Source organism: Andrographis paniculata, unplaced genomic scaffold (assembly GCF_009805555.1).
Source record: "Andrographis paniculata isolate CXL003 unplaced genomic scaffold, ASM980555v1 Contig18END, whole genome shotgun sequence".
NCBI lineage: Eukaryota > Viridiplantae > Streptophyta > Magnoliopsida > Lamiales > Acanthaceae > Andrographis > Andrographis paniculata.
The window spans coordinates 986630-1096477 of NW_026137468.1; the positions used below are offsets into that span (position 1 = coordinate 986630).

The window sequence follows — 109848 nt, forward strand, 5'->3', positions numbered from 1 at the left end:
ATTAAGAACAGAATATTTAAGAAAATTATGTTTAATTATTTAATAATAATCATAAATTATGATATGATTTTATTGTTTCGTGTATAATTAATAATGTTAATAGTTTTAAAATAAATCTAATATATATGATTAAAAATTTTAAAATATGTATTTAAATATTTTAAAAATTATATTGCAATAAAAGATATATACAATATGAATATAAGAATAAATTTTTTTATAATACAAGTAAATAAAATAATTTATTTATTTATAATTAACATAATTAATTTTATAAAAGATATTAAATTTTAAATGTAGATATAGAAATAAATAGGTTTTGAATGGATGTGTTATACGTTATATACTCTCTCCGTCCCAAAAAGTATAGTCTTATTGTGTTGATATTGGATTTGAAGAATATTGACATTGGTAGTTGGTAAAAAATAAGATAAATAATTTTTTTGTCTTTGTGAGTATATTAGTGTAAAAAATAGTGACAATTGTGTAATAATAATAAAAAAATAACGATAGTTTTATGGTAATATGATTATTTATGGAAACAAGACCATTGTTTTAAGACAGACAAAAATTATAAATAAGACTATTATATTGGAATAGATGAAATAGTTAATTAAATTTATTTATACTTGTTAATTATATTTTAGTTTATAAATTTTATACAAAATAGAAAAAGACAAATGATATCAATTGTGAAGGGACGTACGGACTATTATATTTATATTGTAGAATCCCTTAAAATGCGTTTTTCTCCTTCTTGTATTAAAAGCGCTGGAATGGCTGTACTGAAATCGCTATTTGGATGAGATTTAAAAGCGTAGATAAGCATTCACTGGGGGCAAAACAATCCGAAAAGTTGCATCAATGGCGGGTTCAGCTTCAGCTTCAGCACTGTCCTTCCTCTGGCGCGCTTCCGTCGACTGCAGGCGGATTTCCATGAAAAGCGGGGTTTCGTCGACTTCCGAGAAGCGATTTTCATTTGCGTGCTTCTCATCCAAGAAGAAGAAGATCGGTTTCATGGACCAAATTCTCGATTACATTGAAGGTAGTGATCCTTTTATACTTTCTGTTTTTCACTCATTTTAATTTTCGGAACTGGACGCTTTTTTCTTAGCTGGATTTGTTAGACTTTTTTGCTGGTGCACTGAAGTAGGATTCATCATCTAAATGTGCTGTTTGTCATGGAAGTGTATTTTGTGTAGTGGTTTTAAAATTGTGTTGTCTTCGTTTTATATTGAATAATATGTCGTTGAACACGTTGTTTATCTTTTTTCACCATATATATTGATTACTTTGTTGTTTCAGTTACTGAATCAGTTCTGTACTAGTTTGCTTTAGGATTATTTGATTCATTGTTATTATGCTTGTGTCTGTGTAGGAGGTCCGAAGCTGAGGAAATGGTATGGAGCACCTGATCTTATGCAGGAAGATGAAAATGAATTGGATCAAGATGAGGTTTCAGGTCATATTATATCCAGTATTGTTTAGTTGATTTCCAGCTTTGTTAATCAATTTTAATTATCAATTGAATCTTGAATATCAATAATGTTTTGCTGTACTTATCTGGAAATTAAAGAGGAAGAAGTCAGAGATGCAGTGTTAGTAACTGATGGAGACAGTGAGATTGGTCAGGTGATGATTCTCATTATTCAACCTTCTCGTCTAGATTGGATCCTATATGCTAAAACCTTCGATTCATTAAACAAAGATTTTTACAAGGTTGTGATCAAGAACAATAAACAAATCTCACATTGTACATTGTTATGTATTATGTATCTTCATCTTCATATCCACAGATGATCATTCTTGCACTCATAGTTAAAAAAGTTCGAATAAAAGCACTGGTGAAGGATAAGCGGGTTACCATGGAAGCCTTCGGCACTTACGTTGAGGTTGTTGCATTGCAAAAACCATTCGATAGCCTAATTCTTGCTTCTTGTACTTCTGTTCCTAAAATTCTTTAGTGCTGTTCTGTTTATAGTCATTGGTGGGAGATGCAAAGGATAGAGCATTCTTTAAGAAGGCTTTACAAGGAGTTCGCGTCGTTATTTGTCCAACTGTAAGTGTGAGACTCTGAATATGTTTTCTTACACCTAAAAATTGGCAACTGGTAAGTAGAAAAAGAAGCATAGTGCCAACTAGAAATTCCTCTACACTAGAATCATGTATTTCTTGATCATTCATTTTGATGGAAATACATATGATGTGCGTTATTTTCAGGAAGGATTTTTGTGCAATATCGACAACTGGAAAGGTATTCGGCATGTAATCTTATTATCTCAGGTACCCTCAATTTCTGGTAAACATTTGGCTCACAGCTATAGCAACACAGAAATAGTGTAAGATGGTGAAGTTTGTAGTTGTCTGTTTATAGGGATTATACGGGTATTCAAGCAGTCATAAACAAGAACTCAAGAAACGTAGCAGAGCAAGATGAAAATGCAGTGAAGTCATCTGGGATTCCCTACACCATCATCAGAACTGGGGTCCTAAAGAACACCCCAGGAGGCGAGCAAGGTTTCAATTTCAAAGAGGTAGTTAACCTCGAAATAACCCAAATATCTTACAACCTTTGATGGGTTCAATGCACAAATTTGCGAGATCAAGATTTCAATCTTATCTTCAATGCTGATGCTAACAAATTCATGGCAGGGTAGTGCAGCAAAGGGCAGCCTTAGCAAAGGGGATGCTGCCTTAATCTGTGTAGAAGCTCTTGACAATGTCCCACAAAAAGGGCTGACATTTGAGGTTTGAAAAACACTTCCTATGACCTCTTTTCAGGTTCTCGACTCATAATTTCCTTGATAATAATGCAACAGGTTGTCAATGGAGATGAAAAAGTTTCTGATTGGAAAAAATCCTTCACTACATTGATGGATGAGGCAGCACAGTAGAACCTCCACAAATACGAATTCGACGATAAGGTACCCTACTAATCTGTCATTAGCCTTGTAGTCTTTAAATATTACTCATCTGGTTTAACATTATTCATATCTGCTTTTATTTAAGATTCTTATCTCAATGATTCTGTCTCTAGAATGCTAACAAATTAATATTCCCCACTAATCAACTAAGACAAAATACTAGTCAAAAAATGATAATGCACTGCCCTAGAATCTATTCTCTATTCTCTTTGTGCCTGTTAACATCACTAGTTGTTATTAATCATTCAAGATTTCAACAGCTTAAAACCCTCAAACAGCTGAATTCCAAATTCCAATCAAGAAAGCTGAATTAAAACTAGAAAGAAATGTGTATCTATTGTTCTTCCCTGATACAAGAATACTTAACAAGAAATCGAAATCCAAATTCATATCAATCAGAACAACTCCTAACATGATTGATCAACTGCTTGACCTCATCCTCTTTTGCCCACCTCTTTCATCAGATTTCGATTCTCCCTCATCGGAAATCTCCATTGATTTGGCACAAGAATTTGAGAGATCTGCATAGATATCAACCACTCTTCTAATGTTGTTATTTAGCTCTCTAATCAATCCCACATTTCGACTCAAATTATCCGGGATTTTCGAAGTCTGATTCTGGCTTATCTCATTGATCAACAGCCTGTTCTGGTCCAAAATACCCTGAACCTGTACAAAGTTTTTCTCAAATGCCTGAAGAACTTTTCCCTCAATTCTTGCATCATTGCCCATCCCAGAATATATGTTGTCTTCCATCTCCTTCTGCTTTAATCATGAAACCACATTACAACCTCTGCACAAAACAATTCATTATTGTTTCCTTTAAGCCATGTAACCTGAATCAACATAATTCCGAATAATTGAATTCACAAAATCCTAGAAGCATTAATCATTCATATCTTTCCTCAACCAAACTATGGAACAACTTTTTCACCAAATGCAATATTTGCAAGTTTCAACACCATATTCAAATTCAACAGTATAAAATACATACATATATATATACATATTACACAGTACTATCATAATTATTTCAAAATCATGATAGGGCTTTGCCTTTTTCTGAAGAGTATAGATCTGAAACTATTCAACAGAACAGAACAGCATAAAAATAAACAATAACTAAAAAAAAAACTTCATTAACAACTGTGCAGGGCTAAAGGCTACCCTTTACTCCCAACACTCCATTAAATTCCTCTGTAGAATAGGCAGAGAAATAGTATCATACCCGTATGAGTACCACACGCACACACCCCAATTACCATAATAAATATTTGCAACAAATTGCCAAAGAACTTTAACAAGAACAAAACAGCCCCCAGATTCGAAATCAAACACATGCATTTAGTAAAACAACAAGAAACCCACAAAAGAAAAGAAAAAACCCATTTGTTTTAAAAAAATTTACCTTAGAATTCAGGACCATATCTCCTTTCCCCTCTCCTTTTTCTTGCTAGTTTCAAGAATGTGTTGTCAAAAACATATAGATAGCCAATTAGGGAGTGAGTGATCGATTGAACGCAGAGAGAGAGAGAGAGAGAGAGAGAGAGAGAGAGGTTCTGAAATCTTAAAATCAGAGATAAAAAATAAATAAATAAAGGGTAGGAGATTTATTTCTTATCTTGGGGTTTGGTTCGAATCGAGTTTGACTGACAATCCGAAAAATGAAATCGAGGAAGAATAGGGAAATTCTCTCTCTATATTTCTCTGGCGGTTTTATGGAATGGAATATCTTTTCTCTCTCTAGAATTTGTAGGTGACTTGACAGATAGATAGATACTTGTGTGGTGTGCGTGTGTGTGTCTCTCTCCTCTCTCTCTCTCTCACTCTCTCTCTTTCTGCCTCTCTCTATCCTCGTTTACTCCACCTGCGGGATTCGGGCTTCATTCATTTCTTGCCTTTTTCCTATAGGATGATGAATGAAAAGGAAATCTCCTGTGTGGAAAATTAGCTGTGTCTTTAGCCTTTTATCAAGTCATAAGCCTAAAGCCTATCTACCCTCTTTTAGTACAATTTATTCCGCAAAATTCTGCTCTGGAATCATTATTGAGGAGTAATTTGACGTGTACCTTATAATAATTTCTTTCTTTCCGTGTAAAATAATATGTATATATGATTAAATATATATATATATTTTTTTATCTTTTTTAAGCAATTTAACTTTCTTCAGTGAGGTATATTGGGATTATCACAAACATATTTTAGATTTTAAATAAAATTTTTAACATGAGATAAGGACGTATCTGATTTAATCTTTTAAATAACAATAAAGTTTAAAAATAATATTTAAATCCTTAAAATACTGATTTGTTTGTTTAGTAAAATTATCTGAAGAAATATTTTTTTTAATATAAAAATAATAAGTTTGTATAATATACTTTTTTTTTATTCAAATTTTTTTTATTTTTTTTTTTCATTTTTATTAAAAAATTTCATTTTAATTTTTTTTATTATAAAAAATTATTCTATTTTAAATCACTCTTTTTTTTTTAAAAAAAAAAGTTCTGCTGATCAAATAAGCATAATTTTATACAACTAAGGATTATTATTATTTTTTTAAAAAATATATATATGTTATTAAAAAATTGTGATTTTTATTAAAAGACCACACCTGTAATTTTGAAGAAAATATGTTAATATAGACACATTGCATCCCTGGGTGCAGTTTGTACAGGATTGTCTAATCATGTCACCTCATTATAAATGTCCTGAAGCGAGAACATTTTCCATTCAAATCGTTATTTTTTACTCTAGTAAAAAATTTGTGCCCATTTTAAAAAATGGCATAAAATCATGATTTTTTTACTCATTTTTTAAAATTAAATTTGTATTTGTATTTATATTTTACTTTGTATTCTCTCCGTCCGACTCTAAGGTCTCATTCATTCTAATTAATATTAAAAATATTCTTATATTTGTATAATATTTTTTACAAATATCTTTCTATTAGTATTATAAAACATTAATGAAAATATTTTGTAATTTTTTCTTAATTTGTAATACATTTTTATATAATAATTAATAATAATAAATTAACATGAAAAAAAATAAACGAAATTCTTAAAGCCGGACAAGTATACTATGTAATTTAAAAATATTATTGTATTTTTTTTAGTAAAATATTATACTTTTTTCGTTCCGCAAGAAGGTTGTTATTGACTTTTTGCGTATTGATTTTTTAATATTAATTATGATATCAAAATGTAGTACAAATTAAGAAAAGAAAAGGAAACAAAAATATATTTCTTAGTCTCTTATAATACATATACAATGATATTTGTCGAGTAAATTATTCAAATACAAGAATATTTTTAATATTAACTACAATGACGCAAAAACCAAATGACAATCTTCTTGCGAGATGGAGGGAGTACTATTTTTGTAACTTTTTAACATAAAAAATACTTTCATCTTGAATGAAAATATTCATTTGAATTTTTTTAATAGATAAAAAAATAATACTCCCTCCGTCCCATATACCGTGTCTGCTACACTGTAGATACGGTATTTTAGGAGAGGTGTAATTAGTAGATATTAAGAATGTATTAGTAAAAATAATTATTTTATAATATAAATAATTATATATTAAGATTAAGATAACTAATTAGTTTAATTAAAATTAAAAAAATAAATTAAAAAGTTTAAAATGAGATTAAAGTGTGTAATCATTTTTCAAAAAAAGAAACTGACATGAAATGTAAGACAGATAGAAAGGGCACCGTGGACATGGTATGTGGGACAAAGGGAGTAGTATTTTATTAGTGAATAGAAGTATGTAAAATAATCTTGATATTTTTGTTATTTGTACTTTATATATATATAATGAGCAACAACTACAATGCTAAATTTTGAAAAGCACATCATGTGCTTTATGGCGGCACATAATATTATTATAGACAATACATGATATATGTTAATATAATACACATACAATATATGAACTAACAACGCATGTTATAGTCTCATAAATGATACACAACAGTTGATTTTAGCACATAATATACACATATAATTATGAACAAACAACACGTATTTTTATTCTATACAATATATGTTGTATATAATAAGAATATGTATTGTTTATATATATATATATATATTATGAGTGCTGATTTGTTGAATTTTCTAAATCAATACCTTAAGCATTCCCATGTATATGGTTTTATATTAGTTGATTTTAGCTATAATATACTCTTATACAATACACGTTATAATTATAAATAAATAACATGTCTTTATTTCATACCACATGTATGGTATAAAATAAAAATATATATCATGCCTATACTATATCATCCGGAAAAATCAACATTATACTAATTTTCCAATTCAATACGATTACCCTCCCTCACAAGATATTATATTTTAAATAAAACTATTACTATTTATAAAATATTTTTAAAAAATAAAAAATATTTTAATAATACTTTTGCCGGTGTTACTAACTAATAACAAAAATATAAAATAATCCAAGATGGTAAAAAAAAAAATGATTATGTTATTTTATTTTAAAAATATTATATTCAAGCAACTATTTAAAATATATTATATTAGAATAAATACACAAAAAAATCAATATAATAAATAATAATCTAGAAACCTAGGTGTTTAATTTTATTTATTTTTTTATATTTTGAAGTTTTCTGAATTTTAAATTTGAACCTTAATTATAACATAGATAATGAATTATATTTAGAATAAAATACTTTTATGATATTTAATGATATTATGTCTTTTATATTTTTAATTTATTGTACAATATTTAAAACAGAATAGATACGCTTCTCTAAAAATAATTAATAATAACAAATAATTGTAGTATTATAGGAGTATAAAATTTGCTCCGTTCGTTCTTAATGTTTATGTTTGTTTGTTTGGACACAATAATTAAAATATAATACTTCATTCCTCAGCTAAAAATAATTATAATTTATTTGTAATTACAAAGAAAGTAATATAAAAGTAGAGCATGTAAAAAATAAAATGAAAAAAAAAACGAGTTAAAAAAAATAATAATGTAAGTAAAAGAAATAAAACCATAACAATTTGATTATTATTTGTTAAAATTAAAATAAATAAATTATATATAGGGTGTGTTTGTTTGGGAATTGGATTTTAAATACATTATTCATTTAATTTTTTTTTTCCAAAAAATATCAAATCAAACATCTATTTTTTATTTTTTATATTATACTAAAAATCAATTTATATTCGAAGTATTAAATCAACACCTATTTATATCACATCGTACAACTATTCAAATTCAAAATTTTTACTATTCAAATCATAACTCAAAATCCAAAACCCCGACAAACACACCTATAATGTTATCCGAAAATAAATAAACTAACACAATTAAGACTGCAACTATATATATCTGCATCATATATTACTCCTGAGTGGCTGAATTAAATCTATCTCCATGGTTCATCAATATTGCAGAGGATCTGGAGAGTTTCATTGTAATTAGATTGTCTGATGAAAAAAAAAAAAAAACATCATTCCATTAAAAAGATATATAAAAAGTAATAATAAGGTGAAATCAAATATGTGCTTTCTATTGGTCCTCTTTGTTCATTACTCGTTCAGTTCCACATAATTTGTTTATATTTTTTATTTTCGTTTGTTTCACATAATTTGTGCTTTTATTTTTTAAAAATATAATTATATATTTTAATCGTATTTTAAATTTTATAATTTTTTAATCTTAATTAAAGTATTTAATTTATAATTATTTTTACTAATTATTTTTAATTATTTACTAATTATACTTTATACGTTCAGAATTACCTGCCGATGAATTATTATTTACTAACCCCCCAGCCTTTAAAGCTGCGTTGGGCTAAGGCAATATATATATATATATATATGAGCCTCAAATGGCCCAAGCAATGAATTGACAGAAGTATAAGCATAACTAGGTAGATCCACAATATGACAAAATAAATGGTGATTTGTGACCGCAATGTCACGGTCCAAAGCCCCTCAACTTTTTTGGTCTTGCTTGTCATACTATTATTTCTGTCCACTGTAAATATTTATATTTTTTATGTGTAAAAATTAGAAAAATATAACAAAATTTATGCTTACCAAATGGATTAAAAAGTACTCTTTCAGTCTCTTTTAATACAATTATGTATATACAGTGTATATATATATATATATATGTATTTATACACATATACATATAATACTCCCTCCGTCCCACAACAAAGTATCTATTTTTTTATTTTAGTCCGTTCCATAATAAAGTATCAATTTTTTTTTCGAGTAACTGTACTATCTACCTAACTTTACAAATATTTTTACAACTTACAATATATTACACAAATACCATTACCTTTTATATCACACGTACTAATAAAGTTATTTTAGTCATTTCTATTTTATTTCTACTATATCTCAATATAATACTAATATTTTTAAAATTACGTACAAAAAATATGGATATTTACTAGGAGGAAGAGAGTATATATATTATATTTTATGTGAGGAGTCTGAAAGTGGGGGCTGATGATGACATTCAAATTAATTTACCTTCAACCAAAATCTATCTTCTTGTTCTTTCTTCTTCACCCAGTACTGTTCTTTCTTCACCACCTATTTTATTATTTAATTAAATTATGAATTTTAGGGAATACAAAATCTTGGAATTTCTAGGTGCTCCACACCGGTTGATCTGCTCATCAGTCATCACTGTCTTTTTATATATATATATACATATGTGTGTATTTCTTATGTTATAATATTATTGTGCATCTATAAAGGGCAGGGAATCTTAGATCCACGAGGAAACCAATTATATGCCTGATTAACCTGTGAACTATTCTATTATTATATATATTGGAACAGTAATTATTATATTAAAATATAATATAAATTAAAAAAAAATTACTAAAATATTTTTATTACTATTTTATAATATTAATAAAAGAATATTTATAAAAAAAATTGTACAAATATAATAATATTTTTAATATTAAATATAATGACACAAATAAATATATCTGTTATATATGTAATAATTTTCCAGTGCGACAAAAATGGGTACTCTTCGTTTAGATTTGTTTAGGCTCACATTTAATTTTTAGGAATAGGAAAGAAAGTTGAAACATTAAACTAGCTAAAACTAAATGTTGCAAAATATAAAATATGCCAAGTACTATTCGGTTTAATGTTTTCATGAACTGTTTGGGATGTAGTTAGCTAAAAAAAGTTAATTGTCTTTAATTTTGATTATTTGTGCAGTTAATTATGGTAAGATTGGCAAGAAATATATCGAAATTGACGCGTGGAAATTTTAAGAATATCATAAATTTGTGGATAATTAATTTACAGCTGGAGTGTTCCTGTATTCATTAAATTTACCCATAACGAGCAAAACCTCTTGTCATAATTCCTTTAACCGTTAAGCTCTCTCTCTCTCTGAACCTCCATAGCATTTGCTGCCATTTGTGATTAATTCCACAGTTCTTATCAGTAAATCAGTTAGCAGTTTTATAGGATTAGTGTTACACTACTTGTCGGATTGGATTCTTCAATTTGAAGAGGTGTTTTTTTCGAAGAAAGCCAAATCTTTGAGATGGGTTTTCTCTGAATTTCGAGAAGAGATTTGAGGAGCCTGGTTTCGATGAATCAATAGTTTTCAATCAAAGATGCAATTAATGTGGGAAAAAAAAAGCTATGTTTGATTGAAGTTAGCTGGAGGTTATTTTACTGATTTTAATTACTTCTATGGATTCTTCGATTCTCACTTTGGTTGCTGCTCTTTGCTTTGGTTTCTTTGCTCTCATTGTTGAGTCTCAAGGAAACCTAAACCTAAACCTAAACCTAACCCCTCCTGCCCCTCCTCCTCCTCCTCCTCCTCCTCCGCCGCCGCCGCCGCCGCAGCCTCCTTCCACACCCCCTCCCCCTCCTCCACCGCATTCTCCTCCCCCACCGCCACCGCCGCACCACCGGCCAAGGAGAGCCCCACCGTTGTCTCTGGACCACGGCGGCGGCCATATTAAACACAGATCTCCATCAACGCCGGCGGGGCTCAACGCCGGGAAGAAAGTCGGTTTGATGTTCATCGGAGTTGGGGTGATCTTGCAGGTCTGTGTGGCGGCATTTCTGTTGATCCAGAGAAGGCAAATTTTCAGAGCCGAAAGTGGCTACTAGTGTAGCTCATCAGCAAGAATCACCCACACTTATTAATTGCGAATTGATTTATATTCAGATTTACCATATTGTTTAATTTCTTCCTCCTTTGGAGCTAGAACAGTAAAAATTGGTGGGATTGGGATTCTTTAATTTGTTGTGAGAGCTGATCGATGGACCGAGAAGGAGCAGAGGAGCTTTTGGTATCTGCATCTGGTTCGCAGCTCCTGTAAATTGGTAATGATCTTTTTGATTTGATTTTATTTTAAGATTGAAGTTTGAAAAGGGTTGATCTTTATGCGATATTTCTATGTAATCTTGATTTATAGTTTGTTGTAGATGTGGATATATTGGTTTTAAAGCTGACATATCATTGATTTTCTATGGATTGAAGTTTGCAAAGGTTTGATCTTTATGCGGCATCTATGTAATCTTGATATAATTAAGCTCTATTTACATGCAAGTTTTGGGAAAATTTTAAAAACAATAAAAAAAGTTGGGTATTTGATATTATATTTTGTGACAGAAAAAAAATTAAATTAATGTAATGTGTCTTTTTTTTTTTTGGAAAAAAATTACTGATAAATAATGTTAAAGTTCCAAATGTTGGAACTGAGCTAACTAAATACTAATATGATGGTATTATTTTTGGACTTTCTCCAAAATGCTGGAATTTATGTTGGATTTATAAGATGTAGATTTTTTCCGCATCTTCCAATATTTACTTTGGATTGCACCCAACACCAGCATCAATTATGTGGAAATTGGTTTTACATAAACATAATATTATTATAATTCAAAGTCTTTGATGATTTTATGATCGAATTTGGAATGTAGATTAGGAGTGATGTTTGAAGTGGACTTATGGTTGTCTGAATTAGGACATAGAGATCTTTTGAAGCTTATCAATCAATCAAAGTATGTGTAGTTTTATCTATCTGATTTTGACAATGAATGCCATCAACGTTTTTTTATATATGTAATTGTTGGTTAAAGAATCTGCACAGACAAACATTTCAAATTGTTACTCAGTCATGTGATAGAAATTTATAGAAACAAATTATGTTTGTGCATTTAGGAGTTGAGTCTTGGATTTTGGACCTGAATTAAAATGATTGTTTGATGTGATATTAGTATCATATAATAGAGATTTGATTTGATTTGATGTCTCTGGATAGAAATGCACAAGCAAACGCACTTTGGGATGTATTTCTTTAATGTTTGGATTTGAATTTGCAGTTTGAGATTAATTGAAATAATATTTGATAGTGATATAATTAGACGTTTGATTTGATGGTTTTCGGAAAATAGAAAAACATTCAGTTTACTTTTTTACACTCTATATATCATGTGTAGGTGACATAAAGGAATCGTTCGTTTTCAAAACTTCAAGGGCGTGCGCTTGAATTCAAGTAGTTGAGCAGACAAAAACACAGGTAATACAAATACATCTCAATTTTTGCTCGACAATCGCAAGTTCATTCTCTCTAGTTGCATCACATATTTCTTTAGTATCCCCGGCTTTATACTTTTTTATTTGCTATACTACCCCGTCAAAACTCAATATCATTTTCACGCACGGTGATTTTATAAAAATACTTTTGTAAATAGTCATGTAACACCGGCAACATTACATCACTAATAGTTTCCATTTCCATCTTTGCGCACGGAATTTGCTCGCTTAGCTTATTTATATACCTAATCCTAAATTGAGATATATATTTTGCATTTGTCATCTTATGATTCTCGTCTTTTATTTTCTTGTAGAGAGTAGTTTGAAGCTGAGGTTGGTGAAGTTCCAATCAGCTAAAAAGCGGTGATCGATCGATCCAGGTGCATCTATTGTAGTCTTAACTTGTGTAATAGTGTATGTATAGAGACACATAATTTGTATGTAATAAATTGATTTTATTTTGTTCATCTGCTGATCCCTATGGCATGTGGCCTTTAGGAACTCTGCACCTTTTATTTAGAAGTTTTTCCCAGTTTATATAACATTGCTGTTCATTTCTATCTTGTTGAATGAATTTGTTACTAGGTGAGATCATTGATCAATGACAGCAAGAGTCAAGGGTAGGTACGTACTTTCACTTGTAATATATTGAATGATTAATTTTGATTTATTAGTTTTTTAGATTATAAATCTTTTTGGCTTTGGGCATAAATGAGCTGCACAAAAATATTTCAGTATTTTACAAGTGGTTTATTTAATTAATATTTGTTTATGATATAATATATAAGATTAGAAAATTTAAAAATGTATGTTTTATTATTTTAATAATTATATGTAAATATATATATATATACAATACGAATATTGTTTTATAAAACATAAAATTTTATATAATATAAATAAATAAAAAATATAAATATTTAGTTATTATTAATGTAAAATAACTGAGGAATTTTGAATATGTATAAATATATTTTTTATTGAATAGAAAATTAAAAATAAAAGATATTGAATGAACTTTGAGTGAATTTCATATGATTTAATATTTTAATATATATATATTTTAAGAATACAGTGTCAAGTGAAATTGAAACTTAGTTAAATAGTGTGAAATTTAGGTCACCTCAATGAATATGTTTCGAGCCTATACGCTTTATTTAATTATTTTTAATATAAATAGTTACTTCTATTTTTACATTTTATTTACTTTTAAATTTAAAACTATTTCATTAATAATCTATTTTTTATATTATACTCACATGATTATAATTTTGTGATTAAACTCACCTTAGAATTGGATAATATCATATTTAAACTCAATATAAATAAAGTTTATCAGAAATCTAAGACCAAATATCAATAAATTTTATCGGCCTTAAAATACGATCTAAATAACTCTATTATCGGATATCAAATTGGATAAAGTTGTGAATTAAGGCCTAATATCAACAAATTTTATCGGCCTTAAAATACGAGATCTATTGTTTTACTACAATAACCTTATTTTCGGATATCAAATTGGATAAAGTTGTGAATGAAGACTCAATATAAATAAATTTTGTCGGCCTAAAGATACGATCCAATAAAATTATTTTCGTCGAATACCGTAGTGAATTGAGTAACATTAAGGTCTAATACAAATAAAGTTAACTGTCTCAAAATGCAAATCAATAAAAAAAAAAAAAAAAAGTTCACTTAAAAAATCACTAAGAAATGACTTAATACCCAAATAATGGTTTCGATTTAATTATAAAATTACTAATATATTCTTAATTATTTATTAATTATACTTCTTCTAAATTCTCGTGTCTACAGCAAATAGACACAATAGTTGACACGTAGGGAGTATAATAATAATAAATACTCCCTCCGTCCAACTAGAAAATATACATATTTTTATTTTGGGAAGTCCAATTACAAAGTAAACATTTAATTAAATTGCTCACTTTTTTTTCCACAAATACCCTTACTTTACATCACATCATTATTTTTACAACAAAAAGCAAGGGCAAAAATGTTATTTTACTATTTTTAACTACCATCTATAATTAAAATACTATTATTTCTTAAACACCGCGCCAAAAGTAAATGTTTACTTTGTATGTGGACGGAGGGAGTATAATATTAGATTCTAAATATAATACATTATATTATGAATTTATTTATTATAATAAGTAAATACTAAACAAATATATTTGTATTTAATTTTAATTTTAATAATAATTGAATGTAAATTTTATATTTAGAAGTTAATTATTGTTACGGTGAGGTTTTACAGTATAAAATTGAAAAATAAAATATTGAAGAAAACGAAATTATATGATTAATAATAAAAATAAATTAGTATATAAAAATGTATACAATAAATTTATTTTTACTTATTTGTATTTGAATCTGAATATAAAATTAAGTTTAAAAAAAGTACTAACATAATATTATGGTGTTAATATAATTTTTTTTAATAAGCTATGTTTTTTAAAGAATCTATGTAAAATTATATTTTAATAAAATTTTATAGAAAGTATAATTATTACATAAAGAATTTTGGAAATAATTTAATATTTATATAAATATATACATACAATCATACATAATAATAGTATTATTATTTGATAGGGATAATTAATAGTTTTAAATTCATCTAAATCTTAAATTTTACATATTTCTTTATTATATCGTTTGTTAAAACTTTAAATTTGATTACTTGCATAATTATACTTATATATATAATTAATATATATGAGAAGGGTTACGATAGAAAATCAGCATACGTAAAATAAGAAAACAGTGTATGCAATAAAGACCGGTGTGCTGTATTATAGTATGTTATGTGTTAAAATTAATTGTTGTCTGTATTACGTGAGAATATATGATGTGATGTTAATTCATGTTATGTATTTTATTATATTAATGCATGTTGTGTGCTGCCTTTAGTTATATCGTATGTTGTCTATTAGCACGCGGTGTGTTGTTCAGCACTGTAGCCGCCGCCAATATATAAATATATCATTTATGAATGATATATCATGTTTGTTTCTGCTCAAATATGTTTTGAATTTATATCATTTTTAAATGAAAATTATAATTATTATATATATTTAATATATATTTTATTGAAAAAAAAAAGTCCCAAAAACATACCCCTTAATTTTTTTCTTTATAATTTAAATTAGTCAAACATCAGTCATTTACTTATACGTATATAATATATATTTATATATTTTTTATTAAAAAATAATTTATATTAAATGCGCTTCTTCAGCCTATAAATATCCGGCCATGATAGTGGTGTGGGCATCCACTGTCATCCCTCCTACGACTGGTTTTATATTTAGTTCTCTGTTCATTATCTTCATTCTTTCCGTATTTTCTCCGGCATTACGATGAACAATATACATATTTTACTTGTCGATCACAACTCCGAGCATCTCACCCATTCAATTGTGATGCTCGAGTCGTGTCGATATAGAGGTAATCAATGCAAATATCGAAATTACATACAATTTTTGGTGATAAACGACTTATGTGTTTTGCTCCGACGGTGTTCGCTCCGATGATTTTTAATCTTATTGTTTTTATGTTGGAATCTTTATGTTTTGAGTTGATTCATCGTGTAGATCTCGTGCGCGTGCAGTAGAGGTGGATATAGTGATTAATTTCTAAATTTTTTGCGGCACACTTTCATTCGGACACTTAATTTTCCGATCCGGAGGAAATAAGATATAAATTTTAAAAATTTACAAATTTGGGGTTTTATTTTTGTCGAATCGGTTGAATTTGGAATTTCACACGCCTTTCGTTCAAATTTGCCACGGATATTACATTTATTTTTTTTTTATAAACGATAGCAGAAGTGATTTTGTGGTCTTTGAAACATCTTTCGAATATTCATTTTTCTTTATGTATAAATAAATAAATAATTAATTGCATTGACGGGATTGAGAATGTATATAGATGAAATTAATTATATTCTAAAATATTTAATATTATATTTGTATAAATAATTTTTCATATCGATCTAGATGATTAAATTTTAATTTTTCATTTGTATATTTTTAAATTTTAATTGAGGCTATTTTTTGTCTCCTTGTAATGATATTTTTAATTAATTAAACTTGATTATTTCTTAATTATTGTTGTGGTGTCTTGATTTTTACCAGAGATTTTCGTTGAGTTGGCATCCGCAGCCATGACCATACTGCAGAAAGGGAAAGCCAAATACGACATGGTGATTGTGAACATGAACTCGCCGGACCTCCATGGGTTCAAGTTATTACAATAGGCGGTGTCAATGTTGATCCCAGCCATACGTAAGAGCCCTACCCCTACCCACACCCCAACTTCCGAAAATGGTGAATAATTGTATATATTAACCGCGGATCTAGATCTGTATTAGTGTTTGGTTATTTTAGTATTAAAATAGATTATTGTGTTTACCTGTTAAATTTTTCGAGTTGAAGTCGCATTTTAAGTGTGTTATTTTTAGTTAATATTTAATTTATAATATGATATATAAGATTAATTTTTAAAAAAAATATTTACAAATATATATATACGATATGAATATTATTTTATAAAAAAATAAAATTTTATATAATACAAATAAATAAAAATATTAAATATTTAATTATTATTAATGTAAATTGAATTTATAAATAATGAAAATTTTGAATATATATAAGTATATATATTTGGTTACTGAATAGAAAAATAAAAATAAAAGATATTGAATGAACAAAAACTTAATGCTTTGTTCTTTTAATAAAATATTTTAATATGATTTTCCAAAAAAATTAATATATTACACACATTCTTCATATTTGTATTACTTATACAATTATCCTGTGTCCATATTTTATATAAAAAAAATCAAAACGCAAAACAAACAAACACGCTTTATTTAATTATTTTTAATATAAATAGTTATTTTTTATTTTATTTTATTTTATTTTATTTTTTAATTTAAAAATATTTCATTTATATATATATATTTGTTTAATATTATAGTCACATTGTTATAATTTTGTAATTATAGTCAACTTAAAATTTTTATTTATGCTTTGGTTTTCTTTGAAGATGATAATAAATTGAGTAATGTCATAATTTGAAATTTTTACAATGAGAAAATGAATTAATTAGATAATTCATGATTTATAACCTAAATATAAATATATCTTTTTGTCTGTCTTAGAATAAAATCCAATATTTTATACAAAAGGCCTTTTTTAAAAAAAACATATGACAATTAATTGGATAATATCATATTAAAACCCAATAGAAATAAAATTTATCAGAAATCTAAGATCAAATATCAATAAATTTTATCGGCCTTAAAATATGATCCATACTTTTTATTATAATAACCTTATTTTCGGATATCAAATTGGGTAAAATTGTGAATTAAGATCCAATATAAATAAATTTTGTGGGCCTAAATATACGATCCAATCAAATTATTTTCGTTGAATACCGTAATTAATTGGGTAACAATAAGACCCAATACAAATAAAGTTAACGGTCTCAAAATGTAAATCAATAAAAAAAAGTACACTTCAAAAACCACTTAAAAATAATCTTAATGCGCATAGTGTGTGTTGTCTGTGGTTATACCTTGTGTTGTCCATTAGCACACAGTGTGTGCCGCCGCCAATATATACATATATCATTCATTAATGTAGATATGCATGTTTGTTTATGCTCAAATATGTTTTGAATTTATATAATTTTTAAATAAAAATTATAATTATTTTATATATTTTATTAGAAAAATAAAGTTCTAAAAAAATCAAACAAACACGCCTTAATTTTTTTTCTTTAAAATTTAAATTAGTCAAACATCAGTCATTTACTTACGACGTATAATATGTATTTATATATTTTTTTATTAAAAAATAATTTATATTAAATGCGCATTTTCAGCCTATAAATATCTGGCCATGGCAGTGGTGCAGGCATCCACTGCCATCTCTCATTCGGTTGGTCGTCGATTTAGTTCTCTGTTTTCTCTTCGTTCTTTCCGTATTTTCTCCGGTATTACGATGAACAATATACATATTTTACTTGTCGATCACAACTCTGAGCATCTCACCCATTCAATTGTGATGCTCGAGTCGTGTCGATATAGAGGTAATCAACGCAAATATCGAAATTACATACAATTTTTGGTGATAAACTACTTATGTGTTTTGTTCCAACGGTTTTCGCTCCGATGATTTTGAATCTCATTGTTTTTTAGTTGGAATCTTTATGTTTTGAATTGATTCATCGTGTAGATCTCGTGCGTGTGCAGTAGAGGTGGATATAGTGATTAATATCTAAATTTTCTCCGGCACATTTTCGTTCGGACATTTAATTTTCCGAATCCAGAGGAAATAACATGTTAATTTCAAAAATTTACAAATTTGGAGTTTTATTTTTGTCGAATCGGTTGAATTTGAAATTTCACACGCCTTTCGTTCAAATTTGCCACGGATATTACATATTTTTTTTTTATAAACGATCGAAAAAACAATTTTGTGGTTTTTGAAACATCTTTCGAATATATATTTTTTAATGTATAAATAAGTAATTAATTAATTTCATTGACGGAATTGAGAATATATATAGATGAAATTAATTATATTCTAAAATATTTAATATTATATTTGTATAAATAATTTTTCATTTATCGATCTGGATGATTAAATTTTAATTGAATCTTTTTTTTTTTTTTTTTGTTATCCCGTGCTATTTTTCTTTTGCTTGTAATGATTTTTTTCAAATTAATTAAGCTTGATTATTTCTTATTATTGTTGTCTGTGTCTTGATTTTTACCAGTGACTTTCGTCGAGTTGGCATCCGTAGCCATGACCATACTGCAGAAAGGGAAAGCCAAATATGACACGGTGATTGCGAACATGAACTCGCCGGACCTCCACGGGTTCAAGCTATTACAACAGGCGGTATCAATGTCAATCCCAGTCATATGCAAGAGCCCTACCCCTACCCACACCCCACCTCCAAAAATGGCGGATCTAGATCGGTATTTGTGTTTGGTTATTTTAGTATTAAAATATATTATTGTATTTGGTTACCGGTTAAATTTTTGAGTTGAAGTCGCATTTTAAGTAATTTGTTTAATTAATATTTAATTTATAATATGATATATAAGATTAATTTTTGAAAATATATATGTTTAATTATTTTAATAATTATATTTACAAATATATATACGATATGAATATTATTTTATAAAAAATAAAATTTTATATAATACACATAAATAAAAATATTAAACATTTAATTATTATTAATGTAAATTGATTTTACAAATAAATGAAAAAATTTAATATATATAAGTATATATATTTGTTTATTGAATAGGAAAAATAAAAATAAAAGATATTGAATGAACAAAAACTTAAGGCTTTGTTCTTTTAATAAAAAATTTTAATATATTTTTTCAAAAAAATTAATATATTACACATATTTTTTTATTTATATATTACTTATATAATTATTTTGTGTCAATACTTTACATAAAAAAGATCAAAATGCAAAACAAACACACGCCCTTTATTTAATTATTTTTAATATAAATAGTTGTTTTTTATTTTATTTTTAAATTCAAAACTATTTCATTTATAATCTTTTTTTATATTATAGTCACATTATTATAATTTTTTAATTATACTTGACTTGAAAATTGGTTCTCTTTGAAGATGATAATAAATTGAGTCATGTCATAATTTCAAATATTTACAATGAAAACATTTTTTTTTTGAAAATGAATGAATTAGATAATCCCATTATTTATTACCTAAATATAAATATATCGTTTTGTCCTTCTTAGAATAAAATCCAATGTTTTATACAAAATTTTTTAAAAAACTATGACAATTAATTGGATAATATCTTATTAAAACTCAATAGAAATAAAATATTTCAGTGATCTAAGACCAAATATCAATAAATTTTATCGGCCTTAAAATACGATCATAGTTTTTACTATAATAACCTTATTTTCGGATATCAAATTGGGTAAAATTGTGAATTAAGACCCAATATAAATAAATTTTGTCGGCCTAAAGATACGATCCAATAAAATTATTTTCGTCGAATACCGTAATAAATTGGGTAACATTAAGGCCCAATATAAATAAAGTTAACGGTCTCAAAATGTAAATCAATACAAAAAAGTCCACTTAAAAAATCATTTAAGAATAATCTTAATGGATATTATGTGTTGTCTGTGGTTATACCGTGTGTTGTCCATTAGCACACGATGTGCTGCCGCCGCCAATATATACATATATCATTTATGAATGTACATATGTATGTTTGTTTATGATCAAATATATTTTGAATTTATATCATTTTTAAATGAAAATTATAATTATTTTATATATTTAATATAGATTTTATTAGAAAAAAAAAAAGTCAGAAAAAAACCAAACAAACACGGCTTAATTTTTTTTTCTTTAGAATTTAAATTAGTCAAAAGATCAATCATTTAATTACACATATATAGTATATATTTATATATTTTTATTAAAAAATAATTTATATTAAATGCGCTTCTTCAGCCTATAAATATCCGGCCATGGTAGTGGTGTAGGCATCCACTGTCATCCCTCCTACGACTGGTTTTCGATTTAGTTCTATGTTAATTCTCTTCGTTCTTTCCGTATTTTCTTCGGCATTACGATGAACAATATACATATTTTACTTGTCGATCACGACTCCGAGCATCTCACCCATTCAATTGTGATGCTCGAGTCGTATCGATATAGAGGTAATCAACGCAAATATCGAAATTACATACAATTTTTGGTGATAAACGACTTATGTGTTTTGCTCCGACGGTTTTCGCTCCAATGATTTTGAATCTCATTGTTTTTATGTTGGAATCTTTATGTTTTGAGTTGATTCATTGTGTAGATCTCGTGCGCGTGCGGTAGAGGTGGATATAGTGATTAATTTCTAAATTTTCTCCAGTACACTTTCGTTCGGACACTTAATTTTCCGATCCCAAGGAAATAAGATATTAATTTTAAAAATTTACAAATTTGGGGTTTTATTTTTGTTGAATCGGTTGAATTTGGAATTTCACACGCCTTTCGTTCAAATTTGCCACGGATATTACATATTTTTTATTATAAACGATCGCAAAAATAGTTTTTTGGTTTTTGAAACATCTTTCGAATATTTTTTTTTAATGTATAAATAATTAATTAATTAATTTCATTGTCGGGATTGAGAATATATATAGATGAAATTAATTATATTCTAAAATATTTAATATTATATTTGTATAAATAATTTTCCATTTATGGATCTGGATGATTAAATTTTAATTGAATCTCTCTCTCTGTCTCTTGTTTTTTTTTTTTTTTTTTTTTATTTCTCCAGCGCTATTTGTTTAATTATTTTTTTAATTAATTAAGCTTGATTATTTCTTAATTATTGTTGTCGTGTCTTGATTTTTACCATTGACTTTCGTCGAGTTGGCATCCACAGCCATGACCATGCTGCAGAAAGGAAAAACCAAATGCGACATGGTGATTGCGAACATGAACTCGCCGGACCTCCACGGGTTCAAGCTATTACAACAGACGGTGTCAATGTCGATCCCAGTCATATGTAAGAGCCCTACCCTACCCACATCCCTACCTGCGAAAATGGCAATAATTGTATATATTAATGGCGGATCTAGATCTATATTTATGTTTGGTTATTTTAGTATTAAAATAGATTATTGTATTTGATTACCGGTTAAATTTTTGAGTTGAAATCGCATTGTAAGTGATTTATTTAATTAATATTTAATTTATCATATGATATATAAAATTATTTTTTTTAAAAAAATATATGTTTAATTATTTTATATAATCAAACAAACACGGCTTAATTCTTTTTCTTTAGAATTTAAATTAGTCAAACATCAGTCATTTACTTATACGTATATAATATGTATTTATATATTTTTTTATTAACAAATAATTTATATTAAATGAGCTTTTTCAGCCTATAAATATCTGGCCATGGCAGTGGTGTAGGCATCCACTGCCATCTCTCTTCGGTTGGTCGTCGATTTAGTTCTCTGTTTTCTCTTCGTTCTTTCCGTATTTTCTCCGGTATTACGATGAACAATATACATATTTTACTTGTCGATCACAACTCTGAGCATCTCACCCATTCAATTGTGATGCTCGAGTCGTGTCGATATAGAGGTAATCAACGCAAATATCGAAATTACATACAATTTTGTGATAAACTACTTATGTGTTTTGTTCCAACGGTTTTCGCTCCGATGTTTTGAATCTCATTGTTTTTTAGTTGGAATCTTTATGTTTTGAATTGATTCATCGTGTAGATCTCGTGCGTGTGCAGTAGAGGTGGATATAGTGATTAATATCTAAATTTTCTCCGGCACATTTTCGTTCGGACATTTAATTTTCCGAATCCAGAGGAAATAACATGTTAATTTCAAAAATTTACAAATTTGGAGTTTTATTTTTGTCGAATCGGTTGAATTTGAAATTTCACACGCCTTTCGTTCAAATTTGCCACGGATATTACATATTTTTTTTATTGAAACGATCGAAAAAACAATTTTGTGGTTTTTGAAACATCTTTCGAATATATATTTTTAAATGTATAAATAAGTAATTAATTAATTTCATTGACGGAATTGAGAATATATATAGATGAAATTAATTATATTCTAAAATATTTAATATTATATTTGTATAAATAATTTTTCATTTATCGATCTGGATGATTAAATTTTAATTGAATCTTTTTTTTTTTTTTTTTATCCCGTGCTATTTTTCTTTTGCTTGTAATGATTTTTTTCAAATTAATTAAGCTTGATTATTTCTTATTATTGTTGTCTGTGTCTTGATTTTTACCAGTGACTTTCGTCGAGTTGGCATCCGTAGCCATGACCATACTGCAGAAAGGGAAAGCCAAATATGACACGGTGATTGCGAACATGAACTCGCCGGACCTCCACGGGTTCAAGCTATTACAACAGGCGGTATCAATGTCAATCCCAGTCATATGCAAGAGCCCTACCCCTACCCACACCCCACCTCCAAAAATGGCGGATCTAGATCGGTATTTGTGTTTGGTTATTTTAGTATTAAAATATATTATTGTATTTGGTTACCGGTTAAATTTTTGAGTTGAAGTCGCATTTTAAGTAATTTGTTTAATTAATATTTAATTTATAATATGATATATAAGATTAATTTTTGAAAATATATATGTTTAATTATTTTAATAATTATATTTACAAATATATATACGATATGAATATTATTATATAAAAAATAAAATTTTATATAATACACATAAATAAAAATATTAAACATTTAATTATTATTAATGTAAATTGATTTTACAAATAAATGAAAAAATTTAATATATATAAGTATATATATTTGTTTATTGAATAGGAAAAATAAAAATAAAAGATATTGAATGAACAAAAACTTAAGGCTTTGTTCTTTTAATAAAAAATTTTAATATATTTTTTCAAAAAAATTAATATATTACACATATTTTTTTATTTATATATTACTTATATAATTATTTTGTGTCAATACTTTACATAAAAAAGATCAAAATGCAAAACAAACACACGCCCTTTATTTAATTATTTTTAATATAAATAGTTGTTTTTTATTTTATTTTTAAATTCAAAACTATTTCATTTATAATCTTTTTTTATATTATAGTCACATTATTATAATTTTTTAATTATACTTGACTTGAAAATTGGTTCTCTTTGAAGATGATAATAAATTGAGTCATGTCATAATTTCAAATATTTACAATGAAAACATTTTTTTTTTGAAAATGAATGAATTAGATAATCCCATTATTTATTACCTAAATATAAATATATCGTTTTGTCCTTCTTAGAATAAAATCCAATGTTTTATACAAAATTTTTTAAAAAACTATGACAATTAATTGGATAATATCTTATTAAAACTCAATAGAAATAAAATATTTCAGTGATCTAAGACCAAATATCAATAAATTTTATCGGCCTTAAAATACGATCATAGTTTTTACTATAATAACCTTATTTTCGGATATCAAATTGGGTAAAATTGTGAATTAAGACCCAATATAAATAAATTTTGTCGGCCTAAAGATACGATCCAATAAAATTATTTTCGTCGAATACCGTAATAAATTGGGTAACATTAAGGCCCAATATAAATAAAGTTAACGGTCTCAAAATGTAAATCAATACAAAAAAGTCCACTTAAAAAATCATTTAAGAATAATCTTAATGGATATTATGTGTTGTCTGTGGTTATACCGTGTGTTGTCCATTAGCACACGATGTGCTGCCGCCGCCAATATATACATATATCATTTATGAATGTACATATGTATGTTTGTTTATGATCAAATATATTTTGAATTTATATCATTTTTAAATGAAAATTATAATTATTTTATATATTTAATATAGATTTTATTAGAAAAAAAAAAAGTCAGAAAAAAACCAAACAAACACGGCTTAATTTTTTTTTCTTTAGAATTTAAATTAGTCAAAAGATCAATCATTTAATTACACATATATAGTATATATTTATATATTTTTATTAAAAAATAATTTATATTAAATGCGCTTCTTCAGCCTATAAATATCCGGCCATGGTAGTGGTGTAGGCATCCACTGTCATCCCTCCTACGACTGGTTTTCGATTTAGTTCTATGTTAATTCTCTTCGTTCTTTCCGTATTTTCTTCGGCATTACGATGAACAATATACATATTTTACTTGTCGATCACGACTCCGAGCATCTCACCCATTCAATTGTGATGCTCGAGTCGTATCGATATAGAGGTAATCAACGCAAATATCGAAATTACATACAATTTTTGGTGATAAACGACTTATGTGTTTTGCTCCGACGGTTTTCGCTCCAATGATTTTGAATCTCATTGTTTTTATGTTGGAATCTTTATGTTTTGAGTTGATTCATTGTGTAGATCTCGTGCGCGTGCGGTAGAGGTGGATATAGTGATTAATTTCTAAATTTTCTCCAGTACACTTTCGTTCGGACACTTAATTTTCCGATCCCAAGGAAATAAGATATTAATTTTAAAAATTTACAAATTTGGGGTTTTATTTTTGTTGAATCGGTTGAATTTGGAATTTCACACGCCTTTCGTTCAAATTTGCCACGGATATTACATATTTTTTATTATAAACGATCGCAAAAATAGTTTTTTGGTTTTTGAAACATCTTTCGAATATTTTTTTTTAATGTATAAATAATTAATTAATTAATTTCATTGTCGGGATTGAGAATATATATAGATGAAATTAATTATATTCTAAAATATTTAATATTATATTTGTATAAATAATTTTCCATTTATGGATCTGGATGATTAAATTTTAATTGAATCTCTCTCTCTGTCTCTTGTTTTTTTTTTTTTTTTTTTTATTTCTCCAGCGCTATTTGTTTAATTATTTTTTTAATTAATTAAGCTTGATTATTTCTTAATTATTGTTGTCGTGTCTTGATTTTTACCATTGACTTTCGTCGAGTTGGCATCCACAGCCATGACCATGCTGCAGAAAGGAAAAACCAAATGCGACATGGTGATTGCGAACATGAACTCGCCGGACCTCCACGGGTTCAAGCTATTACAACAGACGGTGTCAATGTCGATCCCAGTCATATGTAAGAGCCCTACCCTACCCACATCCCTACCTGCGAAAATGGCAATAATTGTATATATTAATGGCGGATCTAGATCTATATTTATGTTTGGTTATTTTAGTATTAAAATAGATTATTGTATTTGATTACCGGTTAAATTTTTGAGTTGAAATCGCATTGTAAGTGATTTATTTAATTAATATTTAATTTATCATATGATATATAAAATTATTTTTTTTAAAAAAAAATATATGTTTAATTATTTTATATAATCAAACAAACACGGCTTAATTCTTTTTCTTTAGAATTTAAATTAGTCAAACATCAGTCATTTACTTATACGTATATAATATGTATTTATATATTTTTTTATTAACAAATAATTTATATTAAATGAGCTTTTTCAGCTTATAAATATCTAACCATGGTAGTGGTGTAGGCATCCACTATCATCTCTCTTACGGTTGGTTTTCGATTTAGTTCTCTGTTCATTCTCTTCGATCTTTCTATATTTTCTCCGAAATTACGATGAACAATATACATATTTTACTTGTCGATCACGACTCCGAGCATCTCACTCGTCCAATTGTGATGCTCGAGTCATGTCGATATAGAGGTAATCAGAACAAAAATCGAAATTACATTCAATTTTTTGTCGATAAACGCTTATGTTTTTGCTCCGACCCTTTTAGCTCCAATGTTTTGAATTTCATTGTTTGTATGTTGCGATCTTATGTTTTGAGTTTATTCATCGTGTAGATCTCGTGCGCTTGCGGTAGAGATAGATATCGTGATTAATTTCTAAATTTTCCCCGACGCACTTTCGTTCGGATACTTAAATTTTTCGATCCGGAGGAAATATGATATAAATTCTAAAAATTTACAAATTTGGTGTTTTATTTTTGTCAAATCGGTTGAATTTGGAGTTTCACACGTCGTTCGTTCAAATTTGCCATGGATATTACATTTTTTTTGTATTGAAAGTAAAAATAATTTTGTGGTTTTTGAAACATTTTCGAATATTCATTTTTAAAAAAAAAATGTGTAAATAAATCATTAATTAATTGCATTGACGGAGTTGAGAATATATATAGATGAAATTAATTATATTCTAAAATATTTAATATTATATTTGTATAACTAATTTTTCTTTTATCGATCTGGATAATTAAATTTTAATTGCATGTTTTTTATTTTTTTTTATACCATGCTTGTAATGATTTTTTTTATTATTATTTAATTAAGCTTAATTATTGTTGTGGTGTCTTGATTTTTACCGGTGACTTTGGTCGAGTTGGCATCCGCAGCCATGGGCATGCTGCAGAAAGGAAAAACCAAATACGACGTGGTGATTGCGAACATGAACTCGCCGGAACTCCAGGGGTTCAAGCTATTACAACAGACGGTGTCAATGTCTATCTCAGTCATATATAAGAGCCCTACCCCTACCCACACACCCACCTCCGAAAAATGGCGAATAATTGTATATATTAATGACGGATGTAAATCTATGTTTGTGTTTGTTATTTTAGTATTAAAATAGATTATTGTGTTTGGTTACCAGTTAAATTTTTTAGCTGAAGTCGTATTGTAAATAATTTATTTAATTAATATTTAATTTATGATATGATATATAAGATTGATTTTTTTAAAAAATATATATTTAATTATTTTAATAATTATATTGAAAATATGTATATACGATATGAGTATTTTATAAAATAAAATAAAATTTTATATAATACAAATAAATAAAAATATTAAATAATTTATAATTATTAATGTAAATTGATTTTACAAATAAATGAAAATTTTGAATATATATATATAAGTAAATATATTTGTTTATTGAATATAAAAAATAAAAATAAAAGATATTGGATGGATTTTGAGTGAATTTCTTATGATTTAGTATTTTTTTTTTGAAAAAATTATTAATACGATAATCAAATAATGTGTGAAATTTATGTCACCTTAATGAATATGTTTCGAGCCTATATTGAGTTTCAAAGAGTTCAGAAGAACAAAAACTTAAGGATTTGTTCTTTTAATAAAAGATTTTAACATGTTTTTTTAAAAAATTAATATATTAAGCATACTCTTTATTTTTATATTACTTACACAATTCTTCTATTTTTATAATTTACATAAAAAAAAAAATCAAAATACAAAACATACACACCCGCTTTATTTAATTATTTTTAATATAAATAGAGTTATTTTTTTATAGTATTTATTTAATTTTTTAATTTAAAACTATTTCATTAATATTCTATTTTTCTATATTATATTCACATTATTATAATTTTGTAATTATAAACAACTTAGAATTTTCATTTATGCTTTAGTTCTCTTTGAAGATGATAATAAATTGAGTAATGTCATAATTTGAAACCCAATATAATTAAGTACAATTTACATGCCTCAAAATATGGTCCAAATTTTTACAATGAAAACTATTTATTTGAAAATGACAATGAATTAGATAATTCTATTATTTATAACCTAAATATAAACATGTCTTTGTTTTAGAATAAAATCAAATGTTTTACACAAAAAAATTCTTGTTGTATATATATATATATATTTTTTCAAAATCAATTGGATAATATCATATTAAAATCCAATATAAATAAAGTTTATCAGAAATCCAAGACCAAATATCAATTAATTTTATAGGCCTTAAAATACGATCGAAAATTTTTACTATAATAACCTTATTTTCGAATATCAAACTAGGTAAAATTGTGAATTAAGATCCAATATAAATATATTTTGTCGGCCTAAAATACGAGCTAATAAAATTATTTTCTTCGAATACTGTCACTACCAAAAAAATGATCTTTCACCACGGCTCGACAGTTCGTTACAATAACATCGTAACAAATAATGGTTTTTGTTACGACAATTTCCGTGACCAAATATATATTTTCTTGGTCAACGTTTCAGGTTCTTTAATTACGCAAAATAATCCGTAACAAAAACGGAGTTGGTAGACTTTGTTCAAAATAACATTAGTTACGATTGTGCTTCGTAAGAAATGGTGTTTACTTTTATTTTTTAAATTTAAAATATATTTTGGATTTAAAAAAAGGTAGAAACGCTATAGCGATTTTGGAAAACTAAGAACGATTTCATACCCACACGCGCAGGCTTTCTTATTCCCCTCCTCGGTGCTGAATAGATTTCACACTTAGCAAATTTCAGAAAGTTAGGGCACATCTCATTCTTCGACGCGATTTCTCAATCAGCACTGGACGAAGGTGGGATCGAGGAGGTTAATCGGCACGGCGTCCAGGTAATGTTTTTAAGTTATCTCGAGTAGTATGAGGATCGATCCACGGATCTTCGTCGCGTCCTCTGTAAGGAGAAATCGATATAGGGCGTCGTAATATTCTTCTTCTTTCTCATGTGGTATTGGGAATTGTATGGCTTGTGTGTGATAAACAGAACTTGATTAGTTGGTAGGATAACGTATTCTTGTGTTAGAGAACTAGTAGGCAGATTGTTTAAGTGCCCTGTGAAGTTTGATTTATTAATGTTGTAATTTTATCACATGATTATTTTGGTTCTGGAATTTTGGTTTTTGGTCTGCTGGTTTGAAAGGGAAGAATCTCAATCTGCACCTGTTCGACTCTACCCTAGGATCAGTATGGGTTGAGGTGTTTGTGTTTCTGTCTTGTTGTTTAAGATGGGTGATGAGAGTATAAAAATGATAAAATAATACATGGCTGGAGTATAAAATTATTTATAATGAGAGTATATTGTATCATGACTGGGAGAGATAACAACGCGCATAGCCGCGGGGCTGACAGCTGAGATGCACCCAGCCTGGCTCACTGTCATCTACAGGTATTTCGTCACAATGCCAATCAGCTTCATTTTTGCATTACAATTATACTCATTGTTCCAGTTACAGTGAGTCATCGTCTTTTATTTCAAATTTGTGCAGGAAATGGAGGGTAAGAGGTGCTGATACTTTGCCTGGATCAGATCAGATCCTTTATTTGTTTATTTTATATATTATAACATAGTTAGATTCAATTCATCGTATTCACTCTCAAATTGATTGAGGGTGAGATGGGAATTGTTTTCACGAGGCTGTTTTCTTCACTCTTCGGGAACAAGGAAGGTCGGATTCTTGTGTTGGGCCTCGACAATGCCGGAAAGACCACCATTCTTTGTATGCCTCATTTTTCGCTTCATACGATTCATGTTGTTGTGGTTGCCTACTTGCCGTGGTGATGACTTTTAATTAATTCTCTATAGCTATTGGTTTTTGCAGATCGACTTCAGATGGGCGAAGTAATGTCTACTATTCCAAGTACTTACCTTGTTATCCTCACTTTAAGCAATTCGATACTGTTATTCTATGAACGTGGGTTGACTGACATGTAACGCGCTAATTTTTGGATATTTTGCGTTGTTTCTAATTGTTTTATGTTATTCTCTTCTCTTGAGCTTGTTTTGGTTGCTTTCTTGAGTTCATTAATTTGCTGCATCTATTTCATAGGCAGAATTTAATATGACAAATGGTGATATGCGAAATGTGTAGTCTGAAATGTGTAGTCTGAAAATATGATTAATGAGTAGATGTCTTTTTCATTTTACAGCTATTGGGTTCAATGTGGAAACAGTGCAATATAACAACATAAAGTTCCAAGTTTGGGATTTAGGTGAGTTTATCATCCTTAATAGAATTGGGATTGTTTTCAAAGTTTTTTGGCTTTCAGGATCCTTGCTGTTTGAATTGGACTCGTGAATTTGTTTATTTTCATATGGGGTTCATCATTTTAATTTTTAATTTCTGAGTTTGGTTGTTATTGACTGTGTCATGTGTCGCCCTTGGTGATTTATGTTGAAATTATGAAAAGAAGAAGTTGAGGACTTCTTGGCTTTAGGTTTTCACTCTCATTAGAGCTCCAGAGCATGAAAACAAATGATGTCCATGGATGAACTATTCACATTAATACACAGTGGAATGAATTTGTAACAACTATCAGCTATTAAATGTTGCCACTGGCTATGGTTTCAAATGCTGCCATACATTATAAAAGATAATTGTAGGTTTATCTTAGAGAATGTAGACTACAAGTCAACATTATCCTTCTAGTTAGCCTAAGATATTTTTTTTTTTAAATATATATAATCACTTCACCAATGAGGGAGGAATATTGTTTTGTTATACTTGCAGTTTCGGCGTGTCTCATGAGCTAAATGATTGGAATGTAAATGTTTTAAACTTGCTTCCTTATTTTTTCTTTTTCATTCTTTCCATCAAGGAGCCGAAGGATTTTATAAGTTATGATTTACTTTATAGACATACGATTTGCTTATGAGGGTGGGTCGTGATTCTAGAGTATAATTAGGCATCTAGGCCATTAAGCTTAATGCAACTACAAAACACAGTTATAACTTTAACCTGTGGAAGTCATAAAATAACATTCAAGAAAATAACCATGGGAATGCTCTTTGTTATCACAATTTCATTTATGCTAAGTGGTTTTGTGATTACTTAGTAGTTTCTCTTCCAACCATTTCTAAGAAGTCATTTTGAAGTTTTTTATTCGTAACATTGGTGGTTTTCCTTGTTGTGGTAGGTGGGCAGACCAGTATCAGGTAACTAATTACTCAAAAAAGTTCCAAGTAATTACTTGCGATTTTTATTTCTATCGTCTATTTAGTTAATTTGTCCAATTTAATGGTTCTCTTTTCAATCACACAATACTGACATGTGTCTGTACCCTGTCTAATATTGCCTATTGGATTTGTGCAGTAATGACATTTCTTCGTTCTAAATCCATGTTAAAATCTCTCTCTAATGATTTTTTTTCATACTTTTTTACTTTTCAATAGAATGTTTTATTTTTTATTCTGTATCTAAGAATTGATAGATTTAGTTAATTACTGCCATGGATAAATAGTTTACCCAGGTGAAATTGTCAAAATAATATTCTGTTTTCAGGTAGGAATTGCTTTTATTGTTATTATTTTTTTAGAAAAATTTTAACTTTTTTCTTTTGTATATTTTTTAATACTTTATGTGGTGCTTGACAACATCAAGTTCACTTTAATTTTTCAATGGAAGTGGTAAAAATGTCTAGCAGTAGTTTTTTTTTTTTTTTGCTATATTATTGCAGTCACATTGGTTGTTGTTCACTAGGAGCTTTGGTTAACTATTGAATTTCAATGATTGTTTATCTCGAATGTGTTTATATATATACATAAGTGGATAAGTCAAAATTTTGAATTAAGACAACACTTTGCCAAATCCTTCAAATCTGGATAGATTGCTGGTACATTTTTTTGTTGATAGCCAAAGTGCTACATATTTTTATTACTAGATGATGCTATAGCGAGAATCCTTATTTCTATATAAAACATGACTTGTGGTGAGTGAGTGCATCTTACAATAGACCTTACTCATCTTTGAACCAACCACATGATACACATATACTAAATGATATTCTTATTTTCCGGTATCTTTTCCTTTTTATTTCTTCCTAATCCCTTGAATCGATGCTAAGATGTTTTGCTTTGTTGCTTAGGCCATACTGAAGGTCCTATTTTCCCAATACTCAAGCGATAATATATGTTAGTGATTCAAGTCATACTGATAGACTAGTGGTTGCCAAGGAAGAATTCCATGCAATATTGGAGGTGATATTTCCATTTATGTACTATCAGAAGAAAGTTCATCACCTATATATTTCAAAGGGGATGTTCTTGTTCCGTTTTACACCAAGGTTAATGGAAGATCAAATAAGCTAAACTCTATGTTATTGGACAGATCTTAAGAATGTAATGAAAATATTTTTTATTTCATATGTCACCATCACATATTCATGGTAAACAACTTGCTTGTGCTTGGCTTCAACAGGTATGCTGTCCCGATTATGGTACTTTTAGTTGTCAAAGGTTAACAATGTTCTCATTAATTGTGAAGCTTTAAATTTCAAGAACATAATAGAATTAGAGTGATGTTTTTTTAATAAACACTTTAGTAGTTTTTGTAAAATATTGAATGGCCACCGTTTGCATAATTTTGCTGCACATAATCCTTTGAAGTTCTCTGAGTGTTCTTACAGTAAGTTCCTACCTAGGTGGCCCTGGAACTTGAACCAGTACTTAACAGTTTGTTTACCTTTAGCTTTGGTTTTTAATATTTTAGGCCTTGGCAGTTTGTTTTCAACTTAAATAGAAATGAAAAATTGTTCTTGTTTCTAGTTGTTTTAATTTTTCCTACGTCAGTTAAACTGTTTGTTTAAACTGTTGATGATCTTTGTTAATGATTGACTGTACTTTCCTCTTTCTTATATGGAATTACATTGGTCCCTTGCCAGGAGGAAGAGCTAAAAGGCGCCGTTGTCCTCTTGTTTGCTAACAAGCAGGTGGAATTTTATACCATTCTTTCTGCTATATATATATATAAACATTAACATTGCACTTAATTTACATACGATAAGCATAAATTTCTTGATGCATTTGCATACTTGTTAACTCTGTGTGTCGGTTGAAGTTGCTTGTTAATCCACTCACAAGTTAGATAAGTGTACTCTCTTATGGCTTAACATTATCTGACTTACAGGATCTTCCTGGAGCAATGGATGATGCTTCGATAACTGAGGCCTTAGAGTTTCACAAAATTAAGAATCGGTAATGGTCTATCTTCAAAACTTCCGCCATAAAGGGAGATGGCCTCTTTGAGGGCCTAGACTGGTAATTCATGGATACATAATGTACTTTGGTACCTAATTCATGGATATAATACCATGTATTGTACGACATGTCTGAATATACATACTCGTATTGTTCTAGTTGCAAAGCTTTACACTTCTAATGTCTGTGTTATGGCATGTTATACATACATTTTGAACGTCTGTTGATATCTATGGCTCAATATACTCAAAAATTGCACTTGTGGATGCTGTAGGTGACACACTTTTCCTGGTCAAGGTCTTCGTGACATCCGCCTCAGTCCCGAACACACCCCTTATTTTGCCGACCATTGCTGGGGCGACTACCCTTCGCGATGTCGTTGGTGAAGATCCTATTGAGTGGAACTACAAGGACGTAAGGATCTACTTTAATACCTTTCTTGTATTGCCTTCCGAAATTTATAAGAAGTATGACTTAAAGTAATCTCTGTGTTGGCAATTGCAGCTCATGCGCCGGGCTTGAAATGTTGGTACCGATACACCCATGTTAATTGCCCCGTTTGTCATATGGATTGAATGTCGAACCTGTCTTTGGATGGATTGTGTTGAGTTTTTGTTGAACTATGTCTGGAATTGATGCGTAGACCTTTGTGGTTTGAATTCGTATGGTGAAAAATGTGCCTAATGGGATTGATGGATAACCGTATTTGCTTATTGCGTTGTTTACTTGTGTTTGAACTGTTAAGCACGTTTTGCGGAACAGGTTGTTGATGTGTAGATACTAGTAGGCTTGTTCTATGGGTTGCTTTACTTTGTTGGTAGGTATGGAATTCAGATTTTAATATGAATTAATGTTTGATAGTGATATAATTAGACGTTTGATTTGATGGTTTTCGGAAAATAGAAAAACATTCAGTTTACTTTTTTACACTCTATATATCATGTGTAGGTGACATAAAGGAATCGTTCGTTTTCAAAACTTCAAGGGCGTGCGCTTGAATTCAAGTAGTTGAGCAGACAAAAACACAGGTAATACAAATACATCTCAATTTTTGCTCGACAATCGCAAGTTCATTCTCTCTAGTTGCATCACATATTTCTTTAGTATCCCCGGCTTTATACTTTTTTATTTGCTATACTACCCCGTCAAAACTCAATATCATTTTCACGCACGGTGATTTTATAAAAATACTTTTGTAAATAGTCATGTAACACCGGCAACATTACATCACTAATAGTTTCCATTTCCATCTTTGCGCACGGAATTTGCTCGCTTAGCTTATTTATATACCTAATCCTAAATTGAGATATATATTTTGCATTTGTCATCTTATGATTCTCGTCTTTTATTTTCTTGTAGAGAGTAGTTTGAAGCTGAGGTTGGTGAAGTTCCAATCAGCTAAAAAGCGGTGATCGATCGATCCAGGTGCATCTATTGTAGTCTTAACTTGTGTAATAGTGTATGTATAGAGACACATAATTTGTATGTAATAAATTGATTTTATTTTGTTCATCTGCTGATCCCTATGGCATGTGGCCTTTAGGAACTCTGCACCTTTTATTTAGAAGTTTTTCCCAGTTTATATAACATTGCTGTTCATTTCTATCTTGTTGAATGAATTTGTTACTAGGTGAGATCATTGATCAATGACAGCAAGAGTCAAGGGTAGGTACGTACTTTCACTTGTAATATATTGAATGATTAATTTTGATTTATTAGTTTTTTAGATTATAAATCTTTTTGGCTTTGGGCATAAATGAGCTGCACAAAAATATTTCAGTATTTTACAAGTGGTTTATTTAATTAATATTTGTTTATGATATAATATATAAGATTAGAAAATTTAAAAATGTATGTTTTATTATTTTAATAATTATATGTAAATATATATATATATACAATACGAATATTGTTTTATAAAACATAAAATTTTATATAATATAAATAAATAAAAAATATAAATATTTAGTTATTATTAATGTAAAATAACTGAGGAATTTTGAATATGTATAAATATATTTTTTATTGAATAGAAAATTAAAAATAAAAGATATTGAATGAACTTTGAGTGAATTTCATATGATTTAATATTTTAATATATATATATTTTAAGAATACAGTGTCAAGTGAAATTGAAACTTAGTTAAATAGTGTGAAATTTAGGTCACCTCAATGAATATGTTTCGAGCCTATACGCTTTATTTAATTATTTTTAATATAAATAGTTACTTCTATTTTTACATTTTATTTACTTTTAAATTTAAAACTATTTCATTAATAATCTATTTTTTATATTATACTCACATGATTATAATTTTGTGATTAAACTCACCTTAGAATTGGATAATATCATATTTAAACTCAATATAAATAAAGTTTATCAGAAATCTAAGACCAAATATCAATAAATTTTATCGGCCTTAAAATACGATCTAAATAACTCTATTATCGGATATCAAATTGGATAAAGTTGTGAATTAAGGCCTAATATCAACAAATTTTATCGGCCTTAAAATACGAGATCTATTGTTTTACTACAATAACCTTATTTTCGGATATCAAATTGGATAAAGTTGTGAATGAAGACTCAATATAAATAAATTTTGTCGGCCTAAAGATACGATCCAATAAAATTATTTTCGTCGAATACCGTAGTGAATTGAGTAACATTAAGGTCTAATACAAATAAAGTTAACTGTCTCAAAATGCAAATCAATAAAAAAAAAAAAAAAAGTTCACTTAAAAAATCACTAAGAAATGACTTAATACCCAAATAATGGTTTCGATTTAATTATAAAATTACTAATATATTCTTAATTATTTATTAATTATACTTCTTCTAAATTCTCGTGTCTACAGCAAATAGACACAATAGTTGACACGTAGGGAGTATAATAATAATAAATACTCCCTCCGTCCAACTAGAAAATATACATATTTTTATTTTGGGAAGTCCAATTACAAAGTAAACATTTAATTAAATTGCTCACTTTTTTTTCCACAAATACCCTTACTTTACATCACATCATTATTTTTACAACAAAAAGCAAGGGCAAAAATGTTATTTTACTATTTTTAACTACCATCTATAATTAAAATACTATTATTTCTTAAACACCGCGCCAAAAGTAAATGTTTACTTTGTATGTGGACGGAGGGAGTATAATATTAGATTCTAAATATAATACATTATATTATGAATTTATTTATTATAATAAGTAAATACTAAACAAATATATTTGTATTTAATTTTAATTTTAATAATAATTGAATGTAAATTTTATATTTAGAAGTTAATTATTGTTACGGTGAGGTTTTACAGTATAAAATTGAAAAATAAAATATTGAAGAAAACGAAATTATATGATTAATAATAAAAATAAATTAGTATATAAAAATGTATACAATAAATTTATTTTTACTTATTTGTATTTGAATCTGAATATAAAATTAAGTTTAAAAAAAGTACTAACATAATATTATGGTGTTAATATAATTTTTTTTAATAAGCTATGTTTTTTAAAGAATCTATGTAAAATTATATTTTAATAAAATTTTATAGAAAGTATAATTATTACATAAAGAATTTTGGAAATAATTTAATATTTATATAAATATATACATACAATCATACATAATAATAGTATTATTATTTGATAGGGATAATTAATAGTTTTAAATTCATCTAAATCTTAAATTTTACATATTTCTTTATTATATCGTTTGTTAAAACTTTAAATTTGATTACTTGCATAATTATACTTATATATATAATTAATATATATGAGAAGGGTTACGATAGAAAATCAGCATACGTAAAATAAGAAAACAGTGTATGCAATAAAGACCGGTGTGCTGTATTATAGTATGTTATGTGTTAAAATTAATTGTTGTCTGTATTACGTGAGAATATATGATGTGATGTTAATTCATGTTATGTATTTTATTATATTAATGCATGTTGTGTGCTGCCTTTAGTTATATCGTATGTTGTCTATTAGCACGCGGTGTGTTGTTCAGCACTGTAGCCGCCGCCAATATATAAATATATCATTTATGAATGATATATCATGTTTGTTTCTGCTCAAATATGTTTTGAATTTATATCATTTTTAAATGAAAATTATAATTATTATATATATTTAATATATATTTTATTGAAAAAAAAAAGTCCCAAAAACATACCCCTTAATTTTTTTCTTTATAATTTAAATTAGTCAAACATCAGTCATTTACTTATACGTATATAATATATATTTATATATTTTTTATTAAAAAATAATTTATATTAAATGCGCTTCTTCAGCCTATAAATATCCGGCCATGATAGTGGTGTGGGCATCCACTGTCATCCCTCCTACGACTGGTTTTATATTTAGTTCTCTGTTCATTATCTTCATTCTTTCCGTATTTTCTCCGGCATTACGATGAACAATATACATATTTTACTTGTCGATCACAACTCCGAGCATCTCACCCATTCAATTGTGATGCTCGAGTCGTGTCGATATAGAGGTAATCAATGCAAATATCGAAATTACATACAATTTTTGGTGATAAACGACTTATGTGTTTTGCTCCGACGGTGTTCGCTCCGATGATTTTTAATCTTATTGTTTTTATGTTGGAATCTTTATGTTTTGAGTTGATTCATCGTGTAGATCTCGTGCGCGTGCAGTAGAGGTGGATATAGTGATTAATTTCTAAATTTTTTGCGGCACACTTTCATTCGGACACTTAATTTTCCGATCCGGAGGAAATAAGATATAAATTTTAAAAATTTACAAATTTGGGGTTTTATTTTTGTCGAATCGGTTGAATTTGGAATTTCACACGCCTTTCGTTCAAATTTGCCACGGATATTACATTTATTTTTTTTTTATAAACGATAGCAGAAGTGATTTTGTGGTCTTTGAAACATCTTTCGAATATTCATTTTTCTTTATGTATAAATAAATAAATAATTAATTGCATTGACGGGATTGAGAATGTATATAGATGAAATTAATTATATTCTAAAATATTTAATATTATATTTGTATAAATAATTTTTCATATCGATCTAGATGATTAAATTTTAATTTTTCATTTGTATATTTTTAAATTTTAATTGAGGCTATTTTTTGTCTCCTTGTAATGATATTTTTAATTAATTAAACTTGATTATTTCTTAATTATTGTTGTGGTGTCTTGATTTTTACCAGAGATTTTCGTTGAGTTGGCATCCGCAGCCATGACCATACTGCAGAAAGGGAAAGCCAAATACGACATGGTGATTGTGAACATGAACTCGCCGGACCTCCATGGGTTCAAGTTATTACAATAGGCGGTGTCAATGTTGATCCCAGCCATACGTAAGAGCCCTACCCCTACCCACACCCCAACTTCCGAAAATGGTGAATAATTGTATATATTAACCGCGGATCTAGATCTGTATTAGTGTTTGGTTATTTTAGTATTAAAATAGATTATTGTGTTTACCTGTTAAATTTTTCGAGTTGAAGTCGCATTTTAAGTGTGTTATTTTTAGTTAATATTTAATTTATAATATGATATATAAGATTAATTTTTAAAAAAAATATTTACAAATATATATATACGATATGAATATTATTTTATAAAAAAATAAAATTTTATATAATACAAATAAATAAAAATATTAAATATTTAATTATTATTAATGTAAATTGAATTTATAAATAATGAAAATTTTGAATATATATAAGTATATATATTTGGTTACTGAATAGAAAAATAAAAATAAAAGATATTGAATGAACAAAAACTTAATGCTTTGTTCTTTTAATAAAATATTTTAATATGATTTTCCAAAAAAATTAATATATTACACACATTCTTCATATTTGTATTACTTATACAATTATCCTGTGTCCATATTTTATATAAAAAAAATCAAAACGCAAAACAAACAAACACGCTTTATTTAATTATTTTTAATATAAATAGTTATTTTTTATTTTATTTTATTTTATTTTATTTTTTAATTTAAAAATATTTCATTTATATATATATATTTGTTTAATATTATAGTCACATTGTTATAATTTTGTAATTATAGTCAACTTAAAATTTTTATTTATGCTTTGGTTTTCTTTGAAGATGATAATAAATTGAGTAATGTCATAATTTGAAATTTTTACAATGAGAAAATGAATTAATTAGATAATTCATGATTTATAACCTAAATATAAATATATCTTTTTGTCTGTCTTAGAATAAAATCCAATATTTTATACAAAAGGCCTTTTTTAAAAAAAACATATGACAATTAATTGGATAATATCATATTAAAACCCAATAGAAATAAAATTTATCAGAAATCTAAGATCAAATATCAATAAATTTTATCGGCCTTAAAATATGATCCATACTTTTTATTATAATAACCTTATTTTCGGATATCAAATTGGGTAAAATTGTGAATTAAGATCCAATATAAATAAATTTTGTGGGCCTAAATATACGATCCAATCAAATTATTTTCGTTGAATACCGTAATTAATTGGGTAACAATAAGACCCAATACAAATAAAGTTAACGGTCTCAAAATGTAAATCAATAAAAAAAAGTACACTTCAAAAACCACTTAAAAATAATCTTAATGCGCATAGTGTGTGTTGTCTGTGGTTATACCTTGTGTTGTCCATTAGCACACAGTGTGTGCCGCCGCCAATATATACATATATCATTCATTAATGTAGATATGCATGTTTGTTTATGCTCAAATATGTTTTGAATTTATATAATTTTTAAATAAAAATTATAATTATTTTATATATTTTATTAGAAAAATAAAGTTCTAAAAAAATCAAACAAACACGCCTTAATTTTTTTTCTTTAAAATTTAAATTAGTCAAACATCAGTCATTTACTTACGACGTATAATATGTATTTATATATTTTTTTATTAAAAAATAATTTATATTAAATGCGCATTTTCAGCCTATAAATATCTGGCCATGGCAGTGGTGCAGGCATCCACTGCCATCTCTCATTCGGTTGGTCGTCGATTTAGTTCTCTGTTTTCTCTTCGTTCTTTCCGTATTTTCTCCGGTATTACGATGAACAATATACATATTTTACTTGTCGATCACAACTCTGAGCATCTCACCCATTCAATTGTGATGCTCGAGTCGTGTCGATATAGAGGTAATCAACGCAAATATCGAAATTACATACAATTTTTGGTGATAAACTACTTATGTGTTTTGTTCCAACGGTTTTCGCTCCGATGATTTTGAATCTCATTGTTTTTTAGTTGGAATCTTTATGTTTTGAATTGATTCATCGTGTAGATCTCGTGCGTGTGCAGTAGAGGTGGATATAGTGATTAATATCTAAATTTTCTCCGGCACATTTTCGTTCGGACATTTAATTTTCCGAATCCAGAGGAAATAACATGTTAATTTCAAAAATTTACAAATTTGGAGTTTTATTTTTGTCGAATCGGTTGAATTTGAAATTTCACACGCCTTTCGTTCAAATTTGCCACGGATATTACATATTTTTTTTTTATAAACGATCGAAAAAACAATTTTGTGGTTTTTGAAACATCTTTCGAATATATATTTTTTAATGTATAAATAAGTAATTAATTAATTTCATTGACGGAATTGAGAATATATATAGATGAAATTAATTATATTCTAAAATATTTAATATTATATTTGTATAAATAATTTTTCATTTATCGATCTGGATGATTAAATTTTAATTGAATCTTTTTTTTTTTTTTTTTGTTATCCCGTGCTATTTTTCTTTTGCTTGTAATGATTTTTTTCAAATTAATTAAGCTTGATTATTTCTTATTATTGTTGTCTGTGTCTTGATTTTTACCAGTGACTTTCGTCGAGTTGGCATCCGTAGCCATGACCATACTGCAGAAAGGGAAAGCCAAATATGACACGGTGATTGCGAACATGAACTCGCCGGACCTCCACGGGTTCAAGCTATTACAACAGGCGGTATCAATGTCAATCCCAGTCATATGCAAGAGCCCTACCCCTACCCACACCCCACCTCCAAAAATGGCGGATCTAGATCGGTATTTGTGTTTGGTTATTTTAGTATTAAAATATATTATTGTATTTGGTTACCGGTTAAATTTTTGAGTTGAAGTCGCATTTTAAGTAATTTGTTTAATTAATATTTAATTTATAATATGATATATAAGATTAATTTTTGAAAATATATATGTTTAATTATTTTAATAATTATATTTACAAATATATATACGATATGAATATTATTTTATAAAAAATAAAATTTTATATAATACACATAAATAAAAATATTAAACATTTAATTATTATTAATGTAAATTGATTTTACAAATAAATGAAAAAATTTAATATATATAAGTATATATATTTGTTTATTGAATAGGAAAAATAAAAATAAAAGATATTGAATGAACAAAAACTTAAGGCTTTGTTCTTTTAATAAAAAATTTTAATATATTTTTTCAAAAAAATTAATATATTACACATATTTTTTTATTTATATATTACTTATATAATTATTTTGTGTCAATACTTTACATAAAAAAGATCAAAATGCAAAACAAACACACGCCCTTTATTTAATTATTTTTAATATAAATAGTTGTTTTTTATTTTATTTTTAAATTCAAAACTATTTCATTTATAATCTTTTTTTATATTATAGTCACATTATTATAATTTTTTAATTATACTTGACTTGAAAATTGGTTCTCTTTGAAGATGATAATAAATTGAGTCATGTCATAATTTCAAATATTTACAATGAAAACATTTTTTTTTTGAAAATGAATGAATTAGATAATCCCATTATTTATTACCTAAATATAAATATATCGTTTTGTCCTTCTTAGAATAAAATCCAATGTTTTATACAAAATTTTTTAAAAAACTATGACAATTAATTGGATAATATCTTATTAAAACTCAATAGAAATAAAATATTTCAGTGATCTAAGACCAAATATCAATAAATTTTATCGGCCTTAAAATACGATCATAGTTTTTACTATAATAACCTTATTTTCGGATATCAAATTGGGTAAAATTGTGAATTAAGACCCAATATAAATAAATTTTGTCGGCCTAAAGATACGATCCAATAAAATTATTTTCGTCGAATACCGTAATAAATTGGGTAACATTAAGGCCCAATATAAATAAAGTTAACGGTCTCAAAATGTAAATCAATACAAAAAAGTCCACTTAAAAAATCATTTAAGAATAATCTTAATGGATATTATGTGTTGTCTGTGGTTATACCGTGTGTTGTCCATTAGCACACGATGTGCTGCCGCCGCCAATATATACATATATCATTTATGAATGTACATATGTATGTTTGTTTATGATCAAATATATTTTGAATTTATATCATTTTTAAATGAAAATTATAATTATTTTATATATTTAATATAGATTTTATTAGAAAAAAAAAAAGTCAGAAAAAAACCAAACAAACACGGCTTAATTTTTTTTTCTTTAGAATTTAAATTAGTCAAAAGATCAATCATTTAATTACACATATATAGTATATATTTATATATTTTTATTAAAAAATAATTTATATTAAATGCGCTTCTTCAGCCTATAAATATCCGGCCATGGTAGTGGTGTAGGCATCCACTGTCATCCCTCCTACGACTGGTTTTCGATTTAGTTCTATGTTAATTCTCTTCGTTCTTTCCGTATTTTCTTCGGCATTACGATGAACAATATACATATTTTACTTGTCGATCACGACTCCGAGCATCTCACCCATTCAATTGTGATGCTCGAGTCGTATCGATATAGAGGTAATCAACGCAAATATCGAAATTACATACAATTTTTGGTGATAAACGACTTATGTGTTTTGCTCCGACGGTTTTCGCTCCAATGATTTTGAATCTCATTGTTTTTATGTTGGAATCTTTATGTTTTGAGTTGATTCATTGTGTAGATCTCGTGCGCGTGCGGTAGAGGTGGATATAGTGATTAATTTCTAAATTTTCTCCAGTACACTTTCGTTCGGACACTTAATTTTCCGATCCCAAGGAAATAAGATATTAATTTTAAAAATTTACAAATTTGGGGTTTTATTTTTGTTGAATCGGTTGAATTTGGAATTTCACACGCCTTTCGTTCAAATTTGCCACGGATATTACATATTTTTTATTATAAACGATCGCAAAAATAGTTTTTTGGTTTTTGAAACATCTTTCGAATATTTTTTTTTAATGTATAAATAATTAATTAATTAATTTCATTGTCGGGATTGAGAATATATATAGATGAAATTAATTATATTCTAAAATATTTAATATTATATTTGTATAAATAATTTTCCATTTATGGATCTGGATGATTAAATTTTAATTGAATCTCTCTCTCTGTCTCTTGTTTTTTTTTTTTTTTTTTTTATTTCTCCAGCGCTATTTGTTTAATTATTTTTTTAATTAATTAAGCTTGATTATTTCTTAATTATTGTTGTCGTGTCTTGATTTTTACCATTGACTTTCGTCGAGTTGGCATCCACAGCCATGACCATGCTGCAGAAAGGAAAAACCAAATGCGACATGGTGATTGCGAACATGAACTCGCCGGACCTCCACGGGTTCAAGCTATTACAACAGACGGTGTCAATGTCGATCCCAGTCATATGTAAGAGCCCTACCCTACCCACATCCCTACCTGCGAAAATGGCAATAATTGTATATATTAATGGCGGATCTAGATCTATATTTATGTTTGGTTATTTTAGTATTAAAATAGATTATTGTATTTGATTACCGGTTAAATTTTTGAGTTGAAATCGCATTGTAAGTGATTTATTTAATTAATATTTAATTTATCATATGATATATAAAATTATTTTTTTTAAAAAAAATATATGTTTAATTATTTTATATAATCAAACAAACACGGCTTAATTCTTTTTCTTTAGAATTTAAATTAGTCAAACATCAGTCATTTACTTATACGTATATAATATGTATTTATATATTTTTTTATTAACAAATAATTTATATTAAATGAGCTTTTTCAGCTTATAAATATCTAACCATGGTAGTGGTGTAGGCATCCACTATCATCTCTCTTACGGTTGGTTTTCGATTTAGTTCTCTGTTCATTCTCTTCGATCTTTCTATATTTTCTCCGAAATTACGATGAACAATATACATATTTTACTTGTCGATCACGACTCCGAGCATCTCACTCGTCCAATTGTGATGCTCGAGTCATGTCGATATAGAGGTAATCAGAACAAAAATCGAAATTACATTCAATTTTTTGTCGATAAACGCTTATGTTTTTGCTCCGACCCTTTTAGCTCCAATGTTTTGAATTTCATTGTTTGTATGTTGCGATCTTATGTTTTGAGTTTATTCATCGTGTAGATCTCGTGCGCTTGCGGTAGAGATAGATATCGTGATTAATTTCTAAATTTTCCCCGACGCACTTTCGTTCGGATACTTAAATTTTTCGATCCGGAGGAAATATGATATAAATTCTAAAAATTTACAAATTTGGTGTTTTATTTTTGTCAAATCGGTTGAATTTGGAGTTTCACACGTCGTTCGTTCAAATTTGCCATGGATATTACATTTTTTTTGTATTGAAAGTAAAAATAATTTTGTGGTTTTTGAAACATTTTCGAATATTCATTTTTAAAAAAAAAATGTGTAAATAAATCATTAATTAATTGCATTGACGGAGTTGAGAATATATATAGATGAAATTAATTATATTCTAAAATATTTAATATTATATTTGTATAACTAATTTTTCTTTTATCGATCTGGATAATTAAATTTTAATTGCATGTTTTTTATTTTTTTTTATACCATGCTTGTAATGATTTTTTTTATTATTATTTAATTAAGCTTAATTATTGTTGTGGTGTCTTGATTTTTACCGGTGACTTTGGTCGAGTTGGCATCCGCAGCCATGGGCATGCTGCAGAAAGGAAAAACCAAATACGACGTGGTGATTGCGAACATGAACTCGCCGGAACTCCAGGGGTTCAAGCTATTACAACAGACGGTGTCAATGTCTATCTCAGTCATATATAAGAGCCCTACCCCTACCCACACACCCACCTCCGAAAAATGGCGAATAATTGTATATATTAATGACGGATGTAAATCTATGTTTGTGTTTGTTATTTTAGTATTAAAATAGATTATTGTGTTTGGTTACCAGTTAAATTTTTTAGCTGAAGTCGTATTGTAAATAATTTATTTAATTAATATTTAATTTATGATATGATATATAAGATTGATTTTTTTAAAAAATATATATTTAATTATTTTAATAATTATATTGAAAATATGTATATACGATATGAGTATTTTATAAAATAAAATAAAATTTTATATAATACAAATAAATAAAAATATTAAATAATTTATAATTATTAATGTAAATTGATTTTACAAATAAATGAAAATTTTGAATATATATATATAAGTAAATATATTTGTTTATTGAATATAAAAAATAAAAATAAAAGATATTGGATGGATTTTGAGTGAATTTCTTATGATTTAGTATTTTTTTTTTGAAAAAATTATTAATACGATAATCAAATAATGTGTGAAATTTATGTCACCTTAATGAATATGTTTCGAGCCTATATTGAGTTTCAAAGAGTTCAGAAGAACAAAAACTTAAGGATTTGTTCTTTTAATAAAAGATTTTAACATGTTTTTTTAAAAAATTAATATATTAAGCATACTCTTTATTTTTATATTACTTACACAATTCTTCTATTTTTATAATTTACATAAAAAAAAAAAATCAAAATACAAAACATACACACCCGCTTTATTTAATTATTTTTAATATAAATAGAGTTATTTTTTATAGTATTTATTTAATTTTTTAATTTAAAACTATTTCATTAATATTCTATTTTTCTATATTATATTCACATTATTATAATTTTGTAATTATAAACAACTTAGAATTTTCATTTATGCTTTAGTTCTCTTTGAAGATGATAATAAATTGAGTAATGTCATAATTTGAAACCCAATATAATTAAGTACAATTTACATGCCTCAAAATATGGTCCAAATTTTTACAATGAAAACTATTTATTTGAAAATGACAATGAATTAGATAATTCTATTATTTATAACCTAAATATAAACATGTCTTTGTTTTAGAATAAAATCAAATGTTTTACACAAAAAAATTCTTGTTGTATATATATATATATATTTTTCAATCAAAATCAATTGGATAATATCATATTAAAATCCAATATAAATAAAGTTTATCAGAAATCCAAGACCAAATATCAATTAATTTTATAGGCCTTAAAATACGATCGAAAATTTTTACTATAATAACCTTATTTTCGAATATCAAACTAGGTAAAATTGTGAATTAAGATCCAATATAAATATATTTTGTCGGCCTAAAATACGAGCTAATAAAATTATTTTCTTCGAATACTGTCACTACCAAAAAAATGATCTTTCACCACGGCTCGACAGTTCGTTACAATAACATCGTAACAAATAATGGTTTTTGTTACGACAATTTCCGTGACCAAATATATATTTTCTTGGTCAACGTTTCAGGTTCTTTAATTACGCAAAATAATCCGTAACAAAAACGGAGTTGGTAGACTTTGTTCAAAATAACATTAGTTACGATTGTGCTTCGTAAGAAATGGTGTTTACTTTTATTTTTTAAATTTAAAATATATTTTGGATTTAAAAAAAGGTAGAAACGCTATAGCGATTTTGGAAAACTAAGAACGATTTCATACCCACACGCGCAGGCTTTCTTATTCCCCTCCTCGGTGCTGAATAGATTTCACACTTAGCAAATTTCAGAAAGTTAGGGCACATCTCATTCTTCGACGCGATTTCTCAATCAGCACTGGACGAAGGTGGGATCGAGGAGGTTAATCGGCACGGCGTCCAGGTAATGTTTTTAAGTTATCTCGAGTAGTATGAGGATCGATCCACGGATCTTCGTCGCGTCCTCTGTAAGGAGAAATCGATATAGGGCGTCGTAATATTCTTCTTCTTTCTCATGTGGTATTGGGAATTGTATGGCTTGTGTGTGATAAACAGAACTTGATTAGTTGGTAGGATAACGTATTCTTGTGTTAGAGAACTAGTAGGCAGATTGTTTAAGTGCCCTGTGAAGTTTGATTTATTAATGTTGTAATTTTATCACATGATTATTTTGGTTCTGGAATTTTGGTTTTTGGTCTGCTGGTTTGAAAGGGAAGAATCTCAATCTGCACCTGTTCGACTCTACCCTAGGATCAGTATGGGTTGAGGTGTTTGTGTTTCTGTCTTGTTGTTTAAGATGGGTGATGAGAGTATAAAAATGATAAAATAATACATGGCTGGAGTATAAAATTATTTATAATGAGAGTATATTGTATCATGACTGGGAGAGATAACAACGCGCATAGCCGCGGGGCTGACAGCTGAGATGCACCCAGCCTGGCTCACTGTCATCTACAGGTATTTCGTCACAATGCCAATCAGCTTCATTTTTGCATTACAATTATACTCATTGTTCCAGTTACAGTGAGTCATCGTCTTTTATTTCAAATTTGTGCAGGAAATGGAGGGTAAGAGGTGCTGATACTTTGCCTGGATCAGATCAGATCCTTTATTTGTTTATTTTATATATTATAACATAGTTAGATTCAATTCATCGTATTCACTCTCAAATTGATTGAGGGTGAGATGGGAATTGTTTTCACGAGGCTGTTTTCTTCACTCTTCGGGAACAAGGAAGGTCGGATTCTTGTGTTGGGCCTCGACAATGCCGGAAAGACCACCATTCTTTGTATGCCTCATTTTTCGCTTCATACGATTCATGTTGTTGTGGTTGCCTACTTGCCGTGGTGATGACTTTTAATTAATTCTCTATAGCTATTGGTTTTTGCAGATCGACTTCAGATGGGCGAAGTAATGTCTACTATTCCAAGTACTTACCTTGTTATCCTCACTTTAAGCAATTCGATACTGTTATTCTATGAACGTGGGTTGACTGACATGTAACGCGCTAATTTTTGGATATTTTGCGTTGTTTCTAATTGTTTTATGTTATTCTCTTCTCTTGAGCTTGTTTTGGTTGCTTTCTTGAGTTCATTAATTTGCTGCATCTATTTCATAGGCAGAATTTAATATGACAAATGGTGATATGCGAAATGTGTAGTCTGAAATGTGTAGTCTGAAAATATGATTAATGAGTAGATGTCTTTTTCATTTTACAGCTATTGGGTTCAATGTGGAAACAGTGCAATATAACAACATAAAGTTCCAAGTTTGGGATTTAGGTGAGTTTATCATCCTTAATAGAATTGGGATTGTTTTCAAAGTTTTTTGGCTTTCAGGATCCTTGCTGTTTGAATTGGACTCGTGAATTTGTTTATTTTCATATGGGGTTCATCATTTTAATTTTTAATTTCTGAGTTTGGTTGTTATTGACTGTGTCATGTGTCGCCCTTGGTGATTTATGTTGAAATTATGAAAAGAAGAAGTTGAGGACTTCTTGGCTTTAGGTTTTCACTCTCATTAGAGCTCCAGAGCATGAAAACAAATGATGTCCATGGATGAACTATTCACATTAATACACAGTGGAATGAATTTGTAACAACTATCAGCTATTAAATGTTGCCACTGGCTATGGTTTCAAATGCTGCCATACATTATAAAAGATAATTGTAGGTTTATCTTAGAGAATGTAGACTACAAGTCAACATTATCCTTCTAGTTAGCCTAAGATATTTTTTTTTTTAAATATATATAATCACTTCACCAATGAGGGAGGAATATTGTTTTGTTATACTTGCAGTTTCGGCGTGTCTCATGAGCTAAATGATTGGAATGTAAATGTTTTAAACTTGCTTCCTTATTTTTTCTTTTTCATTCTTTCCATCAAGGAGCCGAAGGATTTTATAAGTTATGATTTACTTTATAGACATACGATTTGCTTATGAGGGTGGGTCGTGATTCTAGAGTATAATTAGGCATCTAGGCCATTAAGCTTAATGCAACTACAAAACACAGTTATAACTTTAACCTGTGGAAGTCATAAAATAACATTCAAGAAAATAACCATGGGAATGCTCTTTGTTATCACAATTTCATTTATGCTAAGTGGTTTTGTGATTACTTAGTAGTTTCTCTTCCAACCATTTCTAAGAAGTCATTTTGAAGTTTTTTATTCGTAACATTGGTGGTTTTCCTTGTTGTGGTAGGTGGGCAGACCAGTATCAGGTAACTAATTACTCAAAAAAGTTCCAAGTAATTACTTGCGATTTTTATTTCTATCGTCTATTTAGTTAATTTGTCCAATTTAATGGTTCTCTTTTCAATCACACAATACTGACATGTGTCTGTACCCTGTCTAATATTGCCTATTGGATTTGTGCAGTAATGACATTTCTTCGTTCTAAATCCATGTTAAAATCTCTCTCTAATGATTTTTTTTCATACTTTTTTACTTTTCAATAGAATGTTTTATTTTTTATTCTGTATCTAAGAATTGATAGATTTAGTTAATTACTGCCATGGATAAATAGTTTACCCAGGTGAAATTGTCAAAATAATATTCTGTTTTCAGGTAGGAATTGCTTTTATTGTTATTATTTTTTTAGAAAAATTTTAACTTTTTTCTTTTGTATATTTTTTAATACTTTATGTGGTGCTTGACAACATCAAGTTCACTTTAATTTTTCAATGGAAGTGGTAAAAATGTCTAGCAGTAGTTTTTTTTTTTTTTTGCTATATTATTGCAGTCACATTGGTTGTTGTTCACTAGGAGCTTTGGTTAACTATTGAATTTCAATGATTGTTTATCTCGAATGTGTTTATATATATACATAAGTGGATAAGTCAAAATTTTGAATTAAGACAACACTTTGCCAAATCCTTCAAATCTGGATAGATTGCTGGTACATTTTTTTGTTGATAGCCAAAGTGCTACATATTTTTATTACTAGATGATGCTATAGCGAGAATCCTTATTTCTATATAAAACATGACTTGTGGTGAGTGAGTGCATCTTACAATAGACCTTACTCATCTTTGAACCAACCACATGATACACATATACTAAATGATATTCTTATTTTCCGGTATCTTTTCCTTTTTATTTCTTCCTAATCCCTTGAATCGATGCTAAGATGTTTTGCTTTGTTGCTTAGGCCATACTGAAGGTCCTATTTTCCCAATACTCAAGCGATAATATATGTTAGTGATTCAAGTCATACTGATAGACTAGTGGTTGCCAAGGAAGAATTCCATGCAATATTGGAGGTGATATTTCCATTTATGTACTATCAGAAGAAAGTTCATCACCTATATATTTCAAAGGGGATGTTCTTGTTCCGTTTTACACCAAGGTTAATGGAAGATCAAATAAGCTAAACTCTATGTTATTGGACAGATCTTAAGAATGTAATGAAAATATTTTTTATTTCATATGTCACCATCACATATTCATGGTAAACAACTTGCTTGTGCTTGGCTTCAACAGGTATGCTGTCCCGATTATGGTACTTTTAGTTGTCAAAGGTTAACAATGTTCTCATTAATTGTGAAGCTTTAAATTTCAAGAACATAATAGAATTAGAGTGATGTTTTTTTAATAAACACTTTAGTAGTTTTTGTAAAATATTGAATGGCCACCGTTTGCATAATTTTGCTGCACATAATCCTTTGAAGTTCTCTGAGTGTTCTTACAGTAAGTTCCTACCTAGGTGGCCCTGGAACTTGAACCAGTACTTAACAGTTTGTTTACCTTTAGCTTTGGTTTTTAATATTTTAGGCCTTGGCAGTTTGTTTTCAACTTAAATAGAAATGAAAAATTGTTCTTGTTTCTAGTTGTTTTAATTTTTCCTACGTCAGTTAAACTGTTTGTTTAAACTGTTGATGATCTTTGTTAATGATTGACTGTACTTTCCTCTTTCTTATATGGAATTACATTGGTCCCTTGCCAGGAGGAAGAGCTAAAAGGCGCCGTTGTCCTCTTGTTTGCTAACAAGCAGGTGGAATTTTATACCATTCTTTCTGCTATATATATATATAAACATTAACATTGCACTTAATTTACATACGATAAGCATAAATTTCTTGATGCATTTGCATACTTGTTAACTCTGTGTGTCGGTTGAAGTTGCTTGTTAATCCACTCACAAGTTAGATAAGTGTACTCTCTTATGGCTTAACATTATCTGACTTACAGGATCTTCCTGGAGCAATGGATGATGCTTCGATAACTGAGGCCTTAGAGTTTCACAAAATTAAGAATCGGTAATGGTCTATCTTCAAAACTTCCGCCATAAAGGGAGATGGCCTCTTTGAGGGCCTAGACTGGTAATTCATGGATACATAATGTACTTTGGTACCTAATTCATGGATATAATACCATGTATTGTACGACATGTCTGAATATACATACTCGTATTGTTCTAGTTGCAAAGCTTTACACTTCTAATGTCTGTGTTATGGCATGTTATACATACATTTTGAACGTCTGTTGATATCTATGGCTCAATATACTCAAAAATTGCACTTGTGGATGCTGTAGGTGACACACTTTTCCTGGTCAAGGTCTTCGTGACATCCGCCTCAGTCCCGAACACACCCCTTATTTTGCCGACCATTGCTGGGGCGACTACCCTTCGCGATGTCGTTGGTGAAGATCCTATTGAGTGGAACTACAAGGACGTAAGGATCTACTTTAATACCTTTCTTGTATTGCCTTCCGAAATTTATAAGAAGTATGACTTAAAGTAATCTCTGTGTTGGCAATTGCAGCTCATGCGCCGGGCTTGAAATGTTGGTACCGATACACCCATGTTAATTGCCCCGTTTGTCATATGGATTGAATGTCGAACCTGTCTTTGGATGGATTGTGTTGAGTTTTTGTTGAACTATGTCTGGAATTGATGCGTAGACCTTTGTGGTTTGAATTCGTATGGTGAAAAATGTGCCTAATGGGATTGATGGATAACCGTATTTGCTTATTGCGTTGTTTACTTGTGTTTGAACTGTTAAGCACGTTTTGCGGAACAGGTTGTTGATGTGTAGATACTAGTAGGCTTGTTCTATGGGTTGCTTTACTTTGTTGGTAGGTATGGAATTCAGATTTTAATATGAATTAATGTTTGCGCGGGGCGTAATGATGATGATGTTTATAGCAATCTTTGTATTCGTAATTTATTTTCGTATCATACGCATCACAGCAGGTCCATTTGTTACGAACAATTTCAATTGCAGCGTACCCCCTGTTTTTCACAATACGCTATTTTTCCGTAACAAAAGGCCAGAAAATCGTTACAAAAAGTGGTCTTTGGATATTTGTTGTTACAGACGGTTTCGTGACTATAAGTAGGTAATATTTTTTTTACGGCGTTCAATGCCGTTACAAATAGTCGTAACAAAAACCAAGTTCTGACAACCGGTCAATGGAAAACACTTGTAACGCGAGGAACTTCCGTAACAAATACCGTAACTAAAAGTCCTGCCACACGCGCGGAAGGATCTACCTTTCGTTACGAGAGAAAATTCGTAACAAACATCGTAACAAATACCATACTTCAGGGAGCGTTGACCGATCGTAATAGTTACGAAAAGTGGCGTGGCAAAAAACATTCGTTACGCGAGTACACATTACGGAAAAAAGTCGTAACAAAGGCGTAGCAAATACGCAAATTGCACGAAATATGGCTTTTTGTTACGATTTTCCGGCCGTAATAGAAAACAATTTTTTTGGTAGTGTGTAATGAATTGGATAATATTAAGGCCCAATATAAATAAAGTTAACGGTCTCAAAATGCAAATCAATAAAAAAAAGTCCACTTAAAAAATCACTAAAGATAATCTAGACTTAATACGCAAATGATGGTTTCGATTAATTGCAAAATCCTACTTCTAACAATAACCCGATTTAAATACAATTATTCTTTATTTAAGTCACTTTAAATACTATTACATGGATAATTATAATTAATTAATATATACATACATTATTTATGAATATATATTTACGCGTTTGTTTGTGTTCGATAATATTTTTTGAATTTATAATTTTGTTAATAAAAAATCTAATTATCCGGGGTTTGTTTCTTTTGAAATAATTTTCTAATATATATATATATATTTTAAAATAATATATTATATATATATTTATTATTTTTATATTATTTACACAAATTATTTAGTATAGATTTTATTAGAAATGAAAAGATTGTGCAAAAAATGACTAAACACGCTTTAACGTAAAACAATTGTAAAGTTGTTGGAAAATATGTGGAACGATCAATAGTAATTCTAATATAAATAAATTATATTAATTTTAATTTAAATATAAAAATTTATTGAGTATTCTTTTAGTAGATTTTTGCCTAAAATTTTACTTCCTCCTTCTCACCAATCGTATCTACATTATTGTATATGTTCGTCTCTCTGTCACTTTCTTTTTCTGTAAAATGATTATATATTTAATTTTATTTTAAATTTTCTAATTTATAATTTTCTTTAATTTTAATTAGACTAATTAATTATTTTAATTTTAATTTATAATTATTTATATTATATTTTTATTGATACATTTTTAATTATTACTAATTGTACTTCATGTAAATTATGGTGTCTACTGTAACCCGTACACGATAACTGGGACGAAGGGATTACTATTTACTAAAAAAATTCCTTTGAAAAACATTCAATTACACAATATTTTTTATTTTTTTATATTATTAATTTTGGCCCCAAAATAAGTATAGATTAAAATTTAATTTAGTTTTGCTAATATATTTTTAATGATTTACTAATCATACCTCTAAATTCATGCATATATCGGAATGAGTAATTTTTTTCTGTCAACCAAAAGGAAAAAAAGATTTTTTTTTTTGTTTTGCAATTTTAACTGATAAATTATAAAAATTTAGTCAAATGTTTTTTTTTTTTTTTCAGTAAAAAACACTCTCAACAAATTTAATATTTATCATTAGAAAAAAATTACAATTTTTCAATAAAAAACGTTTATATAATAATTATTTTTTTATTTTTATTTTTATAATTTTAAGTAATAAATTGTAGATTTTATTAGCTATTTTTTTAAAAAAAATTGACTAATAATTTTTATTTTTTAAAAAAAGTCCAATTTTGAATAAAATCAAATTTTCGATTTTAAATGAAAAAAAAAAAACCCTAGTTATTGCTGAGATGGGCGTTAATATTTCAGCTACATCAGCGACAATGAGTCATGATGGCAAATTTGATACCGAAAAATTATTTCAACAAAAAAAATTTATTTATGAAACTATTTTATTCTTATTTTAATTAAAATTTTCAATACTTCTAACATAAATTAAAAATACACACACCTACACAAAAGCCACGTTACATTTCAAAAATTTCAATTTCATCAATAGTAAAATCATTATCTGTCAGAAAATTATTTTTATAATATAGAATATTTTGTAAATATTTTTGTGATATTACATATATATTATTAATATATTCCCTTCCATGCTTATCTATGTATTTTACACATTAAAAGTTAAATGTCATATCCAATTCAATAAATTCACTCATTATAATTATTATTTATCAAATAATGAAATCATTCAAACATTATTAATTATTTATCTACTATATTGCATCTTTCAATTTTATTTTATTTTATTTTTTGTTTTAGTATGTATTATTCTGTCAAAATATTTCACATATATTAGTAAAATTTTAATTTTTAGTAATTAATTGATTTTTCCCACAAACAAATACTTAATTTGAATTTTTTATTTAATGGTTTTGTAACCAGCATATATGATATATATATATATATTTACATATATGACATGTCAGTTTCTACTCATTTTAATAATTTTTTAATAATATTTTAGTAATCTCATATAATAGTAATATATTGAAAATATATAGCAAAATATATTATATATATGTCAATTGAATATGTTATCTATGTATTGTCTTTTTCATATTACAAATATATAATATATTTTATATGATATATTACGGTGATAATAGTAATAATTATAATAATAATAAACATAATATTAGATTCTGAATATAATATATTATATTATAAATTTATTTATTTATTTATTTATTAAAATAAGTAAATTGTAAACACATATATTTTATTTGAATTTAATTTTAATTTTATTTCAATAAAAAAATTGAAGAAATTATATGATTAATAATAAAAATAAATTAGTATATAAAAAAAACGTATACAATAAATTTATTATTAAGTATTTGAATTTGATTTTGAATATAAAATTAAGTTAAAAAAAAGTACTAAACATAATATTATTGTGTTAATATAATTTTTTTAATAAGCTATGTTTTTTAAAGAATCTATGTAAAATTATATGTTATAAAATTTTATAGAAAGTATAATTATTACATAAAGAATTTTGGAAATAATTAAATATTTATATAAATATATACATACAATCATAAATAATATTAGTTACTATTAGTTGTTAAGGGTAATTAATAGTTTTAAATTCACCTAAATCTTAAATTCTACCTATTTCTTTATTATATTGTTTGTTAAAACTTTAAATTTTATTACTTGCACAATTATACTTATATATAATTAATATATACAAATATAGATATACATGTTTGTTTTTGCTCAAAGATGTTTTGAATTTATATAATTTTTAAATGAAAATTATAATTATTTTATATATTTAATATATATTTTATTAGGAAAATAAGTTGTTGAAAAAAATCAAACAAACAGGCCTTAATTTTTTTCTTTAAAATTTAAATCAGTCAAACATTAGTCATTTACTTACACGTATATAATATGTATTTATATTTTTTTTTATTAAAAAATAATTTATATTAAATGAGTTTTTTCGGCCTATAAATATCTGGCCATGGCAGTGGTGTAGGCATCCACTGTCATCTCTCATTCGGTTGGTCGTCCATTTAGTTCTTTGTTTTCTCTTCGTTCTTTCTGTGTTTTCTCCGGCGTTACGATGAACAATATACATATTTTACTTGTCGATCACGACTCCGAGCATCTTGCCCGTTCAATTGTGTTGCTCGAGTCGTGTCGATATAGAGGTAATCAGAACAAAAATCGAAATTACATACAATTTTTGTTGATAAACGACTGATGTGTTTTGCTCCGATAGTTTTCACTCCGATGATTTTGATTATCATTGTTTTTATGTTGCGATATTTATGTTTTGAATTGATTCATCGTGTAGATCTCGTGCGCGTGCGGTAGAGGTGGAAATCGTGATTGATTTCTAAATTTTCTCCGGCGCACTTTCGTTGAGACACTTAATTTTCCGATCCGGAGGAAATAAGATATAAATTTTACAAATCTACAAATTTGGGGTTCTATTTTTGTCGAATTGGTTGAATTTGGATTTTCACACGTCTTTCGTTCAAAATTTTCACGGATTTTACATATTTTTTTTTTATAAATGATCGCAAAAATAATTTTGTGGCTTTTGAAACATCTTTCGAATATTCGTTATTTTTTAATCTATAAAGAAATAATTAATTAATTGCATTGACGGAGTTGAAAATATATGTAGATGAAATTAATTATATTAAAAAATATTTAATATTATATTTGTATAAATAATTTTCCATTTATCGATATGGATGATTAAATTTTAATTGCATATCTCTTTTTTTATCCAAGTGCTATTTTTTGTCTTTTTGTAATGATTTTTCTTTAATTAATTAAGTTTAATTATTTCTTAATTATTGTCGTATTTTCTTGATTTTTAACAGTGACTTTCGTCGAGTTGGCATCCACAGCCATGACCATGCTGCAGAAAGGAAAAGCCAAATACGACATGGTGATTGCGAACATGAATTCGCCGGACCTCCACGGGTTCAAGCTATTACAACAGGCGATGTCGATGTCGATCCCGGTCATACGTAAGATCCCTACCCCTACCCCTACCCCCACCCCCACCCTGAAAATGGCGAATAATTGTATATATTAACGGCCGATCTGGATCTGTGTTCGTGTTTCTTACAGTGATGTCTGAAGAAGAAAATGTCTACACATCAATGGCGGCCCTGGAGCACGGGGCGTTCCTGTGCGTGAAGAAGCCGCTGGGCATGGAGCTGGGGAACTGCCTGTGGCAGCACGTGGTCCGGGAGCAGACCAAGGCGGCGAAGCACGGCGGAGTGGCCGCGCCGGAGGTGATTGAAGTAGGAATCCCTACTGAGGGGGGTTCCGGTGGCGGCGGTGACGGTGGTGGTTTTGTCGGAGCATTTCCGGAACCTTCCGAGAATGAGGCCGGCTGCAGCAGAAAGAGCAGCCTGAAGATCTCCGGCGGCGGCGAGAATCCCGCCGTTAACCGCCGCCTCTCCCGCGGTACCCACTTCAGGAAGAAGATGTGCACTGAATGGACCAAGGAATTGCATAGTAAATTCATGGACGCCGTCGAACAGCTCGGGGAAGGACGTAAGAACATAAAAACCTTCTATTTTCTTACATTAATCATGTGCAAACTCTCTTGAATTATAAGAGTAAAATATCCTTCTATCTATCACGAATTGATGATGATCTGCAGGTTGCTTCCCCAAGGAGATTCTGGAGTTGATGAACGTTCCGGGGCTGACGAGGATGCAAGTCGCCAGCCATCTCCAGGTTTAATTAATTCAATTTCTTTTTAAAAATTAATTCCGCCATTGTTACAATCCTCTAATAATACAATACTAACTCACGAGTACATGGCCCTGCAGAAGTGCCGCAACGACAACTGGCGCTTGCCGGACAATCGAGCCAAGTCTCAAGCCGCGTCGGAGGCTGCCGCCGCCGCCGATCGCCAGAAGCAGCTCCGCCGATTCGGGTCCAAGCCAATGCCGGCCCCAAGATCCGCCACCATGCAAATTGACTCGCCGCCTCCCGCCGCCGCCGTTCAAGTATCTGCCCCGCCTCCCCCTCCCGCCCCCGCCGTGCAAGTTTCTGCCCCACCGCCTCTCACCGCTCCCGTGCAAGTACCCGCCGCGCATCCTCCCGCCGCCGTGCAATTTTCAATCTCGCCACCTCCCGTCGCCGAGCATATATCGATCTCGCCTCCTCCCGCCGCCATGCAATTTTCAATCTCGCCACCTCCCGTCGCCGAGCATATATCGATCTCACCTCCTCCCACCGCCGAGCATATATCGATCTCGCCTCCTCCCACCGCCGAGCATATATCGATCTCGCCTCCTCCCACCGCCGTGCATTTATCCGCCCTGCCTACTCGCGCCGCCGTTCAATTGCAATCTGCCCTGCCTCGCCCCGCCGTCTTGCACTCCGCCTTTCCTAGTCCCGCCATCGTGCAAATGCAATCCCGCTTCCCTAGTCGCACCTTCGTGCTATCCGGCGAGCCTCGTCCCGCCGTGATGGGAAGGTCGCCGGCACAGTATTCCGCCCTCCACAGAGCATTCTTTTTCCCGGCCTCCCAAACTGAGTTCCGCCGCAGGCACGGATCAGGCCCCTTCTCGGCCCCCATTCCGCCGCCCGTTGATCTCAATTCCCGACCTCAAGAGTACGATTTCCTCAACAATTTCCCCGACGACAACCGCCGTGCTGGTCGGAACCCTAATATCGACGAGGATGGATCCGGAACCCAAGCTGGCTCTTTTGCAGGACCTTCAAATTAGAAAATGACAATGAATTGGGCAAAGACTTATGATTTAAATTTCAATGTTTAGTTTTGTTGATTCAATAAAATTGTTCTCTTTGAATACATACATCGGGTAACATTGTCATTTAAGATGCAATATCAATAAATTTTATCGGCCTCAAAATACGATGTAACAAAAACATCGACGTAAAACATATGAAGTAATAATTTAAAATCCAGTATAATAATAAATAATAGTAATTGTCAGCTTCAAAATACAATCCATTGTTATAGAATAAACTACCTAAGTTGATGGGCGTGACCAATTTAATTACAAACTCCTACCTCAACAATAATAAAATATATAATACAATAAGAATTAAAAAATCTTTAAAGTAAATATAAATATTATATTTACATAGAAAATTAGTTTTTAATAAAAAATTTTGATTATAATCATAAAAGGCAAAATTCATTAATTGTCGCAATATAAACTCAAGACATCAAATTTTGTCATGTTACAAAATTTTCTTCACAGGTAATGAATTTATATATATATATACGTTTTCAATTAAATATTTTATAATATAATTTCATCAACATCTATATATATATTTATAGATTTTATTTTTTTTAAAAAAAATATTCGAAAAACATTTCAAGAATAGTAAAACTATTCTTACGCTCATTTATAGAAAAATTAGAATGTTAGTGACGAATTTGAAAGAAAGACATGTGAAATTCCACAACAAATTTCAATGCTCAATGACTAATTAAATTCAAGATTCAGCCTATTCGACAAAAATAAAATTTCCGATTTATAAATTTTTTAAAAGTTATATTTTATTTCCTCCAAATTGAAAAATTAGGCGTCTGGAACAAGATTTACAAGAAAATTCAAAATTTAATCCCTATATCCATATCTAGCTGAGCGCACACGAAAATTACACGATGAATTAATTCAACACATAAGATCACCACATGAAAACAAATCATTAGGGTGTGTTTCTTTACACCAAAACTCTCAAAATTCTACTATTTGAACTATGGGTTTCTCGAAAAAAAAAAATATTTTTTTTTCTTTAACAAAATATCTCATCATACATTATTTTAATACAAAACTCAAACCAAAATTTTTCCAAACTTATTAAAAGAAACAAATCCGGTCCCAAGACAAAAAAAAAAATAATAATAATAAAATAAATAGTTCAAAATATAATATTCCCTCCGTCCCATAAGAAGGGTTCTATTTTTCATTTTAGTCTGTTACAAAACAACGGTACAATTTCCTAATTTAGTAATTGTACTACCTACATAACATAATAAATACGCTTTCAACTTACAATATCTTACACAAATGCTACCACATTTATATTACACAATACTCATAAGGGTATTTTTGTCTTTTTTTAACTACAACCCCAATATAATACTGATATTAAAAAATTTAAGTGCAAAAAGCAAATGTTACACTTTATACGAGACGGAGGAGTATTATATTTATTATTATTATAATTATTACAATCATCATCATAATATATTATATTATATAAAATATATTATGTATTTGTAATACGGAAAAAGACAATGCATTCGGTAAGATTTCAATTGACACGTATAAAATTTTTGTTGTAAAATTTCACTATATTTTTAATATTACATGGGATTTCTAAAATATTATTGAAAAATTACAATGATAGGCGGAAACGCACCTGTCATATATATATATATATGCTTGATATAACAATTAATACAAAATAAAATAAAAAAAATCAAATTACTTAGGAAATTTGTGTGTTGGAAATTAAATTAATTACTAAAGATTAATTTTTTTTTTTTTATGACATAAAATTCGTAACCGCTACTCGAAAGTGCGCACTGGATAAACCCTGGGCCGAACCTAATACCCGCAAATCAGGTCCAACGGGAAAGTCACACTAGACGAACCATAAAGATTGAAATTTTATTAATATAATGTTGAATATTTAGTAGAATAAAAAATAAAAAATAAAAAATGAAGATGCAATATAGTAAATTAATAATGAATAATTTAGACCATATTTGATGAAATTTATTATCACCTTTACTTGAATTATTTAGTATATTTGATAAATAGTAATAATAATAATACTAATTTATTGAATTGAACATGAGATTTAAATTTAATGTATACAACATATAGATAAGCATGAAGGTGAATAGTTTAATAATATATACGTAATATCACAAAAATATTTATAAAATATTACTTATTTAGAAAATAATTTGTGAGATCGAAATTGAAAATTGAAATAAAAAAAAAACAATGTTGAAAAGAATTATATGGTTAATAATAAAAATAAATTACTATATAAAAATATACAATATTATTATTATTATTATTTATTTGAATTTTGAATCTAAATATAAAATTAAGTAATAAAAATTACCATAAACAATATTATTGTATTAATATAATTCTCTAAATAAGTTATATTCTTCAAAAGTCCATAAAACCTATATTATGAAATTTTATAGAAGGTATAATTATTACAAAAACATTTTTAGAAATAATAATATATTTTATATATACATACAATCATAAATAAAATTAATTGTTACTAGCTGGTAGGGTGATTAATAGTTTTCAATTTACCTGATAAGTTTAAATCCTAACTATTTATTTATTTTGTGGTTCATTAATATATACATATATTATTTATGAATATATGCACGTGTGTTTGTATTCAGTAATATTTTGAATTTATAATTTGAAATAGAAAACATAATTATTTTGAATATTTAATATAGATTTTATTAGAAAGAAAATGATTTTGCAAAAATTGAACAAATACAACTTAATATTTTTAACCATAAATGTGAAAATTAATTTTCGATTAAAACAGTCAAAAATCCATCATTTACTTACTTATAATATGTATTTGTATATTTTTTTATTAAAAAATAATTATATTATCTTTTTTTTTTTTTTTCGTCTTTATATACCCCATACCTTATACTTCTTTCATCTCATAACTAGGTATTCGTTTGCTTTTTATATGAAATTTTAGAAATATTAGTATTATATTAAAATTTAGTATGAATAAAGTAAAAATTACTAAAATAACTTTATTAGTATTGTGTGATATAAATATAATGATATTTGTGTAATATATTGTAAATTGTAAGAGTATTTGTAATGTTAGGTACATAGTACAATTACTAAAAAAAATTGATATTTTATTATGGGATGAAATAAAATAAAAAAATAAGTTTGTTATGGCCGGAGGGAGTAATATATTTATTTATTACTTTTTTTTTTTTTTGGTCTTCTTTAGTTTTTGGTTTATACTTTCTTTTCTTCTCTTCAATTAAATGCTTTTGTGTTTTTTCTCGCCATTTTATCTACGATGATTTGAGTTTCATTGTTGTTATGTGGTGATTTTATGTATGTTTGTTTGGGAAAGTGAATTAGATTTCCACTATTCATCTTATTTTTTTCCCCCAAAAAAACATCAAATCAAACGCTTATTTTTTATTTTATATTATACTTAAAAATCAATTTTACATTCAAAACATCACATCAACACATATTTATATCACATCATACAACTATTCAAATTCAAAATTTTTACTATTCAAATCTCAACTCAAAATCCAAACCCCCAAACAAACACACCTTAAGTTGATTCATCGTATTGATCTCGTGCGCGTGGTGCGCGTGCAATATACAAATAGATATCCAGATCAAATTTTGAATATTCTCCAGCACACTCATGCCTAATTTTCCGATCCGATAAGAAATAAAAACAACTATTTAAAAAATTTACAAATCGAGATTTTATATTCGTCGAGTCAATTGAATTCCTGATTTTATAAGACCGTGTGTACCGCATGAAGATTTTGTTGCAGAAGTTCACGCGCCTTCAAATTTTCTATAAACATTACAATTTTTTTATAAACCACAATAAAAATAATTTCAGATTTGTCGAAACATTTTTCGAATATATCTATTTTTAAGTAAAATGTATATAAGAAAAATAATTAGTCAATTTTATGGGATAAAAATGGATACCTAAGAAATTATATTATAAAATACTAATATTATTCACCTAAATAAATTTTTATTTATCAATTTGAATAATTACAATTTAATTTGCATCTGTCCCTCTTTTCATCTCCTTATAATAACATTTTATTCTATTTAATTAACCTTACATATTTGTAAATTTTATATCGTCACACGTCTTGATTCTTACCAGTACATTCTTCTTCCCGGCCTCCCAAACTGAGTTCCGCCGGAAGTACGGATCAGGCCCATCTCCGCCGCCGCAGCTGCCGGTTGAGGTCAATACACGATCTGCAGAGTACGACTTCTTCAACAATGTCCAGACGACGACCGCCATGTGGTTAATTCGGAACCCTAGCTCTGCCCCAAATTGACCATAAACCCTTCTTCCATTTCCAGGTACAATACAATAAAGTATATTAACATTGAATTACAATTGCAGAGTTCCGAAACGGCGTCGTCTAGTGGCCCCTCCAGCGCCACACCCTCAAACAGCAACTGATATCCATGCATACATCGCAGCTGCCTATATATATATATATATATATTATTGAGAGACAGAAGTTTTGAATGATTTTATGCATTAGTGGATTGTTTGCCTTAGATTTATTTATTTAATTATTTTATCACTATATCTGCGTTGGTTGAGAGCTGAATTGGAATTTTGCTGTATTTTTATTTATTTTTGCAATTTTAATTTTGTTTGGGCCATTATGGCCCAATATATCTTTTCTCTGGCCCAATAGGAATTATTGGTTTCTAAAAATTTATTTAAGTTCAATGAGAATGGCTCAGTATATAAGCCCTAGCAGGTCGGATTTTCGCATTTCCGATTGATCTGCTCCGGTGTCTCCAGTGGATTTCTGCGCTGTTAAGGAATCTGAGATTAGTCTCCTGAGGCAATATTGCAGGTAATTTTTCATGTTGTGGTTAATTTGAATTCTGGAATAGGTTTTGAATATGGTTTTTTCAGTAATTTGTACTTTTTTTTTTCTTTTTTTTTTTCTGTGTTCTCTTCTCCGCCCGCCGTCGGAGTTTTGGGCGGACGGAGGGGTGAGGCGGTCGCCTTTGCCGTCGTTTCACTCCGCACCTCGTCACCTTCGTCTGCGCTTCTCTTCCTCGGCCGACGTCATCCTCGGTTCCGAAAAAAAAAAGGGGAAAACCAGTAATAGCCTGACAGGCTAGGATTGGCTACTCTGCCAATCCGGAGCCGAAACTACACACAAACAGATTCTTCTGAAACTGATAGTGTAGTGTGAAAAGTGGAGGGTTGATTTTTTAAGTTTAAGCTTTATCATTCTTATAGATATTTAATTTTGTGTTTCATTGTTTTGATGTTATCTGTGCTTTGTTGATAGTTGTTCGTATACCGCAATGAATTTGATGAATATGTATGAGGAAGACTAAGAAATATTAGCATTTGCTACAGTGAGGACTGAGACATGGCTGATGCTGGGGAAGAGGACGTGCCCAGGGATGCAAAGATTGTAAAAGAATTGTTGAAATCAATGAATGTTGAAGATTATGAACCTCGTGTTGTCAATCAATTTTTAGAGCTTTGGTATCGATATGCTGTCGATGTTCTAACAGATGCCCAAATCTACTCAGAACATGCTGGAAAATCTGGAATCGATTCTGATGATGTGAAACTTGCAATTCAATCCAAAGTCAATTTTAGTTTCGCGCAGCCTCCGCCTCGGGAGGTAATTTTTTGCTACATATTATGTGATTCAAACTCTATGATTTGACCCTTTTCATTCTAGGATTATGTTCAAGTTGTGGGATTAGAATAGCAAATTATAGCTTAGTCAAATGAGAAGAGTATTCTCTATAAGCTTAAATCAATTAAAATGTTCGGATCGCTTAATACTATCCAATGTAATTATTTGGAATTCAATCGATATTAAGAAACACACATTAGAGGTAACTTCAAAACTTGAAGGGAGTATAGATAAATACAGTAAAAAGCTCTATATCATAAGCTAACGGATAGCGCACGTGGCACCCTGCACGTGGCTATGACATTTCTTGATCGCCATAGAAGTAATTTTGATGAGTAATACTGCAGTGCTATAGATTGGTTAGAAAACTTCAGCCCCTACAGCCCTTTTGACATACTAGATAAATTGATTGTCCGACTAGAATATTGTTTTCCATGTTTGATAATACAAAACCATATAATCCGAATCTTGTTCATATTTACCATTTCAAGATCTGATTATCTGTTAGCTAAAGCATTTCAAACACAATCTAGGTTTCGGTTTCAGCAAATTTAACTTTGGTCGATAATGCAAAACCATATAATCCGAATCTTGTTCATATTTAGTATTTCAAGATTTCATTATTCACTAACTCCAAGCACTTTAAACGCAATGTAGCTTTCGGTTTGAGCAAATTTAAATTTTGATTGAACTTATGCATCTGAAAATTGTTCAAGATCGCTGTTTTTATGTCGGACATGGAATAATCATCGAATCCTCTCTTGACAGGTACTGCTCGAACTAGCCCAGAGCAGGAACAAGATCCCGTTGCCTAAATCTGTTCCGGGGCCTGGAATCCCTCTCCCTCCCGAACAGGACATTCTGATCAGCCCCAACTATCAACTCGCCATTCCAAAGCGACAAAATACCCAACCAGCCGAAGAAACAGAAGAGGATGAAGAAACTGCCGACCCCAATCCCAACCCGAACAACTCTAATCCACCTCAGGATCGCAGAGATTTGCCTCAAGGTACTCCTCAACGAGTTTCTTTTCCCCTCGGAGCTAAACACCCGAGATAGATACATGCTTTTTTAACATTAGTCGACGAGGTGAATTTCTTCATATACATACATCTATATACATATGTGTGTATCTATATTCTTGTTGACAACATGAATCCCTTTTGTGTTGTTAAATCTCTATGATCCATCCTTCGTTTTTATTTGGTGTGTATAACTGTGTTAGGGGTAATATTTAGCAAATTTTTACAGATTCCTTGATTTGAATGTGTTTATTTTTATCTTCCATTTTGGTCCCATATAATATATTGTTGTAAATATTGAAAGATACATCCATTGATCGCAAATCTTCCAAATTCACTACGGAAATATTATTCTGTACTTGTTTGACTATTATTACACTAAAATATTTTGTGAATCAAACAATTCATCAAATTTGAAACTAAGCATCAAAGTCAGGATACAATTTAGTTCAAATGCTATATAAAGTGTTTCAAAGTACAAATAAACATCTAGGGTGTGTTTCTTTACAAATATTTTTTCAAATTTTATTATTTGAATTTTTTTTATTTTTCGAAAAAAAATATATTTTTTTAAGCATTACTTAATAAACAAATTACACAAATTGTTCACTTCGTTCAACATTTTTTTTTTTTTTTTTTTTACATAATTTGTCAATTTTTTAAAAAATATATAATTATATATTTTAATTTTATAATTTATAATTATTTTTATTAATACATTTTTTTTAATTAACACAAGTTATCCGACGAAAGAGTAAATTGGTCCGAAAATAGAGTATTATTGGGTGTAATCATATCTTGCCAAATATAAAGATGAGATGATGATAAAATATACACCCTAATTAGTAAACAATAAAAGAACATACAAAATCACAAATAAAATGTTAAAAATATGGGCGGTTACACCGTACGATTTCTCTGCGGCTCTCGAGACTAGACTAGATTCCCTGCTGCTGCTTCACTCCTCCATTCCCGATGATTTCCCAGTCGGAAGAGTAGGTATTCGATTCTCTCTGCTCGCTTTCTGTTTAACGCGGATGTAAAAATTGTTAGGGATTCCAATTATTTGATCACCTGCATTTAGAATCCGAGAGGATAATCAGACGCTGCATCTGACAAATATAGCTCGAAATTGATTCAGCGAGCAATCAAAGCCGGTTATTTATTGACTTGATTATATACATCTTAGTAGGGTTTAGGGCTTTAGGGGGTGGGTGGGTGTTACGGTTATGATTATGGATGACCTGGAAAAAGCGGTTATTATAAGCTTCGATGAGTCCCCTGGGGTTGATTCGGCGCTCAAATTGCAGGCTGTTGCATTTCTGCAGCAAGCTAAAGAGAATCCGGGGATATGTAGTCTGTGCATACAGAAGCTGTGGTTTTGTAACCTTGTTCAGGTTCAGTTTTGGTGTCTGCAGTGCCTCCATGATGTGGTCCGTGCGAAGTATTTTTCAATGCAGGAGGAGGAGAAGTCGTTGATAAGGAAATCTGTGTTTTTAATGGGTGTTAATGGTGGCAGTGATGATAACGTTGTGAGGTTATTGGATGGTCCTGCATTTATAAAGAATAAGCTTGCGCAAGTTCTGGTAGCATTGATTTATTTCGAGTATCCATCTGTTTGGCCATCGCTATTTGTTGATTTCTTGCCGAATTTGAGTAAAGGAGCTTCTGTCATTGATATGTTTTGTCGGATGTTGAATGGTTTGGATGATGAGTTGATTAGCTTGGATAATCCACGTAATGAGGATGAGATAGCTGCTGCCGGGAGAATCAAGGATGCGATGAGGGCGCAGTGTGTGCCACAGATTGTTGGGGCGTGTTACGAGATTATTTTGCTGTATAAGAAGTCGGATCCTGAATTGTGTTCGGCTGTTTTGGATTCAATGAGCAGATATATTTCTTGGATTGACATTGGATTGATTGTTAACGATGTGTTCACTCAAATGTTGTTTGAATTGATGCTGGTTGAAGGATTTCCCGATCAGCTACGGGGTGCTTCTGTTGGTGTTGTTCTTGCGATAGTATCAAAGAGGATGGATCCGAAACCGAAGCTGGCTCTTTTGCAGGACCTTCAAATTATAAGAGTTTTTAGGCTGGTTGCAGGGGATGGTGACTTGGAATTCGTATCCAGTGTGGCTGATTTGCTCACTGGTTATGCCACCGAAGTTTTGGAATGTTCAAAGAGTTTGAGCACAGAGGATGGTAAGTCGGTTGCATTAGAACTCCTGAATGAGGTTCTGCCTTCGATATTTTATGTCATTCAGAATTGGAAGCTCGATTCAGCTTTCAGCATCATTCAGTTTTTCTCAATGTATGTCGGAATGATGAAAGGTCTTTCCACATTGACGGAGGCACAGTTGCTTCATGTTGGCCAGATGTTGGAAGTGATCCGATCTCAGATTCGAATTGATCCCATGTACCGTAATAATTTAGATATGCTGGACAAGGTTGGTAGAGAAGAGGAAGACAGAATTGCAGAATTTAGGAAGGATTCATTTGTGTTGCTCCGGAGTATAGGCCGTGTAGCACCAGATGTTACGCAGATATTTATAAGAAACACGTTTTCTAGCGCTATTTCTTCTTCTGAAGATAGTCATGTTGAAGAAGTTGAAGCTGCACTTTCCTTATTTTACGAGCTTGGAGAATCATTGAGGGATGAGGCCATTAGAAGTGGTAATGGTTTACTGCAGGAATTGGTCCCGATGCTTCTATCCACAAAATTTCCTTGTCACTCCCACAGGCTTGTAGCGCTTGTATACTTAGATACAATAACCAGATATATGAAGTTTGTATTGGAGAATACTCAATACATCCCCGTAGCGTTGTGTGCTTTTCTTGATGAGAGAGGTATACGTCATCCAAATACCCTTGTCAGTCGAAGAGCAGGTTACCTGTTCATGAGAGTTGTGAAATTGCTCAAAGCAAAGCTTGTCCCTTACATAGATACAATCTTGCAGGTATCCCGTCAGAAATAACTTTCTCCAGGCTTTAGAGACGTCGGACAAGGGAACATGAACCATGTTTACTAATTTCCTTGTTATTGTTTTGCTTTATTTTCAGAGTCTGCAGGATATAATTGCTCAATCTACTAGAGTGCATAGTGCCTCAAAGGAACTTTCAGGAACTGAAGATGGCAGTCATATCTTTGAGGTAAATTTCTCTGGTGTATTTTAATACTAGTAAAAGTATATGATTGATGTGATTGATGTTTGGATTTATATCATGTTTTGGCCTCTGTAGGCAGTCGGGCTGTTAATTGGGATGGAAGATGTTCCCCTTGAGAAGCAATCGAACTATCTTTCAGCACTGCTTATACCTTTGTGCAATCAGGTCCAACTTCATTATCCATAAAGCTTCCGTTTATGCAACCCCCTTTTTATTTCATATAATTGAATTTGATATATTTACATTCCCGCCCAGGTTGAGTCTACGCTCTTAAATGGCAAGTCATTGAATCATGAAGAGTCTCTCACACAGATTGGAAATATCCAGCAGATAGTAATGGCCATTAATGCCCTCAGCAAGGTATCTGTCAATTCTTCATATTTCTTTGATTTTTGTTTTCTAATTGATTACGTTTCCTTATTTTTCTTTCATTTGTACTATAGTATAACTTGAAGTGTCCATTTACATCGTGTGGATTTATGTTGGAATAAAACTTCAACATAATGGGTGATATGTTCATTTCTTCATTATTATTAGTTTTCCTTTTTGAGCAAAAGATGATTGATCTGAAATGTTTACAAATTACAATGAAGATTCGAATTTTGTGTTGTCCAGGGATTCAGCCACAAACTTGCAACATCTAGCCGCCCTGCAATTGGTCTCATGTTCAAACAGGTTAAATTTGAAACTTGAACAGATCATTTTATTGTTTATTTTTCTTTGATAACTACATAGGTGTAGTTTCACAATTAATTAATCTAGGCAATAAATGTTTGCGTAGTTGAACTCTTTCAAAGCTTTAAGTGGATCATAAATATATCTTATAGTGAGAGTGCGTTTGGTAAGCAAATACTTTCCTTCAAACAAAACATGGCCCACGTTGTTTGGAGCATTGAGCTTTAGTTAGATAAGCAATATAAATTTAACTCTTCATAGTTTTAATCACCTAGATACTAATATATGCCGCAATGTAATATTTCCCTCCACTGCAGTAAAGATATTATAGAAGTTTCTTTTAATCATTTCGGCCATTTATTTGCGTTCCACTTATATAAAATAAAGTACAGCTGAAAGCTGTTTGCTTTTTTTTTTTTTTTTCCGTCATTATCTAAATCTGGGCTATAATTACAGTATCTGCTGTCTTGTTTTTTGCCATATTCTAATGTGTTGATTTTTCATACAGACATTGGATACACTGCTTAAAATACTTGTTGTATATCCAAAGGTAGAACTTCTAAGGAGTAAGGTAAGAATTTATATAATTCACAGGATCAACTCACAACATGTTCCGGTTTTTTCTTTTTCTTTCTCTCTCTCTCTCTTTTTTTTTTTTTTTAATCAGAACCTTTCTATTTAAATGATGCGTCGTTTTTCTAGGTCACGTCTTTCATTCACCGCATGGTGGAGATTTTAGGAGTATCTGTTTTTCCATATCTGCCAAAGGCATTGGAGCAATTGCTAAGAGAAAGTGAGGTATATATGTTTCCACTCAGCCTTTTTGATTGATGACACCTAATTATTTTAGTTATTTGGTTTAGAAAATAATAAATTATATGTCAGTATTTTGACTGCCAATTTGAATATGTACATGCCTCCTATAGTTGTCTTAGCTCCAGGCTTCACTTCTGTCATTGTTCTTCAGTCTTTATTGCTGTTGAAGTGTTTATATGTGCCATATGATGTCTCAATGATTTTTTGTATTTGAAAGTTGCATCTGATATTCTTTGATTATCTGGTTAGTTCTTGATATTTTAATTCCCAAGCTAATAAAAAAGATGTCTTCACTCCTGTATACGAAACCAATGTGACAAGGATATGGAGACGTATACTTGACCCATAAATCGCTTCTCTGTAATAAGTAGGTATTTGTTTGTCTTAAAAGATCATTTCCGTTGGGAGGGCCGGAGGTTAGGAAATAGTATGTTGGCCATTACTGCAGCTTTCTTTCGCAATATGAATACATTATATATCAGCTGTTTTGTCTGTAAATTTGTGTACACGATAAAACTGAGCAATCAAAATTACTAATGCTGCAGCCTAAGGAGTTGGTGGGATTTATGGTTCTCCTCAATCAGCTCATCTGCAAATTTAGTATTAAGGTATCTCATATTTTGGAAGACGTATACCCTGTACTTGCTAGTAGGGTATTCAGTATTCTACCAAAGGATGATATTCCAGCCGGACCTGGCGGCTGTACTGAGGTGCACATTTGCTTTTTAATATTGCTTTCATTGCTCAGGCGATGAAATTATTTTCTTAAAACCAGCTTAGCATTGAATTACCTTGATAAATTAGTTGTCATTTGTATACAGTGGAACGTGGAGGGTTCAATATGCTGGTTCTTAAGAAGAGAGTGTTCATAAATTAAAGATGCACTGTCGAACATTCTTTGACTTGTTAATTCTTACCTTCTGTTTAGGAAATTCGTGAACTCCGAGAGCTTCAGAAAATGTTCTTTACGTTTTTACATGTGATTGCGACACATGATCTTTCATCAATTTTCATATTGCCCAAAGCTTATCCGTACTTGGAGATGATGATATCTCTGCTGTCGTACACTTGCTGTAATCATAAGGACATTGTTGTCAGGAAGGTATGGCCTCGATTCTGGCGCACAAGTGCTTATTGGGGATCTTCATTTAAAATTTGTGGGATAGTGTGATGTTGGGAGCTGAAATCTCTTGTTTCTCCACAGGCTTGTGTTCAGATAATTGTTCGGCTAATCAAAGATTGGTGCGGCGATCCCTACAGAGAAGAGAAGGTATCTTGTTCTTGGACTGCTATTCCTGCAGTTTTTGTTTTCAAAATTAGTAAAGTAAACTATTTTCAGGTTCCTGGTTTTCCCAGATTCATAATCGAAGCATTTGCACCAAATTGCTGCCTTTACAGTGTGCTCGACAAGTCATTTGATTTTCGTGATGCAAATACTGTAAGGAGTTCGTATCTGAAATAATCTTCATACATACTTACGAGAATAACATAGCTTTAGCGAAAATTGATTGCATAAAGATGACCATTACAAGAAATATATTTCATTTGTGATTTCAATTCTTCATATTAAGCATTTTAAGGCGAGCTTGTGTTTGCGCAGATGGCATTGTTTGGCGAGATAGTAATCGCTCAAAAGGTCATGTATGAGAAATTCGGCAATGTCTTCTTCCTCCACTTCGTCTCAAGAGGTCTCCGAAAAATTCACTGCCCTCAAGACTTGGCTGAGCAGTATTGCCAAAAGGTGCAGGTAATTAATATATCATACACACTTTTTCGATTCAAAGATATCATGGGGTGTGTTTGGTTTGAGTTAGTATTGTATTTTTTGTTAAAATATTAACTACTGTGATATTTTACATTTTTATTAAAAATCATGACAACAAAACTTTGCAAAAAAAATACTCTCTCCGTCACATAAAAATGTGCCTATTTCCTTCGGTGTGCTCTTAGAGTTGTGAGATAGACACGAGCTTGATTGGATCGAACATAATATTCATGCTTTACATTGTCATATTAATAAAGTGAAGTCTCTGATCTCTCTTACATCAGGACAACGACAACATTAAAGGGATGCGATCATTTTACCAGTCCCTCATTGAAAAGCTAAGAGCTATGCAGAAAAGCAGCATCGGTTTGAGATAGCAACGCGACACATATATATAGTATTCGATCTGCATTGCCATCAAGAGGTCAGTTTGCTTCCATCTCGATACACAACATTAAAATTTCCACTATGTTCTTTCTTTCGACCAACCTTAACTATTACAACCTATAGCTGAGGTTCGAACCTTCGGCAGACTCTGCTTGTTTGTTTTCCATCGCGTTTTACAATCTAAATATCGCTAATCAGTTTCTCTTGTCTCTTACCAGGTGTAAATTAGCGGCCATCGTTCGATGAATTATTTACTAAATGTGCCATACAAGGTAGAACAGATTTGTGTTTTTTTGGTTGAATTTTGGTGGGAAGTTTTGGTTATCTATTTAGATTTTATTTATTATTAGTATTATTATTATTTTTTTTTAAGAAGTATATTTTGTTTTACCAGTTTTCAGTTTTTCATTTCACTGGGTATGTTTGTCTGGTGAGTTTTGGATATTTAATTTTGTTTGCTTTGCTTTTGCTCAGAATATATAATATGATTGAATAAGGTTTACAATATAAGATTGCAGAAACATGGAGTATTTTCAACCATTTATTTATTTTTTATTATTATTAGCTGAAAATTACCTACTGTTCAGTAAATCAAATTATACTTTTAGGTATTATATCTTATTAAATCATTAATTTGATAAAATTTATAATTGAATGACAAAAATAATTTTTAATTTCAGACACAAAATAGACCAATTTTTATTTAAATTATTTTGATTAAAAAGAAAAAGTCTATCAACACAAAAAAGCTATACTTCAACCACGTGGGAAATTTTTATGTAGAAAAATTTTTTGTTTGTTACTACTATTATTATTATTATTTTGTGACGGTGCTTTTATTTCAATAAATGGGCATGTTTATGTTAAAATACAATAATAATGATAGTACAGAAAACTTTTTTATCATTTTCTTTTAAAAAATTGTAAAGCGAAAAAATATAAATGAATTTTGGTTTATTCCTGAACTTTATCCAGACAGCTTTTGCATATCCGTTACGAACTCTCTTACTTGATAACGACACATAACTTACTCGTGTCATTTACCAACAATTTCCTCCTTTTCTTTTATTACTTTTATTGTAAAGGGGAATCGTAAATATTTTTAAAATATTTATAAATTTAAAATTAATTAAGAAGTAAATAAAAAATATTTAATATTATCATAATAAGTATACAATGTAATATTTTTATATAAAAACTATTTATTTTAGCAAGATACTGTTAGTAAATAATATTAAATGTAATTTTAAAACATAGATAAACATAACCCTAATTATTTATTTATGGCGGCCGTTATACTAATATAAAAAATCTTTGGCGCAACACACAACATAAGCATATACGCCATAATCAATCTTTTTATACTATTTACTTCCTTAGTTAAGGTATTATGTCCATTTTATCATAATCATGAAAAATTTAAAAAGAATATAATTAGTAAATAATTAAAAATATATTATTAAAAATAATTATTATAAATTAAAATTATAATAATTAATTAATTCAATTAAAATTAAAAAATTATAAATTAAAATATTTAAAATAAAATTAAAATGTATATTTTTTTGAAAAAAAAAATGACAGACAAAAATGAAAAATTAACATAATAAATAAGACTGAAAAAAATACTCTATTCTGCTTATACAATTTATCTCTATTTTTTATTTTCGTTCATCCACGTAATTTGTTTTTTTATTTTTAAAAATATAATCATACACATTAATTACATTGTAAATTTTATATTTTTATTAATTTTAATTAAACTATTTATTTTTTTTTAATTTTAATTTATAATTATTTTTATTAAATAATAATTACTTTTATTAAAATATTTTATTAATTACCTATTAATTATAAATTAGCTAAATTTCCGTATCAATAAGTTCAAAATATTTGGACGGAGGGAGTAACTTATAACCAAAGTGTTAAAAAGTATCGAAACTAAATTTAGAAAATTATAATAATAATAATAATAATAATAGTTCTTGAGAGTAGAGTTGTAAAGGAGCACGTCTCTCTGCTCACTGACCCATCCGTCTTTCAATCGCCATTATATACCATCGATCTCAGCTCTCCTTGCCTCCATTGTTGCAAGTCTCCTTCTCACTCACTCGCACGCACTTCGCGCTATGTCAGAATTAAGTGCTAATTCTCCAGCCTACGGTACTTACTGTTCTTGCTTCGCCATCTATGATCTATCCAAATGCCGCTGATGTCTGTCTCTGTTTTTTCGGTTTTCAAATTGTATTGTTTTCCACTTGCTGGTAGTTGTTCTACTTGAATCCGGATTGGATTAGGGTTTCATTTTTGGCTTTGCCTCTATATTTTATTTTATTTTATTTATTTGGAATCTGCAGCAATGACTTTCGGGAAGAAGGATTACGAGTTTTTGAAGGAAATCGGAGTTGGTCCGACCAATTCGGGTTGCTATGTTAATGGTGTTTGGCAGGGGAATGGCTCCATCGTTTCTTCTGTCAATCCAGCTGATAATCAGGTTTTTGGATTCGGCTTTTTCAATAAATTGCTTGTCTCTTAACTCGTTTTTGTTCAGGCTTTAGCTGTTGATGAGTTAAGAAGTTTTCTGGACACTTTTTTCTTCCATTTTTGCTTTTGCTTAATGATAGTTTGATCAGCCAGTAGTTTGATGTATAATTTCCTGTCGATTGGTCTGAATTTGGTATTGACCTAATTTAAATCAGTTTACTCCCAAAACTATCCTCATTGTTCACCGTAGATTCTGCAATTCACTTTTTATGAGAATTCGAAGCCTTTGAAAACTACATTGGAGCTCCATATGATCTTTTGAAAGCTTTCCAAGTTCGAAATGCAACTCAGGAAGAGGATTAAGGCTACCACACTTAACAATTGCTTTTAATAATCTTTAGTACAATGTGAGGTTATTTTAGTGTAGTTTGTGGGAATATAGCAATGTATGCTTTTATTCAATTATCACTGGATGAGCTTCGTCTACTCTGGATTTATGTAGCCGATTGCCGAAGTTGTCGAGGCATCTATTCAGGACTACGAGGAAGGAATACAAGCATGTGCACAAGCTACAAAGATATGGATGCAGGTTTATCATTGATTAGCAGAGCTATATGAAAGTTCTTTTCTTATCCATGTGATATTCGATGTGAATCATGTGATCCATGTTTTCTTGTTTCAGATTCCTGCACCAAAGAGGGGTGAGATTGTGCGGCAAATTGGTGATGCACTGAGATCGAAGCTCCATCAACTTGGCCGGCTTGTTTCCCTAGAAATGGGAAAAATTCTACCTGAAGGAATAGGGGAGGTTCAGGTAATTCATCTTCCTTAGTTTTAGATGATGATTGGCATAAGGGACTCAATCTTCTATGTGCCTGCTAATGTGTTTTCCTGGACATCATTTATTTTCGATTAGACCATTGTTACCAGAAGATTCAAATTCATTTACGCACAAGCTTCAATCCTGCATTACATAAATGAGTAATGTACAAATTTTGGGTTGCTCAAGTACTAAAGTGACAGCAAAAGGGTTGAAATTAAAAGTTAAAAAAACAATAAAAATACTGTGTATCTTGCATCATTTGTCAAATGTAAGTTGCATTTTTCATCGAGCTTGGTGTTATACGCATGATTCATCAAAGTGCATTGCTTATTAAGCCTTTCATGTGTTTGATAGCAGAATGATAGAGGCAAAAAATATGTGAACTGTTATTTTTGAACCAAGAACCATATAGGACATTCTAGAAATGCTAATATCTGTAACTCCTTCTATCAATCTGTAATTCGGGACAGTGGATTTGTTGATAAGAATTCAAAATGTCAAACATTGATTATCTTCTGTTCATTGCTATTGCAGGAGATTATTGATATGTGTGACTTTTCTGTGGGACTGAGTCGGCAGCTGAATGGGTCGATCATACCCTCAGAGAGTAAGCTTCATTAGCTTTGCTGTTTTCTCTGCAATTAGACTCGATACTGAAGCTTGACAATCTTTACTCCTAATAACTCTCATGTATTTATTAACAGGACCAAATCATATGATGTTAGAGGTACTCCAGTTATTATTCCCTTCCGACTTCTGTGTAGTATTCTTTGCATTTTTAGTAAAAGAATCATTTCTAAGCTTTTCTTTTTACGTGGTACCCCTCATCAGACGTGGAATCCTCTAGGGATAGTCGGTGTAATAACAGCTTTCAATTTCCCTTGTGCTGTTCTTGGTGAGTGCTGCAATATTCTCGCATTAAAATTTACGTAATTAGGGAATATCGTTATATTTTCTTTTATGCACGTTTAAGTTGACTTTGTTATGTAAATGTAGGATGGAATGCTTGCATTGCTCTTGTTTGTGGAAATTCAGTTGTCTGGTAATTTATTTATTTTTTTATTTCTCTTTACTATGTATTTTTGTCATATAATTTACTAAACCTTCACTATTTCTTCTATCGGCATCAACTGCGCATCGAATGAATGCAATTTATAACTCTCCAGATTTTACAATTTACAGGAAGGGTGCTCCAACAACACCTCTGATTACCATAGCTATGACGAAGATTATCGCCGGGGTATTGGAGAAGAACAATTTGCCGGGTGCAATTTTCACCTCATTTTGTGGTGGTGCTGATATCGGTCAAGCCATAGCCAAAGATACGCGCATACCTCTCGTTTCCTTCACCGGGAGCACCAAGGTAACAGAAATGGTCAATTATATGTGCAACCTTATGTCATCTACGAAAAAAGACTCCTTCATTGCCGTGCTATTTATCAAAGTTTCGATTTTAGGAATTGAGTTATCGTTGTCCTTCAAATCTGTATCCATCTGCTATTTCAGGCGGGACTAACTGTTCAACAAACAGTCAACCAAAGATTCGGAAAATGCCTGCTTGAAATGAGTGGAAATAACGCCATAATCGTCATGGATGACGCCGACATCGAACTAGCTGTTCGATCTGTTCTATTTGCTGCTGTTGGAACCGCCGGTCAGCGATGCACCACATGCCGTAGACTGGTATTAAATCGAAATTTCTTCATTGCAAAAGCCTCTCCTGTATATTTATTTCAAATTTTATATGCTTAAAAAACACAATCTAATCCTTTATTCTTTATTATCCTCCGATTACTTAAGCTTCTTCACGAGAGCATTTACCAGAAAGTTCTCGAACGACTGCTCGAAGTCTACAAACAAGTCAAGGTAGGAAATCCATTGGAAAAGGGCACCTTACTTGGCCCGCTCCATACTCGAACATCCCGGGACAATTTCATTCACGGTATACAGAAAATCAAGTCACAGGTTTGTCCTAGCTTTCGTTCTAAATTGGTATCTTCATCAAATCAATTTTTCGATATATATATATATATAAAGATCCGTATGTGTCGATGTTTTCCAGGGAGGAAAGATAATCACTGGCGGAAATATCATCGACTCCCTAGGCAATTATGTGCAACCCACCATAGTCGAAATCTCTGCCAATGCTGATGTTGTTAAGGAAGAGCTCTTTGCACCCGTTCTTTACGTCATGAAGTTTCTGGTGAACGATAACTATGCTTCGAAGAGCTTTTGTTTTTATTTTTGGTTGTTTTTTCTTCGGTGATTATATAATGTGCTCGATGTTGTGCAGTCACTGAAGGAAGCGATCGAAATGAACAATTCTGTACCTCAAGGTTTAAGCAGTTCCATCTTCACCCGTAAACCTGAAATCATATTCAAATGGATCGGGTGAGGCTGCGGCTAAGCTCCATTTACTTAGAAATTTTGGAAGTAAAAGTCGGGTATATTTTATGAAAAAAAATAATGTTAGATAAATGCGGACAAAAATTCCAAAGGTATATCTATCTATATAAGCATAGTTTAGTTTATACAGTCTTGTTCGACTCCTTTGAATTCAATGCAGGCCCATGGGAAGCGACTGCGGAATTGTAAATGTCAACATTCCGACGAACGGAGCTGAAATTGGCGGCGCATTTGGCGGCGAGAAAGCCACCGGCGGCGGGCGTGAAGCTGGAAGCGATTCTTGGAAGCAATACATGAGACGCTCGACTTGGTAACTATTCAAACTTCAATTTTTTTACTATACAATCCTTTCCCGGTATATTATTTTTGATAAATATTTTCCCATCAAATTTTTTCATGAAACAAAAAAAATAAATAAATAAATATTCAAATTCAAAACATCCATTGTTGTGTGTTTGCAGCACCATCAACTATGGAAGTGAACTGCCTTTGGCGCAAGGAATCAACTTTGGGTAGATTTGTACAAACAAAGGTATTATTATATCATTATCATGGCTATTATTATTGCAATAATAAATATAAACTTCATCAATAAATCGCTTTGCATTGATTTTAAGCGTTTGTTTACTATTTTGGACCTTTTGTTTAAAGTTAATGAACTGTTGCAAATCAGTTGTGAATAAACTTACACACTTATATCTCCCAAAATGAACTCCACTAAGTAATGACGACTAAATTCAAAAACAAATCTAAACTCAGTTCGGACAATATCATAGGTAAACAATAATTAGAACATAGCAGGCCAGCCAATCACACGACATTTCATATCTCCATTTTGCCCCTCGAATTATGCCTTCATGGAGGCATTGGCCAGGGTCAAACTCGGAATAACATAATTCTCCGACCGAGTCAACTCAGCTCAAGCCTCCTCGGCCCGGCGGGCTATCCGGCACCGATCGGAGGGCCCCACCAAACTCCTCCTCAGGACCTGACTCATGGCCCGGATCAAATGCGCCGCCGGATCGAGCGGCGGCGCCGAGGCCTGGAAGTTGGTGCAGAAGCTCCGATGGCGGAGCACTGCCTCGTCCGGGCTTATCAGCCGCCTGATGACGTCATCCTTCACAGCCTCCGCACAAAGCCCGCAAATCCATCTCCCTCCATGCCTGCAATGTATCATCGCAAAATTCAATTTTCTTCCTATCAACAAAATTAAGTTAGTATTTGATTTAATATTATATGAAAAATGTATATATATATATATATATTCGAAGTGATATTTTTATAAAATAAATAATGATAAATGAGTGAAAATATGTTGATCTTTTAATTAATATTAATTATTTAATTAATTAATCATCAGAAATTATATGTATGTGTATATATATATATATATATATACCTCTCGCGAATTGCCTGGATATACGACGGCGTGCACTCTTCTGTAAGGCCGCAGCAGTCGCATTTCGCCAAAACGACGTCGTTTTGCCCCGACGTTGAACTCAGGTTTGTCGTCAACATCGCATCACTTATCACACCTGCAGACATCCCTATATATATCGAGTTATACAGAAACTATATATATGTATATGTATAGAGAGAGAGAGCAGAAAGTGAAGCTACCGATCGAAAGAAAAGATCAAAAGCACTGAATCTTCCACTGTTCTTCTTCTTGAATGAGGTAGGGTTTTGCAGCGGTGGAGAATACGATTGACATTTTGAGAAATACCCCCAAATTGAATTTGAATTTTTTTTTTATTATTTTAAATGCTTCTGTGTGGTGAGGGAAAGAAGAAATTAAAGCTTGAGGAAATTAATGTGTAGAAAACTGTGGTATGGTGTGGTGTGGTGCGGGCGTGTTTTTATGGTGTGGAAGAGAACTATGATTGGGCGGTTGACGGCGGCGGCGATCGGCCGCCGACCGCCGAATAAATAATAGCCGTATGGCCCTTGATCTGCCAGCTCAGCATTACCTGTGTATTTGGCCAGCTGTCCGTATATATGTATTTTTTTTATTTGAAACAAGAGGTGGTATTCACCAATAAATTGCTGCCGCGTTGCAATGTATGTTTTAAAATTATTTTAATTTTTGTTCTCTAGTTTCATTTCAAATGACACGTTTACTTTTTCCTTTTCTGATTTCATTTCTCCGTTCCTAGTATCCTGTCTATAATTAAAAATATATTTTTAAAAATAATTATTTATAATATAAATAATTATAAATTAAAATTAAAATAATTAATTAATTTAATTAAAATTAAAAAAAATAATTAGCATATTTAGCATGTTTATATTTTAAAATAAATTTTATCAATTATAAATATACTTAGGGTGTGTTTGTTTGAGAGATTTGTTTGGATTTCCATTATTTATCCTTTTTTTTTTTTTTTTCTAAAAACATCAAATCAAACACTTATTTTTTATTTTTTATATTATACTAAAAATCAATTTTACATTCAAAACATCACATCAACACCTATTTATGTCACATCATACAACTATTCAAATTCAAAATTTTTACTATTCAAATTTCAACTCAAATCCAATCCCTCAAACAAACACACCCTTAGCATATTTAGCAAATATAATTTCATAATATATATATGATATTATACATATGATTTTAATAAAATATATATAATATTTTTTTGAGAAAAAAAATATTACTCCATATCATAATACTATTTAAATGATACTTTAAATTGCCTATTCAATTATAAATCAAAACCAATCATTGTTTGTTTAATTTGAAATAAGAAGTTTATTTGATTTAATACTTCCTTCGTCTCAAAAGTACGATCTTATTGTATTGGATACGAACATTTAAGAAATATTGATATTATATTGGTAGTCAGTAAAAAATAAAAATAAATAATTTTTTTAGTGTAAAAAATAGTAGCAATTGTGTAATAATAATAAAAAAATAGGAATAATTTTACGGTGATATGATTATTTATGAAAATGAAACTATTATTTTTGGACGGACAAAAATAGTAAACAAGACTATTGTATTGGGACGGAGTGAGTAATACTCATCTTATATCATACTATATTTGTCTCTTTGAGCTTCTGCATACGCTGCAATATTTCAAAATATGAAATACTCCATTATGTGCACTTTTCTGCTAGCTGTCATAAAAATATATATATATATATATATATTACACTTTTATCTTATCAAATAAATATAAATGTTTGTGATGTAAGAGATGATTTGAGTGTTGAGATGGATAAGTAAAGACCAAAACTAACACATAAATATCTATTATGCTTTGTTTTTTAATAATATTGTTTATTTGTTGAATTTTGATTTGAATAATAATTTACAATAATTGTATATTAAATTAAATAGAAAAAAAGTTAACAAATTAGATTGAAAAAAATTAACAAAATGTAGAATGTATTGAAATCAATATATTATTTCAAATTATAGGTAATCTTATTTTTGATAATACATGTCATTGATTGAAATCAATATATTATTTCAAATTATGGGTAATCTTATTTTTTATGATACATGTCATTGATCACTTTTCCAATTCATATTCAATATAGTGGTGTCTTGATTTGTATTTTAAACCAATAATTTAATATTTGTAAGAAAAAGTATATTTAACGTAATATTAAGTGAAATTATTTGTGTAAACCCTAAACATTGACACGATATTAAAATTACCATAAGTACACAATACTTACATACGACTACATATAAATGAAAGGACTCAATCCTGAAAAAACCCTTCCCGCGCGGAAAAAGCCCTATTAAGGGTTTAATCAATCCCAGCGCTACCAATTGCACGCTTTCGGGGAATTTCTGCACTCATGGAAGTGGAAATGGAGGCTTCTCCAAGCTACAGCTACTTCGACCCCGAGGATCTCAGCAGTCGGGAGCGTTTCCGTCGATACGGGTAATTGTTTAATACCGCGCAGTTTTTTTCGACTCAAAATCGAAGTAAAATTAGGGTTGTAGGTGGTGAGCACCGGAATCCATGTTAAAGTTTCTATGAAGTAATGTAATGAGATCGATGTATAAGGAAATGAATAATTTCAATGCCCACGGAGTTATGGCTGCGCTAGAATATCGTTACATTTGAGCTTCTGATATATTCGGGATTTGTGTGCTTGTGGTGAGCTAGTGTACTTTTAAATGGTAGGTATAGATTAAAAGGAAACATATGGTGGAATTGTCCTTTGTACTGGGATTCTTCATCTGGAATTTGTTTGCAAAAATTTTCCAGTATATTTTGTTGGCCGGCAAGTTTTGCAGATTTTTTGCCGCAAAAATGGAAGGGAAAACCCTTACAGATTATCAGATTATCAGACATTTAGCCTCTTGATTTTATGGAAATTTGATATGTGGGACACTAAAGCGTCTTTGTTGTGCCCAGGAAACGACATCCAGGGTCAAGCCTATCCCCTCATCATGACAATTCTGCTTCCAGATTCAGTAATGCGGCACTTTTTCTTGAAAATATAAAACATGAAGCTGAAAGCCTTGACATGGATGTTCAGGGGATGCCTTTTGAGTCTGTTTCTACAAGGAGAGCAACCTTGGATGCTCGTGGTGCAATCAAGTTTGAAGGTGACATTGAGTCGGTACGTAGGGGGGGAAGTGAATCACTAAAGGTTTGCAAACAGGAAGAGCTTGAGCAGATTGAAACTGCAGATACTACTTTCTCATTATTTGCTTCTCTTCTGGATTCTGGTATCCAAGGTGATTCACTAAGATGTTTGCTTGGTTAATAATTTACTTGCGTCGGATGTTCTTAGGACTAAAACACATTAGCATTGGATGATAAAGATGTTCCGATAATAGTTTTACTTGTTGTTGGACACGTTAATAATAAAAACATGCTACCATTGGATAGTTTGTGTTCAAATTGCTATTGTTCTTCTCTGTATATCTATTAAGATGCCATCATTCTTATAAACTCTTTCCTAGGTAAGCAAGACCACTATTGGGTTAATATGAGGGTTGTATATCATCAAGTATTATTTGAGTTCAACAGTGTGCAACTAGTTACCTTTCCACGGTTCTTTTTATGCTTGGAAAGATAGGAAGAGATGTTGCTACTTTTCCCCCAAACATAAAAATTGAAATATCTGAATGAAGAGCTTCCGATTGAGCATTCAGTTTTTTTATTTAAGCTTACGTGAAACTCATCTACTGTGTTTTTATCGTTACCAATTTATTTAATTAAGCTTCTCTGTTAGAGATCCAAAACAATTCCATGGAATTTAGATGATTTTAGTTATTGAAACTGCTGCTACGGAGGAAGAAGATGTTGAGCAAAGAGAACCAGTTTATTGAGGATTAATATGCTTACATTTTGCTAGCATGTTGTCTATGTGTCTGGAATAACCTACTTCCAGATTTCTAGATGCATCCACAATCACGATGTAGGATTTGACTTCTCTTTCTGCTAATTTGCTGCAGACTTGATACCTATCCCTGATCTGATACTAAGATTTGAAAGTTCTTGCCGTGAGGTTTCGGAATCAATCAGGTAATAATTAGTGCCTCCAGGGTGATTATTATTCTTTTCTGTTCTTGCGAATAGCATTTTTTGGATTTTATGATTTGTGGTTGCTAATTTAATTAATGATATGCCATCCTTTGCAAAATTTAAACTGTGGTTGAGCTTTTATGTTGGCTTAAGTTTCAGCTTCAAGCTGATCTACTCTTTTGATCTCTTCTATTCTAATATGCGTATAGAACATTCTAGCTTATCCACCGTGCAAGCAACTCCTAGAAAATCTTTATAATTGCATGTCGAAATGCAGAGCAGATTCTGTTCTGAAAAGAAGAAAATTAATATGTGTTCTCAAATTTCTTAATATCCTCGCATGCTGTTTTAATTTGGTATGTCAAGACAGTTGAGTGTAGCAATTTTATTCTTTAAGATTTTTATTATGTGATTGCCAATTTATGAGCTTTGCTGGTGCACCTAAGTTGTCTGTTTTTTGCTTCATTTTGGAATTTATTATAGCTCGTGTACTACCCATACTCGATTTCAGACAATGTATTTGTGCAAAATATTTCTACAAGTGCCTATTTGAGTTCTTTTTGTCTATATACTATGTTTGCCATTATTTACTGCCTAATGGGTCATTTACTTTTTGGTGTTCTGGTTTCAGATATGGTGCTAATGAGAGATATAGAGTTATTGAGGACAAATTGATGCGGCAGAAGGCTAGACATTTGCTTGATGAAGCTGCTTCTTGGTCTCTTCTGTGGTACTTGTATGGAAAAGGTAATCTACCTTCAGTCTATACAATGCTTTTCTTACTTTTTCTTATTTTTGGATTTGAGTATTAATAGTTTATAAAGTTAATGTGGAGCTTGTATGGGCTAGTGATGTAAGCACTTGGGAGTTGTGTGTGTATACATGTAAGACATTAAGAAGATTACTTCTCAAATATATTTTTGTTAGGTAGTCTATTTGTTGTGTGTTTTTTTAGTTGAAATTGGCTGCTAAAATGGTTACATACAAAGCACAATATTCGATAAGAAACTCCTTCCTTGATCTAAAAAAAAAAAAAAACTTTGAACCCATTTGTTGTCGCAATAGCTCCATTTGTAATCTCACAGTAATTTAAACAGGCATCCTTCATGTTGAGTCTGCTATTTCTTCTGAGGTGTTGGAGATTCTATTTACTTTGTACCTTGTTTTTTCTCTTGAGTCTAAAGTCCTAATGCTTTTGCAGGAAATGAAGAAGTCCCTAGTGATCTATTCATGGTAAGTTTTGGCTATACAAATCATATATCTGTATTTGTCATCTATTAGACCCTTTTGCCTGCCCTAGTTGGATTGACTTAACTTTGGTTTCTCTTTGTTTACCTGATCCTTATAGCCTTGCTCAAATGTAATCTTTGGTGTTGATATTGCCCTCAAGCATCTATGACGAATCTATTACTTGTGTAACAGTTCCCTACAACTTCCCACTTGGAGGCCTGCCAATTTGTTGCAGTAAATCATACAGCACAATTATGCCTCCGGATTGTTCAGTGGCTTGAAGGATTAGCATCCAAAGCCCTTGATTTGGATAGTAAGGTATAGACGCATCAACATTCACTCGGCTTTAATAAATAGTCAGGAAATACAAACCATTATACCTAATATTTTTCTCCTTGTTCAAATACTTCTAATGTATAATCTTACTAAATGGAACGGTAGGTTCATTGTCTTGAATGGATTATCTTTTATAGCCAGTGCATGCTTAAGAAATGGTTAGCTAGTGCTTTTAATACACCATTTGGGGAAGATCTGTCCTTTAAGTACATATAAAAGATGGGAATGCGGTTGGCCATTGTCGTGCCGATGCTGTTATGTTACTTCCCGATGCTGATATTTTTATTAAAATTATTTATTTATTTATTTTTCAGGTTAGAGGTTCTCATGTGGGAACATACCTTCCAAGCTCTGGAATTTGGCAGCACACTCAACGATATCTTAAAAGAGGTGCTTCAAATCAAAAAACAGTTCATCACTTGGATTTTGATGCTCCAACTCGTGAGCATTGCCAGCAGCTGCCCGATGATAAAGTATTCACATGATAAAGTCATATCCTTATAACTAGTAGTTTTCTTTTAGTTGCTTAGTCTTATATAATGTTCACTGCATCTATTATTATTGATTGTTTCTGTGTGCTTACTCTTTTCATGAAATGTGGGGTTATTGTCTTTGTCTCAATTGATTTAGGGGATTTAATTGAAGATAGATGATTTGGTTATAAGAGCAAAAGAGAATAATCATAAGAGTTCCTTGCCAAAACACACATAAAGAAGTGGTTTCAATAACTTAGCTATGCTTGACGTATGGGAGCTCTTCTTTATAATCACTGATGTAGCATTGCTCCTGTTTCCTCATACGTTTCAAGTGATAATTTCTACATGAAGTTGTTTTGCAAATTCACCCTTAAATTGCTTAAATCTGTAGTTTGATCAACATTAATGTTGATTATATGGCCCTTCCATTAACTCAGCACATCTAAATTGTTTGCCTTCCAGTGTGACCCATAAATTTAGGATAGAGGAAGTGTAAGTTTTGCTACACTTTTTGGTGTCTGATTTTTGGACCTGGTGTGATGTAGATTCTAGCAAATTATGTAGGCATTGAAGTGGTTATTATTGCTTAATGGGTTTTCATGTATTACTGAGTTAATATAAAAAAAACAATTCATTTTATGCTAGAAACAAGATGAATCACTTTTAGAAGATGTCTGGACTCTCCTGAGAGCTGGAAGACTAGAAGAGGCCTGTAACCTCTGCCGATCTGCAGGTCAGGTAAGAAGATATGTTGAGAAGCTTGAATTGTTTGGCTTTTCTTCTTTTGTTCCAATGATACCTTTGAAAGTGAGATATCCAATATTCTTATTGGATGGTAACTTTGGTTTGGCAGCCGTGGAGGGCTGCAAGTTTATGTCCCTTTGAGGGATTCGATTTATTCCCATCCCTTGAAGCCCTAGAGAAAAATGGCAAAAACAGGATGCTTCAAGCCATTGAACTAGAAAGTGGAATCGGTCATCAGTGGAGACTATGGAGATGGGCCTCATATTGTGCATCTGAAGTAAGTAAACAGGATTGGTTGCTTTTAAGTTTGTGCATCAGAGATGCAGATGCAAATTTAAGCTGAGGTTTTTCTTCTGTGCTGTAGCTTCTACTCAGTCTAACATACATCTATTTTCTTTTCCTCACAATCATGCATCGTAACTGTTTGATTCCAGTCTTCAGAAACCTTTATTACTTTCAGGCTGAGGCATTTAAATGTGTAGAGTTCCAACTTTTAGTTGTCATGAATGTTATATCTGACCATTGCATAATTTCCTGATATCTCAAAGTCATGCACCAAACTGATTGTTTTCACCTGATTTCTTTGTTTAATGAAGAAAATTGCTGATCAAGATGGTGGAAAATATGAAAAAGCAGTATATGCAGCGCAAAGCAGCAATGTTAAGCGCATCCTGCCTGTTTGTACCGACTGGGAGGTACATTCTTATGTCTTTTTAATACATTTTACTGGCATCCTCCCTTTTTTTGTAATGTTTGTATGAAGTTACCAGGAACCTTTATTTGTTTCCTTTCTTGCTTTTTCAAGATTGTAATGCCACCAGACCTGTAAGTGATATTGAGATGTAGTCTAATCTACAAGGTTTACTTTGCACCTTCTCAAAACTTTTGAATATATAGAGCAACCTCCTATGTATTTTTATAAATCTACGACAAGTCTTTGTTCACTTCAGGTTTTTACATGCCAAAAGGTTGTTTTGAACATGTTATAGGAAGTATCTGTCTGCTTCTCACTAGCTCTTGTTCGGGAAAATTATTCATGCTGGAGCTATATCTTTTAGTTCTCCTTGAGGATTACATACGATGTTGAATCTTGAATTTCTATCATACAATATATTCTTCAACGGAGAAGGCTAATTCCACCACCTTCTTGTATCTGGTATCCTCGAGCTTTCCTTGTTGTGTCTTGTCTGTATGTGTCATCTCTTGGTTTGAACAGGCATTACTTGCTGACGGCTTCTACTGCTAATTCTTCATTTACATGTTATTGAAATCTCTAATGACTTACTGTTGTCTTCATTCATGCTATTTCTTTCACAATTTCAGTCTGCGTGCTGGGCAATGGCCAAGTCATGGCTTGATGTCCAAGTTGATATTGAAATAGCTCGATTAAGACCAGGCGGAATGGACCAGTTCAAGAATTTTGAAGAAGCAATGGAAAGAAGTCCAGGGCAAGGGGATCTTTCTTCTCAGGCAAATAGTGGGCCTGATAGTTGGCCGCTGCAAGTATTGAATCAGCAGCCTAGCAATCTGTCTTCTCTTCTTCAGAAACTCCATTCAATGTATGTGTATTGCATATTGATTGGATTATTATTTTCTGTTAGCAGTGAAAACTGATCTCTGTTTTTCTTTGTTCATTATTCAGTGATACTGTGCATGAAAATGTTGCTCGAGCATGCAAGGAGCAGCAGAGACAAATTGAGGTAACAATCTTTCTGTGATAAGCTTTCATCTTTACTTAGTATGGTAAATTTCATTACAGATTGTCAACTATTGCATGATAATTTGTGTCAATAAGGTTTTTCTAAGTTATGCTTAGGAAATTACCGCACAGTTTGAATTTATGTTATTGCTACTTGTATTTTGCCTACACTTTTAACTTCTTTATATACCTTATTGATTTTAGAAGAGAATATATTGGTCACTGATAAAAAGATGCTCTTTTGTATTGTTGTTCCTCAGCGACTTCTACCACATGCTGTGTGTCTTATGCTTCATTGTGAAAAGCCACATGCATGATGAAAAAACACTATTTCTGGAGATTTATATTCTAGCCTTACATTCTACTGTATAAACAAATTGACTTGATTGGAAGTTGACTACTGCAAGATCCTCATTACCTTGTAAATAAATGTGCTACACTTCAGAAGTAGTGAATCAGTGGTCTCGGATTTTCTGCTGCTGTTGGTTTCTGGACAAAGATTATATATATGTTTGCTTTACTTTGTCATCTTGTCTCACCACTTTCATCTACTGAGAATAATTTATTTTCTTCACCTTTTCAATGCTTATGTGGTGACTAAGTTTTAGCTCGTAGCTTGTTGTTTTACTTTACTCATGTTTATTGTGGTCTTTTGACAGAAAAAAACAATCAATCTTAGGGAAACATTCTAATATGGCAAATTTTGTTTGTGCTGATTCACAGTTTGATTGCTTGATGTTTTTAACAAAATCTTTTAAACAGATGAATCTTATGTTGGGAGACATACCTCACTTGCTTGACCTTATATATTCATGGATATCGCCTTCAGAGGATGATGAAAATATTTTCAGGTAATAACATAATGGTTTTTACTGCTCTTAAACCCAAGTGTCTTGAAATAATATTTTTCTTCATTATAGTCAAGAATATAATTAATATGATTTATTTTCTTAGAATGTGAATCTATATGGTTTTGTTGTCCACGCATCATATTGCCAGGCCTCATGGTGACCCACAGATGATGCGGTTTGGTGCACACTTAGTGCTGGTGCTCAGATACTTACTTGTAGATCAAATGAAAGATACTTTCAAAGAGAAAATAATGACAGTTGGAGACTTCATTATACACATGTAAGCAGAAATCTGTGCCTAGTTCAGAGCTTCCGATTTGAGATTTATCGCTTCATTTGTGAGCAACGTTTTCTTATGAGATGCTCTTTCAGGTATGCAATTTTCCTTTTCACCAAGCAGCATGAGGAACTGGTTGGGATTTATGCTTCTCAACTTGCTCGTCATCGCTGCATTGATCTTTTTGTCCATATGATGGAGTTGAGGCTCAACAGCAGGTTCTAAAGAAATTCCATTTTCTTGCGCTTTCCATTCTCCCAACTTGTATAATTGCTTTGATATAGTTTATAATACCGGATGTGATAATATAGGTTCTTGATAAGATCTCTCTTGCTCTTGTGAAGTATGATGTTTCAATGATCGCGCGATTACACATAGAATGATATCGTTTCTTGCACTGCATGTTGGTTCTTAGATGGATGCTCCTTTTTTTTTTTTTTTTTTTCAATCATGTATATTTAGAACATCATGCATTTTTTCTAGAATTAACTTCCTATATAAATTATCCGTATTTTTTCCTTCATTAAATGGCTCCAATAGCTAACTCTTACAATATTATGCCTTGAATTATCTACAGTGTACATGTTCGATACAAGATTTTTCTTTCTGCTATCGAGTATTTACCATTCTCTCCCGAAGATGATACGAAAAAAGGCAGTTTTGAAGAGATCATTGAAAGGTATTTGACTTAAGCGTGATCCCTTTTTCTTATGTGCATTTGTGTTTGTGAAGTATTATAGTTTACGAATTGTTTGAAATTTTACTGAACAGAGTTCTGTCAAGATCTCGTCAAAACATTGTTGGAAAACATGACAGTGCATCTGATGTTGCCGAGCAACATCGTTTACAGAGTCAACAAAAAGCCATGGTTATTCAGTGGCTCTGCTTTACACCACCTTCCACAATTAACGATGCCGAAGTTGTCGCTGGAAAACTTCTTCTACGTGCGCTGATGCACAGGTAATTAGTTTCTTCTATCACTTCTAATCCACATTCTAGTAGTACTAAAATACACTTTAAATTTGACGGTATGGATTTCATTATGCTGAGTTTTAATCAAAAAAGTTATACATTATGTTTAAACATTAATTTGTATACAGTACCCTTTTTAACCGAGCAATTGTCTCCTTTTCTTGATGCAGCAATCTGCTCCTTAGAGAATTTGCTCTTATCTCAATGTGGAGGGTGCCAGCAGTGCCCATTGGGGCGCACACAGTGCTAAGTTTACTAGCTGAACCATTGAAACAACCGACAGAAATTCTTACCACAGATGAGGACAACAATGCTGAGGATCTTCGAGAATTCCAGGATTGGGTATGTTACAGTCATTCTGTATCACTGTTACTAAAAAGACAACAATTTTTATTACTAACTTCAGTCGTTATCCTCGTGATTAAATCAGAGTGAGTACTACTCTTGTGATGCAAAATATCGGAACTGGCTAAAAATCCAACTAGCAAATTCTGAAGTTTCACCTCATGAACTTTCGAGAGAGGAAAAAGAAAGGGAAGTTTCGGCAGCTAAAGAAGCTCTAAGATCTTCATTGTTACTGCTCGAAAGTGAGTTTTCCTGTTCCCACTGAAAGATATTGTGCAGAATATATTGGTGCATATATTTAGGACTACATATACATAGATATATATATATAGTTCGACGAAAGGGTACTTCACAACTAGTAATCAATTGCTTCTTGATCGATTGCTCATGTTTCAGGGAAAGATAACCCATGGTTGGTTCCGACCCAAGATCATGTGCATGAATCGATGGAACCTGTGTACCTGGAATTGCATGCCACAGCGGTTATGTCTCTACCTTCAGGCGAGTGTTTGCTTCCCGATGCTACACTGTGCACAACATTGGCAAGCGCCCTTTACTCGTCTGTAACCGAGCAAGATGTTCTGCATAGGGAATTAATGGTAAAATACCGCAAACTTCTAACTGATCTTCTGGGCAAAGTTACTGTCATTATTTGTCTGTTATACTGCAAGGATACGCTATTCTTAATGTGCAGGTGAACGTCTCTATTTCGCCTCGGGACAATTCTTGCATTGAAGTTGCTCTTCGTTGCTTGGGCATGGAGGGCGATGGGCTCGGATCACACGACCTGAATGATGGTGGAATTCTGGCTCATGTTATGGCTGCCGGCTTCAAAGGTAATCATACATATCTGCCTGAGCTATCGATTTTCCATTTAAGTTCTGTAGAAGTGTAATTCGAGCCTCATGAAAATGAAATTGTGTCTGCCAGGAGAACTGGCTCGATTTCAAGCTGGAGTGACGGTGGAGATCTCCCGGTTGGATGCTTGGTATTCGAACAGTGATGGCTCTCTGGAAGGCCCTGCAACGTACATAGTCCGAGGCCTTTGTCGCAAGTGTTGCATCCCAGAACTCGTTCTTCGCAGCATGCAGGTATATATATATATATATATATATGATTTGATTCTTTGTAAACACTTAACAACCTATTTATTGAAGCGATTGCCTCTTTCACTTGTATCTGCTTCTGACTGTATTTACTAACTGAATTTGTCTTTCTATAGGTCTCTGTTTCGTTGATGGAGTCGGGCTATCCGCCCGAGAGGCATCATGAGCTGATCGAACTTGTCACGTCTCCTGAAACCGACTTTCTTCATTTATTCAGCCAGAATCAACTGCAGGTCAGCTTAATTTCTCTCTTTTCTCCTCGAATTTTTTGTTTTGTTTTAGTTTCTATATAGTTTTTTACTATTTGGATTTCATGTTATTCGAAAAAAATACTTCCTCCGTCTCATCTTACCATTTTCGTCTTCTCTCAAAATAATAGTCTTGTTTCTATTTTTAGTAACTTAATTCCCCACCTTTTGAAATAATATATGCCTCATTTTTTAACAATAATTACATAACGGACATTTTGGTCTTTTAAAAATACATTTACATCCATTATCAATATATACTATTTATTTTTTAATTCTCATATATTGTTTTGGGACGGAGGGAGTATATATATTTTTTTTTCAAAATATCACATCAAATATTATATAAATTTAAAACCCAAACTTCCAAATCTAATCCAGATTGAAAAGAGATCCCTCATTGTTATATATATGTATAAAATGAATCCACTGTAATTACTACTTCTAAGATCATTGCTGTCGATGCATATATCTATTTATAATATTGTGATCTGACACGGTAGGCTTACGATACAGGAGCTCCTATTGTTCGAGAGAGAGTATTCCATAAACGAGATGGATCTAGAGGAGGAGGTTCCAATTTCATGATTGCCTGTCTAACTAACTAACTGCTGCTAACTGTGAGGTCCGGAACCAGAATTTTCTCCAAAAACTTATATTAATTAACAACTGCAACCGAACATGTTACATTGCTCTATACTAAACAAATTCAATGCTCTTTTCATCTTTAACATGTTCACGGATTGGCCGAATTCTCAGGGAAATCTTGCGCATAGGGAGGCTTTTCTGCATTTTGATATATACAGACAGACATACATATATACCAAGTAAACATTATTCAGCTGAACTAAGGTTAAGGCTATGCAGTGCTATTATGGACAAAGCCTTGTCCTTATTTATTTTGTAGTCATCTGTATTGGTCTCAGTCCCTCTTATTGTTGGCCTATCCATCAATAGTAGCAGTAGTCATACCATAACCATATTCCAACCATTTTCATGGTCCGGTATGGTATGGTATGGTATGGTATTTTTTACTAACTTGGACAAAAAAGTGCTTCAATCTTTGGTATGAAATAATAGGTCAGTTAGATTCTACTTTTGATCAACTCTTTACTCTGATTTGATTTTATGTCATATCAAGCCATGTAATGTAATGTAGTATTGGCAGCCAAACTTCCAACAATCAACCATCCTTATGGTATACCAAAATATAAGGAGGTTTTAGGAAGACACACACACACATTTATACATCTATACATCCATACAGCCACAGCTTCTCTTACTATCTTAATCTATCCCTATCTCCTGTTCACCTCAAAGTATACAAGAAGTTGAAGTTGAAGTTGAAGACGAAGCTGGTGGGTGTCGAGTAAAGCTGGAGAAGCAGGGCACATGCCTAGTTACTACTTGCTACTAAATTACTCAATCAATTGACGAATTCTCTCCCTCTCTTAGTAATCTGGCATGTGCTCTAGCTCTCCAGCTTTGTCCCTCCCCCAACAACAAACACAAATGCAAATACAACGATTGATTAGTATATACATACTACTACCAAAGGTAATTCTTTATTTTGTAGCTGCCGTGTATGGATTCTTAATGTGGCAGTAATTTCTCTACCTCTATCTCTATCTTCACAAAGGAAAGGCGGGAGGTTAGCTTTACAATCTTTATACTCGTTTCATTGGTGTAAGTAAACACACATAAACACATGCAGCATAGAGAACTCATAGACCCCCAAAAAAACAAACAAACAAACCGAACACACTCATCCATTATATATGGTGTGCTGAATTTTCAGCACAATACCGACCGCACATAATATAGGAGATGACATCACACAATATAAAGACTGATAATGCCTAAATTAATGTTCATTAAAAGTTTGTATTGCTGATCTATTTTAAAATCATCATGCCATCCCCCTCATGTATTTAAATTATGTATATCTCTTATCTATTATGATTGTGATGCAAATATTATTTAATATTGTCAATCAATATATATAGTTACAAGTTAGTACACAGCATTGCCTACTACAAGGTATAAACCATAAATCAATTTCAAACCTTGATCGGGAAAACAAATCTGAATCAACAACATTGACAAATACTAACCTCCCTCGAAATGGCAATGCCAATGCCAACCATGAGATGAGATGATATTTCCAATTCACATCTCCAATGCTGAAGAACCTTCGTTGATCTACGAGTTCACCTTCACATTTTGCAAAAGATTTTTCCAACAGGAAGAACCCCTCAATTTCGGGGCTCGATGAAATAATATAAAATAAAATAAAGTAACTACATTTTACTAGTAGATGATGATTATTTCAATTTATACCATCGCGGGGTTGTTTCAATATAACAGGCTCAATCACAATTAACTAGAATTTTTCTAAACAAAACAACAAATTACTACAGCTGAAAATGTTAATCGACAATAAATTACTACAGAACTTAAAAAAAGGCCAGAGTGATGAGTTCCATTTACCAAAAGAACCAAAAACCAATGTAAAACTGAGACGGGAATACCGGTGAAAATAGATAACATCAGGATCAGGCCAAATGCTCAATACATCTCGAGTGCAATTAAGCTGATATACCTGAGTATTGGCCCGACGAGACATCTTGTCCTGACGATACTTTCTGTTTCCTGCCATCCCTACGGTTACCTTTTATTCTTTCCTCAGGTGCTCGTCCCAACTTGATGTTTTCCTGTCAAACAGATGATGTAATGTAATAGATCAGGTGAATTATACGATGATGGCGTTTGTTAATGGGGAAAGTTGAGAGGTAAGGGGAGAGTATGTGAATATATACCCCAGTGCAGAACCCTTCTGATAGTGTAGCTTCGATGCTGCTGCTGATGTGGTACGAGTTCCTCTTGTTCGAGTACGTATGTGTCTCGGTGAAGGAATCTTGTCTGGAGGAAGTGGGAGCGCAAGGAGATGCATTGAATGCATCAACGTCGTTGTGGAATACATCCTCGAACAATTGTTGAAGTTCTTCAAAACTCGTGCTTTTGTTTTCCTGTCAGCAACGGAACGAACTACAATTTGAATATGACAGGCACAACTCATCCAAGATTTTCATCTTGAAACAAAAACCGTACACGGTGGAGGGAAGCGTAAGATTATGATCTGTGATCAATATGTTGAAGCAATGAAAGATACAGAAAGAATAGAAGCTGCCAAAGTGGTTTGAAGACTGACTTGCAGATAAGACAGAGACACAAAATCGGCAAATTAGTGGGATATTCCATAGAACTTGCTTCATTTACGATGCAGTAAAGGTAAAGGAGGTAAGAACTAATAATGAAATGTGTGTTAAGATGACTCACATTTTGTTTACTTTGGCTCATCATAGTCACCATTTCGTTCAAGAAATCGCCCATACCCTGCAATGGCATCACAAATGCATATAATCAGATTATCACTTCATAATTCACATGCTATATATGTATAGAGTAAAATGTAACAATTTTGAGTAATAAAGAAATTTTAGTGAATCGACATATGTTTTTTTCCTTTTTCCCAGCCTGTCAAGAGATTAAAATTCCATTTGGATGCTTTAGTTTAGTTCACATTCTCAGTTTAATGGCACTACAGAACAAATACCAGTCATGAAAAGAAGGAACAACCTACAGAAACTAAATAATCTAACACAAGCAAGTTACAAATAGGAGGTCGACAGTGCGAAAAGTGAACTTTTCGTAATAACTCAAATCACAAACAACATTCGACATGTATTGAATTTTGTGACAATCTGTGAAGTCATCAGAACTCACATTCTCATCATTTTCGTCGTCAGAGTCGTAGACCCCTAAGTCGTACAGAAACCTTTTGTTGGAATCCGAAAGCACTAACAACAATTGCATCTTGTGAGTTGAATTTATCATACCAGAATAAATGCACTTGCAGCAATGATGCTGCAATGTCAATTCACAATCAAAGAATAAACACAGTTCAGATGAGAATTTATACTGCACACATACATTCATACATATCAAACATCATATCTTAGCCTCTCTCTTTTTCTTTATTCTTTGTTTTTTTGTTAATGGGTACAGACTAGCTTTCAACCAGGTTAGTTCTTCTTACATCAAACCAGAGAAGAAGGAGGGACTTATCCACAACCGAAGCCATTTCAACAATAAGATTAACGTCTTGATTGGATCTGTTGAGGTGCTGTCGTTTCTTATTGACATATCTTCACAAAATCACACATACACATGTTTTCGTAGATTTAGCTTGTCGAATTACCTGAATAGGCTTGCTGTATGGCTTGAAATTTTGTCTTCGCCGCTTCCTTTGAATTTCCAGAAGAAGAGCAACGATCGGGATGCCATTTCTATATATCACAGGCGGAGAAAATTGACGAAATCACACAAATTCTAAATTAAGCACAAATGTGAAATACTTCCGATGAAAACCTCCTAAGTCGCACAACAGATCAATTTCAGAATCGTGCAACAGCAAAATAACCATTCATTTCTCAACATCAACGCAAAAACGATAACTCCTCTATGCCAGAATCATTCCTATCAACAACCGATATTCATAGAATTGCATCTTCACAGAAATTTATATGTGTATATATTATAAAGGACAATAATAAAATCAATAACACAAATAAATCCGAAAAAGGGGGAAGTTGCTTCTAAGGTGTACGTACCATTGCAAGTTTCTTATACGCATTCCTCAGCTCCGCCGCGGTGCATTCTTTTTCCAATCCCAAAACCGCATAAAAATCGCCGCTCTTCTCCTCCTCCGTCGCCATTCCTCAGAGCTCAAATTTTGTCGGCGAATTATCAAATTTTATAAAAATAAATAAATTAATTAAGAAAACCAGAGATTACACAATTCCTCACAACCACCAAAACTTTCCAAACGCATCACATGTTCACACCAAATCCCCAATCGTACAACAAAAAAGTGCAACTATCAACAGACTGCCGCAAAAAAACAATCCAAACACAACTCTCCACAGCTGTGAAGACTCCAGAAACCGAATTCGAACGTATTTATGGACAGAAACATACATGCAAGTTGGATTAATTACGCAAGTGGTAGATTGGATTGATTAGCTTGACTCAATTGGGGAACAGTGAGAGAATTCTGCATCCTAATGTATGTATATATTGTATGATGCGAGCGGGCTTTCGGATATGGACTGGTTTTGTGGGGTTAGCGATCGACGGCTGAGATTGAAAGTTGGATACATTTATTTGGAGGCATGCGTCTCCAGAAGCTTCTCTCTTTGACTGTACCATACTACAACGCAACTACTAAATTAATTAATTAATTTTAAAATAATCGTCAAGTTTTATTAAAGTTTACTTTTTAATTATTAATAATAATAATAATATCAAAATGATGTGCTATTATAGAGAAGATATTTTGTTTGACATAGGTGATTGTGAATATTATAATCTATATATATTCAATTAAAAAATTAGTCTTATTAGGTGTACAGTGTATTCACTGTGTTTTTGTTTTTTATATGATTTTTTTTTTTTATGTTATTTATAGATAATCAGGAGTAAAAAAAAATAAAAATTCTATTCATCTTGTAAAATTTTATTCATAATTTTTTAGTGTGGATATTAAGAAAAATAATACTCCTATGTTTTATAATTGTACCATTGAAATTTTTATAGAGTTAATAGTTAATTTATTTATTTACTTTTTAATAGGTATAGTAGTATTGTATTTATTAATAATACTAATTCGGAGATCGGTGTTAAAAATTTTATTGGGTAAACACTTGAGTTTGAGATGACATAAAAAAGGGTGTCTATTGACGCTGGAGTCATGTTTGGTTGAAAAAGTTGTGAATGGGATTTTACTAGTCAAGAATGAAGGTGTCATTCAGAAATTTTACTGTCCAACCAAACAAAGCGATATCTACATATAATTTTATAAGTATTTTAGTATATAGTTTAAATGTATTTCTAATTTTATTTATTTATTTTAAAAAAGAAAAACTCTAAAATTTAAAATCATACTCCCTCCCTTACAAACAAGGTGCAACATTTATTTTTGGCACAAATTTTTAGTGGATAGTATTAAGTATAATAATTTAGAAATTAGGTGATGTGATAGAGATATAAATATATATTTTATTTTTTTTATTTGGATGATGTGAGGGAGATAAAGTGTGTGGTAGAGATTATGTATAATTAATTATTTCCTATTTTGAAAATGTTGCATGTGTTTGGTACATATAAAAAAGAAATATTGCACTGTGTTTGGGAAAGGATGGAGTACTGAAAAATCCAGCACAATACAATACTATCTTTATTAGTGTTTTCGGGTAACACAAAATATTAAAAACACTAATATCAAACAAACATAGCCTTGATATTTTATTAAATTATATATATTTTATTTAGGCATACATGTACAAAAAAAGTAAAAAGTGCTGTAGAAGAATCCCCCTAAAGAAGCAATAAGAAGATAACAAACAAGTGGACCAACACACACACACATATTATACATAAACGTCTTCAATGACCAACAATGCATATGCTTATTATTATTCGATATAATAAATAATAAATACTTAATATGATATTTACAAATATATGTTATTATCAACGAGCAAATCCAAAAGTTTCAAATTTGCATTTAAAGTTCACCCTCATCTCATTTTATTATTTGATGGTGACATAACATTAGCTTCCTCGTGATAAATGTCGCGTCCTTAACTCTTCATGTGCACCTAATTTCCATTTTTACTTACACAGCGAAAGCCACATTATTCCCAACAACTATTAGATTCCATTTACATTTTTAGGCCATCTCTAACCCTCTGCTCTATTTTTACAGTTGCTATAGTAAAAATCCAATTCAATTATACTCTAAAAAGTATATTCTTTATATATTCTTCTTTTATATTATTTTATATAACTTTTCATATTTATAAATTACACTCAACTTTAATTTAATTTTACATTAGATCCATACACATATAATTTATATTACTTTTCGACAGTAAAATTATATATCAATTTAGAAAATAAAATTATACATTATTTTTTAAAAAAAAATAAAATTATATTACTTTTCAAAAACTAAAATTATATCACTTTTAAAAAATAAAATTATACATTATTTTTTTAAAAAAAATAAAATTACATACAACTTTTTAAATATAAAATTATATATCATCTACTAAAAAAATTAAAATTACACAATATACTCAAAAAATACCAAAAATATAAAAAATACCACAAAAACTCCAAAGATGGAGTGGAGTAACAGTGTTACTCCAAACACTGTGCATACCTGCAAAAATGGGAGAATTTGAGGTTGGGTTGGAGCCTCTCCCCCATTTTTTTGTACAACCTTATGCATAAAAAAAAAAAATATAGTGAATTGGAGATGAACTTATGAAAAAAAAAAATTAATGTTATACTAACTTGAAGTAAAATTAGAAATAGTAATAATTTAAATTCTTAATACAACATTTTATACTTTATAGAATAAAATAAATATTTAATATAATATTATTAAATAAATTACTGCTAATTAATAATATCAAAACATTTTAAAAATGTCTATATCTAAATATTAGGAGTAGAATGTATTTGCTCTCAATTATTAATATTATTTTTTTTATATAAAATATTGAAAACAAATGTGTGCTCAACCTATATCACTATTTTCATTTATTTCATAATTTTTTCAAAAAATAATAAAAATAAATATTTTTACGTTTCTCAATAACTAACCAATCATTTAAAAAAAAAAAAAAACCACGAACAGAACCTTACTATCTCTCTATCATTGCCATATCTATCAAGTCTCAGTATCATTGCCCATCATTCAAAGTAAAATAATTTGGATTTTTTTCGGGTGTGTTTGTTTGAGGGTTTGGATTTTGAGTTGGGATTTGAATAGTAAAAATTTTAAATTTGAATAGTTGTATGATGTGATATAAATAGGTGTTGATGTGATGTTTTGAATGTAAAATTGATTTTTAGTATAATATAAAAAATGAAAAATAGATGTTTGATTTGATGTTTTTGGGGGGAAAAAAATTGAATGAATAGTAGAAATCCAAACAAATCCCTCAAACAAACACACCCGAACATATAATCTTGAAAATCGTCTGGTTGTGCAAATTCCATGGAAACGTGCCTTTATTTTATTATTATTATTTTTTAAAAAATGTATATATATTCTGGGGTGTTCTTGAAGAAGCATAGTAGTGGTCCTATGTAAACTTTCATGACAGGAATGTGCGGTGCTCCAAATCACATCAGAAAAATGGAATCAAATTTATTTAATTCTGACTATAAATTGTATGGTCATAAATTTCCATAGCTGAAAAGGCCTCCATTGTTTCAGTATATGTATGTATACCACATATCAATTCAAATCTCATGCTAAGCCAAATTATTCATCATCAATGCAAATGCCTCAGCCTATTTTAGTATTTATGTAAATACTTTCGAAACTTTTAACGCTAATCATCGAACAGTGATCTTTTTTGAAAGAATCAAAATACCTTTATTTTTTTTTTTCCACAAATCAATCACATCAAATATCCAACTTTTTATCATATACAAATTTTCAAAACTTTCAAAACTTCTACTTAAGCTAAAACCTAATTTAGTTATGAACATGTAAAAGGTGCAGAATCCTAATGATGGAGTAAATGAATTAAAGGACACTCAAAGACAACATTACAGTATAACACATAAACTAATAAATAAAAGGTCTTAATAATAATTATAATAATAATGAGTTTCATTAGTTTAGTGAAAAAACAGGTTAATAATAATTAGAATCCCAACACACAATTTAAATGGCAATACTCATGTCTTAAGTTAAAATAAAACTGACCAAACATAGTTGTTTCTGTACAACTTCACTCAACCAGAGTCCACCGGAACAGCGTCGTCGTCCTACAGTTTCTCGCTCCATCACCGGAACACCTGAAAAAGGCAAAAGTCGGGAGAGATCACACTCATAGTCACGATTCTCAAACAAATAAGTTAAAACTGTAAATTTCAAGGCACATGTAAAAAAAACTAAATTGCAGATAAATAACGAAGAAGCAAACACTAACATGCAGCCTTATTCGGGAAATGAAAGGAAGTTAAAAGGGGGCTGGAAGCCTCAGAAGGCGCCACCCATCAAAGTTGGGATGTCATCGAACGACCAAATTTGCAACGCACTTCCACCCTCTTGAGTTGTACCACAGTTCAGAAAGGCATCAATGGAAGTATCCCAGTTGTTGTCAAGATACGGCATCTGGAAGAGCTTCATTTGGGAATCAAACTCGGAGAGATCTTCAGGGAGTTTATTTGCAGTCACCACATTGTCGGAACATGTCTTTGCTTTCTTGGCAGGGCAAACATCCTCTGCAAATTGAGCTTGATTGTCCTCAACAATAGCTGATAAGACAGACGATATTTCAGGAGTCCTAGCACAGTTGTCATTCCAGCCAAAATTGGCACAGTCGAAGGAATTGCTCCCCTGATCAGAGCTGAAGTAGACGCTCGAGCAATCAGTGGAGGTAAGGGGCTTTATAGCCACATCACTGGCGGTACAATAGTTGTTAGCAAAACCAAACTGATTTATCTGAGGTTTCACTTCGGGAAAACTGATGGGTTGGTTAAAAGTCGGATGAACTGAATTTGGCTGCTCAGAAGATAACTTGGAATTCGATTTCACTGCATGAGTTGGTGTTGATGCATCTTGGGGAAAGTTCAGTTTAGCTTTGTTGCCTCTTATTTTGCGAGCTTCAGCATCATAAGCTCTAGCGGCTTCCTCAGCGGTGTTATAAGTGCCAAGCCAAACTCGAACCCCTTTCACTGGATCACGGATCTCAGCAGCCCATTTACCCCAGGGTCGCTGCCGAATCCCTCTGTACAGATTCTTTCTCTTTCTTTTAGGCTTTTCAGCAGGCTCATCGGGCTCCTTCAAATCAACAGATCCAAAATCTACAAAACAGACAGGACATACGAAATGAAGATGAAAGCTACGGATGGAAAAGTAAGTCAGAAAATAGCATGGCATGCAGAAGGGGAAAAAATTGAAAAGTAGACTCCAAATTTTCCATCTAAATAATTTGATGAACAAAAGCTACGTAGAAATTAATTGAGACAACTGGATTTTAGGTGGGGTTAGAGATCGCCAATCGATGAATGGTTTATAACGAAAAATAATTGATCTACAACCCATACATAAGTATATTTATTGTAAACTAGAAAAAAGAAAGTATCTTACAAGAGAAATAAGCAGAAATGGAAAATACAAAGCAATCAACCAAATCCTAAATCCTGAAAAATGGTTAAGAATCAAGTGTTAAAAAACCTGAACTACCTTGCAGGTATCTATTCCGCAGCAAAACATATACACAGGAAAGTCGTCGCCATCATCATCATCACCAAGAAGGACTTAAAAGCTTGATAATGCGTTTCATCAACAGAACAGCTATAATAAAAACAAGAATGAAAAATGGCTTTCAAAATCAAGCGTGTTATCCACATATATGGTTTTGCAACTCCTCTGTGCTTGTTTGCCATTAAAAACCCTAAAATATATCGAAACAAAGAACCTTTCACCATAGCAAAATCATAATTTCAGAAGGCAGCTATCACAAACAGTTTCACCCCAGGAATAAGGGGCCAGAAACATTCTAACTGTATTGCTTCAAATCATTCAGTAAAAAATGTCGAGGTGACAAACATATAGAACAACTCTCAAATTACAATTGCATCGTCACTAATAAATTATCTAGAAAGCGGATTAATGTAAATTAAATGCAAATTGAACATTTTGAGGCACAGAAACATAATTCAAATCTTCAAATCCAAATTCAAATGACCATCCACAACTAATTAACTACCACTGTCAAAGCTATACTTTCGCAGCTACTTTACTCAGAAATCTATCAGAACAAATCAATCTTTTATCAAAACATAAAACAAAAAGCTACAGAAAACATTCAAAAAAAAAAAGGAAAAAAGAAACCACATACCTTTAAAACCCTCACTTTTTGAGGCACAAAAACCAAACGCTTCTTTCACTCCGATTCCCCCTTCGTCGTCAGAGAAATCCTCGAAACTCCTAAAATCCGCTTCAAAATCATCATCCAAATCGATGAGCGGCTGAGCCCTCAGAGGCTTGGAGAAATAGTTCGCCGGATTCCTCTTCTTCTTCGGATCGGCAGCCGAGCTGCCCCAGAGCAAGTCAGCTGTCAGACGGCGCGACGATCGGCTCGCCGGCGGTGCGAAGTCGGAAATTATTGCGCCCCCACACATTTCACGCTCTCTCTTCTTCTTCTCTACTGATTTTCTGGCATAAAATTGGAAGTTGCTTTGCACAAGGCATTCAACGTTTTTATTATATGCCGTCGGGGCAGAAAGATGGTGGGACAGGGACTGGCTATCGCGACTATATTTTACAATTATACCCCTGAAATTTGTATTACAATTATGCCCCCAGCGCTGATTCCATTGCATTTTAGGGTCTAGATTTTCACGAAATTTTTAATCTCGATTGTCTGTATCTATCAAAATATTTTTACTTTTTTGCATTGTAATTTTTTAATATTGGTATTTTATATAAATATAATGTAGAAATATACTAATAAAAAATGATAAATTAATTAAATTACAATGAAGATATTTGTTAATTGAAATAATATATAAGTTGTAATTTTTTTTAAATATATATAAATATATAAGAAGTGCAATTACTAAATAAAATTAATACAAATAAATTGATTTAGGATAGAAAAAAAATATATATATATAAATCAATTTCGGACAAATAAAATACTCCATCTGTCCCATATACAGTGTCTGCTACACTTTAAATACGGTATATTTTAAGAGGGGTGTAATTACTAGATAATTAAAAATGTATTAGTGAAAATAATTATTCTTTAATATAAATAATTATAAATTAAGATTGAGATAACTAATTAATTTAATTAAAATTTAAAAAATAAATAAATTAAAAAGTTTAAAATAAATTAAAGTATGTAATCATTTAAAAAAAAAAGTGACATGATATGTGGGACAGATGATGGAGTATTATTTATAAAACAATTTTTCTTTTCAAAATATTAATTTACCTACTTATTTTTTTTTAACATTTTATATTATATTAAAATTTATTTGTATATTTAAAATATCAATCTTGTAATATCAAATAATTATTTTAATTAAAAGTATACTTACAATACAAATAAACACAACATTAGCATCTCGTTTTATTACTTTTTTTTAGAGTATTATTCTATCTGTCTCAAACATCTGCAATATTTTTTTTATGTCCAGTAATATTTTTAAAATAGAAAATAATTAATTATACTTAATTTCTGCTTCACACTTTATCCTCATATTATCCAAATAAAAAAATAAAATATAAATTTCTCTCTCCATCACATTACCTGATTTCTAAATTATCCTACTTAATACTATCCACCTAAAATTCTGTAAAAATAAATATTACATCTTGTTTAAGACGAAAAATATTATTTTGAGATATATGATTTAATATTTTTTTATTAATAAATTAATATATTCAACCGTTTCTTTGCATATAGGTGAACCTTTAGTTAAAAAGATCTAAAATGTTTTTCTTTTCTATTTCTAGTTTTTAAACGTGCAATTTGGCATCCAATTATTGACCAATGGCACGTTAATAGCTTTATAACGAAATTTCAACTCCTTCATGCATAAAAGTTATAAAATTTTGGTGAAAATCAAACTATGAGATTTTATTTACGTGGGGAGGGGTAAGGTGCTCAAATTTTTTATGCAGCACCCATACTAAACACTTTAAATTAATTAACCTAGTTTATATAATTATATATCATCAAATTTTAAGTATTCAGCATAGATGTTGAATTTTTTTATTCAACACCCTATTGTCTTCCATTTTTTTTATTTTTTATTGTAAAAAATTTATTTTTTTTCTTTTAGAAATAAATACGAACTTCACTATATATGTCAAATACCCCACACTTATTATGGCGTGGGAATTAACTAATAACAGTGAAATTATAAATTTAAACTTCATTTGTGTTTGGGTCTTATTTATTTGCTTATTCTTTAAAGGGAGAGAATAGGGTGCTGAATAAAAAAATTCAACACCCATACTGAACACTTAAAATTTGATGATATATAATTATATTAATTATTATAATTAATTATATAAATTAAACTAATTAATTTAAAGTGTTTAGTATGGATGCTGAATTAAAAATTTCAGCACCTTACCCCTCTCCAAAAAAAATATATACTTATTAAGTAAACCAAAAAAATATAATTTTAAAATATATATTATTGTTACATAAAAAAAAAATTGTATTAAAATATTAGTATTTTGGTACATGAATAATATATATTATATTGTAGTATATAATTATATATGTATTATTTTTTAATAATAATTACATAAATCGTATCAATAAAAACAGTTGGATTAACACACCCTAAAATTAAACAAAAACAAGTGTTTTAGTTGGTTTCGTTGCAAATAATCAAATATAATATTTTATTTAAAAAATAAGTTTAAAATTTTATAAAAAAAAATAATAGTAATAATAAAAATAAAGAGTCAAAGGATGAATTTTAGGGAGGTGCATGCACCTGAACCACATTGAATCCGTCATCTGGGACTGGGAGTATTGCGGGACCCACGTAAATGTACTAAAATCGCTTAACGACAACTAACGATGACGCGGAAAACACGATTTATCGACAAACTCGGACCCACCGTCAATTTTGGCAATGGTAATTGGTAAACGTAAGACCACATGTATGCTTGTTTTTATATACTTTCTCCCTCCGTATGCTCGTGCCATTTTCCAATAGATAAAAATAAACACAAACTAATTATTTTTTATTTTAAAATAAAAATAATAAAAGCATGGTGAATAAAGTTACTTTTTTAACAGCAAATAAAAATAAAATATTCACTCTGTTGGAAATGTGACGTTTGCAAAAAAACGTTTTTTACATGTAGATTTTTGAATATTAGTATTATATTGAATTATAATAAAAAAAACAAAAATATCTCTATTAGTATGGTATAATATAAAAGTAATGGCATTTGTGTAATATATTGTAAATTGAAAAGATATTTATTATGTTAAGTAGGTAATACAATCACTAAATTAGAAAATGATAACCTTGTTTTGGAACGAACGAAAATAGAAAATATTAACCTTTCAATGAGACGGAGGAAGTATCTAATATAATTATAGCGGACGGAAGAACTATAAATGAATTTATTTTATTATACTATTATATTGGTTGAACTCCAGGGATTACATTTACTTTTTGTACGTTGATTTTCTAATATTAATTATAATATCAAAATATATGAGTACAAAATAAAGAAAAATACCAAAAATACTTTATTAGTGTTTTGTAATATTAATAGAAAAATATTTGTAAAAAAAATTAAACAAATAATAAAATATTTTTAATATTAAATATAATGACTTAAAAAGTAAATATAACAATTAAAACTAAAAGTTTCTCAAATTTAAATACTAAACAAACACACAACAAAAAATACTCCCTAAAAGGTACTCCTAGGGTGTGTTTGTTTTGGGGTTTGGATTTTAAATTGGAATTTGAATAGTAAAAATTTTGAATTTGAATAGTTGTACGATATAAATAAGTATTGATGTGATATTTTAAATGTAAAATTGATTTTTAGTATAATATAAAAAATAAAAAATAAATGTTTAATTTAATATTTTTTTAAGAAAAAAAATAAAACAAATAGTGAAAATCTAATCAAATCCCAAACAAACAGACCCCTATATTACTACTGTGTTACATGTACTCCAAATCCAATTGGCAAGTCAAGCTCTACATTAACCTATGAAAAGGTAAAATATTGATATAATCGTCTTATTTACCATTTTTATCTATTTCAAAACAATTGTCTTATTTTTATAAATAATTATATCACCATAAAATTATCCATACTTTTTTATTTTTATTACACAATTGTCACTACTTTTTACACTAATACACTTACAAGAGCAAAAAAGTCTTTTATCTATAGTTGTTACCAACTACCAATATAATATCAATATTCTTTAAATCTCGTGTCCAACCCAATTAAGACTATAGTTCTAGAACGGATAAAGTATTTTTTTCGTCATTTATTTTTTTCATTATTATATTTAAAATCAAAATTACTTTTATATTTCTATAATTTATTATATAAATATTATCATATTTGTATTACACTATATTAATATAAGTATTTTTATTATATTTTAATATATTAATTAATATTAAAAAAAAAAAAAATCTTTGACGCCGGAAGAGATAATAATAATAATAATAATACAAAGTTTTTTTATTCAAAAGAAAATGATTAAAGTAACAGGATATATTATCAAGTTAGCTGTTGAGTCAAAGCTTGAACTGGGAACAACAAGGCAGAACCAACATTATAAACAAAGCATTTCATGAAATCATAGTTGAGAATCAAGTAAATGTAACAATAATACTTCCTTCTACCACACACAAAATAAATATTTACTTTTGGTGCGGTATTTTAATTATAGTGGATATTTAAAAGTAGTAAAATTACATCGTTACCTTTACTTTTTGGTGTAAAAGTAATAATGTGATTTAAAGTAAATGATATTTGTCGAAAAAAATGAAATATTTATTGAAAAAATTACTTTGTAATTAGACGTCCCAAAATAGAAATATGTATGCTTTCTAATTGGACGGAGAAAGTAGTATACTAACTAATACTAATCCTAATAAAAAAAAAAAAAAGCTTAGAGTTGAAAAACTTTAACATAACTAGCTACTAATAATAATACTAATAATTAAAACAAAATACTAATATAATTGTATTACTGTGTAACTCACTAATTGTAAAATGACAAAAATGGATTAGACTACAGTTTGGGCTTGGGTAATAATAATTGTCAAAGATTGAATATTGGGCTAAGCCCAATTAAATTAAAATCAATTTTAAAATAATTTTAATTTTGTAAAACTTCGTTCGTTTCGAATCACTGTAATTGTTCTTCTTTTTTTTTTTTTTTTTTTTTTATAAATTATTAATTTTTAGAGTTTTTTTTTCTTGAAAAATAGTGTATTAATTTTATATATATATATACAAAATGTCGCATCTAAATATTTAATGATTAATTTACTTACAAAAAATAATGAAATATAGACGTAATAACATAAAAGAATATGGAAATTCTGATTAAGACTAAAGATATGTAAGAATCATTTTCTGCTTGTCCAACTTTAGTTAGTGACAGTTGTGACAGTTTATTCCTTTCTATGAATATATTCTTTTAGATATTTGAATTCATTAATATTGTCAACACTCTTGGCATAATAAATTTAAGTTGTGTTTTCTTTGGGTTTTAAAAGAGATTTTTATTATTAAAAAAAAAAAAAAAATCTCAAAAAATATTAATTAAACAATTTTATTTTATTTTTATATTATACTACAAATTTATTTTATATTCAAAACATCACATCAACCTCAATTTATATCATTATAAAAAAATTATTCAAAATCAATTTTTTATTATTAAAAAATACAAAAGTATTATATTAGCATGGTGTAATATAAAAGTAATGACATTTGTATAATATACTGTAAATTAAAAGAGTATTTATTATGTTAAGTAGGTAGTACAATTACTAAATTAGGAAATTGTGACCTTGTTTTGAGACGGACGAAAATGGAAAATGGTAACCTTTCAATGGAACGGAAAGAGTATTAAATATCAAAAAATATATATATGAATATCTTGTTAAAAGATGAACAAAATATTTTTTAATAAAATAATAATAATAATAATAATAATAATAATAATAATAATAAAATATTTAAATATTTATCTTAATCAACATTATCTATTCATTTTTTTTATTATTATTATACTTATATAACAACAATATAGTTTATGATATAATATTAATTTTTTCCTCATTATTATAATTTTTTTTTATCAAAATACTTATTTAATATAATAATATAATTTTATATACTCTAAAATACGAAACATTACCAAGATCATCTCCGATGCAAATATATTTGGTGTGGTTTGACTTCAATCCATGCCAAATTTCACATTAATTTTAAAGTTTGTTCACATAATATATTTAGGAAGACAATTTTTTATAAATATTATTTCAAAGATACAATATAGACACATTAAAACAATATGCATTTTATTGATCCGTAGAAAATTAATTATTCAATATAAAATATTAATTTTTATATTATCAATACAATTCTAGTTTT

General features: G+C 30.2%; 11 protein-coding genes and 2 pseudogenes across 25 annotated transcripts; 9 read left to right on the forward strand and 4 right to left on the reverse strand.

Moving 5' to 3' along the window:
* Nucleotides 1-829: 829 nt before the first annotated feature.
* LOC127241161 (uncharacterized) lies at nt 830-5107 on the forward strand. Of its 2 annotated transcripts, XM_051260091.1 has the most exons (10): nt 830-1045; nt 1379-1462; nt 1577-1632; nt 1797-1892; nt 1982-2059; nt 2221-2283; nt 2361-2534; nt 2653-2748; nt 2820-2924; nt 4836-5107. In XM_051260091.1, the coding sequence occupies exons 1-9, from the start codon at nt 865-867 to the stop codon at nt 2892-2894; spliced, it is 903 nt and encodes a 300-aa protein (XP_051116048.1). In that variant the 5' UTR covers nt 830-864; the 3' UTR covers nt 2895-2924; nt 4836-5107. The 2 variants fall into 2 exon arrangements, with proteins under 2 accessions (XP_051116048.1, XP_051116039.1); XM_051260082.1 differs by lacking the exon at nt 4836-5107 and having other exon boundaries at nt 2820-3022.
* Nucleotides 3215-4709, reverse strand: LOC127241174 (protein ELF4-LIKE 4-like). The gene is made up of 2 exons (XM_051260099.1): nt 4333-4709; nt 3215-3717 (listed from the first exon to the last, which is right to left on the reverse strand). The coding sequence occupies exon 2, from the start codon at nt 3678-3680 to the stop codon at nt 3345-3347; it is 336 nt and encodes a 111-aa protein (XP_051116056.1). The 5' UTR covers nt 3681-3717; nt 4333-4709; the 3' UTR covers nt 3215-3344.
* Nucleotides 5108-9827: 4720 nt separating the features above from the next.
* LOC127240823 (uncharacterized) lies at nt 9828-39280 on the forward strand. Of its 9 annotated transcripts, none has more exons than XM_051259701.1 (5): nt 9828-11300; nt 34802-34881; nt 35213-35278; nt 35484-35522; nt 39058-39280. In XM_051259701.1, the coding sequence occupies exon 1, from the start codon at nt 10659-10661 to the stop codon at nt 11082-11084; it is 426 nt and encodes a 141-aa protein (XP_051115658.1). In that variant the 5' UTR covers nt 9828-10658; the 3' UTR covers nt 11085-11300; nt 34802-34881; nt 35213-35278; nt 35484-35522; nt 39058-39280. The 9 variants fall into 9 exon arrangements, with proteins under 9 accessions (XP_051115658.1, XP_051115645.1, XP_051115651.1 ...); XM_051259688.1 differs by lacking the exon at nt 34802-34881 and adding an exon at nt 12420-12499 and having other exon boundaries at nt 39058-39072; XM_051259694.1 differs by lacking the exon at nt 39058-39280 and having other exon boundaries at nt 35484-35615.
* LOC127240811 (ADP-ribosylation factor 1-like) lies at nt 30275-33917 on the forward strand (annotated as a pseudogene).
* A 9298-nt stretch (nt 39281-48578) lies between the features above and the next one.
* Nucleotides 48579-52221, forward strand: LOC127240802 (ADP-ribosylation factor 1-like; annotated as a pseudogene).
* Nucleotides 52222-58589: 6368 nt separating this feature from the next.
* Nucleotides 58590-59507, forward strand: LOC127239277 (extensin-3-like). The gene has a single exon (XM_051257354.1). The coding sequence runs from the start codon at nt 58590-58592 to the stop codon at nt 59505-59507; it is 918 nt and encodes a 305-aa protein (XP_051113311.1).
* A 4818-nt stretch (nt 59508-64325) lies between these two features.
* On the forward strand, nt 64326-66499 carry LOC127266047 (transcription initiation factor TFIID subunit 9). Of its 2 annotated transcripts, none has more exons than XM_051296144.1 (3): nt 64326-64429; nt 64948-65221; nt 66008-66499. In XM_051296144.1, the coding sequence occupies exons 2-3, from the start codon at nt 64961-64963 to the stop codon at nt 66296-66298; spliced, it is 552 nt and encodes a 183-aa protein (XP_051152101.1). In that variant the 5' UTR covers nt 64326-64429; nt 64948-64960; the 3' UTR covers nt 66299-66499. The 2 variants fall into 2 exon arrangements, with proteins under 2 accessions (XP_051152101.1, XP_051152092.1); XM_051296135.1 differs by lacking the exon at nt 64326-64429 and adding an exon at nt 64526-64787.
* A 619-nt stretch (nt 66500-67118) lies between these two features.
* LOC127240739 (exportin-T) lies at nt 67119-73598 on the forward strand. Of its 4 annotated transcripts, XM_051259589.1 has the most exons (15): nt 67150-67260; nt 67572-69218; nt 69322-69411; nt 69502-69591; nt 69682-69786; nt 70042-70101; nt 70610-70672; nt 70804-70899; nt 71463-71627; nt 71846-72019; nt 72122-72187; nt 72257-72355; nt 72518-72664; nt 72967-73106; nt 73288-73598. In XM_051259589.1, exons 2-14 carry the CDS (start codon nt 67716-67718, stop codon nt 73057-73059), a joined length of 2751 nt encoding a protein of 916 aa, XP_051115546.1. In that variant the 5' UTR covers nt 67150-67260; nt 67572-67715; the 3' UTR covers nt 73060-73106; nt 73288-73598. The 4 variants fall into 4 exon arrangements, with proteins under 4 accessions (XP_051115555.1, XP_051115538.1, XP_051115530.1 ...); XM_051259581.1 differs by having other exon boundaries at nt 67120-69218; nt 72518-72658; XM_051259573.1 differs by having other exon boundaries at nt 67121-69218.
* A 1468-nt stretch (nt 73599-75066) lies between these two features.
* LOC127240224 (aldehyde dehydrogenase family 7 member B4) lies at nt 75067-79398 on the forward strand. Its single transcript, XM_051258781.1, has 15 exons — nt 75067-75232; nt 75427-75563; nt 76056-76142; nt 76236-76367; nt 76911-76983; nt 77081-77103; nt 77208-77271; nt 77373-77418; nt 77559-77739; nt 77883-78059; nt 78177-78341; nt 78439-78579; nt 78670-78767; nt 78943-79092; nt 79244-79398. Exons 1-15 carry the CDS (start codon nt 75199-75201, stop codon nt 79296-79298), a joined length of 1563 nt encoding a protein of 520 aa, XP_051114738.1. The 5' UTR covers nt 75067-75198; the 3' UTR covers nt 79299-79398.
* Nucleotides 79399-79518: 120 nt separating this feature from the next.
* Nucleotides 79519-80698, reverse strand: LOC127240235 (uncharacterized). Of its 2 annotated transcripts, none has more exons than XM_051258802.1 (3): nt 80403-80698; nt 80182-80317; nt 79519-79945 (listed from the first exon to the last, which is right to left on the reverse strand). In XM_051258802.1, exons 2-3 carry the CDS (start codon nt 80298-80300, stop codon nt 79702-79704), a joined length of 363 nt encoding a protein of 120 aa, XP_051114759.1. In that variant the 5' UTR covers nt 80301-80317; nt 80403-80698; the 3' UTR covers nt 79519-79701. The 2 variants fall into 2 exon arrangements, with proteins under 2 accessions (XP_051114759.1, XP_051114749.1); XM_051258792.1 differs by having other exon boundaries at nt 80182-80329; nt 80403-80695.
* Nucleotides 80699-82483: 1785 nt separating this feature from the next.
* On the forward strand, nt 82484-93755 carry LOC127266504 (nuclear pore complex protein NUP107). The gene is made up of 24 exons (XM_051296760.1): nt 82484-82687; nt 83168-83493; nt 84217-84286; nt 84918-85033; nt 85488-85519; nt 85709-85834; nt 86167-86325; nt 86974-87066; nt 87182-87349; nt 87669-87767; nt 88396-88631; nt 88715-88772; nt 89534-89622; nt 89771-89902; nt 89995-90117; nt 90477-90578; nt 90671-90859; nt 91042-91213; nt 91302-91458; nt 91613-91815; nt 91911-92052; nt 92147-92307; nt 92439-92555; nt 93087-93755. Exons 1-24 carry the CDS (start codon nt 82602-82604, stop codon nt 93156-93158), a joined length of 3228 nt encoding a protein of 1075 aa, XP_051152717.1. The 5' UTR covers nt 82484-82601; the 3' UTR covers nt 93159-93755.
* Nucleotides 93756-94546: 791 nt separating this feature from the next.
* On the reverse strand, nt 94547-97691 carry LOC127266510 (uncharacterized). The gene is made up of 6 exons (XM_051296766.1): nt 97244-97691; nt 96832-96919; nt 96357-96430; nt 95910-95966; nt 95390-95599; nt 94547-95284 (listed from the first exon to the last, which is right to left on the reverse strand). Exons 1-6 carry the CDS (start codon nt 97346-97348, stop codon nt 95159-95161), a joined length of 660 nt encoding a protein of 219 aa, XP_051152723.1. The 5' UTR covers nt 97349-97691; the 3' UTR covers nt 94547-95158.
* Nucleotides 97692-101281: 3590 nt separating this feature from the next.
* LOC127240961 (ethylene-responsive transcription factor RAP2-12-like) lies at nt 101282-103906 on the reverse strand. The gene is made up of 3 exons (XM_051259837.1): nt 103565-103906; nt 101648-102524; nt 101282-101513 (listed from the first exon to the last, which is right to left on the reverse strand). The coding sequence occupies exons 1-2, from the start codon at nt 103845-103847 to the stop codon at nt 101698-101700; spliced, it is 1110 nt and encodes a 369-aa protein (XP_051115794.1). The 5' UTR covers nt 103848-103906; the 3' UTR covers nt 101282-101513; nt 101648-101697.
* Nucleotides 103907-109848: the final 5942 nt, after the last annotated feature.

Excerpts from the sequence above, each read along its gene's own strand:
- LOC127266047 (XM_051296144.1), top strand. The coding sequence starts at position 64,961 with ATGGCTGATGCTGGGGAAGAGGACGTGCCCAGGGATGCAAAGATTGTA. Across the intron at positions 65,222-66,007 it reads CGCAGCCTCCGCCTCGGGAG|GTACTGCTCGAACTAGCCCA; the intron begins GTAATTTTTTGC and ends CTCTCTTGACAG.
- LOC127241161 (XM_051260091.1), top strand. The coding sequence starts at position 865 with ATGGCGGGTTCAGCTTCAGCTTCAGCACTGTCCTTCCTCTGGCGCGCT. Across the intron at positions 1,046-1,378 it reads AATTCTCGATTACATTGAAG|GAGGTCCGAAGCTGAGGAAA; the intron begins GTAGTGATCCTT and ends GTGTCTGTGTAG. Across the intron at positions 2,535-2,652 it reads AAGGTTTCAATTTCAAAGAG|GGTAGTGCAGCAAAGGGCAG; the intron begins GTAGTTAACCTC and ends AATTCATGGCAG.
- LOC127240224 (XM_051258781.1), top strand. The coding sequence starts at position 75,199 with ATGTCAGAATTAAGTGCTAATTCTCCAGCCTACG. Across the intron at positions 78,580-78,669 it reads TTTACGTCATGAAGTTTCTG|TCACTGAAGGAAGCGATCGA; the intron begins GTGAACGATAAC and ends GATGTTGTGCAG. Across the intron at positions 79,093-79,243 it reads TACATGAGACGCTCGACTTG|CACCATCAACTATGGAAGTG; the intron begins GTAACTATTCAA and ends GTGTGTTTGCAG.
- LOC127240235 (XM_051258792.1), bottom strand. The coding sequence starts at position 80,327 with ATGTCTGCAGGTGTGATAAGTGATGCGATGTTGACGACAAACCTGAGT. Across the intron at positions 79,946-80,181 it reads ATCCAGGCAATTCGCGAGAG|GCATGGAGGGAGATGGATTT; the intron begins GTATATATATAT and ends GATACATTGCAG.
- LOC127241174 (XM_051260099.1), bottom strand. The coding sequence starts at position 3,680 with ATGGAAGACAACATATATTCTGGGATGGGCAATGATGCAAGAATTGAG.
- LOC127240961 (XM_051259837.1), bottom strand. The coding sequence starts at position 103,847 with ATGTGTGGGGGCGCAATAATTTCCGACTTCGCACCGCCGGCGAGCCGA. Across the intron at positions 102,525-103,564 it reads AAAAAGTGAGGGTTTTAAAG|ATTTTGGATCTGTTGATTTG; the intron begins GTATGTGGTTTC and ends TCTGTTTTGTAG.
- LOC127239277 (XM_051257354.1), top strand. The coding sequence starts at position 58,590 with ATGGCCCTGCAGAAGTGCCGCAACGACAACTGGCGCTTGCCGGACAAT.
- LOC127240739 (XM_051259573.1), top strand. The coding sequence starts at position 67,491 with ATGATTATGGATGACCTGGAAAAAGCGGTTATTATAAGCTTCGATGAG. Across the intron at positions 70,900-71,462 it reads AATTGCTAAGAGAAAGTGAG|CCTAAGGAGTTGGTGGGATT; the intron begins GTATATATGTTT and ends CTAATGCTGCAG. Across the intron at positions 72,665-72,966 it reads AGTATTGCCAAAAGGTGCAG|GACAACGACAACATTAAAGG; the intron begins GTAATTAATATA and ends CTCTTACATCAG.
- LOC127240823 (XM_051259701.1), top strand. The coding sequence starts at position 10,659 with ATGGATTCTTCGATTCTCACTTTGGTTGCTGCTCTTTGCTTTGGTTTC.
- LOC127266510 (XM_051296766.1), bottom strand. The coding sequence starts at position 97,348 with ATGGCGACGGAGGAGGAGAAGAGCGGCGATTTTTATGCGGTTTTGGGA. Across the intron at positions 96,431-96,831 it reads CATACAGCAAGCCTATTCAG|TGCTTTCGGATTCCAACAAA; the intron begins GTAATTCGACAA and ends AATTGTTGTTAG. Across the intron at positions 95,285-95,389 it reads CAGAAGGGTTCTGCACTGGG|GAAAACATCAAGTTGGGACG; the intron begins GTATATATTCAC and ends TCTGTTTGACAG.
- LOC127266504 (XM_051296760.1), top strand. The coding sequence starts at position 82,602 with ATGGAAGTGGAAATGGAGGCTTCTCCAAGCTACAGCTACTTCGACCCC. Across the intron at positions 86,326-86,973 it reads AGCAGCTGCCCGATGATAAA|AAACAAGATGAATCACTTTT; the intron begins GTATTCACATGA and ends ATTTTATGCTAG. Across the intron at positions 91,214-91,301 it reads TTCGAGAATTCCAGGATTGG|AGTGAGTACTACTCTTGTGA; the intron begins GTATGTTACAGT and ends TGATTAAATCAG.